General features: G+C 39.6%; 2 protein-coding genes across 4 annotated transcripts; both read right to left on the reverse strand.

The window, feature by feature from the left end:
• Positions 1-3,535: 3,535 nt before the first annotated feature.
• On the reverse strand, positions 3,536-34,953 carry LOC130593677 (N-acetylated-alpha-linked acidic dipeptidase 2-like). 2 transcript variants are annotated; one of them, XM_057399016.1, is made up of 20 exons: positions 34,727-34,953; positions 33,154-33,265; positions 30,231-30,417; positions 28,645-28,746; positions 27,715-27,840; positions 26,883-27,069; positions 25,736-25,829; positions 25,348-25,446; positions 22,943-23,028; positions 21,863-21,982; positions 21,353-21,435; positions 18,591-18,654; positions 15,880-15,947; positions 12,760-12,851; positions 11,263-11,353; positions 10,346-10,610; positions 7,138-7,219; positions 6,660-6,752; positions 5,384-5,436; positions 3,536-5,250 (listed from the first exon to the last, which is right to left on the reverse strand). In XM_057399016.1, the coding sequence occupies exons 1-20, from the start codon at positions 34,809-34,811 to the stop codon at positions 5,075-5,077; spliced, it is 2,265 nt and encodes a 754-aa protein (XP_057254999.1). In that variant the 5' UTR covers positions 34,812-34,953; the 3' UTR covers positions 3,536-5,074. The 2 variants fall into 2 exon arrangements, with proteins under 2 accessions (XP_057254999.1, XP_057254998.1); XM_057399015.1 differs by lacking the exon at positions 5,384-5,436 and having other exon boundaries at positions 34,727-34,946.
• Positions 34,954-44,587: 9,634 nt separating this feature from the next.
• LOC130593678 (putative N-acetylated-alpha-linked acidic dipeptidase) lies at positions 44,588-75,012 on the reverse strand. 2 transcript variants are annotated; one of them, XM_057399017.1, is made up of 19 exons: positions 74,796-75,010; positions 73,429-73,537; positions 69,713-69,899; positions 68,834-68,935; positions 63,892-64,017; positions 61,513-61,699; positions 60,728-60,821; positions 58,795-58,893; positions 57,604-57,689; positions 56,529-56,648; positions 54,471-54,553; positions 54,137-54,200; positions 53,383-53,450; positions 51,303-51,394; positions 50,441-50,531; positions 49,668-49,932; positions 48,167-48,248; positions 46,406-46,498; positions 44,588-45,392 (listed from the first exon to the last, which is right to left on the reverse strand). In XM_057399017.1, exons 1-19 carry the CDS (start codon positions 74,911-74,913, stop codon positions 45,203-45,205), a joined length of 2,256 nt encoding a protein of 751 aa, XP_057255000.1. In that variant the 5' UTR covers positions 74,914-75,010; the 3' UTR covers positions 44,588-45,202. The 2 variants fall into 2 exon arrangements, 1 of the variants encoding a protein (XP_057255000.1); XR_008970858.1 differs by lacking the exon at positions 44,588-45,392 and having other exon boundaries at positions 49,822-49,932; positions 74,796-75,012.
• Between the last annotated feature and the right edge of the window lie 69,167 nt (positions 75,013-144,179).

A 144,179-nucleotide genomic window follows, 5' to 3' on the forward strand; every position in this document is an offset into this window, starting at 1 on the left:
AGTTCCAACCCCCCTGCCATGGGCAGGGACACCTCACACTAAATCATGTTACCCAAGGCCTCGTCCAACCTGGCCTTGAACACTGCCAGGGATGGAGCATTCACAACCTCCCTGGGAAACCCATTCCAGTGCCTCACCACCCTCACAGGAAAGAATTTCCTCCTTATATCCAATCTAAACTTCCCCTGTTTAAGTTTTAACCCGTTACCCCTTGTCCTATCACTACAGTCCCTAATGAAGAGTCCCTCCCCAGCATCCCTATAGGCCCCCTTCAGATACTGGAAGGCTGCTATGAGGTCTCCACGCAGCCTTCTCTTCTCCAGGCTGAACAGCCCCAGCTTCCTCAGCCTGTCTTCATACAGGAGGTGCTCCAGTCCCCTGATCATCCTCGTGGCCTCCTCTGGACTTGTTCCAACAGTTCCATGTCCTTTTTATGTTGAGGACACCAGAACTGCACACAATGCTCCAGGTGAGGTCTCACAAGAGCAGAGTAGAGGGGCAGGATCACCTCCTTTGACCTGCTGGTCACGCTCCTTTTGATGCAGCCCAGGATACGGTTGGCTTTCTGGGCTGCAAGCGCACACTGAAGCCGGCTCATGTTCATTTTCTCATCAACCAACACCCCCAAGTCCTTCTCCGCAGGGCTGCTCTGAATCTCTTCTCTGTCCAACCTGGAGCTGTGCCTGGGATTGCTCCGACCCAGGTGTAGGACCTTGCACTTGGCATGGTTAAACTTCATTAGGTTGGCATCAGCCCACCTCACAAGTGTGTCAAAGTCCCTCTGCATGGCATTCCTCCCCTCCAGGGTATCAACCGAACCACACAGCTTGGTCTCACCAGCAAACTTGCTGAGGGCGCACTCAATCCCCCTGTCCATGTCTGCAACAAAGATGTTGAACAAGACCGGTCCCAACACCGATCCCTGAGGGACACCACTCGTTACTGGTCTCCAGCCGGACATTGAGCCATTGACCACAATTCTTTGCGTGCGGCCATCCAGCCAGTTCTTTATCCACTGAGTGGTCCATCCATCAAATTGATGTCTCTCCAATTTAGAGACAAGGATGTCGTGTGGGACAGTGTCAAACGCTTTAGAAGAAGGACAGAACAATAGAAATTGGGTCTGTGGAAAAGTCATCATATAGCACCAGTGCTGACTGTGATCATCTGCTTAATGGGCTGATTGACTTTAGGACCTTTCTCTTGCAATGTCTTTTCCTTAATAGATACACTGAGTTACACACTGTGTTTTTTCACTGTTGTAAAAGAATACAGGCTTAGATCAGCCGAACCTATACTCAACAATTTGCTTTGGCAGAACTATAACACCAGACAAATCTAAATGCCCTGTTCTCACACCTGAACTGTGTAGTTACTGAGGAGATTTAGGAAGCTTCTTCAGCTGGTTACTTGTACTTCAGTCATCAGGATACAGGGATAAGGAAGTTTTAATTTCATCACTACTCAAAGGCAGTCCCTTGATGCATGAGTCAGCTTTGAGAAGGGCTAAATTACAGGGTGATGAGAGAAGCACTGGCATCACTTAATCCCAAACATTTAATCTTGAAAGGTTTTGATTTAGTTTTTATTAAGCTTAAGATCTGCAGAGCAATTTTGAGGTGGTTCTATTGTGATTGATTGATTGATTCATTCATTCATTCATTCACTGAAAACCACAGCAGAATTACTATTCTAAATTACTGCTAATTTTGCACAAATATATGAGTGTTGTAACTGGATTGTGTTAATCACTTACTGTAGAATGGAACGTGTAGGTTATCCCCATTTTCCAGCCATCACTAAATTGACCAAGTGTTCCGGCTTCCTTTCCAAAGGCAAACCAAAGGTATTTCAACCACATATATATATTCCAAAATAACCTCCTGGCACTGTCCCTTTAAAATTGATTTTCTAAAGAGACAATCAGCAAATATCCAAGTGATGTTTAACTTTACTCAGTTTAATTTTGCCAAAGAGTTTTCCAGCTCCAGCCTGGCCTTGAACATACCCAATCCCTGGCAGTGTTCAAGGCCAGGTTGGACAGGGCTTGGAGCAACCTGCTCTAGTGGAAGGTGTCCCTGCCCATGGGAGCGGGATGATCTTAAGGTCCTTTCCAAGCCAAGCCATTCTATGATTCTATGAAGGGTTTGTTTCTCACTGCTCTACGATTCACAGATAGCTTCAGCCAGGCTGAGTGAACGGTGCAGATGGAATTGGGGAAGGACAGAGCATAAGGAGAGCCTGAAAAATCCCCCCACTCTTTGAAATTATGAGCTACACAAATAAAGCAGCCTTTGGGCTGTGGGATGGCAGCAGTTGCCTGGTTGCCCACCTACAGAAAAGGAGATACTGTTGGCTGAAGCAGGGGAGGCAATCTCAGCTCTGAGTAACTGATCCTTTCCATACCAAGAATATGGGACTTTATGGAATTCAATTTGTATAAAGCATTTATAAGTGGTTTGGTTTTCCTATTCATAAGGGTTTGGATTATCCCTTTCCTGCAATAGAACTTTATAGACAGGAATGGAAATAGACTTAAGCTATTTTGTATACTTCCCAGGGCCTATCGGGTCATGATGGATCCTACATTCATACAGAGCTAGCAATTAAGTTGAGAAAAGGATCAAAGCAATCACTGCCAGCTGTGCATTCAGCCTGATGTGAGCTGTAATTTATTCTTACATCCTTGAACTGCACCTGGAAACAAGAACAGAGAATATGTTCTTTTGCATGGCACAGAACTTCAAAGGTTAGCTACCACTGAAAAGGTATGTTTACTGGTGAAGCATTTATTAACTGGTTTGTGTTATTAAAGACATTTCTGTAAATTAAGCAGGAATCACTCTTCAACAGATACTTCCTTTTTATATGGAAATCCCTTTTTGCCTTGCTGTCTGATGATCCAATGGCAGCAACCACCAACAGATCCAAAGCTAGCTGCTGTTCATAAGAGGCACTAGTGGCTTTTTTCCACCATGGAGATATCCCAACCCTTCCTTGGAGACACATTCAGTTACTGCCCATTGCAGTTAACATAAAGCTACAAAGGAGCAGGAAAAATGGGTGATTCAGAAGGGAAGGAGAAACGGTGCAGTAATGTACCAGTCACTGTTCACAAGGTATCACATCCTTCAGCAGCACCTTAAGCTACAGATGTGGAGGTGAACAACTCAATAACGGCGTGTGGCCTCATCACGTAGAAGTCAAGAAAATAACAGCCATAAAGAAGAAATTCTTTACAATGAGGGTGGTAAAACACTGGCACAGGTTGCCCAGAGAGGTGGTGGAGGCACCATCCCTAGAGGGATTCAAGGCCAGGCTGGGCAACCTGATCTAGCTGAAGATGTCCCTGCTCATTGCGGGGAGTTGGACTTGATGAGCTTTGGAGGTCCCTTCCAACCCAAACTATTCTGTGATTCTATGATTCTATGTAGTCACGGTTCTGGTGTTCTTAGCACTGACTACTTGTGTCTTGTGCATGCTGATGAGGTTGGTCAGGCACTCCTTTCTCCAACAGGAGAGTAAATCTTGGACTTTGGGAGAGGAATTTCCTCCTCATGTGCCTAAGTCTTGATTTGTGAAAAGCAATTTAACAATAAGCTATGAGCAGAACATCCACAGGTACACAAGTCCTTCATCTTTCAGAAGGCTTAACGGAAGTGATGCTAATGAAAGCCTCTTGGTGGCATATACCCCAAAATGACTTCCTGAAGGACTGAACTACAGTAATGCCTGAATGGAAGGTGCCTGAGATGAGAACAACTCCTTCTGTAGCCTACTAATTGTCCTGTTTCTCTAATTCTGTCTTTCTTTTAGTACCACTTCTGTTCTGTTCCCCATAAAACAAAAAGGATTTTATTCCCACAACCTGGTGCAACTTTATGGTTGTGAGAAAAAACGTGGAATATTTTACGTAAGAGAAGAAATGGGCTATCATCAACTCCCACAAACTGGAACATGATGAGATAAAATTCTAGCGCTTTTATTACTCATAGAGCATATAGACGAGAAGTACATTTAAAGGGCAAATGAAGCAAGAATTGTTTTTTCTACAAATTAAACAGTCTTGTACAGTGACCTTTCTCATGCATTTCAGTTTCTCTTTGAACGCAAAAGCAGCTCCTGATGCGAAACTTCCTTCAGGTCTTATTTAAAAGCAGAATAACCTCAAGCCCCTTGCCAATAGTGCCAATGCCCTCCAGCTCCCTCAACTGGAAGAAGACAGTTAATGAAAGATGATTTTCCAGGAAAATATAGGAACAAAAGCTGCCATAATGGGTTTGGGTCTAATGAAAGTGCCAAAAGGAGCTGGGAGGTCAATGTCTGGTTATCCCACAAAGTCTTTATTTTCCAAAGTGCCAGTAGAGGAGGGAGGCCCAGTGACTTTGAGAGGGATGGACACTGAATCCCTGAGGAATTGCTGTTGGATTTCTGCATCTAAGCTGCTGTTTCCTCTCATTATCAAGAATGGCTGGTACTGCTTTTGTGGGAGAAGAAAGCAAATCATTGAAATGAGTGTTCACCAGCCCTGCAGAATACATTCTGAAATACAGAGGTGCCTTTGGTGTCCTGTGTTATAAAAGTAATTACCCCAACAAGAAAAATGCAGGTGCAGAGCAGTGTTGTATTTTTTAATCTTGATAAAGAATCGTAGAATTCTATATGTGTGCTGTTGATCACTGCTATGGGCAAGATTTACAGGCAGCTTGGCAAATAATGGGGTTCCTAATTGTACATCTAAACTAAAGGGTCCTCAAAATTGGCAGATCTTTCAGGAAACTCTAATTGGGAACTAATTCTTCCTTCCCCTACCCCCAAATTTGCCTCCACCTAGGACTGTTCTTAAAGCAAGAGCATTGTCAGTATCAGGGAAGCAGAATCTTCTAACTCGGGAGTTCCTTGATATGCAAAGCTCCTGCTCACCCCACCAGTACACTCACACACATTCCGAAGGTTGGGAACTCCAGTACAGCAGGCAGTCAGAAGAGACTGGGTCACTGCAGCAGGCTCAATAAGCTGCACTTGTGACTTGGCTGTTTGAGCTTATCGAAGCCATCATCCTCTGCTACTTCTTTCAGTGTCCCTGCTGCTGCCTGCACAGTGAAGGCTGCAATGGAAATCTGCCTCTTAACTTCTTCCCAGGCTTCACGCTGATCCACTTTGCTTTCAATATCAAACATGGCATCATAGATCCCTGGGAAGGACTCTCCGGCGTACTTGTTGTGGCTGCTTGGAGCAAAGATGACATGCCTGGGGAGGGGAAAGAGGAAAATAGGACTATACTAAATAATTAAAGTAACCATTAATGGTGTGTGTGATCATTGTAGGGAACTGTTGTACGCTACATAAAGCAGCTGTGAACCTCGTCAAAATCAGAACTTACCAAATACACAGGACATCTTGCTGTGTATAAAAGGACAGGTGGAAGCAGAAGGTCTGGGAAAGGAATGTAAAAGGAGGGGAAAAAAATCTACTGGATAATTCTTGAGAAAAGCATGAATTCTTCAGAGGAGAAGTGATCATATTGGGGCAGAACTGAGCAAAAGAATCAATTTCATTTGTTGGTGGGATTTTTTCCTTAAATAATGAATAGTTGTTGATCTGCTTTTAAATTGATTTTGTTCATAGGAAGTATCAAAGCACATCTGTAGCTCGTGAGAGGCTTCCCAAATCAAAATAAGCACTAAAACTACATCAATAAATGCAAGCCAGTAAAAAAACAAGTTAAAAAGTCCTGACAGCTCTAAGTGATACCTAATACCCAACAAGAAGAACTGTAGGAAACAACCATTTCATTCTTCCAGAAGCGTGAATGACAGTTTATCCTAAGAGGATGGAAGAGTGATTCTCAAATTCTACCTGCCTGAGGGACTTCTCTGGCTTGGTGTGAAAGCCATCAATCAGTGACTTAGATACAGCCAGTCATTAGTAGATGGGGATGCTGAGAGTAAAGTGAGGCAGTCACACACCTGACACTGGCAGTTAGCTTGTTGCCAAGTGTTATTAATAAATGCACTATAAAATGTATGGTGGTGCACTATAAAATGTATGGGCCCATGTGCTTGTAGAGAGAAAACTTCAAGAATAACTAATAATTATTTAAGCTAATAGCTGTATCTACAGAAGCAGCCAAAGCTGGGGCAGCTGGGACTCTACAGCACAGCTCATGGGATTTCATCTATCCTGTGTTCAAAGGTCTCTCTCCAAACCCTCTCTTCTGGACTTCTCCTGATTTTCATTACACATCTGTTCTCATCCTCTTCTCCCTTTTACTCCACCCTCTTTTCTCCTTTCTTTTCATTACAGTTGATTCTCCACTCAATCCTCACTTAGTACAGCTTTAAAAGAGCAAGTGGTTACAGAAGTAGTGCTACACAGCTGCAAGGAAAAGTCACAGAGTAGGATGGTGAATAAAAACTTAGTGCCAGACCCCAGGAGAGGAATTAGGCACCACGAGACTGGTGCAGCCAAGGAATTCTCCTCAGATGTTATAAACAAAGCCATCTACACACTGGATATTATCTAAACCCATCAGTTAAGCTGTAATTCCTATGTGAGGCCTATATGAAGAGCAGTTCAGCTGATGCATCGGTTAGTGTGATGTTCACTTTCAAAACCACAGTGCCGTAGGCAGCTGGGCAAGAAACCTCATTCCTCACCTGTAAAACTTCCTTCCTGGTAATCCAAGAGGATCGATGAAAGCTCTTTCTATAAACATCAGCTGATCGTTCATGATTCGCACTGTGACTGGACTGCGGGAAATGGAGACAGAGGTTTCACACAGTGAGGAAACATGACTTCATTTGCACTGAACATGAGGTGAAAAGTCCAACTTTTACCTTTCACTGCTACCTGCCTTTTGCATGTATTGCAATCATTTTCATGACAAGGTGATGCTAGTAATAAGCTCTACAGCTGATACTATTCATCACAGCAAGCAGAATTCATCTTAGCACATACTGCCTGTCTTGGAGTTAAAGAGCTCCATTTTATACTAATCGGAGAGACTCCCTGTATAGTTATTGGAAAGAAAGAACTGCCACCCTGGGTACCTAAGGCAGATATCTCTATATTGAAATATTTATATATAAAACATTTTATATATTTATATATAAACCATGTTTTTTTCAAACTTACTCTTTCTTGTCAACTTGTTCAAGTCTCCTGTGAAATTCATCAGCAGCCTTTGAGAAGTTGACCACAGCAGAAAAAAGAGGATCTAAAAAAGGAAGGACTTTGTGAACAACTTCACAGCATCTACTGAGCCCAATACACCTTTCAGTTACCCAGTGGGAGAAAAAATACATTTGTTTTGCTGATACAATTGCATTAATTTTGTTATCTTTCCATCATTCATTTGTTTCACTAGTGGAGACTTTAAAGAGCTGCACTACTTGCAGTAATAGACCTTGCGCAACAAGGTCAACTACAAAGCAGAATGCTTGATAAAGCTTTCAAAGGTACACATCTTCCCTCTGCCTGGCAAGGAGACAATGGGCTGGTGTTGCAAATGGAGAACTCTGCAGTTTCCTTTTTAACAAAGGGATGCACTGCATCGTTCAGGTATAAATAGCCTGACTTACATCAAAAATACTGTCTCTGCTAGCAGGCTGTGGAAGAATGGCAGGACTTCCCTCTTGGAACATTATGTCCTATTCATATCATAACAGAAGAGTGCGATATGGATATTGAATAGTATTGGGTGAAGTGTAAAGACTCAACTCATGGAACACAGTGATAGACAGGGTAGATTAAAGTATCCAAGGCCTGTGATTTCTCCATGCGGGCACTAGAGTTACAGTACCAGCTGTGTCTCTGCCATGATCCCCCATGGTCCCCGCACAGTGCTGCTGCTCAGACCCTGGAATTTTGCCTGTTATGCCTGGCTATGTGCAGGTGAGTTAGTGCTTTTTCCAGCTCTGTCCTTGGCAGTACATCCAAGCCATGTGGAATAACTTCACCAAAGAAGTAGCAGGCCTTTCTTTTAACAACAACAGTTGTGAAAGGGTCTGTTAGATACAAACCTGGCAAAACTATCAATTTATATAACTAATTTCTGTAGAATAAGTAATAAGGTGAGTATTATGAGGACAACTTCTGGCCTCACCAAAAATCAACTCAATTACAAAGAAGCAAGGTTTACAACTTGTACCTTTTGCCCACAAGTTTCAGTATCCTCTCTTTGATTATACTGGAATAGGGGCATGTGTTTAGGTCATCTCCTAAATCCAGTCCCCTGTTGACAAGTCTGGCCCTTTAATGTTTATAAATTTATCACACTATTTTAGTGTGCCAGGCCTTCTGTAGCCAGATTTATCACACTATTTGGTGTGATAGGCTTTCTGTTCCCAAGACTCCTCTTGAAAGCTGTTCTGCAGTCTCATTTGCTCTTCTATTTCTAGGAAACCTATTTATTCATTACCAGCCTACACTTGTTTGTTCTTGTATTAACATTTTTCTTTAGTTTACACAATTATAGGCACAGATTTTATGTATGCAACCCCTTTATGGACTGCAGAATAGACAGACCTATGTCACCTTGTGAGGGTGAGAATTTACACTTGCCCACGGCCAAGGCAATAGTTTCCAGTGTGCCGGAGGACAGAGTTCTACCCTGCTGACATCATGGCTATATCATGGCAGTGGATTATATTTCAGAAGCAGTAGGAGGGGATTTAAGAGGAAAAAAAGAAAGATCATCTGAAAATAATAAGAGAATTTTTGCCCATGATCACTATTCAGTGTTGTCAGTGTTGGTTATGTTAGAAAATATGCGATAGCATATGACTGCAAGTGCATATTTCATGAAAAGAAGGTTTTCAACCTTCATTTTTGCAAAGGAACAGCTGAAATGGGAATCCAAAAGCAAACAGAACCTTAATCTATTATTATGAAGGGCAATTATGTGATTTATTCGGCTTAATTAACACTTTTCTGACCTTCAGTGTTGTCACAAGGCAACTATGAAACTGCTGAGTTAAATTAGTTTTAATTTACACTGTATTGCAAAATCTGCCAATGTATTTGAATATACCCTGGTGTGATTGACAGAATAAGCAAGAATCATAAATTATAGTTTTATTCAAGAAATAATTTAAAACTGATCAGGCATTAGAGAAAAAAACTGAAAATAAAGAAAAGATTGAAAAACACAATTTGCAAAAAACCTGGTCAAACTGACACAAGTATAAAGTTATTAAGGAGAGGTTTAAGTGGTTAAAAAGAAGATGATTGCTTCTGGAATCTAGGAACAAATGTTGTTGTGTTGGTCAGAAAGTAGTTTGAGCAACTTCTAATCCGAAACGAGACAGAAACTCAAGGAAAATAAGTGACTTAACAAAAATTTTGGTAGATGTTCTACTGCTGCAAAAATTAATTCCAATTTTGATATTTCCTCACAAGGATTGAAATAAATCTGTCATGCGATGTCTCAGAGCAGACGATCCATCACACAAGGCTTCTTCTGTCTCAAGTGGCCTTCGTACAAAAATGGGTGTCTTTTCAAATTAGTCACAATTTTTTTTCCCCTAAGCCATTATATGAAGTTTTAAATGTAATTATTAATTTTTCCCAAATGAGGATCCAAGATGAGTTAATGTTTCACACAACCTCAAAGAAGTTCTGCGTCTCTCAAAGGCAGTTTATATCTCTAAACCATGGGCCCATTGGATAGCGAGTCACTTGGGACCACCTGAAAAAATCTTCCTTGGTACAGAAGCACAAAGAGTGAATGAGGTAAGAAGAGAAAGAGGGAGATGAAGATGGTGGTGGTGGAGGCTATCCTAGCCTGGGATCCAGAGCACTCTGCTGCTTCAGACCTGGTTTATATGCTTCATTGCAATGTGCTCAAGGGCTCAACAAATGGAGGTATTTCTGCAGAAGAGTTAGAGAAGTGGTTTTGTGGCCTAAAAGTGGTAGGCAGGCACTGAGACAGATGGAAAGCAAGTTTCCCAGGGTCAGATGGAGTCTTTGGCTGAGGAGGAATGGGAACCTGTTTCTCTCAAGTTCCAGGCAGTTGCCATAAACCTTTGTCTTCTTGAACAAAAAAGTGAGAAGCAGGCTGATGTATCTTTGTTCTGCATTTGAGGTCTATGATTTCTCATGAGCACTGTCATAATGCCCATAATTAATAATATAAAAACTGTTATAAACCTCTCATCGAGACAATAATGTGTCAAACCCATGTTTTATTTAGGAAAAAAAAGAAAAAAGAGGCTCTTTAATATGATGGCAGAATTAAAACAGGAAAGTAAAGAATTCAGTTTCACAGCTGTAACAGATACAACGTGTCCCTACATGATTTTAATTAACACACTTAAGAAATAGCTTTATGGCTATTACTCACCAAATGACACTTTGTAAAGCTTCAGCTGTTCTTCATGTTTCTTGGCCAATTTATAAATTCTATTGCTATACTCTCTTAAGGCTTCTCCATAATCTCTGCAGTCAAATGGAATGACCTGGGAATCTGCCAGTTCATAAACCAGTTTGCCTCGTAGCTGGGCAATTGTTAGGTGTTTCTTGAAGGTGGGGTCATAAAACTTTTCCACTAACTCGAAGGTCTCGTACACTGTGTGATAAACAGGGTAATTGCTGAATTTGTCTGCTTTCTGGAAAAGAGCAAGCAAATTTGTCAGTGCCCTGTATTCTAACTGCAGTTAAGGGATGTATTGATCACTTAACTATGATGTTTTACACAGATTCCAAATGAAAAAAAGCTATTTGCTACAAACCACAATTTATTATCCTTCCATTTTGGTGCACTCATTTTAAGAAACTAAATCAACACGAATCCATGGACTGTTACACAAGGTGAAGAGAGCTGGCCACTTTCTCCCTACCTACACAGGCCTGCCTTCAGTTCCATTGTGCAAAGATTGCTTTCAGTAAGAATGAGAACAGTTTTGGGTAGCAGAAGTCCCCCATCATGGCCCTTTTTTATCTCGTGTAGCTATTTCTGAACACAGTCTGGGCATATTTGTATATTAAGGGCCCTACTAATAGCAAGGTGAAAATAAATATACACTTCACCTCAGATTCTATAAATACCCTTCTGTGCCCTTGACAGCCTATAGAATATACACATTACTATAACATGTTTCATTCTCCAAACATTTAGGTTTCTTGCTAAATTAAGGAACAAAACTGACATACAAACCAGTCTAAGAAAGATTCTTTGAAGCTTTTGCATTAATCATGAACAAATGCTTTTAAAAGATGACTGCTCAGCACTACGAACTTCAAGCAGTCTGGAAGACTTACCCTGTTCTTGGTATAACGGACTCTGCCTGCTGCAATTCCCAGTCGCTGAAAGTAAGCTTCGAAATCACTGCCTGATCCCAGTTTGTTTATTCTACGTATAGAAAAGGCAACATCTTATTGAGAGCATTTCCTGTTTGCTATGGTAGCAATTTATGCAAAATGCAGATCTTTGACAGAAACTGAGGTCAGTTCTGCTGGAGGGTGCATTAGAGACACTTGTAGGATCAGAGACTAGATGAGTGGCACGCTTAATGGCTCTACCTGATTTTACTCCACTGCACTAATTCAGTATCCAATATTGCTAGGAAGATCTTTTAAAGGTAGCAATCCCCATTATGACATTGAGCACACTTAAAAAAACCCTGTACGTATTATGCACAAGAGACATAAAATTGTATCAGGTATGTTTCTGCAATCTTAAAACAATAATAATCTATTTCCAAACTAATATGAATTGGGCAGCAATATATGTAAAGACAGATGTGTTTATATACTTAGGATATTCCACAGTAGAGTCAAAGCCTGAGAAGTAATTTCCACTGCAGACAATTAGCATTTCTTACTTACAAGTAGATATTGCCATCTGCTGGGTAAGGGAGGCAAAACAGAGGGAAAGAAAAGAGACAGATGTGATATTCTAAGTATGTTCAAATATTTATTTAAGCTTTATATTAAGCTTTAGGTTTGGATGTCTGGCCTGGTGCGTAATCGGTGTTTCTCAGCTAAAAAAGAAACAAGTTTCTTCTATTCCAGCTGGAATTCTTCAGTCAGTGTAAATTTCTGCAAGGAGCTATTTGTATCAACTGAGAAAGATCAGATCTGGTAGCTTTTTCAAAAGGAAGAAACCTCAGTGAGTCTAATGAATCTAGACACTCAACAGGGTCTGAAGGGTAGGGTAATACATGCAGAACATTTTGGTCAAATCCCACAACGGGGCAGTTCTGTTTGCCTTCCGTGAGTAATGACACATTGTGAATAGGATTTAGCCCTGAGTCACAGGCTCAGAGTGGTTTGGAGTTTTAATACCTTCAAATATGAAGTTTTAATACCCTCGGATATGGATTTGTAATATATTACATTTATCTTGCATAAACAAAGAACAAGTAATTACCACTCTAGGCAGTATCTTTCAACTGAGCATTTGCTTATCCTAACAATTTTGATATTATCTCACCTAATAGCGCGACTAAACTGCATTTTGAATTCTCTCTTTGCCCTGCTCTTTTTTGATTGCTTTCCAAATTGCTGTTCTGCTAATAAAAAGCCTTTAAAAAAGAGTGAGGTTTTATTTTCCAGCAAGCATAGATGTCACTCTCATTTTAACAAAGTCATAAAATTTGATTTTATTTTACTTTAAAAGATATTGCTAGAAAGTCACCTTGTGCTAAAAGGTTTTGTATTGCTGTCATCAATAGCACATCTTGAAAAATTCTGGCGAGTAGCCATTCTATGGTAAGATGAAAATATTGGGAAAGACAAGAAAGATTAACAACTTACCTGGGATAGCTATTATTCTCACTTGCAGGGTCTTTCTCAAGCCAGCTCTCATAAAGAGACTTATTTTCATAACCCTCATCAGGGCTTAAAATCTGGAAAGGAAAATACAGTCTCATTGGAAGTACCTGTAACTCAACTCTATCAAAGGAGACCTTTACATTGCTGCATGCAGGGAAGTACACACACACTATTTACATTTATTACATACATTTAGGGATCCCAACCATGAAAAGCATCTCACATAGTGGGCTTCATGAATGAAACTCAGTCCTATGCAAAAGCCTGACGCAAAGCACATCATAGACCATTTTAATCCCATTTGTGCTGTTTCCAAGACTTAACAATGACTTGTGAGATGTACAGGACCTCTCATTATTCCTATGGAAGGAACTAACAACCAGGATATGCAAAGACTTAATGAACTGAGGCTTTGATACGTGTATGTCCAGCTTCCCAATGTCATCCAAAATCAAGTGCACTGCAGCTGAAATAGCAAAACTAAGAATATAATCACTCTGCTTTAGTCCCTTTAGCCCTTAGAGAAATTAGGGGCTTTTTTCAGATTAGTGGAAAAGACCAAAGGTACAGACTGTAGTCCTTGGTTATCTTTGTAAGAGGCTATTTAAATGCAAGTGAAAGGTCGGGGGGAAAAGGAGAAAGAAAATGAAGCAGAACCCTCTGTAAAACAGATCTCGCCTCTTCTAGCTTTAGCTTCATTCCCTCTTTTCCTAATCCTATCCACTGGAATTTTTAGGGACCTGGAGAATAAAGGTGTTTAAACCCTTAAATGAATTTTATTCTGTGATGCTAGAAGCAGGAAGCCAAGTAAAAGATGTGTCACATTTTTCAGTCATTTGTATGTATGCTTCTATGACAGCAAAAATGGTGTCCTGGCTATAAGTGGTCCTTCAGCAAACACCCTTTGGTATCCCTGACTTCTGTCCAAGGATCCATCAAAACATCTTTTTCCTTAGAAAAATGCCAATGATCTCTGTGAATAATCTTACAGAAAAACTCAAACAAAAGGTTCACAGCCTGTGATTTATGGGTCACTGGAGGTCCCTGGTGGCACATCAACACTGGTTAATGAAAGATAGCTCAGAAACGAAAACTACAGTGTTGAATCACTGTAAAGGTTTGTCTGTGTACATAAAACAGAGACCAGCAGAGAATCAGAATGCTGTTACAGAATCCTGCTCTGTAGAATAATAGAAAAGAAGTTGTGGATTTTGTCTGTAACAAACTGACAAGACTCAGACGGCTTTAAGAAATGGTCACTGACAGCTCACTGCCATAAAATAATCCCCTTTATAAATGCAGCTATGAATATGGATGAATATAATGTAATTCTGGGAGCTTTTCAGCAGGGAGACAGCATGGAATTATGGAATAGCTGTCAGGTTTTCTATTGTTTATATTATATTTCTACTGTTAAAAGCTTAAATAGCACTCAATAGGAAAAGTTCCCCAAAAGCCATTCTCAAGCAGTTAGAATGGTACTTTAATGGAGGCTTTCTACTTGAACCCAGCAATAGTTAAATAGTTTTCTGAGATGCTATTTTTAGCCCAGAGCACTTTTTCGCTTTGTCTTTTGCACAAAAACATACCCATGAGTAATTAGCTTGTTGCAGACAAAAAGTTAATTATTATATCTAGGGCTGTACATCACTGGGGATATGGAAATGTTTATAGGTGAAACAGAATGCCCTTCAGTGTGCCAACTGTCACAGCTAATGTTTGAAGAAGCATGGCTTCTTCCCACCCAGGGAAGAAAGAGTAAAATAGACTCAATAAGGAAAAAAAAATATGGGAAAGAAAAGAAAAACATGGGAATAGCATAGATAAAATTCCCTAGATTCAAACCATGGCATTTACAGTGTTAAAGTGCAATGTATTGGAATATAACTCAGAATCAATGCTTCTACTGGGATGGGAGACTAGTAGCTGGAGTCATCCTACCAAGTGCCATTACAGTGCATACTTCTATGTGGGAACAAATCACCTGGGCTCCCTTAATATCAGGGGAAAATAGTTTGAGAATTCTGTATGTTCATTAGGGACTGTAGTAATAGGACAAGGGGTAATGGGTTCAAACTTAAACAGGAGAAGTTTAGATTGGATATAAGGAAGAAGTTCTTTACTGTGAGGGTGGTGAGGCACTGGAATGGGTTGCCCAGGGAGGTTGTGAATGCTCCATCCGTGGTGGTGTTCAAGACCAGGTTGGACAGAGCTCGGGTGACATGGTTTAGTGTGAGGTGTCCCTGCCCATGGCAGGGAGGTTGGAACCGGATGATCTGAAGGTCCTTTCCAGCCCCAACTATTCTATGATTCTCTGTACAAGAGTAGAGAACCACATTTGGTCAAAAAGTTCTCATCCTAATGATATTTGTTTCTATGACTGCTTTTAAGTCAGACAGAGATGTCTTCTGTTCATCAAGATGATTCCAGATCTGAGGATAGTGACAGAGGCTCATGCTAGGTGCTTAACCTGGTTAACTCCTCACATGGCCGATGAAGAGTCATGCTTTAGTGGATCACAATCTTTCAGCCTCATGATAATTTATCCAGAGAGGTGAAAGCAAAGGAGACATGATCAGACTGCATGAAATCACGCAAATCCATACATCTGGCCTGTTGCAAACCCCACTCAATCCCTCAGTATTTATCACAGGGTTTCAGGGTCTCAGCAAGATATGAAGGAATCTCAGGGGGAACAGACAGGATGAAAAATGGTAGCTTGCCACTGTGGAAATTAATAGATGCTCTTTGGCACATGAAAGGGAAAATTAAAATGTAATTTACTTGAATGCTTATCACTTCAGAGAAGTGATCTTGCTTTTTATTATCTTGTTTTCATTATTATTATTCTTACTATATATTGCAAACAATATTCCACTGAAGTCAGTAACACATTTCAACCTTTCTAATACTGAGGAACTGTGAGCCTGGACTGTGTACTACTGATGGGGAATGTTTTGCCACAGATTTTGGTGGGATCAAGATTCTTCCAGCATAGCAATAAGATAAATCCAATATTATTTAATAATCTGATTTTATCCAGTAAACTTCCACTTTTACATTCTTAGAAAATCACAAATACTAGACACACTGATTCTGTACCTCTTTTGTCAGATCATACACCAGTTTGTAGAGAAGAGGGGTGCAGTCAACTCTTAGTGTGTAGTTACCTGAAAATGAAAGAAAGATGTGGAAATTTGCCTTCACATACCACAGGCATTATCTTCTTAACGGATTAAACTTTGCAGTCCCTTCTTAGACAAACTTCTTGACTCCAAAGCAAGAATTTAGTTTTTTGCCTCAGAATATACACAGAAAAAGGCTATATGGTCATATTGTATAAGCTACTGCTATGCCATGACAATGATGCACCCGTTACGGCACATACACTGTAATGAAACTAATCATTTCCACAGTTGTAAATTATGCCTAACTATCCGTCATTAGCTACAGGCCCTTGTCACTCACACACTCCCTGAAGCCTGTGTTAAACAGAAGGCAATGGTAACTTTTTGGAGGATGTTAAAAATAAACTCAGTGCATTGAGGAGCTGTGCAGGAGGAAAGGCGTATTCCCTGGAAGACGTTTTAAGAAGTCTTTCAATGCAGCTGCTTCTTCTTTTATCCTAAAGAGTATTCATTCAATGTTTTTGTAGCCTGTATCTGAAAGACGGGCTGTCTTTTGAGCAAGAGACTTGCAAGACATTTGGCATTTTATATTTCATAACTCAGTCTCACCCAAACAGGAGGCAGCAAAGATGAAGAGTAATGTTTTCACCTACTGTCTCCTAAACCCCCCCTTTTACCTCCATGATGTGGCTGCTATGCTTTACACCCATAAGGTTTCCACATTGCCTGCAGGCTATGTTGAACTACATACGTATCTCAGGCGGAAGCTGTCAGTTACAGCAACAAGAGCCCCATCAGGAGAAACTATGGCCACTTTTGAGGCAGGCAGGAGTGTAAAGCATCTTGTCTATGTACTACAACCACCAGGTAGCAGTTAGGCAAACACCTCTGCCCTCAAATACAGACAACAACAAAGAGAAGGAGAGGGACGAGAAAGCTGGGACATAATAAAACATAAGCTCTCAGATGACATAGTTAGGCTATTGACAGAGCTTTAGATATTTGGGTCATCCTCTGCGCAGCGTGTACTCACAAAAGGACTACACTTACTATTACAGAAAACCCCATTATGATGGAAAAAATACCAGATAACGTTAATGATGTTTCCAAGGACAGTCTATATTTGAGAACTGGAAATTAGAGTCACAAAAATGCTCAAAAGTATGACGCACTATTCTGTTTTCCATTTTTAAAAGACAGTGAATAATTTGCTGGTCAAAACGTGGCATATAAAGCGCTGTGGAGAATGTACAATGATAAACAAAATAATCAGCAGAGTACACGGATGCTATGGCTTTACGGAGGATTTTAATGCCCAATCGGGTGAAAGATGTGCAAGATACTTAAAACAGTACACTGAGTATGGTCTTCTTTTCCTTATTACATATTTCTTTTCCAGTGGTTTTACTTTCATATTTTCTTTAATGCATAAAGCAAGAGACATGTTTGAATAATCAAGATTTAGAAGAAAATTGTTAAGACAGCAGCACGTTGGCTGCAAACCAACCAAAGTATATGTGTTACAATCCATGCAGAGAATATGAAGCAGTGTAAAGCTATTATTTCATTCGTGAGATCTTCTAGGCGTGAAATTCTGCTCTACTTTTTACACAGTATGTAGGCTGCATAATTGAAGGAACTGCCTTTACCCTCCCTGTATCCCAATTCCAACTGAGAAACTGGGTTTGGCTTTTCTTTCTTTACAATCCTTTTGTGAGAAACAAAATTTTCAGCTGACAAGAATAAAAAGAGTTCTTAAATATGCCTGTCAATACCCATTTCAGTCACACACAGTGATCCCAAATCAGTTGGGTTTAACATGGGAAGGGCAATGCCCTAAATAACTGAGGTTATGAGGAAGGACTGCTTCACAGGACTCTACTTTTATTTCAGCACAGACAGCAGTAAATGAAGTCCTTCTGTAATAAAGCTCAGTATAACGTAAGAAGGATTTTGTGATTTAGGTCTTAGTTTTGTGCCCCAAATTCAAAGTCAGGTTTCTAAGCAGTGTTCCTGTATGACAGATTCATCTCATAATCTGAAGATCAGAGTAAATTGGATGATGGTGGATCAGATGTTTTTGTGAAACACTCTTCAACACTTATTTTTCTAGAAGAGTCCTGCCATAATACATATGTAACTCCCTTCATGGTCACCCTCCTCATAACAATGAACAAAGGTGATCACACTGGCCCAAAGTGCCAAAATGGGTTCCACTGCCACAAAATGTAACCCTAAGGACTCGAAACAATTTGTCCTAAAATCATAATAAGGTATTGTCCCAAATATAATTCCACAGGGAAAGAAGCTGGAACTGCAAGCAGAACAAGGAGCAGCCTGTCATATATTAAAACTGTAATTGTAAATTAAAGCTAATGCAGTTACGAGAGAGTTCAACATTCAGACTGCTCAGTTCATTAGAACAGAATACTAAACTCTTCCAGATGAAACATTCTGGACTCCAGACACATGAGCTGTAGCTCATGGATGATGCTATGTGCAAAAGCAAGCAACATGAGCATTCAAATTATTCCCTTTCTCCACTTAACTCTGGATTTGCTGCACTTACCCTGAACATTACATTATCTGTCATGTTTGACAGCTCTGGGTGCAATAAATAATACACAGCAAACTATTAACATTGGCATCTGTGAAGTAAAGTGAGTTTAAAAATTAAAGACCCACCTTCTATAGAGGAATCCGAGTTGATGTAAGCAACTGCCCGTTCTTGGAGGACTCTGACATTTTCCTGGGGTTGTAAAAGCGTAATTACTACTTGCAACTAGTGAAATTTAGTCAAGAGCATGTTAAGCACACTGGGTTTTACAACATTACTTTTAAGAGCCCCATCAGGATAAGTAGCACTGTGTACCTTGCTAATTATGTTAACATTTGAGGATGGGTCCATGATCTGGGCATACGAAATTCATTCCTGCTTAATTTGCTGTGGAAAACACCCACAAAATGTAGGATGCATCACACAGGAGCAAGGTGGAACAGGAAAACTACTGAACAGAATTGTAACAGGGTAAATTAAGGTTATACATGTGTTTTATCTCTGCATTGCTTTTTTGAACATGTAATGTATGACCATGAGGTCAGCTAGAATTCCTCCATGCTTTGAACCCATAATTACTCATGTGAGCACTCAGCAGCGAACTCAGTTTTAACACTGATGATAAACCGAGTGTTGCCGTCATTTCTACACCCTTCCGTTTCAAAAAGGGATAAGTCAAGGCACTGACATTTCCTATTAAAGAGAATTTGACTGGTTTGAGTCAACCAAGCATTGCTTTCATGCTAAATATATGCACACACTTGTTGAATTTTTTTGCAAACTGGTAATTATATTTGAAATTAATAGTCTAATCAGTAAGTGGTAGTAACTAAGTCTTGGCTTTGTGATGGATATTCTAATTAGGTTAGTAATTATTACTTGATTCATTCAACTTATAACCCAACTAATCATCTCTAAGTCATGTGAACTAAAAATTGAACTGGTAATTGATAACTTCATGGTGAAATTAATATGCTTAAAACAAATGGTAGAGGAGATTCTGCAAAAAGATTATGAAGGGAGGGAGCAAGCCTGTATGTGCATACATAAGGCCTTGCAAATAGGCAAATGCTTATTTGCAACTAAAGAAATGCCTTCATTTATGAGCAATGCAGATTGCCTATGTAACAAAAGGATGTTGCCACAGTTGCAGTCTTTTTCTTACACAGAAGATGGTGAATCTCATGAGTTAATTTTCCTCAAGATTTACTGGCAGCTTTACAGGAAAACATGAATCTAAACCCTGAGGACTGTCTCTAGAGAAACTGAATCTAATCTAGGTGTAAAAGAGAAGGAAGATAAAGCAAGAAAACAACAATATAAAACCATTTAGGTTCAAATATGATTTGTGGTTATGGCTTTCTAATCTATTACAGCTGCTATTTCATGAAATAATGAATGATTACTAGATGTTAAATTATTAAGCAAAAAACTACAGAACACCAGTAGCAATATGTGAAGAAATGAAACATCAAAAGAACTCCTAATTTATTCATGACTTGCTCAACAAAAATTGATCTTGTTTCACATTCCTCATAGTCAAAACAAATAGGTGTTTTTTTTCTTGACAGCATCTAAATATGTGCACAGACACATAGTTAAAGAAAGCACAAATAAAGCTTTCTATACAGTATACTTTTGTTACCAGTGGAGTTCAGATGGGATGAAACTTTAATGTCAACTCTTTAAAATCTCTCAGCAAATGACTTTAAAGATAATTGAGATTGTGCTTTCTTCATCTAATGTCCCCAAAACCATCAGTAAGGTGCAGAGAGTCTATTGCAGCTGGAAGCCAAGTAATGTAGAGAGAAAATTAGTGCAAATCCAAAGCAATAGAAATCTCAGTTTTGTTTACAGAAGAATGATGGAATCCCTTTGGTGCTTGGAAGCATATTTCTGGTTTTGCTGCCTCCTCTGACACCTGCAATTTTGCTATGTAATTTTGTGCTTTACTGAAATGCATGACAATAAACTAAAGCCAAAAGATACAAGTACTTTATTTGATAGATTTTGAAATTTCTATCCACTTACCTAAATGTAACCATGTAAATAAAATTCTAACAGAACATCAAGATGATACATTTCTGTTAAACCAGCCAGTACTACTACCATAGTTCAGTAGAAATGTGTTTCATTGGGCAATTTTCTGCCTGCTGCATTTCTAATTTGGATTTTACAGACAAAGCAATGAAAACACTTATAAGAACTATATTTCTTACTTGGGCTGAACAAATCCACTTACAGGGTTAAAAACTGAACATGCCCAACAGGGAAGGAAGAGAAAAACATTCAGAACCTTATTTCTGAATTTTCCAGCACCCTTCTATCAGGCAGGAGTATAGTTAGGGATCTCACTAGAGGATTAATCTATTGTCCTTCCCCTGACACTCTATGATACTGGAAGTTTCACGGGAATATGGAACTATTCACTCATAGATTTACCCACTGCTTCATTTGCCTGGGAGGATTAGCTTCCACACAATGGTTTTGGTGTGCTCATGGATCACAGGTACATGGACCTTAGTTTATAGAAACTAAGCTATTTCTCAAACAGGAAGTTAGAAAGTAAATCAATTTAGGCTATATAAAGTGTCACTGTTCTGTTAAATGAACAGCTAGATTTCCACACAGGGACCACTGAAGGACATTAGCTTGGAATCAAAGTAGATTTTTAAACCTTAGAAGAGTTAGTGCACTTATGTTGTAAGACATTAAGTGGGTAATTTGTATAAATACATGAGAGCCACACAGCCCCTGAAGGAGTCTGTCGTTCTCCAACTTTACTGTGAAGCTATTGGTTGCAGTCTAGGAATAGATGTCACTGGGTATTGCAGCTGCCTGCAACAGGCTTTAAAGTTTTACTTTCTTTACACTATTTTTTTCCATTTACCTCAGCCCATTCTGTGGATCCCAATAATCCAAATTCTTCTGCATCCCAGCTTGCAAAAATAATGGTTCGCTTAGGTCGCCAACCTTCAATCACATAATTAAACATGAAAGTTCGAAGTTCAATTTGAAGTTAGAAAGTCTACTGAAAGATCACCACAGGTAATTGAAATCACTTCACAAATAGCACTTAACGGTATAGCAAAAAATCCCCCCGACCTCCTTAGAGGAGCATATTATTGCAGAGGCATTTCTTCTTAATGCAGTATTTTCATTCCACACAGCTAAGAGCGTATTGTTACACCAATGAGAGACACTAGGCAATAAATTCAGCCAACTAAGATGCAAGGCTACATATGCACTTCTTCAATGAATTTGCATCTTTCATAATAAGAAATACAACTTTCTGTGGAGGTGAAAAGTTAAATCAACACAACTGCTGATGGGGACATTCAACACAGTTCCTCAAAGCTGCTGGTTTCCATATTGATCATTTTAAGTAATTTTAAGTTACCTTCCATCTTCATTTTTCCAAAGCTCCGTACAATCTCTTGCAGAACAGCTGCACCCGTGGTTGGATCAATACCACCAAATACCCAAGCGTCTCTATGACCTCCTAAAATAATATATCTGTCTGGAAACAAACACACAATATCAATCCCGTTTAGCCTAGAAAAGAGAAGAGTGAGAGGGGATCACATTAATGCACATAAATATCTCAAAGGTGGGTGCCAGGAGGTTGGTGCCAGACTCTTTTCAGTGGTGCCCAGCAACAGGATGAGAAGCAATGGCCATAAACTAAAACATAACAAGTTTCACCTCAACATGAGGAAGAACTTCTTTATGCTGAGGTTGGCAGAGCACTGGAACAGGTTGCCCAGGGGGGTTGTGGAGTCTCCCACTCTGGACACGTTCCAAAATCTGCCTAGACACATTGCTGTGTAACCTGCTCTAAGTAGCCCTGCCTTGGCAGGGGCATTGGACTGGATGATCTCCAGAGGTCCCTTCCAACCCTAATGATTCTGCGATTCTGTGATGCATTTAGGCTACCTGTATTTTCTTTAATTGCATCCCTACTTGTCAGACAAAACAAGAAGACTGGTGCCAGTGCTGCAGATTTATTTTTAAGGTAATCTGCAAACATTCACTTATTCTACTGAAGTATAGAAATGAAGACAAGAAATACTTTATACATACACTTCCACTTAAAAGTCTTTCATGTATATAAACTACTACTAGGTATCAACAATTATGTTGAGGTCCCAAATCATCACTAGTTTTCTGTACTTTTAATTTTGTGTTAATTTTTGCAAAGGCAAAATGTATGACTATTGCAATGGGAAACCTAATGTAAAATGACAGGCAGTATAAACAATTCTCTGATATCTATCATTCTGGCATTCCCATTCAAATATATTCTTGGGAATGCCAATAAAAAACAGTGTGATGGGAGGGACAGGACAACTACTAAAGGGTTTTCAGATTCCATATTATCTGTCTATCTAAAACACTTGAAGTTTCTTGCAACATGGGAACGACTTCACATAACACAACATGAAGAAGCAGTTAAAATCACCAAGCACCCAATACTCACCTGGCTCCACAGCTCCTCTGAGGATGCCAATGACATTGTAAATCCGTGTTATTTTATTGTTTGTATGAACGTGCATCCTGACTTTTCTGAAATGAAAAGCAGGATGGAGTAACCATTTCTGACTGAGAAGGCAATAAAAAGTCAATGTTAATAATGATGTGTAAGCCAGAAATCTTCTGCTTCTGTTTTGCTTTGCGTGTTTGTTTAGCACTAATCTAACCTGTCATGCTGAATCAGTGCCCCATTTTTCACATCAGGTTAACCTGCTCACAGAAAGTTGCCTTAGAAATTGCCCTATGAAGTGGGCCAATCTATAAACTTTCAAATATTTACAGCATTCACTGAATTGTTATTTAGGGAAGTCAATTGATAATAGTGTATTAGAGGAGTAAACTGAAAAGCATATACAATGATTAAAAATACATATATATTTTTACTAAAATTATAATTATGGATGCATATTTTTATAAAGAATACACTTTAGTCTTCTAGCACAATTTTTTGTAATAAGATGGAATCCTGAAAGAAGGTCATTGGAAACACTCATCCAGAAATGAACTGAAATGTCTGTTGAGGACTTCAGATCTAAGTAAAAATCGTCAATTCTCCATCCCTTCCCCCCAGTAAAATCCACTTGTGAAACTTAATAAAAAGGAAGGAAATTCAGTTATTAGGAGACGTAATAATAATCATAGTACTAGTATTCAGCCCCTCTTAACCTATATTAGAAACAAAGCATCAAACAATGCTTCTTTTGTGTCTGGCAAAACCCCAAGAGTTTAAAATTTGACATCTTTTCAACAGCAAATCTGCATAGCTGTCAAAATCAAACCCTACTTCAGGACAGCTACTGGATCTTTGCCCAAGAAATAACTGACACCAGTGCTTTGATCATGCATACACTTGCATACTTCCCATGTGCAAGTGACTTTCTACCTAGGCTCAAAAAGTTTATTTTGTTATGGAGATACTCTGAGAAAGAAGCGTATGTAGGATTAGCCCATATTTACAAGAACTGTTACCCTATCAAGTTAAAGATGTTAAAAAGAACATTCAAAAATGTTTCCCATGTGTATGTTTTGTAGATGAATCATATTGTTTCTTTTTTCACTGTTGCTCTTCAAGCCATTCCAAACAGCACTTTATGTCTAATAAGCTTTCTTATGCTTATTTATTTATTCCTACTTTACCCATTTTAGTGTTAAAGCAGAGCATAAAAGAATAATGATCAATTAAGTCTTTATAAAATCATATATTCAGTCATAGTCTTGTTTTACAGGAGGTGTAGTAGTGATAATGATACACCATATTTACACATTGTTCATTCTGGTCCACTATGACTCCTCATAACTCCTCATAGAATATTATCTCACATAAATTAGAAGCATTTTTATGTGAAAAATTAATAGAAAAGTCAAAGCCAAGTTGGACGGGGCTTTGAGCAACCTGGTCTAGCAGAAGGTGTCCCTGCCCATGGCAGAGGGGTTGGAACTGGATAATCTTTTAGGCCCCTTCCATCCCAAACCATTCTGTGATTCTATGAAAAGAGATCTTCAGCTTTATCTATTACATCTTATCAGTTATAAGCAAGGAAGAATGCTATTGACAGTCCCTGGTAGCCAGTCAAATCTTCCTTCACCAAATGCAATTGTTAGATAGTTTGGTCCAGTAGGAAGTGACTCCATTAGTATTGGAGACCTGGACACTTCCATTTCTCTGTTAAAGCTGAAAAAATGTAAACTGCAAATATTGTATTGCTGGTCAAATGCCAGCTCCTCCCAAACAAAATAGTCAGATATATGTACGTTGGGATCTTCTGTCTTGTTATTGTTCAGGTCTGTCAATCACGGGGCCTACCAGCTTTGGGTAACAGTTGATGGACTCCCAGATCATTGCCACACTTCACAGCTCTAAGTTCACAGAAATCCTGGGAGACTTCCAGTGGACAAGGGAACACACATAGATTACTGCATTGTCAGTCCTTCCCTGTTGGACTGGTACAAGCTGGCTGTCCTACTGTCATCTTGGGCACCAGAATCAGAAAAGGAAACTCAAAGTAAGGAGGATGTTTTGGGTTAATACAACAGTATTGAAAAAAAAGTCTACTTACTGCTATATAGCCATTTCAAACAGGACCAGTGAAACAATGCCTGAAACTTTAAAGTAAGGGTTAAAGTTGGAAAGACTGAGTTGGACCTGTACACTCTGAATCTCTTTATCCATTGACACTGTGGACACTGAGCAAAACTATAGTTTTGATAACTTATTTTCAAATTCTAATAACCAAGTCTTGCACACTCAGAAAGAAATAAATTTCTCCAGAATATCTCCAGATGTATTGTATAATTTTTCTCATTGAGATTTCTCATGCAATACTTCATAAATAGGCAAGTGTTAAACCAGACCGTGTAGAGGAGTTGCCTGCAAATCCTGGACCTATGTTATAAGGCACATTGAGACTTCCTTTCCAGCTGCTGTCGGGAGCTGCAGGTCCTCCCATTGCACTGTTAAGTGAAAAACAAGAGAATTATAGCTGACCAGGAGGCTAAAACCTTCTATTTCCTTAATGATTACTGCACCTAAACCAAGGGTATGTTTATAAAATTGCTAAAAGCATTATGCCAGAAACAGATTACTCTGAATTTCCCACATTCCCTGAAACACACACTACTACAAAAGAACATGAAATAAAGTAACAGCACAGATTTTACTGTCTTAGCATTAAAAAAGAAAATAAACTGCTGTGCATTTGTGAATACTGACTTCTAGTAAGGAGGACTGATGTATACTCACCGTAATAATACTTCTGCATCGTGATACCCAATGGGATGAACTGGGATTCTGGGGATCCCTACACCTTCATTAACTTCAGACCTGAAAGCGTACTCTGAGAAACCAGAACACAATGTTAATTTTACAGCATTCTCAGCAACTTTCACCATACTGGAAATACTTTTGAACAGTGCAGCCACACAGTAGCCACAAGCATACATCAATTTTTCTTTTAAGTCCTACATAATTGCTTAGATATTGCCTCTAGGAAACGAAAATGCAATGACAAAACCACAAAACCAATAGGGCACCTGCACAACTGTGTAACAGAAATCCCACATTTCATGCAAGGTTAGATTTGCTGTCCATCCATATTATTACATATTATTAGAGGAGGGCCACGAGGATGATCAGGGGACTGGAACACCTCCCATATGAAGATAGGCTGAGAAAGTTGTTCAGCCTGGAGAAGAGAAGGCTGCGTGGAGACCTCCTAGCAGCCTTCCAGTATCTGAAGGGGCCTATAGGGATGCTGGAGAGGGACTCTTCATTAGAGACTGTATTGATAGACAAGGGGGTAATGGGTTTAAACAATGGTCACAGGAGCCATTGAGCTTTCCAGAAGCACCCCTGTATTCCCATCCCATCAGCAGGCAGGACTGGTGGGCATCTTAGTTCAGCCTGAATTCAGGATGCCTACAAGGAGAAAAGAAGCACATGATGCCAAGATTTGAAAGACTCCAGGCTACTGTTATTTTTACCACAGGAATAATACTCCCTGTAAAGAAGATTTCAAACTGTTTTCCTGCTTGGAATTTAGGATCATCAAGGAAACATACCTCCAAGCAAAGCTATTACTCTTCTTTGATGGTAGACTGTAATTTAGTTTAAATGAATCCTCTTGAGAAATACAGATATTTAAAAATGGCTATAAATTCTCAGCCATTTTCTGTTACTTCAGTCTATAAACCCACATGTCCTGCTTTTCTACAAGTTACAAGGCTTGGATCATACAAAGAGATTTTCTTTAAAACTTACTTTTCCTGCCTAACTCAAAAGCAACCAGTTGAAATGACATGGTTATGAAAATAGCTGAATTTCTTGTGCCACAATAACTTTCAGCACCAGTTTATAAAGTGGTGGCCCAGGGTACAGATCTTTCACTCACCTTTTGCAGGATAACCTGGTGTTAAAGGGTCCCCAGCTCCATTCAGGTTTAACACATTCCCACGCTGGGCTCCTCCACCTGGAAGGTTCCAGCCATCTGGATAAGCCTCTACTCCTGGGGCACAGTAGTCAGCAGGGTCTGAATAAAGTATGACCCCTTGGGCTCCTGCTAATATGGCATTTTTAACCTGTGAAATTATTTCCTTTTAATGCAGTAATAAATCCGAATGTGCCAATTTATTCCCATGGGGATGTAGCTTTACAAGTTGTATATGTGGAAGAGTGAAAATGAGCACAGACCCATCAGAAGAACAAAACACAGTATTTCGTTATTTGTGTCACATCTTCAGTCACAGCTCCAGGCTATAAAATTAAGCACAGGACATAAACTGGGGCACAAAACCTGACCACTATCCCCACTGTCCCACTGTCAGCAGTTGTGTCAGAGTTGTCATCTGAAGTTGGAAGAATTAGTTATTTAATCTCTGTGCATCTGACTCCTTGACAAACACTTATTTCTTCAAAATACTGCAGTTCTATGGATGAAAAGTATTCAAAGCCTTGGCTCTGTACACTACTTTACTTACTTAGTTCCCTAAACTAATCTCTTGCAAGATCTGCCTAAGGAGTTTGCAGTCATCTCAGTCACAGGAGATTAATACATTCAGCTGCTTTTATTGTGTTGGAAGTTATTCTTAGAATGCAGTCATGATGGGTGCATTGCAGGCTTCCTTCTGCTCCTGTGTTCCAACTTAGAGCTCCCATTAACTCCCACCGGCTCTACCATGAGCAGTGTCTGACCCAGAGAGGGAAAAATAAAGCACAACCCTTACTTTGTTCCCTCTGAAGATCTTCCCGTATCTGGCAATGACAATCTTTCCTGTACAGTTAATTCCCATTTCACGCTCCAGCTTAAAAAAGTCTTCAGTACGACCATAATTCACATAAACCAGATCTGCCTGCACAGGAAAGAAAAGCAGTTGCATGACAACTGGTCATTCAACAGACAAAATATCTGTTTTCAGGAATACACTTTTATCTACTAGGTACCATATAGTGGGGGTTTTGGTGGCTTTTTTACATTTCGATAAATGAGATCTAATGCCCATAAAAACAATAGCAAAAGATACCTGTAATCTATAGGAAACGTTGGCTCCAACTCCTCACTTTTCTATATTAACCTGTATTTCACAGCAGCTCTATAAAATGAGGCTGGAAACTAAACCAATGTACTTTGCTAAACTGACAAACTTCTGGGCTGTGAAAAAATAGTGGCATTCTTTGTGTACACAAACACTATTATATAATTTTATTCATTTATGCAATTCTGTCCCTGACAGGTTCCTCCATAATGAATTATCTGATTAAGTGAGGGACTTCTGTAGCCTTTGAAGACATTCATTTAATCCAAAATATCTTCCAAATGGATTTATATGTTTCTATTTCTATGCAAGACTTTCCCAAGTCCTCTACGTATCATTGAGTAATGTGGAGCAATCTGAGATGTATCCAACATTTTCTATAAAGATAAAAGCTTTTCACCTTTGTGATTCAGAGTTCTAGCAATTTGAGAAAGCTTTTTTTAGTAATAGGATACTTCTAACCTTAGCACAATATGTGCCCTAGCTGTCCTGAAGTGTTCTCTTATACTAATGGCTAATTAAAACTACTACAAGAAACATCTTGAGAAGTTGGAGCCACCTATCCCAGCATTTCACAAAATACTTCAACTGATAATACTCTTACATAGCTTTTTTTCTTACCTCTGGCATTCCTTGTGCTGAAAAAGCATTATATGGTGGTAGTATATCAGTAACATTTTCATACCCATGTGGAGGTGGTTCAAACAATGATGTATTGAAAACCTATCAATAAAGAATGGAAGTCTTTGGTCAAACACTCTACCTCCAGGCACAAGTTTGTACACTAAGCTTGGTTATTGCAAATGGCATGCTAGTTGCCATAAATCGCTCACAAAAAACACAAATCCAGCTAGCACACCTAAGTTCAAACATAAAACCAGGTAGGGATACATAGCTGAACTTTCATAACGGAATGCAAATATGAATACAGGGGGATAGATCACTTGTCAGAAGATGCTCATCAGTCACTGCCTGAACCTAAGCAAAGAGGCAGCTGGAAACTGCCAAGAGGTGGTGACAAGAAAATGACACTTAGCTCATCCATGCCTTCATGATATATTTTGTGATTACTCTCATCATTATTACTATTCACCTCTTTGCTACTTACGCTTCTGTTAAATGTGCTGCCTTTTCTTACTATTCATTGTAACATGCCTTGCTGCCTCGAGGTTCATGTCCATTCTTTGTCACCTCGTGAGATTATAGCTGAGAGACTGTTATTCTGGAGGAACTTCTCTATTCTTTCACCCTTTAAATTCACATCACACCCAAGCGGGACCATTCCTTAGTTACAGCCAGGGCTCTTCACCCCTACCTATGAGCCATGATGCTTCTCTAGCAGTCCCATCTCCTCTCCTTGCTCAGGATCCTTGTCAGATTTTACATCTGCTGTATTCCTTGTGTGTACAAAATGGAGAGGGTGACTATAGGACTGGCTGTTTGTTATTGCTTCCAACATGAACTTAGGAGATAATTTAGGAAGCCAGAAGGATCAGGTTCAGAGCAAATGGAACAAGGCAGTACTTTGTACAATGGATAGTATCTTTATATTATTGCACTAAAATGTATATTTTGTAATAAATAAAAAGTAATATAAAAATATAAATGAAAAAAATGTATTTTGTGTATAAAATGTAAGATTCCTTACCTCAGCATGCAGTGGAAGCAAGAATTGGTCAAGCAGGGTTTGGATATGTACTTGGAAGAGAGGTCTAACAAGGGATACTAACTGATTAAACACTTGGAAAACAGGTCTAATGAGAGACTAATTGCATCAGGCTCAGAGAACCCCTGAGCAGAAAACAGCCCCACGCTGGAAGAATTGCATGCCTTAAATGCATTTTCTTGTTCTTAAACTTGCCTATGCATCCGCTTAAGTCTGTGTATAGAAACAGGATATTGGCCTAGAAGTATGCTTATGCTGAACTAGTGTGGACATTTTTGCACCTTATGGTTTATTGGTGTTAATTGCAGCCTTGCCACACATCCACTCTCTAACTTCAGCACTGAGACTTCAGTCACTTTGCTGTCCTGCTGCACGATCTGGAAAACCATTTCTACATATGAGTTTCCTTTGCACTGGATTTTTTGTCATATTATATTATTATCATACTATAAAGCACATGCTGGAATGAGTACCTGGGAGAAGAGGACACTGTTTCTTTAAAGAAGTCTTATAAATATAGTTCAATCATTAAAAACATCACCTCATTCCCTTGATCATCAATTACTGAGATGTAGTTTGGCTGGCTTTCATTTGGGTATGAAAGAAGCACATCATAATGAACGAGTTCTGCTGAATCCAGGCCAAATTCTTTCCACTGGCCTTGAATTTGTTTGGCAAGAAGAAGATTCTGTTCGGTTCCTGCGAGGTGAGGCAGCTTGGTAAAGGAGCTAGAATAAAACAGAAAATTGCTAGTAAGCAGCAAATGCAAAGAGGCACAATAGTGAACTGTGATCACCATGCATAAAGCTTATCTTCAAGCCACATGAATAAACAGTTAAGTTCTCCTAGTTGAAGTCTGAGCTGTAGAACATGATTGTTTATCAGAGTCTGCATTAACATCAGCACAAAATGTAGTCAGAGCATAGGTTTATCCCTGAGGCCTTCAGGTAAGTCAGATGAAGCCTTCTCTGCGTAACAGAAATAACCACATCCACACAAGCATTGAAAATCAGTGTCAAGGACAGTCAGCAAAGAATATGAACAGTATGCAAGGAGCAGAAAAAGATACAGGAAAGCTAAATATTCAGAAAGGAGCCTTCCAAATAAGTCGGGTATGGGATAACATGATTGTACATTGCTGGCATAACATGCACTAATAAGTTTAACTTGAAAATTATTATGTCAAATTACCTCCACAGATTTGTTCTTTTTTTCCATCTCAACCAAAAGCCTAACTAATAAAAGCCTTCTCAACAACGTTTACATCCAGATCAGCTATAACACATGATGGTGACAAATAGTCAGAAACAATACTCAGCGCCTCTGGGCTGCCCGACAGAAATCTGTCTGCAATCTGTTTCGCTCACTGCACAGGAGTTGTAATGAACACCCATCAGTCAGCCAGATACTAAGCATCACCTTTGAATTTCCATCAGGCTACTTGCTAATGGATGCCCCAGGGATGTCAGCTATCATTAATTACCTTGGTACCATCATTAAGTACATGGTACCAAATACCATGATTAGTACCTCAACCTATCTATTTTCAACCTATGTAGCAGCTTGTTCTTCAGTTTGCACTTCCTCAGCTTCCAAATGAGAATGTTGCAAGAGACATGTCCAAAGCCTTGATCCAGCTCAGGATGCCACAGCCACTGCAAGGTCTCCGCTCATCCATATGGCCAGACATTTCCTTACAGCTGATCATGCTGATCACATAAACAAATAGCAAATAAGTGCTGCCTGTTCCTAACTATCCTTGTGTCTTTCATGCATTGGAAACAGATTCCAGAAGGATGTTTGGTCACCCCTCCAGGGACTGAAAAGAAGCTGACCAGCCCCAGGTTGTCTTTCTTGCCTTGCTGAAAGAGGAGCACAACATGAGCCTTTCTCAGCTACCGGGGATCTCTTTAATCACCAGAACCTCTCACACACAGCAGTCTTGGACCAGACACCCAGGTCTTTTCCCCCCGTCCCCTGCATTTGAGTGCATCTAGATTCTCTAAGCAGACCACCACCTTCTGCTCTGCTGTTTTCTCTCTCTTTAATCTCTGCAGTTATGTCCTTGCCAAAGCTCATTGCTTGTCTACTTTTTGCACTTCAAGTCACTAGAATATTTTAAGCACCTTTTAATTCCTGAAGTACTCCAGTTTAAATACTACATATGCATCAGGAAAAATATGCTGAACACCACATGATCCCTTTGTTCCATTTTTCACTTCCAAACAGTTTCATCCTTTCCCAACCTATGATTCAATGCTAACGCCAATGTGTCTGCATTATCCGAGACTCATAATTTGTTTTCCTCACTTGATAAAAGCAGATTTAGTAACCTGAAAAACTAAGAATATGGATCAAAATACTTCAAGTTCATTTTTTGTGCTTTTAAAAAAAATTTTTTGATAATGTATTAATATAATTTTTCTGCAATTCCTGCTTTTTATTTGAATTTAGGATAAAAATTCCAGAATATGAAGCATTTGGCCCAGTGTCAAAGCAAGCAGAAACACCAGATAGCATTAATACCCTATGGCCAAGAAACTTTAGCATAATTGCAGAGCTATTTCATGCTGTCATCAATCTCTATGTTGCCTAGACTGTCACTCAAACATAATTCTCCAACCTACTGAGAGCAACAAATACAAAATAAGGCTTATAGAGTTGAAAAGTTAATTGCTGTTAGAAATTAAACCTTCTGGGTTTAGACTAAATGGACATCAATCAAATTTGTCAGTAAATTCTGTGATGTTTATGATACAGCTGCTGACTTACATGCTGCATACCAATATATTACTCACCAGAGATTGCATTTGCTTACTTTTTGTGTGAATATGTTTTTCCCTCTGTAGAAGACAGGGTATACTGGGATCTTGAGCACCCAATTACAGCACATCATCCAATATGGACACGCTAAAAGAATTATTAGGTGTATGCATACCTCCAACTCAGCTCCATGCAAACTTTGAAACAATTTTTATGCTTCATATCTAATATAGTAATTTTCTACTTAGACTTAGCTGCTCAAACTTAAGATTTAGGGTGATACTGGAGAGACTATCAATCAAATGTATTAATAGGAAACAGTGTTCCCCAAATACAGTAAAATCACCTCAGTCTGAGAGAAAGTAATTATCTCATGTTAAAGCTTCAGACACTTGTGGGTTAAAACCAGACATGTACTGCATTAAATCAAGACTATGGAAAAACAGTAAAAACAGAAGATAAGCACTGGCAGTTGTGCAGCTCGAGGGGAGAACAGTGAACAGTACAACAAGGTACCTTCAAAAATGGGGGGAGCAAAAGGGTTGTAAGTCTGTCACTTCTCCTTTCCCCAGACATTCTGTACAAACCAAATACTTCCAAAGCACTCTGCTTTCAGAGGCTCTTCCTTGGAGCTGATACTATCACTTTCTGGCTTTTGTGACTGCTAAAGCTATTCAAAACTCAAGGTGCACAGGGCTTACCGAAGGAATTGCTTGATGTTTTCTACTTTCATTTCAGCCACAAGCTTCTTTCTCATGTTTTGATGGGCATCTGAAGAGTTGGGGCTTTTTTCTGTTGGTTTTGTGAACCATCCTGAAACACATTTGAAAAGCTTCCTGCTTAGCAAGAACCCCCAGCCCTCATGTAGCTGAGTCCATGTGCTACCTGAAGTACTGAACAGTCTCCGTATGCACAGGGCTTAGAGCACCCTCTGCCAGTGTTTGCTGGCTCAAACAGAGAAGTGAAGCAGAAAAGCAAAATACACTTCATTGATGGAATTGCAAGAACAGTGACCTAATTAAAAGAGCACACCCTGTATCTCTGGTAAATGTGTTCCCTTTTTAAGGCAGATTAATCTGTCATTAATTCTAAACTATACAGATTCTCAGTTAACTGTTCATAGTGTGAGGACTGAACTCCTGGCACTCATAATGAAATTCCCATCTTTAAATATATACATATGTATAAAAATATGTGTCTAGGACTCAACAGCCATCTGACAGCATTATAACAGTTACAGGTTTGAGGAAAGGTGGGGTTAGTCTATTTAATAATTAGAGGAATAAAGTTAACTGTGACCCAGGTCATTTTTAAGAAGTTAATAATTTTTCAGTAGCCATAGATCTTAAAGGAGAGAGTATCTCAACTTATTAATTTCTCTTTTAAGAAAACCGAACAAATCAAGTTATTCTTATAGCTAGAAAATCTCAAACTGGAAAAATCATCATCATAAACCCAAGTGTGCACAACAGGTATTACCCGTTAGGCTTAAATGCAATTGCAGCAACACTCTGAACATAGCAGTGATACTGGATCAGACCAAAGGTCCATCTCGCTTAGTATCCTGTTTTGCAGCTTGGCTAGAAGATGATGTTCAGGGAAATGTATAAGAATAGCACAAGCATCAGAAATTTGCAGCTCAGGGACCTACTAAGTCAAACTAATGTTTTTTTTATACTTATTAGACCTTATGGATTTTTATTTCATGCTTTAGCCTTAGGTGTGTGCTACAACACAAGTTTAAAAAGGACAGATGCAGACTTAAAATCAGATGCTGAAAGTGACTGCAGAAAAGAGTCTAATGTGCTAGTAAAGTTCATTGTACATGGTGACAGCTTCAGCAACTCCGCTCTTGGCTGTCAGTCAAAACTCCTCCTCTTCTGCTGCTAAAATAGCAACAGAATAAGAGCATTTAAATAGATCTTCAGTAGAAAAACAGGAAATACAAATTTAAAAAGAAAACCCTGGAAGTTTTGCTGTCACACAAGCCTCAAATTCTTCCATCAATCTCCTCTTTGAATGTCTGACTGCCCATTATGGGAAGTTGTCAGTTTACCAGGCTTCGTCTTGGGCTGAAGCACACAGCCAGTATACTCCTCACTCCTAAAGCCCAAACTGCTCGAGAGGATTACCTCTTAGAAAACAGCATGATGAGTATTTTACAACATCCCTAACAAGCAGTAAAAGCTCCCTGACAGAGGTTAATCACGTTGCATGTAAGTATCTGTTAGAGGGCAATGGCTGCAGGCTGAGCCCCTATGTCTTTGTACTCACCCGCAAGAAACCCCAGCAAGAAACAGCCCAGCAGCCCAGGGCAGCTGAGCCATGTGCATAGGGTCCATGCCTTGCTTCTGGGCATATGGGCTCCGGTGGACCGCTGCTTTGCAGGCTGAGAGGAGGGCAGGCAAGCAGCAGCCTTCCTCCTCCTCCTTTTCCTCCTCCTCTTCCTGCCCTCAGCCCCAAGGCTGCCCCAGGCTTCTGTGTTTCTCAGCTCTCGTTCTGCCTAACCTGCCTAAATCATTGAATGATGATGTTATGGTGTTTCTGAGTGCAAGAAACACTTGAGTTTCTTAGTCTTGCCCCACAAGAGAGCTTGTGTGTGTCTGTGTATCTGATATGCATCTAGACTGTGCAGCAAGCAATGCAAAAGTACTATTTTAAAGGCTAATTCCTATTATCAAGATTTTCTGGTTTTGAAAGTTCCTGTTGCAGGCTTAATGACAATCAGTATTTGTTCCAGTGAAAGCAGCCAGGAAATTAAACGGAGGAATAGAAAACTTCTTTTCTCTTTACCAAGGAAGCACTGAATTGCTCCCCTTTGTAATCCATGGTTACATTAATCCTTGGCAAGTGATGAATACGTAGTGCAGCTCAGAATACAATTTGGATTAGGCAATGAGGACAATTTCAGACATATTCAATTTACAGATGGGAAAAGCTGCAAGATTTTATCCTGTATTCTCCAGCCTTTTATGCTTTGTATTACAAGGTTCTTAGGATCACGTTTTCCTAGTCTAATTCAGCTAAATCTATCAGTATCTCATAGCAAAGGGCACAAGTGCAGCCCAGGGAAGAGTCAAGATATTTTCATAGAATCATTGTACTTTGTACAAGTTTAGCTCAGCCCTGCACATCACTCCCTGCTGGTGTCCTAATTACTTCAGTAAGGGCTTTTTAGAGACTAGCGAAGAGCTACACCACTTGGGTGCTCAGCACCAGTCACAGCCAGAGTCTTAAGCATACAGCTGGATGTCCACATTCAGATGATAAACACGTCCAGTTTCTGTCATTTCCCAGCTGCTCATAAGCCATCACAAATTCTGAACAGCAAGGACTTTTCACACCAACAACTCACTTGACATCTACAAACCAGATGGAATTCCACCTACAGACCTCCTAAAGAATGAGCATATTGATGTATTATTAACATTTATATAGCACTACAGGTGTAGGACTGGCATATAATAGACGGTAAAGTGACAGGGCTTTTGGAGATTGCTATCTAAATTAGACCTCACATGATGATAACATCAGTGGAGGAAGAAGGTAAGAATAGCAACAGTGAGAAAGTATGAAATAGGTTTATTTCTGTGCCTGTGGTTTTTTAAAGTGATAAGGGCATCCACGGTGCTGAGGTTGAACAACAGCAGCAACCAAGAGCCTTTTACCACTTAAAATACAGTCTTAGTACTACCAGTTATTAGCTCTGGCATGTTCTTACAATTCGTGCATGGACCATTGGTGGAGCATATTATATTCCATTTAAATGCAAGTACAACACACAGTATGCCTTGAATCACATGCACTCCACGACGGGACAGAGGCAGGAAATAAGATGAAAAAGCTCATGGATTGAGGTAAAGGCAGGGACATCACTTGCCAACCACCATCATAGGCAAACCAGACTATAATTAGGGGAAAATAGTTTAATTTATTACAAATTAAAACAGACTCGGGTAGCGAGAAACAAAGACAAAAATTAAAACATCTTCTCCTACACCTCACCCTTTTTTCTCCAGCTTTACTTCACTCCTGACTCCTCTGCCACAGAGCTGCAATATATAGGAGGGCTCCTGTGATGAGGACAGACACCATAGGATATCTAAAGTGCACTAAGCACCTAACTTTAAACACGTGAATTATTCTGCAGAGAGTGTTCGGTTCCTAACAGATGAATACCCAGTGCCATTTGTGAGCTTGTGGAGTGCCCAAGACCTCTAGCCAAAGCAAACCAACACAGGAAAGCGTTTATACCAGGCCTGTCCTGCTTTGGTGCCAGACCTATTCTTAATTTTGTGCTTTTGGATCCTGTCTTAGGCTGATGACAATAACTATCATTTTTGTAAAGTTTGGAGCTGGCAGCACTGAGTGTGTGAAAAAGAACAGAGATCTGGGGTGCCCTGGACTGATCCATGCATTGATGGCAATGTTGAAGCAGTTTCTTCGTGTTTCCTTGGCTGTCTGGTGGCTCACACGCACCAGAGCAAGAGTGGGAGTTTGATACCAATGGCAGAGAAGTCTGCTATTTGGAAGAGCCACAGAGTTAAAACATTACAATCAGAAAGTGAAGTCCCTGTAAAAAGACACTTATTCTAACTAGGTTGAGGTGCTCAAGTTACTGGCTGATCTGGGCTGATTTTGGGGGCTTATAAACAAGTGAATTATTCACTGGGAAAGAAAGTGACAGTCTTCATAAATCAGTTCTGCAGACTCATCCTGTCATATTCAAGTCCATGCTCTTCATCAAGTATATAAAAGCAATGAACTTCACCTATGTATTGCTTGATCAGATTACCTAGCAACTCTGCCACTGTTTTAAAGCAGGTTGGTCTCCTTCTCACAAATGGCTATAGTCCTACTCCAGTGTTGAATAAAGCCACATTGTGAAGCCTTGTGTTTTCATAAATTGGAATTCCTGTATTCTTTCCAGTCCTAAATTCTTGAAACATTTATTCTTCTCTTTTAGCTTAATAAGGGACTACTTAGTGCTTCTTCCATGGATGTGTTGAAGTGAGTCCAGAAGAGGCCACAAAGATGATTAGAGGGCTGGAGAAGCTCTCCTATGAAGACAGGCTGAGAGAGCTGGTCTTGTTCAGCTGGAGAAGAAGAGGAAGAGGAAGAGGAAGAGGAAGAGGAAGGGGAAGAGGAAGGGGAAGAGGAAGGGGAAGAGGAGGTCTCTGGGGAGACCTTAGAGCAGCTTTCAGTACCTAAAGCGGTAGACTTTTTAGTAGGCCCTGTTGCAGTAAGACAAGAGGTAATGGTTTTAAACTAAAAGGTAGATTCAGACTAGATACAAGGTAGAGATATTTCATAATGAGAGTGGTAAACCACTGGCACAGGTTGCCCATGGAGGTGGTGGATGCCCCATCCCTGGAGACACTCAACGCCAGGCTGGGCATGGCTCTGAGCAACCAGATTAGTTGAAGATGTCCCTGCCCAGTGCAGGGGAGGTTTGACTGTATGACCTTTGGTGGTGCCCTTCAACCCAAATTATTGTGTTCTATTCTATGAATCAGCTTGCTACACTCTGGAGGCCAGTGTAAGGAGTGACATTACTACACAAGAATTTTTGTTGGATCATATTTATTTTATACATAAATTTTTAAAATTCCCTGCTGATATGTTCCAGATTACCCCTGAGCTATCTCATTGACATAGTTCTTGTGGAGAAAGGAGAAAAACAGCATATAAAGGCTATACAAATACCACTCACCCAGGCAAAATGTAAGTATTGACTTGGTAACAGTGCCTCCTCTATACCAGCTTCCACATCCCTCAGTGCCTGGGCTGGAAGATGGGGTCCTCTTTAACATTTGTTTCTTTTTCCCTTCTTTTTTTGTTTTTGTACCCCCTTTATTTCTGCCCTTTGCTGGTTCTAACACTTACAATATATGCATCATAAGGAATGCTGTATCTATCCTGCATGTTCACGGTTTCCCGAGTCCTGGGACATGGCCGCATTACTAAATCACAAAGCCAAAGTTGCAGTATCATGTCTGACAAATGCTCCTTGGAATAGCTGGAGCAAGAGCCAAATGAGCCTGACACTGTGAGATCTGAAGTACAGTATGCCTGGAATGCAAATCACATCTGTGAGGAGGTGGAAAAAGCTGCTCCAAGACAAACCTCATCTCACTCTCAGCTGTTACTGAACATCTCACTTAGCAGCCATGGAGAGAGCTCAGAGCTGTTAAGACAATCAGTCTCTCATAAGACTCATCTCTCTTTGAGTTGCTTCCCGGCCAAATTAAAGCAACATCCATTTGTCACCTTATTGATTTACATGGAGCTTTTCCTGCTAGAACTAAGATATTACCAGTGAGATACTGCCATGACTGCTTCTCTGATAATAGCTGGGTATTTCCTCCAATATTGAAAATGCCCATTTTAGTCTAAGTTTAATCAAAGTTAAGACTTATATTGAAAATGCCCATTTTAGTCTAAGTTTAATCAAAGTTAAGACTTGAGGCTGATGAGAGATAAAACCAATCCTTAGTCACAAAAACTATGCAAAAAAAAAACCCCTATAAGTCTACTTAGAAAAGGGACTTCTTACCTTAGACCAGGTGACAAAACTGCAAAAAAAGGTCTAAACCACAAACAAACCATACAATACACAATACTTCTTCTTAATTAATATTATTACTTAATATAAATTAATTAATATTGATTGATATTAATAATTACTTAATAGTACCTAATAGTGCTTACCATTAAATAGACAGTACTTCTTCAAATTAATATCATTTTTAAAACTAGCAAGAAAACAGTTACTGCACGGGCCTCATATTGAGCTCAGGAGGGGTGAGAATTGCTTGTGTTGAGAGTGAAAACAAGAGTGAAGTTCAGCTGAAGCTAGCAGAACTTGCTATATATTCTACTTAGATAAAACCCACCATATATATATATATTTCTATAGATATCCCTCATAGACTAGAAAAGCTTCAAAAATGGCAAGGATGCATATGCTCAATGCAAAACAAGCTTGCGTTTCTGTGCTGAATGCATAGTTATGCTATGCAGCCAATTGGCAATACCAACAATATATAAAAATATATAATATACACAAAAATGCCAGGGTTTGTAAATTGTAGGTTGTAGCTGCTCATCAACCATTCCCCAAAGGTTAATATCTGCTGTAAGAAAGATATGCCACTGTCGTGCTGCTTGACCTGCTGTTTGACTGAAGGGTGAACTTGTGGCTGGAGAGTTCAGAGGGGTTTAGTTTGTGGTAAAAGCAGCTCTTGGAGGAGAAATGGTAACTGGGAATGCTCAAACACAATTGCAAATCAGTGGTTTCCTCCTGACTCTGCCAGTTGCACAGTCCCTCAGAACTCACAGCCTCAGCAGCTATCTGACTACCAGATTAAGAGGGTAGTGTATTTTGATGCTTTGAGTCAGTGTCTCTGTTATCTTGAACTTCAGAAGTCCATGATCAGATTCCAGCTAAAAGAAAGTTTACACTGCTGGCAGCTGGCAAGTTCAGCTTGCAAACTTTGACCCTTTCTCCTACAGGAGGAATGTACTCAGTGGGGCAGAGAGAGTAAAGGGCTGTGCATGGAACATAAACCAAATTATACCTTCCAGCATGCACAGGAAGTTTCTCAAGAAGACAGAGCCAGCCTCTTCAGTGGCACATGACAGGAGGATGAGAAACAACAATCATAAACTGAAATAACAAAGAGGTTCTGTCTGGATATAAGGAAAAGCTTTTCCATCAGAAGGGCAGTGAAGCACTAGAATATGTTGCAGGGAGGTTATGCGGTCTCCATCCTTGGAGATTTTCAAGACTGTACTCAATAAAGCTCTGTCCAACCTGTTCTGACCTTGCAGCTCACCCTGCTTTGAGAGGAGTTTAGAATAGAGACCTGCCCAATTCTCCTCCAACCCTGTGATCCTGTAATTGTGTGATATGCTTCCATTCATTATAATCCCTGCCCCAGGGAGCTGCTGTCTGTCAAGGAAAGAATAGAATTTTCTCTGACTCCAGCTATGGAAGTTGGCTGTTCCGCTCCACCACGGTATTGCCTATCCAGCAGCACATTTAAAACTGCTCACACAAACAGAGAAGAGAACATCTCAAAGATCTTGACTACCAGTGATTGCTCTGTGGCAGCTAAACCAGCACTTGAAGTAAGATCTGTGTCGACAGCATCTTTACTTTAGAAATTATGCCACCAGGTCACAGAATCATAGAATGGTTTGGGCTGGAAGGGACCTTAAAGCTCATCTGGTTCCAACCCCCTGCCACGGGCAGGGACACCTTCCACTAGAGCAGGTTGCTCACAGCCATGTCCAACCTGGCCTTGAACGATGTCAGGCATTGGGCAGCCACAGCTTCTCTGGGCAATCTGTGCCAGTGCCTCACCACCTCATAGTGAAGAATTTCTTCCTAATATCTAATCTTAATGCCTAAAGCCATTCCTCCTTATCCTATCCCTACAAGCCCTTGTATAAAACCCCTCTCAAGCTTCCTGTAGCTCCCTTTAGGCACTGGAAGCTGCTCTAAGGTCTTCTTGGAGTCTTCTCTTCTCCAGGCTGAACAAGCCCAACTCTCTCAGACTGTCTTCATAGGAGAGACACTCCAGCCCTTTGAGCATCTGTGTCATCCTCCTCTGGACTTATCAGCAGACGATTCAACCAAAGTAACATCGACATTGCTGGCTTTACAAAAGCAAGGATTCATTTTAATACAAGCATAGTTTCTACCTTTTCCACATATGGAAATGTTTAATTCCATTTGATTTAGACTCTTAGTGCATTGGATGGTCATTGTGCGGAGTTCTTTGGCAAATTTTGACAGCACCCAATTTGAGATCATGTATCATGAAGTCCCTTCTTCAAACAATACCTTTTACATTTGCCCTCTAGATTCTTTAATGTAATTGATCAAATTGCAAAGGATGCTCTCAACAATGCCGCAATGCCCAGCTAGGTTCCCTGGCTCCTTCCTCTGCCTACTAAATACTTCAAAAGCTCTTGTCTTATAATTAAGCCATCTACTGCCATATATAAATCAATGACTCGGCAAGTTTGTCTGCAATAACCGTGAAAGCCAAATGAGTGTTTGCAAGGATCTGTCTGGTATCAGGATCGTAGTTGTTCCAAACATTAATTACAGAATATTTAGAAAATAAAAGAACTGAAAGTTGATTACAGTAAACAACTCTGCTAATGGCAATCTCTAGCTGGAAGCATCTGTAGTTACATGCACAACTGGCTCACGTTAGATGAACAATAAACTGTAAGTACAACATAGCTGATTTTAGCTTTTGTTCCTGTTAACAACTGACTTTATTCTTTCACTTAATTCAACAGTCTTTGTTTTGCAGTTGCTGTGGAATAATGTCAAAGCTTGAGAGCCAAAACAGCTAATTCAATCAATGGCACTTAGAATTTTTTACTGTGGATTTCAGCTTAATGTAGACATCTAGGAAAAAAAAAAAACAACAAACAACTTTTATATTCTACTTCACTGAAGAAGAATTGGCGCACAAACCTTATCTTGACTTCTTGTATAGAAAAGGATTTCGCACTCAGAGCTTAGTTGGGTAATAGCTATCCTTGTGGGATACCCTGGCCAATCTAACAAAATATACAGATACTTAAAAAGTAGTTATTCCTGTATCTGGCTTCTCATTGTCTTTCCTTAGTAAACAGCTTCATAGCATATACCTCCTTGCTCATGTGGCTGCTTCAGACAGTTTTTTGAGCTCTAAAAAACAATGGACTGGAAATGTTTCCCAGTGCAGTACAAAGTTTGCCAGAATATATTAACAGACAGTGCTCTTAACTCATATTATTTGTTTAACCATTGTTTTCCACTTGTCTGGTAGGAACTAGATGTCTTCATCTGCTGGCACATGTCAATCGGCTTGATGTTCATAAATGTGAAATATGACCCTTGCTTCTTTGTATCATCCTAGTAGATGACTCAGGTGAAATGACATTTCTCAGAGCATATCCAACTACTCTTTCATCTTTTGCTTTATGATGTTTAGAACTCATAATCCTAGTGACACATACAGGAAATGGACAGTTGCACATGCATCCATGCATATATTTTGACATATGGCTTGGACAGCTAACTACAAATCAAATCAGCAACACAGGCTTTGCCCCTTGCTGTCCAGTAATGACACCAGCCACTTCTGCCTGGAATAGTCTTTGAGGAACTGAAGGCTGCAACAGCTATATCTAGATTCCATAGAATACTGACAATAAAAAATGATTCAGGGAGAAGAATGTTCTTACCAGAACTTCCACAGAAGGGAAGATTAAAAGCATCTTGACTAAAAGCATCTTGAAGACTAAAAAGCATCTCTATTTTAAATTTAAAAACTGATCAAGAACTTCAGAACAGGCCATAATGTTCCTAAATGCTAGATGCTGCCATGTCTAAATTAGGGCTTGCAGAACCTGACACCGGTGCTCCTTCCTCACAAAAACAAAGGATTCCAAGGAACATACTTAAAAGCGCAGACAGCTTACCATGGAATACCTATGATGCTTACTACCCCGCTGTCCGTCTTCCCCTCTCTGCAAGTCCCAGATAAGACTGCAAAGATGTCTTAGAAGACTCTTGAAGAAGCCGTTGAGCAGGCAGAAGTTGCAGCCCATACTGAGGAAAAGCAGAACAAGTGCTGGTTTGTCGTAACAAAGTTGTAAATAGTGGTGGCTTTCTGCAGTGGGGCTAGGAACACCGAAGATGATGCTGGAAGAGCTAAGGATAAGAATCACAGTGGCTGTCTCAAGAGGTCAGCATCAAGTATTAGGCTCCTCAGAATGGAGATGAGAAAAGTTTCATGCTGACAAGTGAGTGGGGAAACAAGTAGGTTTGGGAAATAGATGCGCTGAAGTTCATCTAAAAATACTCTTCCATTAAAAAAGTAAGCAAAGCTCCATTTGCTTTAAAAATTCAACTGCTACAGGTTGTGGTTTGCACTGAACAAAGATGATTCACAAAGCAGACCCAAATATGGAGGCAAGAAGTGGACAGTTCGAACCCCACCTTACCTAAATGTCACATAAAACATGGTGTTACAACCAGCCTTATGGGTGCTTCCTCTCTCTGGACCACTCTAACTTATATCTTTTGTATGCAGGGGAACAGTTAATAGGAGAGGCAGAATTTCTGTTCCTATATCCTATTCCCTGCAGTGGTAGTTGTTGGGGTTCTTTTAATCCACAATTTATTTTTTTTAATGGATGTTGCTGTCGTTTCCGAGTGTAACTATCTGTATTTGTACATTATCTGCTAGCTATTGCAAAAAGGGCCCTAATGAAACTTAATTGAAACAACTAATTTTGCAAGAGGTAGATTATAGACCATCATACTGAATCCTCCACTGGCAAAAGAAACAGTGGAGCAGCCAGCAGCACTAAAACAGTTAGAAACAGCAATGTCTCACATTAGCACAACTAGATTTGGGAGGAGACATCTCTGTGGTTTTACCCCAATCACTGTCATAAAAATGGGAAAATAACTGGGCAATAACTTTGGGTATAAGAGCATTTTCCATAATCTGGTAAACTGGATTATTTTATGAGAAAGACCAGCATTTAAGTAAAATAATGAGTTATTTAATAGTTAACTTGCCTAAAGGGTTTTAATGTGAAGAGTTGAAATACTTATGAATGATGTTTTAAGGAAAAGAATCTACTATGACACCGAAAACCATCAGATCATGCGACAGTCTTCTAAGACATGGTGGAGGCCTCAGCTAAAATGGCAGATCAAATCACACGAAGTATTTCTGTCCAAGATGTTAGTAGTCCTCCAGTGGTGGAGCATCAAATGACAGGATCTGATTTTCTGAGACTTCTCAGTCTGATCTCAGTTGTCTCATTGTAGTCTTTTCAGCTGTCATAAGAGTAAGCTGCACAGCAATATCAGAAATAGAGACTGTACAAAAATGGTAATAGTTTGGTTAATTTGAAACTAAGGACGGAGGACTTTTTTTTCCTCCTAATTTTCTTCATATTAAAAATACCTTGTTATGGATAAGTCATAGCAGGGGTAGATTTTGGATGAAAGAATAAAAGTAGGTCTTCATCTCGGAAGACATGCTTTGCGAGATGATTATATATCTGACAAGATGGATTACCTTGTTTTCACTCCAGTGACTAGAAGGCTTCTTGCTTAATTTTATTTGCAAAAAGCTGTGAGACTCAGCATGTGAAGAGAAGAACGTCATGGATGAGTATTCTGGGCTGGCTGCCCAAAACTTGGTATAATATTATATATCCAGCACATGGTATGTGACAGTTTTCTAATCTTCATACATGAACCCTTGTGTAAAAGGAGAGCTGAAAGGGCTATGCTGGAGTATAATTATGTAACCCCAAGGTAAATAATAAAAAAACAAATAAAACTAGACAATGACAGAAACATGAAATGACTTTTGGCTTCCTGATGAAGACTGCTAGAGTAATCAAGCTAGCAAAATTCAAAGCTCTGAAAATAAATCCAGTGGTTGGCAATTCTTAAAATATGAAGCTGAGAGAAAACATCACAGCTTTTCACTCTCACTTCAGGAAATATCTTCAGCCTGAGCTTTCTGAGTGGAGTACATTACCTTGTTAGCATTGCTAAATGCATTCCGCTTGCGTATATTATGCGCAAAGAACAAGGTCTTTTTGGATTTTGTGTTCTTTGTAATAATCCTCCTAGTGTTTTTAAATGCTCTGTTTTTAAGGCTTCTGCAGACTGTCAAATGTAGTCCTCACTGACGATAATGCTGTTGATATTTATCCTACTTCTTTCAGTGTTTCTGCTGCTGCCTGTACAGTGAAGGCTGCAATGGAAATCTGCCTCTTAACTTCTTCCCAGGCCTCATGCTGATCCGCTTTGCTTTCAATATCAAACATGGCATCATAGATCCCTGGGAATGATTCTCCTGCATACTTGTTATGGCTGCTCGGAGCAAAGATAATATGTCTGTAGAGAATTCAAGGGGAAAAAGAGAACAATATTCTGCATTAGGAAAATAAAACATTATTTTCTGGATAAAACAAATCTGTTTATATATAACGTGTTAAATTCTTGTCACTGAAGATGTAAATAAATAAAACCATTGCAGCAATAGTACCTATAATCTACAAAGCAAGAAAGTAACATAAGCTATGTTATTCCATGTGAATTCTCAAACTTTATAGCTATGATGACTGAAGATGAAGTTGACCAAAGTATTTCCTTGTCCCTTATTTTAGATGAGAGATAAAAAAAGCCAGCTTCTTTTTCTCATAGATATACACAATCTCCAATATAAACAAACATAATTTGAAGCAGGAAAGTTGATGCTTTAACCAGAGACTGTTCTCAACCAATTTTTAATCACAAGCTATGAAAGGTAGATACTGTAGATACTGAGAGATCTGTAGATCTTAAGCTCTCCTTCAACATTTTTCAGTGGAAAGATTATTGTTCTGCATTATGCAGAAGGATTGAAAAGCTACACTTTACTATTCTGCCTCTCCAAGAAGATTTACTTCTTGAACTGGATGAGAGGACTACTGAATTCATTGCTGTTGAAGTACAGCCCACTACACTGTATTTGCTAGCATGACTGCTGTGTTATAACCAATCAAATTGTAGATACTCCAATTATACCCTATGTCACTTTCAAATAATAATAATTTCCTAAGATCATTTACCACTGAAATTACTTGAATTGAGTCAAGGGCCAAACTTTTAGGTCTGTTTATAAGCCCAATGAAATCAATGGGAGTAGGTTTATGGATCTGAATAGGCTTCCAACAAGACTTGTCCTCCTTCTGTATAGTGTATCTTCTGGAAGTTTTCCCTAATGTCTTCCCTTTTCAATCTTATTTATCCTGTTTACTTTTACCATGTTGAATAGAATCATTACAATTCCATTTAGAGACCTGCAAATCTTAAAGGAATTCTCATAGGGTACTCCAGGCAGAAAGTGAAAACCAAGCCTTTCTTACCTATAGAATGGCCTGCCAGGTAATCCAAGAGGATCGATGAAAGCCCTTTCTAGAAGCATGAGCTGATCATTCAGTGATCTGACAGCAAGTGGGCTAAAAAGAAAATGGGACTCTGTTAGCTATAGAGTGTTTGGCCCATTCTCATCCTGTACCCCAGTGTACACAGCTCTGGATTTATGAAGGACACCAGATACAAAATGTTCAAGTGTAGCCCACAAAAGACAACCCATATCAGCTAACTTACACAACAGAATTATGCTGATCTCTACTATGAGACAATCTGCCTCATAACCTGACAGTTTCTTAAAGGTGTTTTTAAAGACCAAGGAATAGTGTCAAAGAAGACAGAGACTTTCAGGTGTTTTCTCTCATGCTGCATCTATTCCTTATCTTCTTTTCACTACGATGCTTAGGCAGACCATTCCCTTCTTCTGTAAAACAGTTTTCTAAAAACCCTATTTTCCACAAAGCCAGCCAGCTGCAAATTACTTCAATGAAATCACATTTATTTTTATGTAAAGCCACAACATCTGCGAAACAGGAACCTTGTCATGTTAGAATCATCTTTTGAGCCATCCAAGAACTGTGTTTTTCTGATGATAGATTTTTAATTCCCTAGAGCAGAGACTGTCTGTGTTTGTGTGCTCTGAATAGCTCTGATGCTTAACAAATAAAAGAACTGTTAAGATTATACTGAATTTATGTGGGTTTGGTAATTTCTATACAAAGGAACTTACTGTAGTCTTCAAAGGCATACACCAATAAAAGAATAGGTAAAATTTATATCACAGTAATCTTAGGAGTAATTCAACTACTGACAATGAAACTGTTTCAAGTTTACATTGGTGTAAAAAGAAACTAAAACTGGTTGGTTGAATTAAAGCTTAAATTTAGGCCATCCATCAATGAAACCATTCTGAAAATATTACATACATGTTGTATGTCATAAATGTCATATTTTACATATGAAATTATTGATTGTTTATTTGTCCTGAAAATTGCTGCCCTTAAAAGGATGGCTTTTATTCTCACTTACTCTTCCATAAGGGTAAGCATATGGCTAAGTTAGATTCTTCCCAAGCAGGATATCATACACCTATGTATAAACAAAAGGAAGTTTGGCTTGTCATCTGGGCACGGCCTACCAAGAATAAGAATTAAGTCAAATTAGGCCTTTTGGCATAGGAGGTGCATAGAATTTCTTGAAAGCTTATCCAAAATCTTGGCACAAATACAATAACGGTACAGCTGATTTTTTCCTTTCATTAAGTGGTAGCAGTATCTTGACAACTAGACTGCTGTCAAAGACAGACCATGAGTCAACATTTGTTCCTTAACGATAATGTAGTGACAAAATCTTAGGACATGTCTCTACTTAGAGGGAGTGATACACCTGAGCTGGCTCTGCTCATGCTAACCAGCATTCTAGTCACATCCATGTATCATCCTGCACTGCTCCTCAAGTCAAACCCTTCAAGAATTGCCACTAATTAGCTTGGATACTTTTCAAAGCTAACATGGGTGGACTCCCAGGCTCTGCAGTGTCTCTGGTGTCCACTAATTCAACATTTCTACACTTTTCTTCCTAGAGTAACCACATCCTTAAAGACAAGAGTCCATAAGGACTTCCAATGAAACGAATGACTGACAGTTACTTGTCACCAAGGTTATTCAGGGCACTAAATGCAAGTGAAGACTATGTCCTCTGAGCCCAGAAGACTATGTGGAATATGTGACTGGAATTAAAAGAGTTAAACTTACTTATTGCTATCTATTTGTTGCAGTCTCTCATGAAAGCTAGCAGCAACTTCAGTAAAATTCTTCACAGCTGAAAAGAGGGCATCTGGAGGGAGCAAGAAGGAAGTATTTAACTTCAAATACTGAAGGAATCATGAAACAAATCACATTTTTCAAATTACAGGTTTATCTTTCACTGTGATTGTGAGCTGTCAATTCTTACTGGATGAAAGTCGGATGACCCTATATTCTTACATTAAAAATGATGTAATTCTGTGCCTTGGAGACAATAGAAAACAGTATTTTTGTGAATATTATCATTTGCTACTTGAAGATGGCACAGAAATATCAAAAACTATATGATGATTTCCAGAACCTGGCTGTTCAGGTAGGTTCAGGATTTTATAAATCCCAACAACCTGTGTTTTACTTGTATGTCTTTCCACACACACTGAGTTTTGAGACAGAGAGTATATGCGTATGTATGTGTGTGTGCACATGTTCTTGATATTGGTCATTAGCAGCCAAGTCCTAAACTGAATGCTATATAATGCTGCCAATAAAATAAAAGCTTCTCAGGCAGGAGGCATCTTGTGAATGCCTGTAATATAAAATAAAATTTCACCTGCCAGCACAAGATCTCCATTATGGCATAGAAATGAACCATTCCTTCTTTACCAAGCCTCGAGGCAAACTTCTCATGGTGCTTACACTTGCCATCATATATCTATAAATTGAAACAAGACAAGTTCTGCTGGATATAAGGAGAATCTTTTTACCCTGAGGACAATCAAGCATTGTGGTTCAGTGGGGTTCTGTAGTGTCTGTCCTTCGTGGCTTTCAAGACCAGATGGGATAAAGCTCTGAGCAAACTGGTATGGCCTTGGAGCTGACCCAGCTTTGGGCAGGTTGACCTAGAGACCTCCTGATGTTCCACCTAACCTGAAACAGGGGAAGTTCCTTCTAATTTACACAGGGGAAGTTTAGGTTAGATATAAGGAAGTTCTTTACTATGAGGGTGGTGAGGCACTGGAATGGGTTGCCCAAGGATGTTGTGAATGCTCCATCCCTGGCGGTGTTCAAGGTCAGGTTGGACAGAGTCGGGTGACATGGTTTAGTGCCAGGTGTCCCTGCCCATGGCAGGGGGGTTGGAACTAGATGATATTAAGGTCCTTTCCAACCCTAACTATTCTATGATTCTATGAAATATCCTATGATCCTACAATCAGTGTCAGACAATTATCCAACACCATAAACTGCAAAGCAGTGTGATTTTTTTTTTAGGGACACAGACAAACATATCTTGTTGCCAACACCAGTCAACCATGCACAGATCAATGAACATGAGACTGTAAGTGATAGCTCTACTTGACAGTGGCATGGTCTCAACAGGAGAGGCGAGGCTCTTGTTTTATTTACTGTCCATACAGCACAAGGTAAATACCAAATCATGACTAAAACAGAGATCAACATAAGGCATTGCTAGAATTAACAGGGGAGGAGTGTGAAGAAAGACTATGCATACCAAAGGATACGTTGTATGTTGTCAGTTCCTCTTCATGATTCCTTGATAAATTATAGATGATGTGAGCATAGTTGCTCAGAGCTGTTGCATAATCTCTGCAGTCGAAAGGAAGAACAGCGGAGTTGGCCAGTTCAAACACTAGCCCTCCCCGTACCTGTGCGACTGTCAGATGATTCTTGAAAGTGGGATCATAAAACCTTTCCACAATTTCATAGGTTTCATAGACACTGTGGTAAACTGGGTAGCTGCTGTATTTTTCTACATTCTGAAACAAACAAAGCCAAACAAAACCATTATGCAGCTGTGGAAGGCACTGAAAAGGCATTGTCCTGGTTTTCCAAAGGAAAAGGCCACATTGCACAGAATGCTCGTTGAACATTTCTCAGTTGTCTAATCTCACAGTATGTTCCAGAGTCAAATCCATATTTTTACATAAAACATGAATCATTTGAATACAAAGCTTCATAAGTAATTACAAATCAGTCAAAAGACATCATAAGTCACTCCTAAGCCTTCATCAACCACGGGTAATTTTGAGCATATCCGTTTACCCTGAGGAAAGGTCGTTCTCTCTGACTGACACCATGCTGACCATTCCTATTCATCCAATATTTGTGTTGCAGAAGCACATGAAGTTCTCGTAATGAACTGGGACTCCACTCTCACACACTAAACTGAACTATTCCAAAAAGCTGGCAGTCTAAGTGGCTCAGTTACAGGTGATATTATTCAGGCAGTAACAGGGAGACAACATTACAAAGACACTGACTTACCCAATTTTTACTGTAACGTGCTCTGCCTGAAGCGATGCCCAGACGTTGAAAGAAGACTTCAAAGTCATTGCCAGAACCCAGTTTATTTATTCTGTTAACAAGAAAGAGGAAAATGCCTTGAGTGACAATACTTAAAGTATAATCTTAGCTTGCTTCCAAGTACTGTGGCAATTATTTATCCTACAGTGGCAGCCATTATGCAGTCTTTCCTAGTACACTCTTTCTGTCAATATATCAGTAATTGCCTGTGACCCCCCCTATGTTATATGCACCTCATCAACTGCATCCTCAGAGATGCAGAGTCATCACTCTCAGGTGCAGAGAAATCAAACTCTCAAGAGGAGAATTTAGCTCACTGCGTTGAATCATTGAGCTGACTTCCATTTTCCCGAACTCCCAGCTCAGAGAGTTCACAACAGTATCAGCATGGCTCCATGGAATACAATCAGTCTTTGAGATTCCATAGAGAAACTCTGGTAAATTTGAAAGACAGTGTTGTAAATTCCTGCCTGGCGTGGTCCCCAGCCACCCAAACTCAGCAGCCTTCCAGGAGACTGGAATTAAGTGCAAAGAAAAGCTGCTGTGCCAGCATCTTGTGCTCCTGCTGCTGGCTTTTGTGTACTACCCTTATTTGTCTAAATGTCTGCAAACCACAGGAACACTTTTCTTATACAAAACAGTAATGCTACAAAGGTTCACAAACCTGTTGTACAAGTATATCAGCTACAATCAATAAAACTCTGAAATTTATACCAGCTGACAATCACACCATTTCTTTCAGGTGCTCAGTCTTTCAAGTGGATGTTTCTATAAAACCCAACTCTACAAGCTATGACTTCTGGTATATTCTTTTGCCACTGACCTGGGGACCTCCTTGTATTCTCTTGATGGATTTCTTTTATACCAGCTCTCATAAAGAGATTTTCCTTCAAACCCCTCATCGGGACTTGGTATCTAGATAAAACATGTGGTAAAAAAAGACAAAGGGTACAATTTTATATGTTACCAAGAAACAAATATACAAGCTGTCATCACATAAAACCTATGGCTTAGGGCAATGATTAGGTCATGGTCTTAAGTCCTTCAACATTTCTGCACTTCCGTTTTAATATGCATATCATGCTGAAAATGCATATCATGCTGAAAATAGGACATTTCAGATGGAAGAAAACACAGTGAAAGTAAAACATTTAGAGTCAGTATCTGTAATCTGATTATTTATGAGACTTTAAGCAATTTAATTTCAATATTCAACACAGAAATCCCTCACAAAACCAAAACTTTCGTTCACCTTGGCAGGAAATTTCAGTTTTGTCTTGGCTTAATTCAAAACTATTCCTACTTTGTTGTAGTTCACAAAAATTATTTTCATGGATGCAGGAGTAATCCTAGAATGGTAAAGTGTACTGGGTGTTTATGGCATCATAGCTGCTACAGAGGTATACAAATAATGATCATCCTAAAGTTCATTCCTATCACTCTGACTACTTTGCAGATTACTGAGCAGCTTAAACACTGTGGGTATTTATAAAAGTGGGCTGCTAAAGTTTAATTATCTACAATCCATTAAAGTTTATTAATATCTATTATCTATAATCCATTAAAGTTTATTAATATCTATTCTACCATTAATATCTCTACCTACTATCTAAGAATTCCACAATAGGAATCAAAATAAAACTAACACATTTGGGGTTTTGGTCATGAAGTTAATTGTTCATAGTACAGAGTTAATAGTGTTAAGTCTTTTTGCCACAGATTAATTTTGGATGTGATGACATAGGACCTGCTTCCTGATCAGAATTCTCTTCAGACATCAGCTACCAAAATGCATTCATCAGCCTTTGTTGCTGCTTCCCAGCTCCAGAAAGGGTTACACAACTGTGTTTACTAGTATTTAGGTCAACATTTTAAGGATGGCTTTTGGTGTCCAAACTGAGACTCTGCTGACCTGATTTTGTGACTCTTCTGAACACCTGCACTCAGCATGGGAACTGCAGGCGATCAGCTCTTCTGCAGTTCAGGACAGAAATATTTCTCTTTTATATTTTGTATTTAATAATTTTTACAAAGTTAATTTCTTGTCTGTCAGTTGCCAGAAAATGATTATACTGAATTAGGACATTTCCTTTACTTTTGTACCAGTCTAATGCCACCTTCCAGAAGATAACAAATTATCAATCCTGGAAAAGACAAATGACTGAATATATACAGCAGATGAAGACAGATATATTAGATTCATATAACTTATACAGTAGTTGAAGGTACATTATATATATATAAAATATACACAAAGAAGACTAATTAAATGTTCATTCTTTAATACAGAATGAACAGAAGAAAAAAAAGGATAAAAAGCCTTGGTGCTGTAAGACACTCTCAAAGCAAGGAACATCTGACACATAAGATGGTGAAGCTATTTCCTGAGAAAAGTCCCTACCTTTTAAGTTTGTTTAACACAAAAGTATGCGTGGGAGCATCATGGTCAGAGCCAGTGAATGTTGAACAGTGTACAATGAACCTGAGCACACTGAGCAAAACTGTCACAACATGCTAAAACCAACACTAGAGCAAGCTTAAATCTTCCCCTGCCTAAAGGGAGTCAGAGTCTTGCCCTACCATGGGCACCCAAGTAGTTGAACTGAGCAGCCAGGTTTAGGTTTGTTTCTGCCCTCTAGCTCATGACTTTCTTTCATTCTTTTGTTCTTATAAGGAATACTTTCACAGGGGGAGCGGAAAAATCACCTAATCCTGAATAATGTAGGGGTATAAGCTTGAAATCCCTTTGCCACTCCTGGGAAAAAGCTCCTGTTACTTGATTATTGACTTGAAAAGGATGCTGCAGTCAGAAAAGAAAGAAACATCTGACATCATGTTATACGCAGAGCCCCAGCAGAAAGTGAGCACAGAAACTGCTGGCTAAAACTTACAAATGGTATTACCTCTTTAGTCAGACTGTACACCAGTCTGTACATCAGCGGTGTGCAATCCACTCGCAGTGTGTAGTTTCCTGAAAAACAGGAAAAACTATTTATTTGAAGACATTTCTGTTCAAAGGGATATACATGTATTCAAATATATTTGTTTATTCCCTGGAATTGTTCAAGGCCAGGTTGGACAGGGCTTTGAGAAATCTGGCTAGTAGAAGGTGATCCTGCCAATAGCAGGGGGTTTGAAGCAAGTTCTACTCAGCTGAAACCTTGTGCCATTATTTGTTAACAAGAAAGGGACTAGAGAGCTACATTCCCTACAAGGAACAAGCTGATTCTACCTGTAGAAGAGTTCTCCTGTGATCTTCTCAATACATTTGTATTGGTTAGGACGAATTACAGCCCGGCTTTTGAAACAAATCTTGAGAGCTTTCCTTCATCCCTCTGTTTATTACACACATTATGAGAAGCTGACTCTGAAGAGTTGCCACAGAACTGCTGAACAGGGGTACAACACTTCTTGTCCCTTCCCATGGCTTCCCAAATAGTGTAGCTACTGTAATGGACTTCCTCCCTGAAGTGACAGGAATATTTCAAGGGTACTTTATGGTCCTGGGTCACAGTTTCCTGCCATATCTACTCCCAAACTAATGCAAAAGTATTATCACATTAAAGCTCTTCTGGATCTATCTCCAGGCTAAAATGCCTCCCAGTCATCTGTACATACCATCACTATTCCTGCAGAAGACAACTAAAAACTAGGTACCTTCAATGGAGGAATCTGCATTGATATAAGCCACTCCCCGTGCTTGCAATACTTTGGCATTCTCCTATGAGAAGGAAAAGAAGAAGAAAATGCTGACGAGCTTTTTTTCCTCAGCATAATTTTCCTATCCACAGAAGTAACAGCTACGTCAGGGAAAGACACAATATACTGCAAGGAGCCATATATTCTTAGTTGAAAATGAAACTTAAGACTTAGAGACAGAGAGACAAAAGGAGAGGGAAGGAAGGAAGGAGGGTAGAAGAACTGCTTTCTAGTACAGATTTCTCCAACATCTGACACTGTGCATATTCCTCTTTGCACACTTTTGGTTTACCTCAGCCCATTCTGTTGATCCAAACAAGCCAAATTCCTCCGCATCCCAGCTTGCAAATATCACGGTTCTCCTTGGCCTCCACCCTGCAATAAAAGACCATGAAAATCGTATTACAGAAATAAAGACTGCTTGTTATATGGTAACTAACCTGAAAACAAAGGCAATTTTGGGGGGCTCGTATTTTACCCTGATCTGTGGGGAAAGAAGTGTGTTTAAAGAATTTTAACACCAACTTGTTCACTAACCTAATCTTATAATTGTTTTCTGATTTTTTAGCAATCTTACTTCTGCTTCAGTATTGTGCCAAATAATGTATTCTTTCTCTTCCCTCAGTTGTAACTGCAAGAAAATGTTCTAAAATTTAAACCTCTGAACAAGGAAAAATATTGTGCTTGTCCACAAATTCTTGAAAGAAAGCTTTTCCATTCTTTTCGCTCCTTTCAATTTAGTACACATCGTATACCGGTGTCTAACTTGACAGGAAAGTGTTTGGCATGTCTTCGTATCTATTACTGAATTTCTGTCTCCCTAATGCCATACTTCAAAAGCTAAGGAATTCCCTGTAACTTTGGCTCCAAAACAAAGATCTTTCACTTGAAGTTCTCCATTTGGTTTAAACCCAGGCCGAATGGAACTGCCTACCTCTATATCTCTGCCCAAAGTTTTCCCTGAGGCTGCTGGAACCCTTTCATCTTTTGCTGTCCTTTTATCAGTTTCCCCTGACACCCCTGATATTCAATAATCAGGGGAGAATGGAAAGAAAACGAAATGTCAATAGGTTTTAAGTGCAATGGGTAAGCAAAGAAAGCTCCAAGCACTGCATTTGAGTTATGTCAGAGCTGCTTTCCATGGGATGTCATACAGGGAGACAGCATGTGCTGTGACAGCAGCAGAAACTCGGTACAGTTGACATTTGTTCCTATTCTAATGTAACTAGGCATGAAATATTTTTAACCATTAAATCCTACTATGTTTGCACAGCTCTTTCTGTGCAAACCAGAAAGCCAACCATACTCTGGGCTGCATCAAAAGGGGTGTGAGAAGCAGGTTGAGGGAGGTGATTCTTTCCCTCTACTCCACTCTCAAGAGAACCCACCTGCAGTCCTGTTTTCAGCTCTGAGGCCCCCAACATAAGAAATACAGGGACCTGCTTGAGTGAATCCAGAGGAGGCCATGAAGATGCTCAGAGGTCTGGAGCACCTCTGCTCTGGAGACAGGCTGAGGGAGCTTTGGTTGTTCAGCCTGGAGAAGAAAAGGCTGCCTTTGAGCAGCTTCCAGTGCCTAAACGGGATGACAAGTAATCTGGAGAAGGACTTCTGATAAGGGAATGTAGGGACAGGACAAAGTGGAACGGCTTTAAACTGAAAGGTAGTAGATTTAGATTACCTATTTGGAAGAAATTCTTCCCTCTGTGGGTGCTGAGGTGCTGGAACAGGTTGCCCAGAGAAGCCATGGCTGCCCCATCCCTGACAGTGTTCAAGGCCAGGCTGGACAGAGCTTGGAGCAACTTGGTCTAGTGGAAGGGGTCCCTGCCTCTGTGTGTGGGGGGGGTTGGAACTAGATAACCTTTAAGGTCCCTTCTAACCCAAACCATTCTGTGATTCTGTGATTCTGTGATTCTGTGATTGTACTGATGCTTAATTTATTCTTGGGTCTGTTGCCAAACTACAGTCAAGTACTGAGAAGGCTCTTGATGTTGCCCTGATGAAGCCCTGATTAGTCTAACACAGTATCAATCGTACAGGACCACTGAAACATCCAATCTGACCAGCCTCAAGCACAAAGTAATCATTTGTACCTAAATGTCTTATTTACTTCAGTACCCTCATTTTGCGTTTGTTTTCCTTTAGGTGTAGGTGTACTTTCTCTTGAGTAGAGGGACCTCACATATACTAAGGTTGTAACTGGAACTAGTTAACAGCTGCAGAGCAGCATGCTTACTTGAGAGGTCAGTAAGATACATGGATTTCATTTAAGCATATGCTTAAATCCAAGAGAAACCAATGGGCACTACTAGCAGCAGTGGCTTTGGTGTGTTTTACTCTTTCACAACATTACCTTTTCTTTTGAGTTTTCCAAAGCTCCTCACAATCTCGTGAACCACAGCTGCCCCACTCTGAGGATCAATGCCACCAAATACCCATGAGTCACGGTGGCCTCCAAGGATGACATATCTGTCTGGAGAAATTCATTATGGAGGTTTACTTAGAAAACCTTTTTTCCTGCCATGGAGATTTTAATTTGAAGTAATTTCTCATTTTCCATGTAGGTATCAGGCAGCAAAGCTTAATAGTTGATAATCTACATGATACAAAGGCAAAAGACATTATACCTTTTAAATCTCCAAAGACATTTTTCTGCACTTTCAGGCAGTGCTAAAGAATTTGTCACAGTAACTTGATTCCACAAGACTTAAACACTCTTAAATTCCATAACATTACGTAAATTATTAAAAATACTGCACCTTTCCCCTGAAGATAGAAGCATCTGTCTATATTTTACAACAGTGTGTTTCACAGTAAACCTGATCCACTAATTCTATTTGTACAGCACGCCAACTCACAACATTTAGGTGCAGAATGCAGAATTTCTGTGAATGTATCTATAGTCAATCATAAAAAGGGCTGTCCAAATCATGACAGTGATTATTAATATCAGACTAGATCTCTGTGTGACTATAATATGGTTAACAGTTGTGTTTCAGGCAACAGGGAAGTCCTGTTATCATCATCCTAGAATGCCTATATATCTGTATTTAGAATGTAAAATCCCACTGGTTACAAGAGAGCAAGACAGACAAAAAGCCAATAGTGGTGTATATGATGTTGTCAAATGGAATGCAAAATCCCTGTTAGTAGGGAAGATCACTTAAGAATATTCTTTCAATTGCAAAATTACTTGCCTGAAGACAAATACTTGTCTTGGTTATGACTCCCTTAAAATCAGCACTTACAGTGAAACTGCTGACATACCCTGAACCATATGAAAGCTGGGGCAATAAATATTTCAACACCAGTGATCATGCAGCGCAATATTTCAGAGAAAACTATATTCCTCATTTCTCCCTTGTAACTATAAAGTGCATGTAAAGGTCACCGCACGTTCACATTACACTGATGACAAATGACTTTACCTGGTTCCACTGTGCCTCTGATGATACCGATCACATTGTAAATCCTTCTTACTTCATTGTTGCTATGAATGTGCATTTTCACCTTCCTAGTGTATTAGGAAAAAAAAACCCAAAGAGAAAATCCACCAGATTAGACCACAAAACATCTCAACATCTTTCAAAAGTGTACAATATAAATTGTAATGGGAGCATTTTACCCTACATCAAGCCAAAGTAAATCTGAAAACATTTCAGCCTATTTTTTTTTTTCTGGATTTATACTTGTGCAATTGAGAACAGCATTTAGCCCTTGCAAGCTATGTACTTATGCCAAGATTTATATGGGTAACAGGCTCAGAACTCCAAAGCAAAGATATTTTGCTGGCCGCTAGTTTTTAAATGTGGAAGAGTGAATGAGAAATGAAAACCATCTAACGTTATAAAGGTAAATAGTTCTAATCGTCTAGATGTTGGTGTAAATCAAAACTCACTCCAGCACAGTCAACACTAATGTGGCACCTTAGTCAGCAGAAAATCAGACAAACTGAGCTGCATCAAGAAACTGTGCTTATCTGCAGCACGGCTGGAGGTGCAACAATTCATCCTTAAGGGTCTTTGTGCATTTTTCAGAAAGGTTTTTTCATGTGGTATAACTAAGACATAGGGAAAAGATCAAACGGTTCATATGAAGTCAGTACAATAGCTCAGCCAATATTGAAACACATAGAGTTTAGTACTAAACTGTAATTATTGAATTGGTTTTAGAACAATATGAAGCAATACAAAAATGACATTGTAGGTAAAGCTTTTTTTTTCTGCAAAACTTGACTTCTAGGTTAATACTCTTTACATAAGGCAATATGTCGGTAAGTCAATAGGTAAGGCCAGAAGCTGGACCCACATGAATTTAAAAGGACAACAAACAAATGTAGCTCTCAAAAAAATAATCAGTCTCATCAAATAGTTTGTCAAAGGCTTTTCAGATGAAACTAGTTCAAGCCTAGCTGAAAATTAAAGTAATTCTGTCATATCCATCCAATCAAGACATCAATCTATTGAGGCTTTGCACTGAGTGCATTTCAGCCTAGGAAATGGTCATAATCGGACATAATCAGACAAAACAACCCCGACTGCTCTACCTTTGGTCAAATTCTATTGCTCAACTTGTTTTTCCTGATCCCAAGCACACTTTCCTTAGGAAACAAAACTGACCTTGTAGAGTAATTTGCTGTGAAACCAGGACCAACGTTGTAAGATACATTCAGATTTCCTTTCCAGCTGCTATGTGGTGGTGCATATCCTCCCATATTACTATTATGAAAAAAAAATCATTATTAGTTTCAGACATCTTACAATAACATCAAAGACAAATGAGGAAACATGACCTGCACTTTGTTAGGTCCCATGCACCCAGAGTCCACAGTGATGGTCCTTGTCTTATGCTACAAGCTTCCATAGAAGAATAATCTATCTTTTCAGCTACATTAATACTAGTAAATTAACATAGGGGAATAGTACTGGGCACTGAGATTAGCCTGGAATAACCTAGAGCTATCCTGGAAAACACTGCTGGTTTTGTATACAAACTGCCTCTTGTAAATGGTCCCTGGAACTTTCTACTGCCATGAGCTTCATTTGCATTTGAATTAGCAGGGAGTAACTTGGACCATTTTAACAGGCAGTTGTCCAGTGCCTGTCCCTGAGCACTGTTTAATCTGGTAGCATAGACAAAGCTGACATGTTTCAAAGATGTCTGAAACTGGAAAAATACCAGCAGTCCAAGTCACCTTTTCTTGTTCCATTGTCAAAATTGAGATGTTTTTTTCTCATTTAACACAACTGGAAATGCAGTAATTCAGTGGCTTTCAATCTCCTGTACTTACTCACCTGTTCTAAAGGATTTATATTTTTGACATGAACTTGTGAGGAATGTTTAAAAATATTTTAAAGTATGTTGGATGTTCTGTTTCTTATTAGGCAAAATATATTTATTATAAATGAAAGCATGTCCTTTACTGTAAATGAATATTCTGGTCAAGCTTTACTCCACAGAACACTTCAGCATGTAACAACAACAACAACAACAACTAATAACAACAACAGGAAAAAGAGAGCAATAAAGCCCAAGAGAGACAAGTGATGCACAACAGAATTGCTTCCCACCCACTGACTGACACTCATCTTGACCCAAGCACTGATCTGTTCCTTCCGGGTAACTCTCCCCAGTTTATACACTGGACATGATGTGCTGTGGTATGGAATACCCCTTTGGCTAGTCTGGGTCAGATGTCCCTTCTCTGCTTCCTCCCAGCTTCTTGTACCCCTCCTCACTGGCAGAGCATGAGACTGAAAAGCCCTTGATAAGAATAAGCACTACTTAGCAACAACTAAAACATTGGTGTGTTGTCAGCATTGCTCTCAAGACTAAACTCGAAAACACAGCACTGTTACTAAGAATGAGAAAAATAACTGTTACAGCCGAACCCAGGACAGATACACTTGCCAACTCAACCACATCTTAGTTTGTTCACAGAACATATTTTATTGGTTATTATGAATTTTAACGCTGTCCTCTGGAAAACTGGTAGCCTGCCTTCTTGCAAGTTTAGTAGATGCACTTAAACACAGATGTCTATTAAATCCCCTATAATACTCCAGAGTTTCCTCAGTTTCCTTGTATTAGTTTACTAGCATCATTTAATTTTTATGCAACATAATACACCTGATGAGAGAAAGCACATGTTTTCATTTAACGAACAGTATAGATACTGTCCCATCAAACATGCAAGTATTTCCCTGGACAAATGACTGACACTTCATTTGTGGTCTTTTTCACAAAACAGGTATCACACCACCCTCAAAAATTTTTGCCTTTATTCAAACTGAGAGGCGCTTTATATCTTCAGTATACTTGACTGGTCATGACATAACAAATGATCCCTTCCAGATCACTCTCCATGTGCCTGATATGCAGTAGCAGACAACATGCTTACCTCCTACAGAGAACCAAATGACAAACATACACTATTTCAACAGCTACAGTAGAAGCACAGCACCAAAGTCTTTCACCTTTCTTTTCAAGTACTCTTACAACTTTCAAAAAGCTCCTTAAAATTCCTCATGTCTCTTATTCCCATACACTTACCGCAGTAGTGTCTCAGCATCATCATAGCCAATGGGATGAACTGGAATTTTTGGGAGACCTACACCACTGGCTTTGTCTAATCGGTAGGTGTATTCTGAAAGCAAAAGACAGATATTTTCATATTTACAACTCTCAGAAGGACTGTACAGTTCACAGCACTGGAGTCAGGGATAATCATCTCACTTTCCTCAATTTCAGGTTGACATTTCTTCAGTGATTTCATTCTTTATGATTTAGCAACATGTTTTCAGAGAGACACTAACAAAGGTTCTCCGATTCTGTCTGCAGTCATGCATTTAGAACTGGCCGCAGCAGCAACCATATGACATGAGTCCTGGCATGAAAGATCTCAGTGTTGCCAGCAGGGGCTCCTGTGGAGGGAAAGTAGCTCAAATCCTGCAGAAAGGAGAACTGCAAAAGCAAATTGGTGGGCTGTGCAAGCTGACTCCTTGCTGACTTACTGATGAAAAGCAGAAGGAAAGAACTATGGCTTCAGCAGTTGAATACCTGCGTCATGATCTCTGGGCTAATTTTGATATGTCTGTGAAGTTAAGCAGGCCAGAACTGCACTGTGTGGCTTCCTTAACATCTCCCTCACTTTCTCTCCTGCATCATTTACAGAAGTGGCCTGCTGATGTGAAGCCCAAACCTGCCTCTTTTGAGCAGCAGAAGGATCAAGAAAATATGTGTTTTGTTGCAAGGGTAACACTTGCAATCCCCACTACCTTCCTCCTCCCTTTCCTGAAACCAGACCGTCAGAACATGACTTCTCTAGCATCACTCACCTTTTGCAGGATAACCTGGTGTCAGAGGATCCCCTGCCCCATTCAGGTTTAATATATTTCCACGCTGGGCTCCTCCACCGGGAAGGTTCCAGCCATTTGGATAGGGATCTGTTCCTGGGGCGCAGTAGTCAGCAGGGTCAGAGTACAGAATAACTCCCTTGGCACCTGCCAATTCAGCATTCTTCACCTGCAAAGTACATCTCCAGTCCCTATTCAGTCCTTTATAGCTTGACACCAGAGTTCAGGGAGGGCAAAAGAAATTATTATAAATTACAATCATTCCTTGGGGCCTTTTACAGTGCTTAGGCTAAGTAAATGGCCCATAACCGTCTCATATCATAAAATTTCCTGAATATACATATGCAGATATCAGGTTCCATATGAAAGTCAGAGGTTTTATAGGTAGGAGATACCCAGAGTGGCAAGGAACACATTCTTCAGAATATTACTACATAAACTGAGTTTGTATTGGGTCATCCAGATCAATACACTCAACTGGCTATCAAGATGTACACATCATGGATGGAAAAAAACCTGTATCACATCGATGCAACCTTATCTTTATGTTAGTCATACTTGTTATTTACACTATTTACCTTAATGATCTCCTGAATGTATCTCAGTGTACAGAGTACACAGGAAGATTATTACTATTGAAACTGTCTTTGGTTGTGAATAAGACTAACTCCAAAGAGTGTGCATCTTATGCTTATTATGGCAGAAGGACTGACTTGCACAGTTTTCATCTTTAAAAGTGTTCTCATGCAACTTTTTTATTGTATAATACTAGTTGGTAGAGAATGAGAGAACATATGACATTCTCACATTCCAATCTGTTTTGCTACTAGATGTGATGGTGACGTATAGTGACTGACAACTAATCCTCAACAGTTTTAAATTTGGGTACTTTAATCCAAAAATATCAGAGCTTTTTTAGGAAATACAGTACTTGCCTTCATCTGCTATCCTATTCTTGCACACTATTAGGAAGTCAGAAAATGACAGGACAGTTCTACAGATTTTATACAGGCTTTCAAATTCTTCAGTATACAAACAATTAGAAATACTATCACAACAATAAACATGTCATCCCTTTGTGCCAAAGAGGGCATGTGGCTTCCAAAATGCAGGACAACTGCCCCTTTAGATATTAGTAACTCTGAGGTGTTTGTATTTCATTTTAAGGAAAGATTCATAGACAGCAACACCTTCTTCAATTTTTAAGTCTTTTCCATTCAGATGGTATCTTTAAGAGCAGTAAATAGTTTAGTGAAAATATTATCTGACACAGAATGTGAGTTATATGTCACTTTTCAGTGGTGGAAATTGTATGTATGTGAATCAGTAAGTTAGTTACGCACTTCATAGTTCACAGATTAGTCACAGCATGTAAGGATGCTAGAGAGGTACTCTTCATCGGGGACTATAGCAATAGGACAAGGGGTAATGGTTTTAAACTTAAACAGAAGTTCAGGTTGGATATAAGAAAGAAATTCTTTACTGTGAGGGTGGTGAGGCACTGGAGCAGTTTGCCCAAAGAAGTGGTAAATGCTTCAACCCTGGCAATGTTCAAGGCCAGGATGGCCAGAGCCTTCAGCAACATGGTCCAGTGTGAGGCATCCCTTCCCAAGGCAGGGCAGATAGAACTAGATGATCTTAAGGTCCTGTCCAACCCTAATCATTCTATGATCCTATGATACGATATAACAGTCCAGCGAGGAGATTCAGTGTTTCATACCTTTGGTAACTCACAAATAGACATTACAGTCCTGCCCAAATTAGGGTCAAACGAATTTTTGTACAAGAGTCAAACACACTTAAAATAGACTGTTTTCTTATATTCCTACTACAGAAATAACTTGAGTGTATGCCTGAAGTATGCACATGATTATGTCCTTTCCTGTCAGACCATGGGTATCTACAGAAATCCATTATTTAAAAATATTTATATGATGGGCACATTCAATAAAAAAATACAGAATTTAGAATACTGTCCCTATAGTTATAGTCTCTGTCTGGTGTACATAAATCATTACAAAGAAACACAGTTCAGGCATCTTAAAGCACAGCTGAACCAATAGGGAAGAACAGACTAGCTCAGAATTAGAATATTACCCAAGAACATGAGTAACATTTTGAAAGAATTTATAGTATGAACATGAATAAAACAATTCGTTTTCAAACTTATTTACTTTTCTCCTATAAACGTATTATATACATAGCAAATACAGATTTTATATCTTCTACTAAAGAACATCTTTGAACACAGCTCTAGGAAAACTCACACAAAAATCTCCAGAACGGTTTAGGTTAGGTGTTTCAGTCCCCTGAAAACGACTGAAGGACTGCACACGTAACAATTTTGTACAGACACATTACCTTATTTCCTCTGAAGATCTTTCCGTATCTGGCAATGACAATCTTTCCTGTACAGTTAATTCCCATTTCACGCTGTAGCTTAAAGAAGTCCTCGGTGCGGCCATAATTCACATACACTAACTCACCCTGATAAACAGAGGTAGAATTTGAAACAAGAATGCCAGTGAGCTGCCACAAGGAGCATGTGATCTAGTAAGAGAACAAGCTGGGAACAATGAGCTCTGGGACTGGTTCCAGCATAAATGCTTTTCTCATTGTGAGACAAAGGTAGGCAAGTGACTTCTAATGAAGTTAGACTTCTATCACCCAAAGCTGCCAGACTTTGCCCACAATGGAGAATGTCAAGTGTGACTTCTGAATCAGAAACTTAGAGTAAGTGCTCAGAATACGGCATTTACTTTTCTTAGTCTGCTAAGCTGTAGTCAGTCTCAGACAGCTGGAGGTATTTTGGACCCTAGCACCACAGTAAATATCAACTGTATTTTATAAGTAGACTGAATGATGCCAATATCCTATGAAATTCTTAGGACTTCTTACTCAATACAGCAGAAGATAAAGGTGGTTGACTGTGAAAATACATACATCTTGTATACGAATAAAATATTCTTCATTACTGTATTTGAACCATGCTATTCAATATTTGCTGCAGGACTCATCTTCCTTCATGTCAGCTACCTAAAGTTGTGTGCATTGTCTAAGTAGGTCCTGTAGTGCATTCTATAGCCAGTGAAGAGCTGGGAAGTTCTCCGAGAACTCACCCTTTCCAGGGGAATTCACCCAAAACCTGTTTTAAACACCTATTTTATGCCCTCTAGATATAACTCCCATTGATTATACGTAAAAGACTATTTTACAGTAAATGCCTATAAAAAGCCTCAAAGACTGATTTAGGGAAGATGCCTAAACTAGATATCTAGACTAAAATTAGGACACAGGAAACTCTTCCTTAGTGCCTTTCTCCATATCACCATACACCTCCAGAAAGATCCTAAATTTAATTTCAAAAAATATTAAGTTTAATCTCTCATATTGATAAAAATTGCTTACTAGACATTCAGTTGGTCTCACAAAACAGCATGCACTATGTCCTGATAAGACTGTGGTACAATCATTTTCACTGTACTAGTTTCATCACTAATCTGCTCAGCTGCAATTTCTTTTTAAATTAAGCAAAAAGAACTCAGGATAAATTCATTAAATAAAGAGGTCTGTATTTAAATAAGGCAAACAGTTTCACACCTAGTAAGAAGTTCCTCTCTATTCAGAGAATAATTCATAAACAAGGACTATTCTTAGGGAGGCTTTTCTGAATTTTTAGAGTAGTTTTGCCTCTGAGTAAAATATTGACCAAAGTCAAGAGTTCTTCCCGTCTATTTATATTAAGCAAAAGGGGAATTTCGTCCTTCATTTTAACAGAATTTCTTTAGAATATCTTGTACAGAATACCTACATTTATAGGCTGCTGTATTTTTAGGACAAATACAAAAAATGTCCATTTCAGTAGTTTGCCTTTTATAACCACAGAATGGTAATTATAACTATTAATAGCAACCAACAGGGTTTCCACATTCAGGGCCCTTGTTCTACAATGACATGCAAAGCAAGTTAACATGAAAGTAACATTTTATGGTGAATACCTGTTCACACTTCACAGGGCTTTTAAATGATGTCTTTGATTAAGTAGACGCCATCACATTAAGAAAAGAACTGTTGTGATCTTTAGCAGAAGCTCTCATAACTAAATCTGATATAAAGTATATAATCTGTATTCATAGCCTTTTTCCCAGTGTTGCAGAATAATTCATAATGATCTCTAGATTTCTGAAACCACATTAAAAGGTATTTATTTGAAGATTCTGGCAATACTTGAAATATTGCATAGTAAATCAGGCTTACTTCATTAAATTATTTTAGCAACTCTGAAAATTCTTCAACTTTGATTAACAGGACTAAGAACTACATCAATGTAATAAATTTCTCATTAGAATATTGCAACAGTTTTCTACCATAATACAAGCTTTGAGAATGTAGTGCGGATTCATCAAATGTCTCATCTGGGCTCTTTTAGCATAGTTAGAGATCTCAAGCACACCTCTGACTTGTGACCATCATTAACTAGATGGGAGTACTTCTGCAGTCAATTAAAAAGGACGTAAAGAGCAGAATTTTACCATTATTTATGACGCTAATGTTCCAAACTACTACTTGCTGTCTGACAGAATGCGACTTTGCTACTTTGCTTGCTTTCTGCTAAATATTTTGGTTAAAAGAAGTTTCTTCTCAAAACTTAACTTTCCTCATCCAACTTCTATTAGGATTTAGTTAAAATACACCACACAGAAGAAACATACTTTTTTCTGACTATCTGTATAACAGGCGAGGATATATTTGATCTTCCATATAGAGAACCTAGAAATGAGTGGGAACTACATCTAAATCTCTGCAGGGTCTCACTCTAGCAGGCAAGTAGTTGCTATCTCACTCTGACACTAAACCTTCAAAATACTTTCACTTGTTTCTAAAAAGCAGCTTCAGGAAAATGTAACAGTTCAGCAGCACTGAACTGCATTTCCTCAACTCCCTGATCATAGCACTCACCCAGAAAATGTGCGAGCTGCCTTCTATCTTCCTGGCCTTTCTTAGTATGAAGAACTTTGACCATTTCTCCCACTTTCCAGGAAGGTGGCCTACTTGTGAGACTACAGTCTTTCTCTACAGCCTTTTCCCTTTGTTGAACTTGGGGCTTTATACAGAAATAGCTTGCAGCCCAGAAAGCCAACCATACCCTGGGCTGCATCAAAAGGAGCGTGACCAGCAGGTCAAAGGAGGTGATCTTGCCCCTCTACTCTGCTCTTGTGAGACCTCACCTGGAGTATTGTGTGCAGTTCTGGTGTCCTCAACATAAAAAGGACATGGAACTGTTGGAACAAGTCCAGAGGAGGGCCACGAGGATGATCAGGGGACTGGAGCACCTCCTCTATGAAGGCAGGCTGAGGAAGTTGGGGCTGTTCAGCCTGGAGAAGAGAAGGCGGCGTGGAGACCTCACAGCAGCCTTCCAGTATCTGAAGGGGGCCTATAGGGATGCTGGGGAGGGACTCTCCATTAGAGACTGTAGTGACAGGACAAGGGGTAATGGGTTAAAACTTAAACAGGGGAAGTTTAAGTTGGATATAAGAAGGAAATTCTTTCCTGTTAGGGTGGTGAGGCACTGGAATGGGTTGCTCAGGGAGGTTGTGAATGCTCCATCCCTGGCAGTGTTCAAGGCCAGGTTGGACGAGGCCTTGGGTGATATGATTTAGCGTAAGGTGTCCTTGCCCACGGCAGGGGGGTTGGAACTAGATGATCTTAAGGTCCTTTCCAACCCTAATGATTCTATGATTCTATGTTTCTAAAAAAATAATGAGCAGAAAGAGAACCTATGACTGATGACTGCACTTGGCAAGTCCCAAAAATATCTCTCCACAGTTTTGTTCTAGTACTTAGTAGAAAGTTTTTTAACACAAAACGTGTAAACAGGCCTGGGAGAACACACTGAGTGTTTCCACTGCTGAGCTGCTTACATGCTGTTTGCAGTACAGGTGCAGACAACTGCCCACTGTTTGGGGGTAACAACTCTCTGGTAACACTAAAGAGTGTCAATGCTAACAGCACTAGCTAGGTACCTGAAGCTTTTGCCCAAGTATAATGTAGACGAACACAAGCATCACATTTTGAAAAGACAATCTGTCTTTTAGGTGTTGGGGTTGGTTTGGCTTCTTTTTTCAGAAACAAAGTTCTTATATTTAATTAAAATAATTTTCTGAAGAAGGAAGCTGCAGCTTCTTAAAACTTATTGCTTCCCATATCCCATCACTTATGTAGCTCTCCCCAAATCAAATAAAGCAGTGATTCTGTCTTTCTTTGGGAATATTATGTTACAATCCAAAGTCAGAACTTACTTATTATGTTCCAAAATTCCCACTGCAATTCTTAAAACACTCAAAGCTCACATATCATAGGGTACAGACTACCTGCCTGGTTCTCCAGCTGCCTTTATGAGGCAAATGAATACAGGATACCTATGAATATAGAATACCTTTACTGGACTTGCATAGCTTATTAACAAACCAGTAAATACAGGACTCCAATACTGGACTCTGCGAGTAAAAACATTGTTAGCAGGTTTTGAAGACAGTTCCAACTTTAAATCAGAGATTGGACCAGATGACAAGAGTATCTTTCCTGTCTTTTCTAATCTTGCAAAACATTAGTGGAAACCACTAATTGATGGTAGGATAAAAAACTCCTGTTACACAGGCCAGCTTTATAAAAGAAAGCCCATCAGGTGGTACCATCTGTACAAGATAGAAAGGATTAGTATTAAGCTCAGATCACAGCAACACTTTTACCACCAGCTAGAAATACCAGCAAAAGCCATTTTCAAGCATACTGTTCACTGTGCAGTTTACACCTGTCAGCATGAGCTCTGGGCAGGCAGCATTTTGAAAATTAGACTGCTCATTTGACTATGTAAACGTAACAGTCGTATTTGTTCACTAAGATGGGAAACAATGATGCATAGTCACAGAAATACCTGGATAAGCTTATAGTAGCTGACAACATTAAAGATTTATTGCCAGATTTTTTACGGAAAAGGTAAACATAAAATCCAGTTCTGACTCAAACTGGAGAAAACAATTAAACATGTATGTATGACTGCTCAATTTGAACATTCCTCCGCTGCAAAACTCCCAAGAACATCAAAGGTAGCACATCTTTCCTACTGGTGATACGTCAGGCCCAGGAATTTCACATCATTCTGCATCGCTGTATGCTACTGTGTGCTATGCTACACTATGGTATTCCATCTTTTCTATTATTTCTGTTTCTGTCTCTATTTCTCTCTGCTTCTGTTCTTACTTCTACTTCTCTGTCTGTTTCTATTACTATTCTACTATGTTACCTCAGGCATTCCTTGGGCTGAAAATGCACTGTAGGGTGGCACCACATCTCTAACAGCCTCATATCCTGGAGGGGTAGGCTCAGATAATGATGTGTTGAAAATCTAGTGGGAAAGAAGAAAACAAAGTAAACCAAGCAACATGGAAAGGAAGTACTGTCTGTTCAGGCACATTTTACATGCATTTGTAGTTTAAAGGACTCTAGAACTCATTAGAACTTTGAGTAGTGGCCAAAACTTTACTGGGCATCTTTTTCAGTATGCAGGTTCAATGTATGATCCTGAAAATCCCATCTAACTCTTCACACAGAATCCTCCTGAAATAAATACAGGCTCCCTTATTTGGTCTTAGCACAGCAGACAGGAGCAGGTCAGATCATAATGGTAAAACACACTTGTATTCTGCTCATCCCTGGAGCTTTTACATACACTAGAGCTGCTGTGTAATGAGCTGATGTTACTTGGGATAGTACATCTCAAGGCCTAAACTCTAATCGTCAAGAAACTGAAATCGGCAAAATTGCCAATACTGTGTAATGTATCAATGAAAAGAATGATGGTGACCATGGCTGCTTTCTTCTTATTAAATAACAGAATAATTTTAAAACAACTGAGTTATATAAAGCAATTTTCTTATATAATTCTCCTTTAATCCCTATATGTCAGTATGCTATATGAATCAGGGCAATTATTACTATTTCTAGCACGTTCATTATGAAACAAAGATAAAAATACAAAAGCAAACTGGAGCCCCTGATTTCTGTGCACTTCAAATCAGGACCACCACCACCAGGAGAGCAGTGGATAGCTTTCCATCCCAGTCTTCCCAGACGTACGAAGGTGATTTTGTCCTCTACTTGCAAATACTGCTGTTTTCTGTACCTCATTTCCACGCTCATCAATTATTGAGATGTAGTTGGGCTTAGTGTCATCAGGATAAGAGAGCAAGACATCATAATGAATGAGCTGAACAGAATCCAAACCAAATTCCTTCCACTCAGCTTGGATTTGCTGTGCCAGATGAAAGTTCTCCTTTGTTCCTGCTAGGTGAGGAACCTGTGTAAAATTGCTAGAGAAAAAGAAGCAGTGAGTCAGGATCAGGCATTGCAGCTCATAACCAGAACTCCTCTTAGCCTAGCTGGAAATAAACCCTCTAGAGATGACCAAATGTGCCTCTGCTAAATCAGGACTGCATAAATGCTTCTGCCTGTCCCATCCATAAGTTGAGGTAAAACGTTTCTGTCTGTCCTGAGCTACCACAGGTGTTTGTATTTTCCTCGCAGTGTGGCTTAGCAAGAGCGGAGTGAGGACATCAGAGCTGGGGTCTTGTTCTTGCTTTATTCCTTGTCTTCTGGGTGACCTTAGGCCAATCACTGCAATGCATAATGAGACTGACCTTCCCTGCTAAGTGATAAAAGAATTGAGTATAATTATCATTTTGTATTCAATTTAGAAAGGTGCATCATTACTCCGATTCCTACTTTTGTGCTCAGTTTTGGTCCCTGCAATCCAAAAAAGATGTAGACAGGCTGGAGAGGGTCCAGAGAAGGGACTCGAAGATGATTCAAGGACTGGGAAGCCATATGGGGAAAGGCTGAGAGAGATGGGCTTGTTCAGCCTAGAAAAAAAGATGATGGGCACAAGTTACTCCTGGGGAAATTCTGGCTGGATGCAAAAGAAATTTTTTTCCCAATGAGAACTTTCAGCCATCGGAATAATCTCCCCAGAGAATCGCTGGATTCCCCAACCCCAGACACTTCTAAGGTTTGGCTGGACAGGGTGCTGGGACATCTAGTCTAGGTCATGCTTTGCCAAGAAAGGATGGACCAGATGATCCTTGAGGTCCCTTCCAACTTGTGTTCTATTATTCTATGATACTTAATGAAGTGGATATTCTCCTTGGATCCCACTATTTTAATTAATCTTGGCACAAATACTGATTTATTTAAAAGCTCACTCTGAGTGTGTCTTGTTGGCAAATAAGAGAAAGTTCACAGTGGCTTAGAAAGAAGGAACAGAAAGACTCACCAGCTTGTGACTTAAAAGTCATGCAGCATGAATAACAAACAGTGAAAAACACCATAAACAGTAAGCAATCCATTGTCTGAAAAAAAGATTGCCCAGACCATTGAGAAAGCACAGTATTGATGTGAGCTGCAAGAATTCCAGCTGAATAAGGCTGTTATCATGACGTCCTCGTCCTGTCATATGACTCTGCCATCAACATGCCACAGAAGGACGTGTCGCACCAGCTGGTGTTAATGAAGGAAATTGGATCTTTGAGAAGGAAGGCGTACAATATTGGAAAAACAAATTAATTCTTGAGTTTGAGTGAGAACAAAGCCACCAAACAAAGCACTGGGAAAGTACTATAGGATACAGTGTAGGCTAGGCTTGGAGTAGGGATGGGATGAATTGGATGGGATGGAACAGAACAGAACAGGAGTAGAGTAGAGAAGCATAGTATAATTTCAGTTGGAAGGGACCTACAATGATCATCTAATTCAACTGCCTGAGCAATTCAGAGCTGACCAAAAATTAAAGTATGTTCTTAGGGGCATTGTCCTATTGCCTCTTAAACACTGACAGGCCTGGGGAAGGAAGCCTGTTCCAGGGTTTGACCACCCTCTCACGAAAGCAATGCTTTCTAATGTCTAGTCTGAACCTCCCCTAGTGAAGATTTTAACCATTCTCATGCATCCCCTTACTGGATACGAATAAGAGATCAGCATCTTCCTCCTAAGGAAGCTGTAGAGAGCAATGAGGTCACCCCTCAGCTTCCTTTCCAAACCAAACCCAAAGTCCTTAGCAGCCAAGTGCTGCCAGATAAAACCATGTTCTTCTGATAATCCAAAATCTAGTACCAACACTACTAAAAGTCCCTGTTACAGCGACAGTACCGTTATCTGGAGGACATACTGAACTAAGAGCAGTTATGTGTTATTGTTAGAGCCAATGGCCAATTTCTGTAAGAGTTAGGAATGTTCAAGTCTTATGTTTTCATTAAAATTTGACTTATGACACAATATACCCCTGCATTATATTCCCATTTAACTGAATATTGCTTTTCTTCATTTCCTTTTCTAACCTGTTGACTGCCTGTACTGGTATTTCTGAGCAGTGACTAAATATGTGCTACGTTTTACCACAGACCTGGCTGCATGACAGTAAATGAGGTGCAATGCTTCCTGCTGGCATAGAAGCAGGGAGTTTAGAAGGCAGAAACCAGGCCTTTGACAGAGATGTTTAACTTTTTAGAAGCCAAAACACAGGTTAAAAGACCATAAAAAAAAAAAAAATCCCAAGCCTTCAGTTTTCAATGTTCATATAGTCCAGGGCATGACTGTTATGTAGTAAAGAGAACGTACTTGCCACCTCATTTATCTGCAATAGCCTGGGGCAAGTGCACTTAAAATGAAATCAGTGGGATTGCTACAATCTTATAAACCAAAATGGTTTTAGTAATTTTTGTAGCAAGATACAACTTCATGCTAAGTAATCAGGCTGGGATTTAAGGCAAACCCAAAGCTGTCAATTACTCCTAAAATAACTGATACGATAACATCTTCTTTACACAGAAAGTACATTTCTATCAATAATCTACGATTCCTCATCTATTATGGACTAGAATAAATACATGTTTTTAACAAATATTACACTCTCCTAAAAGAAAAAATCCCAACTGTTTAAAAGATACCTAAAATAAGCAAATAGTACACATCAGCTTCCTCATAGTTCAAGCTTCTAAGTTACAGAAATTGAGTCTATGCTGTCACCTTCAATTGTTCAACTTTTCAGGAACAAATGTTAACAGGTTTGCTTCTAGGATTCAATAAAAGAAATAGAATATACTTAAAATAGGGCAGATTAAATTAAAAACATACTGAGAAAACCATGGTCTTAAAAAAGACTCTAAAGCTTTAGACTATTACATTTATTATGACCAGTCTATTGTACTATCAGATGTCTACCTGATATCTACTGTGTCTGTTCTAGCTATTCACTGTGCAGAAGCAGAGAACTTGGAAACATATCTTTCTTCATGAAAGTGAGTACAAATCAAGTACAAGGTCAGAATGGTGACAGGCAACACATAAATTTGGTCACAGCATGACAAAGTGTGAAGGGAGAGTATCAAAAAGGTATTAAGGCCTAAGCTGTAGGAAGAACTAAAGGCTCAAACAGTATGATTTTCTTTTACACTGGTGTAGTCCACTATTTTCTGTTCAATCCCTCCCAAATTACAGCCTAATTTGAAGTGAGTGATTTTCGCACAAAACCAAATGTTAAGATAAACATTTTTGGAGGCTGAACCTCTGCGTGTACAGTCATTCACCAAATGCTGAGAAAGAGCTTGGCCTATTTTTAATTACTGTAAGTACCAAGATTACTGACAACTCCTCAAGTGTTTCCAACAAAAACACTGTGTGTGAGAGGAGCTAAGATCGACTGTCAATCACAGCTCACTGGGACACATAACATAAAACCTACAGCTGAGAACATGCACAGTATCCTCTGCCTGGTGGCAGCATTGGACTGGCTCCTGGTTGAATTACTTTGTTTTCTTTTTCACACTGATTAGTCTACACATTGCTTACTAAAGAAACTGCTTGATGTTTTCAGCTTTCATTTCAGCCATAAATGCCGCCTTCATGTGCTCATGAGGACTCACAGGGGTCTTCTTTTCTGCAGGTTTTGCAAACCAGCCTGTACAACACACCAAAATACAACAGTAAAACCATCAGAGCAATATTCCCATGACACACACCATTTCTCTTTGGTACCACCAAAAGATTTTCACCATGCATTTTACAACTGGCTTTACCTTAGCTCACACAACCTAATGCCTGCTGCACAGCCAATGGCAGTGCTAGTCTCCCACACAGTAAGAGAACTTACTCACCTAGGTAGATATTGAGGGAAATATTAGATTGTATTTATTCATCAGTTATTTTATGGTAGATGCTAAGGAGACTTATCTATCTTCTTTTAGCACCAGAACATAATGCTGTTGGTCATGTCAGTTGTATCATTCACCGCAGTAATAAGGTTTTACAAAAATGCACAGAAACACAGAGACCCTTTGTAAGGAAGAGATGTCTTGTAACTCCCTTCTCACTCTCTGGTCTGTGTGGCTCTCATTCTGGAATCCTTCCCTTCCTGTGCAGGCATTACCAGAGTAAGTGACATGAGGAACACCTACCTAGAAAGTGTTTCTGGCATCTGTTTTTATCTTTGAGACTGTATACGTTCAGTACAAATGCAGCAGCAGCTGTGACTGTGAATGAGAACTAGTGGGGAGCAGAGAGCGTAACCACCTGGCACCCGTGATGCACTGGTCCCTGGCACAGCAAAGGCTCTTTCCACAAGAGAATGGAATTCAGTCACTGCTGATGGCATGAACCCCAAGTACATACCAAAGGGCATTTCAAAATACAAGTGGCTCTTTTGTTTTCCTTCCTCCCCCAGACTGAACCTCATCCATCTGTGACCCAAAAAGGAGGCAGGGAGGGAAAATCTCTTGTAGCAGCAGCCCATAGATCTGCCTGTTGGGCAGACGAGGAGGTGGGACATGAAGGTTATTTCACCCACTTCTCCAGCCCCATATAGGGCCTTTCTGGTTTGGGCTGGTGCGGTTTCAAGCAGGAGGGTCGAGGGTCCTGTCTTCGATCTCCTCTTCACCACATAACGCCTCTTCTCCTACCTGACAAACAGGCACAGACCCCTTCTGCGGAGGAGCTGGAAGCCCCACAAGGGGTCGGTGATTGCTGGTGTGAAGGCCGGGAAGGGAGGTGTCGGCGGCCGAGCACGGCCTCACCTCGGGCACCCCAGGCACAAAGCCCCGGGGGGCTGCAACCCGCCCGCTCCTTCCCCCGACCCGGCCCTTCCTCGGCCCGGCTCCGCGCCACCTCCTTCCATGGCCGGGAGAGACCCCGGTCCGGAGGAGGGTTCGTCTGCACTGTACCGATGAGGAACCCGATGAGGAAGAGCCCCGCCGCTGCGCCCAGCACGACAACCCTGCAGCGGCCGCCGGCTGCCCTGGGGCCGGCCTGCTCCGTGTCGGTGCCGAGCGACGTCCACATCGCTGCCGGCCCGCTCCGGACGCGCCGCTCCCGGTAGTACCCGCCCCGCCGGCCGAAGTCCCGCCACGGCGCGGCCTGGCCCGGCCCTCCCCGGGGGCGGCCACTGTTGGTAGCGGCCCTTCAGCGCTCCCGCCTCAGTTCATCAGCCTCACACGCACGGGCTGGTTCCTTCCCCCTCGCTCCCTGCTTGTGTTGGGTGCCCTGCCACCCCGTGTTGCTGTTAACTTGCTGCAAAGCGCGTTGAGGAGTTAAAGCGATGATTTCAACACTGGTTTGCCGCGGCTGTGCCATGCCGTCTTGCACCGTGCACATGCCATGGTGGGCAGCACCAGCCAGGCAAACGCAAGGGGGAAACAAAGGTAAAAGCCATTATTTTAAGCGATTTATTTAATGTAATGTTTCAGACTAATACCCAGCACTCTTAAAGGCTATAAAAACTTACAAGAGAAATACATACCCCAGTGGAGGCGGGTTGACTGCCACACATGTCTGTGCTTATATGCATTTTATGGAGGTACAGCCCCAAAGAGTGCAGGTCTTTGGACTCAAACTGGCAGTTTGAGGACAGTCCTGTGCCTTTGTACACACTTGTCTTCGATGGAGTCCTTTTTTCACATTCTAAAATCTCCACTGTACGGTTTTGGGAAGAACATCTCCATTCAGTTCAGGCATCTCATTTAGATGGAGGATGTACCTTTAGAGCCATAAGCAGAAGAACTTTGAATGCCGAGGTCACCTCCTGAGTTCTGCACAGGTTCTTATCCTCAGAACCCTTGCTCAGGTGCTTATCCTCAGAACCCTTGCTCAGGTGCTGGCTAGGGAGATGTTTAAGGGATGTTTAAGATGTAAAGTCTGTAGTTGTGTTGTGCTCATTCCACATTTAGCATGGACAGCCTGTTCTCAACAGTACTGCTCCTGCTGATGCAGACAAAACCTAAGTCTAATATAATTCCAGATACTAGACTTTGACTTCTGAGCCCACTGCACTAGGAAAACTTAGTACAAGACCACTAGGTGGAAAGCAGAAGTGCTGGGTGCAAAGAGCAATGCACCGATAACACAGCAGTAGTGTGCTTCAGAATCTGATGAGACAAAAAAATCTTCAAATGACCAGACATATTATAGAAAAGGCCAATATGTGTGATATCAGTCCTGTCTCCTGCTTTATACTATCCTTTTTAATAATACTCTGAGTGGGGTAGTCTGCCACGTTGTCAAGTCAAACCCAGGTGCCTGACAAGTTGCCATCAGCATGCTGCATGCTGTTAATACCATTCTGAAATGCCCAGCTCTTCCCTGTAATATATAGGGAACCTAAGTTTGGAAATGAGCACAGTAGAAGGTTGTACCCTTATCCAGCAGTCTACTTTCCTTCCCTGTACTATCCCTAAAGGGGCATAATGTGCCTGTGTTCACTGCTTCACCACTGCTCCTCAATGGAAGTTGAAATCAATGTGGTGTTTAGGTTAAGTGGGCTGAAGAATGGGCATGTCTTCTGCCATTTCTGAAAAGATTAATATGGCCAGGGCACCTTTGGGCATAGGAACTTGGAAGAGCTCCTGGATCAGCTAATTTCTGTTTGAAGCACTTGGAAATTAAGTTAATGCAGCACCATGGGACTTGGTGCTGAGCAAAAGCATATCTGTCAATTAATATTCCAGAGGGATGTGATCAATCCCAGAGGTTTATGGCCTACTTATTCAAGTAAAATAAAACAGAAAGGAACAGATGGGAATGTTGTCAAAAGTTTGGTGCTGTTCAGTACTCTGAAACTAATTGACCTGCCCACACCACTTAGAAGCTCTGAATTACTGCCTTGAGACATTTTATATATAGTCTTCCAGTGTGCCTGCAGCTTGGACAGGACATTATGACCTTTAAATACACAGCAGTAGCCAAAGGGCATAGGAAAGCTTTATTCAAGAACAAATTGCAGTTATGCTAAATGCATAAAATGTTACGCTTGTTCCTATACAGAATTGTATAGGTCACTTTGCAGGCAAAGCTAGTTCACTAAGCCAAAAAATGTTCATTAAATCAAAAGTAGGAAAAGTGAATGTTTCTTCTCTCTCTGTGCTTTAGTGGAAAATCTACTAATCAAAGTCTTGTAAGTTATTTTTCTTGTCTCTGAGCTGTGAGGAATGTATGATTATTTTATTTCCCAATTCATCCACCTGAAGAAACAAACTCACTGTTTTTTTGAGATGCAAATCTCAGGCAATGTCTTGGTTGGGATTATCTGCTTTCATATCATTCATCAAGATACAGTTTTCCTTAGGTCCAGATGAAACCAATTTCATGTGACTAGTTTAGGTAGGGTCTATACTTGAATGGCATTGAGGAACCTACTCGTATTCATTACTGTAATAATATACGGTCTTGTAAATATCCTTCTGTTTACAGAAAGGAGACTGGTTATTCAAATAGTACAGCATTTTGGGGTAGTACATTCATAGAATCATAGAATGGTTTGGGTTGGAAGGGACATTAAAGGTCATCCAGTTCCAACCCCCTGCCACAGGCAGGGACACCTTCCACTAGAGAAGATTGCACCAAGCCCTGTCCAACCTGACCTTGAGCACTGCCAGGAATGGGAAGTGGATGCTTCTCTTCCCAGAGAAGCAGCCACAGCTTCTCTGGGCAACCTGTGCCACTGCACCACCCTCACAGTAAAGAACTTATTTTATATCTAATCTAAATCTATGATCTTTGAAGATTTCCCCTTGTCCTATCCCTATTTGTTCTTATAAAAAGTCACTTTTCAGAACTTTTACATTATGAAAGAAGGAAGAGGAAGGTACTGTGAGTTAGTGTAAAGGTCTCTGAGGATACGTGCTATACATGGAAAGACCTGAGCTAATTCTGAGTTACAATTGTAATGCACAGCCCCAGTGCTGCAAGATGTAGAAGGATATAGAGAAGTGGAGGTGCCTGTGCTGTTTTAGTAGCTTGTCATACTGAATGAGGGAGATTTTGCTTTTACTCCTGCTCTTGGCTTCACAAGTCACTTCTCCCAGATGTGGTGCTCACTGGACTGCTCATGAACTGATTCGTTAGGCCTCATCAGTATGGCACAGAAGAATATTTGCTTCACTCAACTACACTTTGCTACTGGATTTGAATTGGTCCACGGAGGAGTCAGACAAGCTGCAGACATGGCAAAAGGTGACCCAGGGAGTATTTGCCTCTTTTGTGGCAGCAGAATGTTAAATCAACTCAAGCTGCCCTGTGTTACTGTCACCATGAGAACATTAAAGTCATGTATTACTGCAAAAATAACTCCACCATGGCTGAGCTGCCTTGAATCTTCCTATGGATGGAGTACAAATTTTTACAGAAAGACAACTTCTTCTGTGGCTCTTTTCAGCTTTTGCCTACCCAAGTCATTGATCTTTCACATATAGGAAGCACAGATTCTTCTGGTGATGGTTCTAGCAAAGACTGGGATGACAGTGTGGAAATCAAGGAGAATGGAGAAGAATTAATGATGCACACATGGAAATCTTCTGTGGTGTTAGGGCACAGCTTATGTCAAAATATGTGCCTTTCTGCCTCAATAAACTGCAATTTAGTCATGTTGCAGCTGTCATAAGATGAGCATCCTGACCATTTTTGCTTTCCTCATAGCTGGCTTGGAGTGCTCTTAAGCCTACTGATATCCCAGATTTTGCATGCTACAGGAGCAAAGGATGAGAAGGACTTTTTTCTGTGCTTACCTACACAGACTTAAATTGTATTGTCTGTTAAATACCCCTCTTTACTGATGGTGAGTCACAGTTAGCCAATATGCATTCTTTGTATTTTACAGAATAGTGCTGTTGCTGTGGTTATCACTGTTGTATGCTTTTTGGCAATTTCGTCTGCCTCTAGCTGTTTATTCTTTAAGATCTTTTATTGCAGCTGGAAGAGATTTAGTATTTGTAGTCAGAAGCAGGGAACCATTTTCATTCTGTTAGTGAACATGACATACTGGCTTTAAATCTTAAAAACAAGTTAAAAATAGGCACCAGTGTCACGGACATGTGTGTTTGTTGTGTGATTGTATCATAATGCAAAGTATGAAGCTTATTTTTTTAATAGTTTCCTGTTGTGAATTTCATTTTCTCAGAAATGAGAGGCTAATAATTCTCAGTGGGATTTTTTTTTCTTTTTTTTTTTTTCTTTGTGGTCAGATGTAAGAAATAAATGTTTGCTCCAGAAGTTTGCAATATCAGTTTCAATTTTTGTCCTACTCAGGATAATTCCGTGGTTGGAGATTTCATGCTCTTATTTCTTTTTATTTCTTTTATTATACAGAGAAATTAGAATACTTGGCCTTAGACAGCACTGTTTCTCCTGGGTAGTTTGAAGCGCTTTATGCAAAGTACTTACTTTAATCCTCACTGAATCTGGAGTACAGAGTCTCTCTGACTTATCTGAGGTCACTGCAGTAGACAGGAAGGTCTCCAATTTCTCAGCCCTGTGTCCTGACCGCAAAACTACAATAACTTCCCTGAATCCAAAGCCTTGAGTATTCCTTAAGTCTACACTTGACTTTCAGATGACAAGCTAACTAGTTCTTGGTCTTTGCAACTGCTGTTACTGCAAAGGTAAATTATTTTGACAAAGATCAAGTTATGCACTTTGTATATGTAGGAAAAAAAGCTACCATGCAGAGTTCCATTTGCTGTATCAGCATTTCTGCTATGAGTAAAAAGCAGTGAGGATTTTTTTCCCATTTCTCTGCATATTTCAAGCATTGTCTTTTCTTGAAAAATATTCTTGTGGTTCAAATGATCTGTCCCCCAAACAGCCACTTAAATATTTTGTTGACTTTCAGTATTGCATACAAATCTGTAGTGTTGGCCTGAATCACAGCAGTCTTACTCTCTAGTCTCTTTACAAAGAAACTGCACTGGTGTGAAATTGGAATGATAAACAAGTAAATCAGGCTCCTGAACTTTGTGTGATCACCATGTGAAGGACAAATTGAAGTACACTCAACCTCCTGATAAAAAAAGCAATTGAGAGAGCAATAAAAGGCTATGCAGCTGTAGAAAAAAATACGATCAAAGGACAGATTTCAGATTGAAGACAGAAGCTGAAGAAAGGCAAGGCAAGAAATAAACAACTCTTTAAAATAACTCTTGTGAAAGTCCTGCAGTGTAAGGGGGAAAATGCTTTCTCCTGCCCTGCCCTCTAGAGAGGTCATTAGTTCTCTGAAACTCAGGTGAAAAGGAAGTGCTAACATCTGTTTCCTCATTTTCAGGCAGTGAATTTGACATTGTTTGAAGAAAGAAATTCCCTTCAATAATTCAGTCACATTGGCTGTCGTACCTAGCAGTATAAGGAAAGCTCTCCTCTGCTGAGCGTTTTTATGTTCAAAATGCATCTTTCTAGTGAAGCTTGGAAAAGCACTAAACTAAATTGATTGAAATGAGAGTTTGGCAGATTGCAGGGTGAGTGAAATTGGAGCTGTGAAGTCCGCTTCTTCCCTCAGTCACAAGATTAATTACTTCAGTTGTAAATGTTTTTCCTTCTCATGTTAAGATATACCTTAATGACTCCAACACCTCTGTGGTTCAGTTAAAATTACATCTACCGCTCAACCTTCAATGCAATTAGTCACTCTGAGGAGTCCTGCCATCTCTGCTTTTGTGTTGCTCTTACGTGAACAGCAGGCATGAGAGGGCAGGTCCCGTTCATGTCTTGGTCTATTTTCGTTGCTAAATATCATATGAAAAGGTCTCCTCACACCTGCTTCAATCACTATGTGAGAACTGTAAATCAAACATGTTTTTTGCACTTCCATAGTGGAAGACTGAAGGGAAAGGATGTATGGCAGTAGGTTTGTATGGGGATCAGCTATGTCTTGCCTGAATCCTACTGGTGACAGAGACTTTAGCTCTGTTAAAGTATTTAGTGTTGCATCATTTAACTTGCAGGTTCTTGCCCTTGAACAGCTGCTGATGGTCAGTGAAATTGATGCAGGCTTTAGGTTTTGTTGCTAAAAGACTACTAAACCAAACAAGTTGATGAGAATGTACTGGATCTTTCTTGGATGCTAAGTAGAAGCTGCAAAAGTTTGCTGTATTCTGCATCCAAACCTGTAAATGCGATCATCTGAATAAAATTACATTCGTTTTCTGTAGAACATATGTGACATTTCAAATACTCTATTATTAATTTGTGTTACAGGAGGACTGACAGCCTCAGATGGAATGTGTAATCATTTCTTCTTCATCTGAAGAGCTTAAATAAAGGCAGTCTGACTTACTACAGCATTTCATTGAGTCCTTGGAGAAAGTGTGTTCTATATTCTGAACCCACAGGGTGAATCCTTTAGACAGCCCTGCAGAGGGGGGCTTAAAAAAGAAATGTTGCCAATAGCGACTTGTTCTTCTGTTGGAACAAGCCAAAGGTACTTGAAAGACAGCATAGGCATAGGGAAGCTAGAGAGAATTAATGGAAAGCTTGTATACTGGTATTTTATTGTATATTATTGTATATTATGCAGGGTTTTGATAGGAAGGTGAGAGTGAACAATCTATGCTACATAAATTCTATAGAATTGCATTCTGACTAGCATCACACCTTGGTCACCTAGCGTTCCTCACTATCTGTACTTCAGGTTTTCTTCTGTTGCTCTTAGCCTCCTCAGTATCAGCTTCCTGGACATCAAAACCAATCAACAACATCTGTTATTGTCTAACTATTGTCTAGATTCTACAGGATCTAGTGATGTTCTGGTACAGGAGTGGTGGGGGTGGCAATATCTGTAGGGTTGTGGCAATGTCGTGTAGGGTTGGTGTGCTATTAGGCAGAGGATGAGGACCGCAGGATATTCTCCTGCTCTTCTGCACACAGCTACTTCGAAGGTTTTCTGGGGCTCATCTGCAGAGGTTAAGTTACCTGAGAGAGAGAAGGAGAACACAAGAATTGATGATTTCTGGAAGATGAAAGAGGAGAACTAAATTTCTGATAACTTGCATAAGTAATGAATCTTGGAATATCTTCTACATGTTATGAACCCTGGAATAAAAAAAAGTAGCTTAATACATGAACGTTCTTTAAAAATACTGTTAAGAAAGCATGATCGAGAGGTGGGAGCTTTTTTGCTCTCCTGTACTATTCACATTGTGCCACCAGATGGCAACCACAGACTGCCCACCAACACGAGCACATTCTTCCTATTTATGTAACTTCTGTGACCAGAAACCGTGGTCTGACAGAGCCACTTCGCTTTCAAGGAAGTCATTAAGAAAGAAATACAACCGTAAAATGAACATCACTGGTTTGGTTCTTCCGATTTTGATTTTATACTTGTTTTATATAAATGCAGATACAACATTTACAATTTGGGAAAGTGAGGAATCAGGCCCACTGAATTTGTGTGTGTGCAAAAATATGCCTATGCAATACATTTAAATCTCTGAATTAATTCTTTGAGAGTTACATTTTTCTCACAGTTCTTTTTCTGGTCTGGTTAGGTAAGGTAAGGTCAGGTTCTCAGCTTGTGAAAAGAGACAATGACACGTTCAATCGAGTTATATTGGCCTAAGCTAGGGAAAACAATGGTCCTAGTTTTACAGCATCTGGTGTCATGCAGCCTACCAACTACACAGACATACACTCAATGCAAGACTCTGTTCAACGTTCTTCACCCCATCTCATTCTTTCCTTCCTTCTTATGCCTTCTTTCATGCCCCGTCACACCTACTGAGTGGCAGATGTACCAGTACTACAGTTTACTTGGGGTGTACCTCCTATGGGAAGCCTGCTGGGATGCTGTCTGTTTCAGCCCAGCCTTTCACTCTTGTATGCTAATGTTAAAAAAATACCTCCATTCTTCCACTCTGATGCCATCAGTAGCATGAAAGTTGAAGTTTGACATATGCACCTTTATAGTAGATGTTTAAATTCTTCAGTCAGAGATGGTTGTCAGCATTTTGCAGAGATGGAGTTCTGCTGGACTGGACCCTTTGTAAATTTGTCGTGGGATGAGACCTTAGAAGAGTATTTGGTTGTTGTATTTGGTTCTTATTTTGCCTGTGTGTGCTGTGAGTTTCTCTGATCTGGCAGGGTTTGGGAACCGTACAAAACCTCAGCATCTTTATACCCTTGCTGCTCCAATAGATAATTTGATTAGGCAGCCTGGGAGGAGCTACACATAACAGAGATGTGCACTGAACAAAATGAGGCCTGGTGACTAAATGACGTTTGTTTATTTCCAGAGGAAATCTCATGATATTAGCGTAGTTCCTGTGGATTTCCTGGATGAGAAGGGTAGCAAATCGCTCTCTAAATATAATTGGACTTTGGCCAGCCTTGAGAGTACTGATCTAAAAGGACTATGGGATTTTTATTTGGTTCTTTAAATATCTTTTATCCTTAAAAGAAGAAGAAAACAGGGAAAAAAAAAAAACCTTCAAAAGACGTTTAAATCCAAAATAAAATGTTGCCTGGCTGAATGAATGACAAGAAATGGTGCTAGAACTTCCCCAAAACTGCTTGGTAATGTACAGTGGTGCAGGGTAGGAGGAATGTGTTTTTCCTCTATGGAAAAAAAAATAAAATAGAAACTTCTTGCATTGGTGGGGATTCAGGATGTGATAATGACTGGGGAATCTTGCACTTGTGTAGGCTGAGGAAGCAACAAGCCAAGTAGCATAATTTTCTTTTTTCCTCAGTCACCATGTGATAGGGATGAACAAAGGGAGGGTTTTCTCCTTGCTGCAGAACTAATTTCCTACAGGCAAATCTCATCATTGTTCAGGATGACACCCTGGCCATCAGGAAGCTCCTGCCTCAGCAAGCTCTAGTGCCACTTTGAGGTTACTCCAGACTGATGGAAATGGAGTCAAATGGAAAATTGTATTAAAGTACAGGGTCTGCAGTGTCTCATAGGAGGACAGTGTGCTCTTTAACAGGATCCTATGATGATGTATGAACCTTATTGTGCCTAGGAGGGAGCATGAAATGAGAGCCACTTGTGTGGGTCCCTTGCACTTATGCCCTCTCTCTTACTCACTGACTGAGGGGAGTGCAAGAGGTATGTAGCAGGCTGCAGTCGTGGTTCTGTGAAGAGCTTTTTCTGTTTTCTTATCTAAGTATCATAGAATAGTTAGGGTTGGAAAGGACCTTAAGATCATCTAGTTCCAGCCCCCCTGCCATGGGCAGGGACAACTTGCACTAAACCATGTCACCCAAGGCTCTGTCCAACCCGCCCTTGAACACTGCCAGGGATGGAGCATTCACAACTTCCTTGGGCAACCCATTCCAGTGCCTCACTACCCTCACAGTTAAGAAATTATTCCTTATATCCAATCTAAACTTTCCCTGTTTAAGTTTTAACCCAAAGTTGTTTTTCATCTGAGGATCTGAGGACTGGTCTTCAAAAGGGACATGGCATGTAGCCGCTTGTCTCAGTTCTACCTTAAACAGCAGCCTACACATTTAGAATGCTGCACAGATGAGAAATCACAGGCCCGCTTCTTTTCTTCCCACATATTTCATTTGCTGGTAGCTTTTCTGAAAGGCTTTACCATTGACTGCTTCCTGACCTACTTTATTTCGCATGTGTAGACCAGGAATGTTTTCAGCAGTTACTGTTCATTCTCGTCTGGAAAGAAAAGCTGGCAATACTATTTTTGTTTTCATTTTAGAAAAAGAGAATGTTACTCACATCCTAAGGCAAGGTCATCATTTGCCTTTGGTTGAGGTAATGTGAAAGAACATGCCTATTAGAGCTTTTGCTTTGAATACTAACTGCCAGTGCATCACTGAAATAAAAGATGTTGAATCCTTATAATTCCTGGATGTTTTGAGTCCAGTGTGGATACCCTGAGCTTTTCTCTTTCCACTCTTGAAGATCAGGTGGCCAGTCTTGAATAGCTAAGTTAGTGTTCATTTTTATTAGAGCTTTTGAGACTTCCTGATGTCTTTAATAAAGATAAAAAAGAAAGAAAAAAAAGGCAATTTCAAACTGACCCTCACTCCTGTGAAACAATATCATGATTCATAATAAAAAACTTGTTTTCATTCAACTTAGTATTGCACTAGAGCAATAAAAAAACTGCCCTTCTAGACTACATATTGTATAATTTACCGATCTCTAGTAGCTGCTATATTACAGACTTCTTCAGTTTCAGTAGACAGATTCCAAGAAAGAATGAACATGTTATAATGCTATTACTTAAGGAAGGGGGGGGCAGACTATAGGGCAGTGCAGGAATTGTAAATTACTTGCCAGAGTCCTCTTTGCTGCAAACTCAGAGTTATATTATTCTTTAACAATGCATTCGCAATCCTACTGTCTATGGAATATTTACATTATGAAAGATCCAAAAGGTTGCTAAGTGCTTTGGTTGAGGGTGGAAGACATTTTTTTGTGTTAGATAAAGTACTCCTGAAAGCTTCTTTATCTGCTGTTTTGCTGGGCTGTTGGGATACTTCATCGTTTTGTGGAGTCATCGCTGAAGGGGATGATGTGGCACTTTGCCAGCCAGTCCTTTTAACAGGAGGAACGTTGGCAAAGTTCAGTTTGGCTGTTGGTCCTTGCCTTGATCCTACTGCTTCAAGGAGCTGGTCGTGTAAGTACCGTACTCTTGGACCTTTTTGATGTGTTCTGTGCTACATGGCAACAGAAGAGCTCAGTGGTTATTTTTACCAGATGTTATACATGAGGAAATTCCATCTTGCATATTTGGGTTTTTTAGAATAGAAACATCTTGAACTTTTATTATTATTACAGAAGATATCTGTTTATATTCCAGTGAGCAATGTTGGTACTACTCCTGAGATCACATGAAAATGCCTCTGCCTTTACATCTCCATCAGTATCCTTTCCAATTTCCTTTTCTTGCTTCTCATATGCCACAAGTGGAATGCATGTTTAGGGGAGAGAGTGTTATCTAACAACTGCATTAGAAACCTGTGTTGAGACTTTAAAAAATGGCTAGTTATCGCAAGCATTCAATTTGAGAGAAAGCAAATGACCTTATCTTTTTGTTGCTGTTGTTCATTTGATTTTGAAGACAGGCATGAGAAGCTACTTTTGGAAATTCAGTCTCTGAGTTGTGTGAGTCTGCATCTGAGATACTGGTTTTACTCTGGCTTTGACTTTCTGTGTCAACTGGAAAATGATCTCCTGTGTTATTTGGGGAGATAATCTTATTTATATTTTATTTATGTTTTATTTATATTTTATTCTATAGAATAAAACACATTTTAATGCAATTTTTAATTCACATTAAAGTATAAAGCAGTCCTCAAATGAAAAATGCTACAGTGAAATGGGTCTTGGTTTTTCACTCATTTGTACTCTTACAACTGAGTAGAGGACAGTGGAACAAAGGGAGGAAGTGATCAAGACAAAAGACTGCTTCTGCAATCATAGTGGTAGCTTAGCAATTGTATCTCATTGAATATCTGAATTATGCATTGGAAAAAAGGGAGGAGTCAGACAATGAGATGGGTATAACTGAAAGGGTCTGTTCAACAGCCTACATGAAAAAGAGATTGGCTAATCAGATTTGCTGCCTTGAATTTCACCCAAAAATGATTTGAAGGGTATTTTTGTTAAAGGTCTGCAGTGTTTTCTGTGTGTGATACCATAAAGAAAGCATTGCAGTGGTCCAGGCCGATGGGCTGGAGGACATGAAAGGTTAGAGATGAGCACTGTAATCACATTAAGTCAAGGAATGTTGTTCTGTTGCCTGTACCTGTTTTCTCACTAATGTGTGTGTTTGTTTTATAACATACCCTAGGGTAGTATGACCCATAGACTCCTCTGTGTATGAAATATAAGACAGTTCAGCAGAAGGTGAAGGAGCAGCAAACCAGAATATTGGCTACTACGCTGTGGCATGGCATCCTTTCCTTCAGCTACACAGTCCACCTTCTACTACACAGTCCACCCTATCCCATCTCCACCACTGCCTCACTCAGGCAGCAAAGCTCCCCCTTTTCTCTTTCTACCCATCATTCAGCAACATACGTCAGTGTGACTTGGTTGTTTCTGCAGATTGTTGACAGGTACTCAAACATCACTCTGTTTTATAAATGAGATCCTATTCTATTTTAGGTCAGAAAATCTGCCTTGGCTGTGGCAATTGCCTTCCTCTTGCTTTGTGCTCCTCTAAAAGTCATTGTCATAAAATTTCACAGAAGGAGGATGAGAACTAACTCCCTTCCTGCCCAAAAATTGTGCCCTATATATAAGAGCTTTCAATAGTTTTATCATTTTTCAAATGATTCAGCCCCCCCCCCCCAATATTTGACTTTAAATTCTGCGTGTATTCATGTGCTGTCCTTGTCCCCATAGAGCCTGAACTCCTTTTAGTTGAAAGTAAGACTAATGCCTGATGTTTGTGAGGCTTCTGGTTTTGTCTCCTTAGAGGAATTTACAGTTGTGTATCCTATCCATTGAACAATTAGGGCAGCAGTAGCGTTCTTGAATTTCATCTTTCTTCACACATTACCTTGGTAATGTCTAATAGAATTGTAGCACTGTTGCATTAAAACCTTTTTTACTTTTCTTTTTCTAGCATTCTTATGTGGATCTGGTCCTTTACGTTTAATAGGCAACTATGAAATGATAAACCTGTCCTCAAAACTGCTGCTTGATGTCTCTTCCATAGAAAATTTCTGTTGGATGGGTATTCTGATGCCATGTTTTCAAAACACTTTTCATTATGATTTTCAGCATAGTAATATTTGGATAAAACCCCTTTGAACTGCAATTATTTTCAAGTAAGGGCATGAAGGTGGATGATGCTTACTTTCTAAATCATGTAGCATTTATTTGAGAAGAGTCAGTTATATGGTTAGATGTCTGTCTTGTATTGAATAGTGTTCATAGTCTTGAGTCCTGCTTTTATTAAAGTGACAAATCTCAAACTGTATTGGAAGTAAAGCTACACCTCTTTGTTTAGGACTTAATTTAGGATAGCTGCCAAACCCCACAGACAGTATGAAGAAAACTTTAGATGGCATGGTCTGATGCTACAGTGTAAATTCAGGTCTTAAATGTTGCTATATACATCGCCTGCATACATTTTCTTAGGTGTCTTTTTAATAATGATGACATACTTTGTCTCATTTAGAATGATACTCCCATACACAATGTTTTTAGCCTGCAAACTGCAGTTCTGTGTTAGGATGGGAGCCAAAAAGTGAAATTACTGAGGAACAAATGAGCAATTCATTTGTAACAGCGATACTACTTCAGATGTGGAATTGGATAATTGGAGTGAAATCAGTTTGTTCTTGACAAACTAAGAAGCTGGGATTTTTTGTGGGATTAGACCTCTACATTAAGTAATTTACATGTTTTTCTGTAAATCATAGCCCGGGTGTGGTTATCCTTCCCATTATCAGGGTTCACTAAGTTGTTTGTTGGTTCTTAGCTAAGATTTTGATAAGATTTGATAGGTTTCTTGAAGAGCAGGACTAATGGCCTTTACTCACCAGGATTAATGTGTGTGTCTCATGAGTAGTTTAAGTTTGAAGACCCTGTCACAAAGTCTCCATTTATGATTAAAGCTGTCACCAACTGAAAGCCAGGTCAATCTCAAAAAGGTTTTCAAATATATCATGCTGCCAACATCCTTTTCTTGCTGAACATTTGTAGTTGTCATCACAGTAGCTGTCGGAAATGAATAGTAGTAGTGATATCCGTCCTTTGTGAACTTTGCAGAGATGTGGTACTGCCCTCCTTTTAGAAAGGGTAGCAGGAGTGAAGTTCTTACTGGACTGAGTTTGGGTTTTAATTAGTGTTTTTTCTTCTCTGCGCAGTGGGGCACACTGGCTGGTAAGAATTTAGGTACAGTAAAGTGTAAGTATTGCAATGCATAATGAAAAGAGCTTTTTCCTTCTGAAAGAGGGGTGTAAACTATCAGTCAGCTTCTCTAAGAGGGTCAGAGTCTTGATTTACCTGTTTGTATTTCTGTTTTCTTCTGTTATTCTGGGTTTTTTGCCTTGTGTGTCACACTAAACATCTGCCATTCCATACCTCTTTAAAGTAGTGTCTGTTCACTATTCAGCAAAATTTCTACAAAAACTAAATAGAAATTAAGGTTTGACTCACTGAGTCTTTGAGCATTTCAGCCAGCACCTTCATTCTGTAACATTTTTCTCTCAAAAAAAAAAGTCTAAATGCATTATTTTAGCTTTCCAATTTTTTAAGCCTGCTTTGGTATTAGATGGTTGAGTTACATTCCTGTAACCTAATCAAGTGCCGTCATCTGTCCTCATGCATCTCTAGCATTCAGCTATGCACATGGACTCAACAGTGCCAGGAGACAATCTCAGTGATGTTGTTCATGAGAGACTAAGTGTCTGGGGTCTGTTTTCACTCATACTTTGGAATGGGCACAGTCCTTTCTGCAGCAATGTCTGTCGCTGAAGGGCATGTCCAGGACTTTACTGGCAGCTTATTTGAAATAAGCTGTATAATTTGAAACAGGAATACTGAGGCCTGGCTGTCCCTTCCTGGACTTAAAATGTGTGTAAGGGAAAGACTTAAAAATGAGAAGACCCCTCTGGTGCACATTTGATTGATGGCATCAGACAGAGTGGATACAAAAACAGTGCCACTGTGAAAGCAATGAGCTTATAGAAGTGCAGAGAGCAGAATCAGTGATAAACTTAGATAAACCTGAGAAAAAGATGCTTTTTGGACTTCAGTATCAGTGTGATACGCTCTGTGCTCTTTCTGTTATTGCAGTGCCAAGGATGCTGTCATGGTCTGTCTGTTCTTACGGGAAAGATAATCCATCACTGACAAGGTTTTAAACTAAAAGAGGGAAGATTCAGGCTGGACATGAGGAAGAAATTTTTTACAGTGAAGGTGGTAAGATACTAGCACAGCTTGCCCAGAGAGGTGGTGGATGTTCCATCACTGGAGACATTCAAAGCCAGGTTGAAAGTGGTTCTTGGCAGCCTGATCCAGGTGAAGATGTCCTTGCTTATTGCAGGGGGGTTGGATTAGATGAGCTTTGAAGGTACCTTCCAACCCAAACATTATGTGATTTTATGATACTATGACATTGCCCTTTTCCCTCTCAATGTGGCAAAAGGAGCAGGCGTCGTATCCTTAGTGCATATGGATCTGGCTGAATCTCCTTCTGAAATGAAAAACTGATGGAGGGGCCAAAACTCTCAGTAAAGCTTTTGGGGCTTTTAGAGCTTGGTGCAGAAATCTTGCATGTGCATAAAGTTACCGGATGTGCTGCACTTTCACTCTCCACTCAGCAGGACTTGCACAACTGCTATTAGGGCTGTTTTGTGCTGGGCCCTTTTCACATGATGGATCTAGGTCTGACATGATCCATGACTGAAAACAGGACCATGCCAAAGCATCCAGTCTGACTGACAAAGCTGATAGTCACCAGAGCTCAGAAGTCCTCACCCCAGGTATTTGCTGCAAAATGGCAAACTTGTAAAAGCACATGGAGTAGCTGATTTTGTCTTCATATTGCTCTTTGAGTTGGTCAGAAGCAACCTTTAACGCTCTCCCAAGCTTGCTTTGGAGGAGAATCCCAGTTCTCCCTTCAATGTACATAAAACAAGCAAGCCACAGTCATCAGGCTGTCTTTTCCTCCTCTAAAGATTGAATTTTTTTACATGATTTTAGACACCTTGTCAATGTAGAAGTTGCAATGCTTGTTGGTTTAGCTGACAGTACTTCCACAAACATGTGTATTTCCATATCTGGTTCTCAAAATAATACTTAGGTATGTCAGCATATCCTTCTGCATTTTTTCAGGAAGCCAGTTAACCCCTCTGCACCCCTTTAAAAGCAGCCAAAAATAACTTGCTAATGCTCACTGAAGTGCAACTGCTTTACTCCTGTATCTTAAAATAGCATTTTTAAACTCCTGTAGTTAATAGCTTCCTTAGAAAGAAACTTTCCGCTAATCAAAATACTATTACTGAAGCTTTACAGAGTGCAGAGGCATGTGCCCTTTATTTCCTCTCTGCAGCCCTAAAAATGCAAGATTCCCCCCCCCCCGGATATGCCATCTTACAGCTAACGAAGCCTCTGGGTATACCAGGATGGGAAAGCTAAGCAGATTTGTATTCTAAAAGCTGTTCTATATAGCTCCAGTTAAACATTGTATTTGTTTCTTTACACTTTTAAGAACACTGATTTCAGTGGAGACTTTTCAGCCAGGTTTTTAATTTGATGTAGGTTCCCGTGTAATTCAAAGGCCTTGTTACATTTTAGAAGTAATATATACGTGATGATATTGGTGTATTGTATGTATGTTCTACTTCTGTAGAGAAAATTCCCAAGTTAGTTCTTCAGCACAACACACCTGCATCTTAACAAAGGGGTCTTAAGGAGTTAAGTTACGTTCCAGTATTTGTTCTTCAAGTATTTGCCAGGAAATTTTTAAGCAATAAAAATTAAAAATTCCTCATTATTTTCCCTTTTATAATTTTTTTCCTCAAATCTAAAATTCCAGTTTTTTAATGGAATCCCTGCAAGGGGAGCCATGCTAGGAGAAGAAGAAACAGAAATCATCCAAAGAAGATTAAAATAACTGCTGAAAACACCTCATAACTTGGCTTCGTTGCCAGCTTTCAGCCCAAAGCATTCCAAATCTGTGCTAGTGTTTCACTCACTTTGGTGTTTTACAAAAAGGGGAACTCGAGGGCTTCTTTCAATTTGTCTTTTGTAAGTCTAAGTGAACTGGTAATTTATGCAGTTGCCTATCTGAAGTATGTTACTACTTAAATATTTCAGACATCATAAGACCCCATCTGAAAATTAATGAATATCTGCACTATCTCCATTGCATCTAACATTTTTCATGTCAAGGTAATATGCCAAGTACATTAAAAACAGGCCAGTTGTACTAAACAGACACTATTTCATGTTACTATCTCCTTAGATGCTTCAGCTGTCTGTCCACTAACTAACAAGCAAAACTCTGTGATACCATTTTAATACCTTAAGGGTATGCTGCAGAGATGCTTGAAAATCTGAGAATTGTTCTTGGCATGTGAGGAATCTCTATATTGAAGCTAGAGGAGGTATTAGTCTTCTGTGTCACCTAATCTGAGATATTCCTAGCTTCATGTTTGCTGCAGAATATAGCCATCTAAAGTGGTTAATCTTTACAAGAGGCAGAGATTAATCATACAAATCAAAATAAAGATCACAAATGTGATGAAGTGCATCAGCAAAATGAGGATGTGAGATCTGTGTTAATTAATAATGATTCTTAAAAGGCACATGAGCAATAATTTTAATAAGAGCAACATGTTTTTTCTTATCTTTAATACTTGTCGTGTTTGTCTGTATTTCTTTCATTAACAATCCTTGTCATCTTACATGTGGCGAACACTGCTGGCTTCTTTATCCTTTGTGTGTTGTTTGAAGCAGAAAGCAAAATATGAAAGAAAGCAGGACAGGAAGAGGGAAAAAATGGATTTTAAAATGCTTTTCTTTCAAAAGATTAGACAAAGCACAGTTACAATTTTTGCAAGAGTTTCTTTGTTGAAATTGTAATTATCATAATTTTCCAATTTTCTTTGTTTTACAAAATCTTTTTCCTACTTGAAAATGAAAACGTTCCTGTAACAAAGTCACTGGATTTAGATAATCATTTAGGGAAAAAAAAAAAAGCAAAAAGCAAACCCAAGGAACAGAAACTTTTTGAAGCAGAGGAGGGAAAGAAATCATAGAATGAATCAGGTTGAAAAAGACCTTCAAGATCATAAGGTCCAGCCATTACCCAGGACTGCCAAGGCCACTACTAAACCTGTCACTGAGGGTCTTATCTACATGGTTTTTGAGCACTTCCAGGGGTGGTGATTCCACCACTTTCCTGGGAAGCCTGTTCCAATGCCTGATCGATCCTATTTTAAAATCTTGGAATTGTCCTTTGGTTTACCGTAGGCAGCAATTTCCAAAAGTCAGGACTTGAATGATTTTCTGAGCCCAGTTCAGCCTGCTTAAGTCTATTAAGAGCTGTGTCAGCAAGTGATAGTGTTGGATATAGGCAAAATGTGATATAAAATCTGAAACTTAATTGAACCCCTTTGAAGCATTTCAAGTGATACTCACTACAATATAAATTGCAACACTGAATCCTGAATTAACTCTGAGGCTCTACAATTCTTCAGTATAGATTTTCCTTCTTCCACATAAATCTGCCCTTTGCAGGTGAGTTTTAGGTTGTGTATTATGAAAAAAACATTGAGCAACTCTGGCTCAGTGATTTCCTAAGCCAGAATTCATTGCAGCCAGTGAGCGTAGTCTGAAGAAGCAGCACTACTATGTGTTTGTCCTGTATTGCACTCATCTGTTTATAGCTGTTGGAGATAAAATTCTGGGCTACAAGGACCCTTGAATTGACCTGCTATAGTTGTTCTTAGGCAGTCTAGTTAATTCATTCATTAATGAAAAATAGGAAGAGACTACCCACAGTGAGGGCATAATCTCCTTCTCTGGAGGCTTTTAAAGGGAGATGACAAAAGATGGCTTTTGAGGGGACAGGGAATGACTAAGCAGGGAGATGGGCTCAGTCCTTCAATTGTATTTCATTACTACAATAACAAAAGTCAGGGAAACGTGCCAGGAAAAGCAAATAGTGCATTACTAGAAAAGAGCATAATCTGAAGTATTTTTTTCCAGTCACCTGTGCCAGTGACATACATGACCCACTAGGGATGATGTGATAATGGCAATACCAATGTGTATTGCATTTGTGTCACAGATGTCTGCTGTTCATGGCGCTTCTCCACATTAGAGAGCAGTGAAGATGTGTTTCCAGGTGAGCCGATAACGCTCTGTCAGGCCGGCGAGCTTCATCACTCACTGCATAAACAGTAATATATTGATCATTCAGGAAACAGCTGTAGAGATGCTTGCCCTGGAAAATCAGTCTATGACTAACTGGTGAATTTTGTGGAAGCAGAATCTATAGTAAGTCTTAAATGACTTGCATTTCATGTTCTGTACTTTCAGGTGGGTATCTTGTTTTTTTTATAGAAGATGCTTAAGCAGTTGTTCCAAGCTCACTGTTCAGTGTTAAAAAATTGTACTAACACACTTTTCTTAGATCTTCAATGGCTTCAGATTAAGTTTCGCAGATTTTCCCAGAGTTGGGAGGAAAATGGCGTTTAAATAAGTTAACTTCCACTGTACTTCCACCATACCATAAGGAGCAGAGAATTGCAGATGAATTCCAGTGATGAAAAGAGAAGCTAAGCATTAGGACAATTTTTAAATTGTATGCAGGATGAAACATTTTAATAAGCTATGTAGGGTATTGCAGAATACTTCCCTTCTATAAGGGAACATTTTTCTACCCTTCAGTGAAAATAGAGTTCAACTTATGTTGATAGAGCTGGGACAGAGTTAATTTGGGCTATGTTTTGGATTTGTGCTGAAAAGTTTTAGCTATTGCTGAGCACTGCTTACACACAGTCAAGGCCTTTTCTGCTCCTCACCCTACCCTACCAGCAAGTAGGCTGGGAGTGCATAAGGAGCTGGGAGGTGACACAGCCAGGACAGCTGACCCCAGGGATATTCCATACCATATGGCATCATGCCCAACATGTAAAGCTGGGGAAGAAGAAGGAAGGAGGGGACATTTGGAGTGGTGGTATTTGTCTTCCCAAGTAACCATTAAGCGTGATGGAGCCCTGCTTTCCTGGAGATGGCTGAATACCCATCTGCAGATGGGAAGTGGTAAATGAATTCCTTGCTTTGCTTTGCTTTTCTTGAGCATGCGGCTTTTGCTTTACCTATCAAACTGTCTATCTCAGCCGATGAGTTTTCTCACTTTTACTCCTCTGATTCTCTCCCCCATCCCACTGCGGGGGGAGTGAGCAAGTGACTGCATTGTGCACAGGTGGTGACTGGGGCTGAACCACAACATTGGATGATTGTACTTTACTATCATTATTCAAGGGTCTAGAGCAAATTGTTTTGTTAATGAAGTAAGTCATCAAGTGGACTAGAAAAATAGAATACTGTTGCAGCCTTGCTCTTTTCCCAGAACTGATTCATATGAATCTTGGCAGCTTGGGATTTTCATATCAGAAAAGTCCATAAACAGTTATTTAATTTTCTATCAGTATTGTCTCTTATAAGGCTTTCAGTAGAGATATATTTGAATCTTGTGCAGCAAAAAAAATCTGTCAAGCAAGATAAGAAATAAAATGGGCATAATCAAAATTCTGTGGCCTGACAGTAATAAAGAGTGCTAAAATCCACTTATCACACAGCCCCTCCTAGATTTGTTATCTGTGTAGCAAAATAGTCATTAGCTGCATCTCCATAGCTATCTTTTTTTTTACCCAATCAATGGAAATGTCTAGAGAGAAAAAATGGCATATATTGGAGAGGCTGCAATTGCATTTCAGAGCCATAGAAAAATCCATGACTTAAACATCAAACAATGAATCTTCAACTGAAATGCTTCTTTGTGTTGTCTGAAAATGCTAAATTGGAAGTACATCGAAAGTCATGGACAGATGTCTAAGTGTCTTCTCAAGTAGATAGGCCAGCCTGAAAAACCTCCCTGAACCTGAGTTAAAACAAAGAGTTTATCATAGAAAATAGGGTTAGAAAGGAGTGCAACTGAAGAACCAACAGTATAGATGAAGGTGTACATGAAGTAGGTGTACATGAAATGGATTTCATTTTTGAAAGGTGCCAATCCAACAAATCCTTAAAATTTTCTGTGGTGGAGGTTCCGCCAACTTTGATTGACAACTTATTCCTGGTTTTCATTGTCCGTATTACCAGGAAGCTTTTCTTTTCCAATGTTGAACAAAATCTTTATTGCTGTAATTTAAAACACTAATATTGGTTTTACTCATGGTAGGCATAGACAGGAGTTTATTCCTTTTATCTTTTTATGGCTTTTATGTGAAAAGTCAACACATAACTTTCCCTCTCTAAATAAAACAGCTCTTTTTTTTTTTGCCTTCTTTTTAATGCTGGTTGTCTTTTTCTAGCCCTGTTCCCTAAACTTTGTCCAGTTTAACCACATTCTGTCTGGATTGCCATGTGGAAAATAAGTGACTGTACATACCAGTCTTGTAAAGAGGTGTCCTGGAAAAGATACGGATGGTAGATGATAGCCTTTAGTCTGACAGAATGGAATGCTCCCAGATTTATGCATATGGAAAATTGAAATGCAGGCATAGGTGCTTAATCAGTCAAACCAACTGTCATTGAACTTCATCAAAATCTGATGCCTCAGAGAAGGTTGTCAGGCATTCCCAGATGATATATCAATTGCATTATGAATTCAATATATCTGGAGTCAGGTTCTGCTGCACCATACCCTTGTGAAGCTGAAAATTCTGTGGTTTAGAAGGTATGAAGCAAAGTATGAAGTAGCTGTCATTCCTTTTGAGCAGACTGTTAGCATCAATCAGCTGATCACTGTGCTTTGGTGCACTTGATGGAAGCAGCTGTTCTAATAGGAAGATATCCCAGGTGGGGTGATTGGTGATATATCAGTTTTATCATTGGTTCGCTTAAATTCCTTGATTCCCTCACATTTAATACTTTGCAGGAAACACAACACCTATTTTGAGTTTATCTGTATATGGTTCTGCTGGAAAACTTTATGAGGTCTCCATCCTTGGAGAATCTGTTTGCATGTAGTCCTGGGCAACCAGGTCTAGGTGACCTTACTTGAGCAGGTATATTGGACCTGATAAGCTCCACAGGTCCCTTTCCAACCTCAACCGTTCTATGATTCCTTGAATCTGTGATACTCAGCAGGGAATTTGCTATGGTTCCAAAAATGAGAGTGATAGAAGGTAAAAAGTGGACATAAGTACAGCTCCATGTCAAGGGAAAAGAAGATTCTATCCTGGTTCATACCGTTATTGAACTCTTCAAGCATAAGGGAAATTGTCCATAATGTAAAAATTAAGGGAAGAAGTTAAAGTGTTTTAACACCACCAACATTAAGTGCTGGTAGTGTTAAATATATACATATTGTATATATACATATAATATATATATATATATAAAAGAAGGATTGTTATAAATGCAGAACTGGTTAGCAGAGCGTATCACACATGTCCAAGAAAAATCTCTTTCCTGGAAAAACTATGTGGTTAAATGGACAGATTTGGCCGGAATTCATTAGATCTGCAGTGGAATAATAGTATTTAGTTTCTGAAATGCTAAAAGGAACTAACAAACCCCAAGAGAAACTCTTGGGAAAAGCATTCTACAATAAATATGGGCAGAGGGGTGTTGAGAGCAGAACTGCTCTAAATCAAGTTCATAATCCAGGAATATGTAGTCATTGAAAAATGGTATAGGCCTACTCTGAAATCCAAGTTTGGGTCATGGAAAAACTGATCTGTATTTTAGCATGGATAATGACTTGAGAGTCAGTCCTATGGTAAGTACTGACAAAAGAGGTCTGCTGAAGCTACCTCTTAAATCTGGCACAGGTTGTTGTAATGGGTTGTAGGCAGTTGGATTTCAGGAAATATTCTACTTCAGGGGAAAGACATTATTAGAACCTCTACATTCTGTGTGTTTTGTGCAGTAAAAGAAAAAAGAGATCAAGATGTTGAAGTGATGAAACAGTGAGAAGTCACAGATCTCTGGTTGAATGTTTGAGCAATACCAGATAGGAAAAAAATCTGTTTATAGAATATAGATTTTGGAAAAATCTATACATCTGTTGAACACTGGTAGAGAGGAAAATAGCAAGCGGGGAGGATGAGGCTAAAGTTCTAAAGGTCTGCTGGGAATTTGTTTCTATACATAAGCCGTATGATTAAATCAGGGACAGCAAAGCCATCAGAATTTCTACTTGGAATTTATAATTTTGACACAAGGATTTGTGTCAACACTTCTGGTCCAACATAAAATTAATACTGGATTTGCCAACTCATTAAATAAACTCATGATTTTGTTGGTAGGAATGAGGAATTCTAGTTCACTTAAGAAAACACCGTGAAGATTTCAATGAGGTTTTAGTCCACAGTTCTGGTTAAGAAAAAGGACAGGAGCACCAGACTCTGCACAGAATGAAGTAATTTTAAATGCTTCTTGACTGTAAAATAGATGATACCCTGGAGGATGTAGCAGGTCATCCTGATGTCTGACACACAATGTTAAAATTGAGCGTCCAGAAGCATAAGAAGGTGTCAAAGATGTTGGACAACAATTGTTCTTACAGCAGGTAACATGGGGATTAATTTGGGGCTGTACCTCGGTCTGATCTGAGCCTTTGTAGCAGGGCTCTGCGGTGGGCTAATGGCCTCTTCCAGATCTACTAACACTGATAGCTCTAAAGGGCTAAGTCTGACTCTAGCTGATGTGCTGTGTTTGCACAATTTTACTGCAAACCCTTCAGAAGTCAGTAGAATGCCCTTTGACTCACCACAGCACAAACCACTAAAGCCAGTACTTCACAGCTACAAGTGGAAGGGTTAACCCACATGTCATGTTTCCCCAAAATGTTTATCCTAGAACAGTATAAAGCTTTTGTGGAAAAGCTGGTATATTTGTAGATTGTCAGTGTGTGGAGTTGAAAGCTGATAACTTGAACTAGAATCCAAAAAAAGAAAACTGGGTCCAGGGTCAGGAGAAAGAAGAGAGATGCTCTTGCTAACAAAGAGATTTAAGGCTGCATGCACCACAGCTCTCCATAAGCTAACAGTATCAGTATTTCGCAGCTCTCCTATTAAGAAACGTTTGGACATTCTGAAGCTTGTTTTTCTTTTTGGCAATTTTGTTGTTATTCCTACACTGCTGCATAGACTGAGCAAATCACTGCAGCAGCTGACCTGATGTTACAGAGCATTTTCAGGTTTGAGGTCTGTGCCTACTCTTTCATTTCTGGGCTTTTTCAAAAGCCTTTTCATATTAGGCAGTGCAAGTGCTATTGAGTTGGAGGGAAGTCTTGATGAAGGAATAGAAATTATTAAACAAAGAAATTACTCACAACTTAAAAGTGCAAATTCCTATGAGAAAGAACATTGAACCAGGCCACTGAATTCCTAGAAATTATTACTGATTAGAAATGAACTCTTCAGTCATCAGTCGTGTGCGAAGAGCCTTGTGAGCGGAGCCTCTTGTACCAAATCCTTAGGATTTTGCAGAGTGTTGCCAAATAGTTGTAGAATCTGTAATGCTCAAAAGTGTGTGTAGGCACAAGCGTGGTAACTCTGATGCCTCCTCTAAGGCTTAAGTAGAATAGAAAGAAATTAATTTCTCAAGGATACAAGCATACCCAGTATGAGATTTGTCACTTGCTTTTTACCCATATTTTGCAGAGGTGCAAGTGGTGTTGGGCTTTTTGCGGAGACACTGATTGCAAAGCTGCCAGAACAGACTGCAGCAATGAAAGTTTTGCAGAGATAAAATTACATGCATACCCGAGGTTGCTACAATGTGAATGCTTCTATACTGCTCTTTATGGAGATTTCATTTGCTAAAAGCAGCTAATAGAGTGAGTTTGCACATTTTCATATCTGTTTAGGGTTACTGATATTAAAATATGTCAAATTGATTTATGATTTTACCTGGCCCTTCCTCCAGCAATCCTTTTGTTGTTTGTTTGTTTTTTTTTTATTGTTGTTTAGATCCCTGTCTTATTTCTCTTCCTTCTTTATATTTCACTTACATGTTGTGATTTCCCTGGAATCTGGGGAAAACCAATCAGCATTCACAGTCACCTCTAGACCAGTCTGTTAGAAAGCATGTTGATGAAGAATAGCTGATGAATTCCCAGCACCAGATGTTCTGTACAACTGCTAACAGCTAAACAAGGACCATGGAAAAGTATATTGCTCAGTCATCTTCATGATATATTTGATGCTGTTTAGATTCCCTACTTCCAGATAATCCAGAAATTTCATCGGCTGTTTTCTGTCTAACTGAAGTTTTTTTTCCCTGTATGATTGTATAGAAAAAAACAAACAAAACCCATAGAAACTCCCCCAAACCAGAAATGGACAGTTTTGCTTTCATTAATTTTATTATTACTGGAAATACAGTCACAAGTTGTTAATCTCTTGATTGTGAAATTTCATAGTTCAGGAATTCAGGAAGTTATGGTTTTGGAAGATCAGATAGTAAGCAGGATGTCAGGCTGGGACAAAATTTATCTGCAGTGCAGTACTTTGCTCGAGTGTTACAAGACTGCCTTGTCCTACACAGTGTTGCTAAAGGGAATACCGTTAAATCCATGCTGGATTGACTGGCATGTACACAAGTGGTTCCCACTGCTGGCAATCTGAGGTGCCTTAGATTCCAAACTCTGTGGTGCAGAATGGAGGATGGAGTGAAGATCCCCAGGTCACTCCTGGTTTCCACTTGGTGTCTTCTCACATGGGAATTTTGTTAAGCAGTTCATTTCTTCTTAGCTCCTTAGGGTATTACCTCCCTTGTATCACTGAAGAAGGGAGCTATCTTGCTACCACTCATGGGGCTGGTGCCTTGGACCTGGGCAGTGCAATGCCTTCTTGGTCCTGCAAATCAATGGGGAGAGCAGAAGGAGGCGCAGGACTCCAGAACTGTGAACTCTCTGGCTCTAATGGGTGTGGAAATGAAAGGCTACTGTGAGGAATAACAGAACACATTTAAGTGGCAACCCCATGGCAGGGGTTGGAACTAGATGATCTTAAGGTCCTTTCCAACCCTGACTAATCTATGATTCTATGATTATGGCCTCAACAAAAAGCTGTTTCTGCTGAGAATGGCCACAACTAAAACATCCTTATTGCAGCAATCTAAAAATGGAATAAAATATGACCCTACATTGCCCTTTCTGTGGGGACAGCAAGAACTTTAAAATGAATTCTGCTTACACATACAGGAGGCTGGATTAAATTTTTCATCATAGATATGTGTCTCATCCAGAGCCAAATTTGTCTCTTTCATGCCTCCTCTCTTGTTTATCGTGATGTAAAGACTTTTTGCAGAGGTCTGGAGACCCAGATTCAGAGATTTGAAGGGAACACAATGAAATTCAGTTCTTACTTGTTCATCTAAGGACTCATTCTAATTTGATTTGCCAACTAATTTTGCAGTTTATTGAAACATGAGGTACTTTTATGAAGGGACACTCCACTCCTTGATGCTGAAATAGGATTTTAGTAGTCTGTTATGGGGCTTACTGTGACACCCTTCTTGTTTCTTTTAATAAGGCCTGTTCAAATACATAGAAGTACTTGGGGTACCACAGCCTCTCAACTAAGCACCACCAAAATAATCCAATGAAATCTTGGATTAGAAATCTAAATTTATAATTGATTACATTGTTACGATTACACTGATAAAGTTTCCATCAACTGCAGTGGGAACTTCATCTGTGAGAGTGAATCTGAACCAGTTCCCATTTGGGGGCTGTGAATATTGCTTGCAAATATGAGCCATATTATCCTCTCTGCTTGGTATAACTCTAGTGTGAATGAGCTGCACTTGTCCAGCAGCTGATCAGTGTTGACACAGGCACCTCCTTGTTGGTCATCTGGGTTAACAGCAAAAGAAATGTTCCGCCTAGGCCTATTCCTCACTGTGTGGCTGTTCAAGTGCTTTTTATTGATGCTGTCTTTCCGTTAGCCCAGTCTGCCATGGAGTGGTTAGGGTGACTCTGGTTGATGACCGTTCTTCCGTTCAAACACCAACTATGAGAGACTTCTATGTAGTTAATCCTTTCAGCTGTGCAGTGACTGTAGAACACTGCTTGACATTGATGAATCACATATAGAACCATACATGAGATCCAGGCCTTCTGCCTCAGTTAAGGCACTCTTAGGGCAGGGTTAAAGATATTCTTTTTAAGCAATCAATTTAAAATGCACTTTCCTGTCTTGCTCTAAAAGCCCTTACAAACATCTTCACGGCAACATGATGCACTTACTGCGAATGAATTCACAAAGACCACAATGAAAACGCAAAGTTTTCTTCTCTACTTCCTAGAACTGATACCAATTAGATCACAAGCTCTTTTTAAAAGATACGAGAGAGAGAGGAATTTAGATGTTTGTGGTGTTGAATGCCTGTTGTTAATAGCTTTAGAAAGAGCTGAAGTATCTGGATACATATTTTATTTGCCAGTGTTGACCTAGAGGAAAGAACAGGCTTTAATTCTTAGAAATAACAGACAAAAACCCCATAATGAATGTGATAGAAAAATCCCTGAGCTCTCTCTTGGTGTTTTTTAGACAAAGAACTTGGTTAAAGTTAAGAACTATTTCTGTAGTATTTTTTTTTTGTCCATTGGACATAATGTGTATCCCCATTTAGGTACTTTTTTCCATCACCTCCAGTTGTCTTGGTGTGGTTAGGGTCATAGATGGGATCTTCCATGTTAGTGACAGCATGACTGACTCCTGTATTCTGTTTCCAGGCTGTTTCACATTCTGTGAGGAAGCATTTTGTCAATCAGGCCATCCCTCAGCCAGGACCAGAGCTGTCACTCAGTCCAGACCAGTCACCCAGCTCTTAAACAGGGATGTGGTGTGTGGGATCTCTGCTGTCCTCTCCAGAAAGCAGCTTCACAGGAAGCATAGAGATGTGTCAGTGTTAAACACTGTTCAGTCCTCATCTAAAGGTGAGACTGGCGAAATTGGGCAGTGTTTCTATTTTTGCTGCATTTCACCCCATGCACCTCACTTTGTAGCAGAGAATGGTTGAGTAGCTTAACTGTGGGAAGGTGGATACGAGTGCTATCGATTTTTGGAACTGCACTGTCGAGGATATTTTACTAACAGTGGTAGCCCTTTTCTGTCTTGTGTGAGATCAGCTGTGGAAAAACTTTGTTTTGTAGCTGGTTTGAATGCTGGTTCCTGCATACTTCAATTACCTTGAAGAAATTTGGTCTGCTGAGTTATATATCCTTGTGAGGTTGTGGCCAGCAGTGGTCAGCAGGTCAACAGAGGTGATTCTGCCCCCTCTGCTCTCATGAGACCCTGAGTGCAGCTTTGGAGTCTTCAGTACAGGAAAGATGGAGCTGTTGCAGTGAGGCCATGAAGATGCTCAGCAGGCTGGAGCAGCTCTGCTCTGGAGACAGGCTGAGAGTTGGGCTTTTTCAGCCTGGAGAAGAGGAGGCTCAGGGAGACCTTAGAACAGCTCCCAGTGCCTAAAGCAGCTTAAAAGAAAGCTGGAGAGAGACTTTATAGAAGGACCTGTAGTGATAGGACAAGAAGAAATGGATTAAGAAAAAATGAAAGAAAGTAGATTCAGATTAGAACTAAGGAAGAAATTTTGCACAATGAGGGTAGTGCAGGAACAGGTTGCCCAGAGAGGTGTTAAATATCCACCCCTGGAAACATTCAGGGTCAGGTTGGACAGGCCGTGAGCAACCTCCTCTAGTTGATATGCCTGCTTATTGCAGAGTGGTTGGGCAAAATTAACTTTAAGGGTCTCTTCTGACCCAAACTATTCTGTGATTCTGTTGTTTTGTTCTCTTCCGTCTGAGTTCACTTTTATATTCTCAGTTCCTGCCCAGAAGTGCATTTGTTCAATTTGTGCTGCATTTCTCTTTACCTTTTCTTTTTGATATTACCAAGTTCTTTGCTAAAGGTAGGCCACTCATCTGTGATTTAGGTGATAGCATTCTACTGCTTGTGTTTTTTTTGAACAAGGTAGTTCTCATCCTCTAGAAGCTGCTAGTGACTGTAGGTAGGTAATTTTCCTCATGTTTTTCAGTTTCTTATAACACTTCCCTACTTTTTTTCTAATACTAGACTTTATGTTCATTGGACTCTATTATTATTATTGATTTTTCTTCTTTGTTTTCCAGTGGATTTAATGATTCTAGGAACTCATGCTTGTTCACAAGCTGTTCTGACCTTTGTCTTTAAAAACTCAGTGCTCTCGTGTCCTTCCTTTAATTTCTTTATTGGCTCATCAGTCAAGCATAATCTAGACATATTTCCTCATAACTGGACTACCTGTTTTGTAAAGAAAGGGATTTCATTTAATCACTCCTTGTTCCTAAGTAAGTATTCATGATTTCTTTGTTTTATTTTGGGGCAAATTGCCATCTCCTGTATTGTCCTGAAACTCTTTCTCTTATGTAGATTTCTTATTTCAAGGAAGGTTGTAGAGCAGAAGACAATACTTTAGGATTCTCTATCTTCTGCTGAATTTGGGTTACTTATACATAAAATATTGCTGCAGTCATGAATTCATGTTTATTTTGCTGTTCTGATTTTCTTCTTGATTTGATGGTGTGCTTGGTGATTTAGAATGAGAAGGTGAATATGAAAGCTTGAAATAAGCATCTCACAACTCTAAAAATCTTAATGCAAACACATTGTTTCGTCAGCCTTAACGCTCTCCTTCAAGGAGTGATGCTAGCAGCTGATTAGTGATGCTAGAGTCTCTCTGTGCTGAAGAATACTCATGCAGACATGTGCTATCTTCTGTATCAGCAGGGGCTGAAGTGAATCAGTAGTTTCTTACCTTTCTGCATTGCCTAGATGTTTCTGAGGTGAAAGCACACAGATAACGCATGGACTACTGGTGGCCCAGCAGAAGCTGAGGACAAATCCCTGCACATCTGTTCTGAACACATTTATGCTTTGAAATCTGAGCAGCAGTTTGGAGCCTTCTCTGTTTTGGACGCTGCATATGTTTGAGTTACTGAAGTGGACCTTGAAAGGATTTCAAGGTGTGTGGATGTGATTTGGGAGTTCTCTTAACTGATGAATTTGATAGTTTGCTCTTGAAAGCATCTGTTTACAATGAAACTGCTGTTTTGTGGCTTTTGCTTTTGAAGCTTAGCTCTGAAGCTTCATCCTTAAGTATTCTCAGAAAAACAGCAGTTAAAAAAACCTGCATGAGGATGGAATCAAACCCTTCCAGATGTCTATGTCTGTTATTGTTAGTATTTAACTTAAGCTTTGGCATCTGCTTAAATGGCCTTCTCAGAATAGTCGTTTTCCCTTGTCATAACTGGAAATTAGACTCTTGCTGTTGCTAAAGGTAAGGTTTGTTGAGGGAAAAGGTAATGGAAGAGTAGAAAGGCAGGGAGCCATAAATATTTATTGTCTGAAACCAGCATCTTTCCTGCAATAATAGTTTCAATAAAGCTGTCTTTTCTCATTTCAAGAGTTCAGTTTAAATAACAATATTACAAATAAAGCTGTTCATCTGGAGGTTAGGCCAGTTGTCTGAGATGTGGGGAAATACTGGTCCATACAAGTACACTGCCTGATTTAGGAAATGTATTTCCCATCTCCGAGGTGAGTACACTCATTTTACAGAAAAGCTTCATAACTGAACGCATTGCTCTTCCTTGTCTGGCACTTCTTAATTTCAGCTGCCAAAGAACTCCTCAATGCCAGACAAGTTTCACAATTCTTGTTGTTTTGGGAGAGACAATTAAAATTTGCAAGCAGACAGCATGCCTTGCTACACTTGTGCAGAACATAGGACTAGAGCCAATGTCTTTAGATATCAATTTGTCTCCCTAAATACCCTTGATTTTCTCTGTTATTTTTTTTACACAGTAATATTGACAGGCTTCTCAGCTGGAAATCCTCTCATTTATTCAGTGATATTATTCATGAATAGGCATGTTAGTAGGGTATACCTTGCTGTGTATGATTTTTATTACCTCTTATGATAAGAAGGAAGCTTGATTTGAAGATAAAGTGTAGGTATGGAAGGCAAGGTCCCTGGGATCTAGTTCTCAGTGATGTACATCTTCAGTTCTGTCTGAGTGGTTATTCCTGTGCCTTGGTTTCAGCAGTCCCGATGAATAAAGTGTAAACAAGCTCTGGCTCAATCAGTGCTGTGGGGCTGAGAACAAAACAGCTGTATAATGTGAAAAAGTGTCCTGGTGAAGAAATTGCTATCACAGAGCAAACAATGCCAGAGTTCTGTTCCTAGACTTGTTGTGAGACATTGGGAAACTCAGATGTAATTACTACCCTGCCTCAGAGGGATAACTATGTGAGGATAAATATAGTAAGGCTTAAATGATCTTGATGGTAGAAATGGTTAGTCTATATGGAAATGGAAAGTCTATATGGAATTCGATATTAACCTTTTGTCAGCTCTGAATTTGTTTAAACAGATAGCATCTTGCTCAGTGTAAAAGTCCCAATTCTGGTGCATTTTTCCTTTAAAAAGGAAAAAGAAACTGCACCTCACCTGTATAGATTAAATCTCAAAACCATGTTTAAAGTAGCTTATGTATTTAAATGTGAAAAATCTGCCCTTTTTAATTACCTTTTCTTTCCCCCCAGTTGCATTCTTTGGAGCTGACTCATAGATTATTTTCAATGCTTGAGTTTGGCAATCTTCTACTAATAGAATTGCCATCAAAAAGTAAAATCAAAATAATATTCTAATGTTTAAACCAGGAAAAGAATGTTTTATACAACAAAACAGGTTTAAAACTGATCTATTTCTAAATGGCATAGAGTTGGATGTCACTCATTTCTGAGATTTCTTGACAGAGTTTGAAACCACTTTTTGACGTGGTCATAAATTATTTCCCTCTAAAACAGTTAAACTGTAGTCTCTGAGGGATTACTTGTTTGCAGTGAATGCTGATTAAAAGAAATGAAGCCTATAAATTTCCTTCAAGTTTTGTGAAGATACCTATGCATTACACTCCATAAAAAATTGCAATGTGAATGATGATAGCTCTGTATATGTGATATACAGTAATGAAAAGAATGTGATTCCAAATTGTAGCTCCTCAGTGTTGCTCTACTCCAAAGCAATTAAGAAAAAATGGGCTTGCATTCTCAACTCCCATGTATCTTTGAATGAAATGTCAAAGGGCTGGAATCTATTAAATGCAACTTGCCACTTTGATCATGTGCTTGGGAAGCAAAAAACACCTTGGGTTGTGCACAGACTATCACTCCAAAGGATACCTCGCAATCCCAGAACAATGAGGGAAAATATGGTTCAGAATAGCCAGATAGGCTCTTTACCAAAATTGCCCACTTTCCAAAGCTTACTTGGTTACTGCAAAAAGGCTGACAGGGAACAGAGAATCTGGTCTTATCTCCACGTGTGTTGTTCTTGCTTTCCAAAGCTGAAAGTCTCTTCCTTTGAAGGGAGAGCTTTGATTATTCCCCTCAGTCTGAGAGAAGGAGGTTATTAGCTGAACTGACACAAACCTGTGTCCATGGATTCACAGCACTGGGATCATTCCTAGCGTTCTGAAACTCATTAAATGCAAAGGTAATGTGTGCATGTACTGCAAAATCAACAGTGCATTGGAAATAGATGCCGATAGATTGCTCCAATAATGTTCAGCTGCTGTCTCAAAATTAGACAATTGGTACATTAAAGAACTTCTATAAATATTTGAGAAGAAAATAAACATCCTTCCTACATTGTGTTTGTCTGCTTAGAATAATTAAAATGAAATTACAGGTCTGAACAACAGCTCATACTGATATGGTTGGGAATCTGTTTCTCAGCTGAAAACAATGATGAAGTCTATGCACTATCTAAATCCTAATTAAACCCAGTGGCAGCAGACGGAAACAACCCCATTTATTTAGACTTTATCAGTCTACAGGTGCTTGACTGATTTATACTGTGGTAGGTGAGGACAGAATTTGGCCATTTACTTAAAATAAAGGGAAGAACTCTTCAGAGTGTATACACAATCATATTTTAGAGCAATGGACTGAAGGAAGAACAAACTAACTGTGTACTGAAAGTAGCTGGGATTGTGGAGCTTAGACACCTGGAAAGGATTCGCTGAATTTCTCTCCCTTGCAGCAACGCAGTCCAGCAATAAGATTAAAAACACAGAACACTGTCTTTTGGTATTTTCATTCATTGTTGTTATTTCAGCTCCATGTTACGGACACACAAATAGTTCCAAGGGGAATTATTATTGTTATAATTAATATTATCTACAAAGTTATATTTTTTAGAAAGGCACAATAGGAATAACTGGATGACTGGTCAATTTAAAGATAATACAAGAATACACAAAACTGTATGAACTTGGCAATGCAGAATGTAGGCGATGTCCCCTGATCTTACAGCTGGGTCTTGTGATATGTCTACTTCATATAACATCTGTTTTCTATTGAGTGTATTTTAGCTACCTAACTCTTTCTACTGTTTCCAGTTGCAAAAGTGTTACTTTTACAAATAAAACAGTTTCAATAAGCATGTCTCTACTGAGCAATGAATGTTGATCTCCAGGGGACTGGAAGCAAGCCTTACCAGCACAGGCAAAGTTTGAGCGAATAACAGTGCTCTGTCTGTCTGCAGAGTGCTGAAGATAATTGCTTCCTTTCTCTGGACAAGGACAGCTTTCTTTAGTCCTAGACCACTTTCTCTGCTCTCTTCTGAACCTGCTGTGTTTTCCTCCCACTTACCACTTCCAACAGTGCCCTTGATTTATAGCAGTGTAACCGAGGCATCCTTCTGTGAAGAACATGGAAGTGTATATTTCAGTCATTATTATATATCATAACTAGTGAAAGTTGTAAGGAAGTGAAATTGGAACCAAATCATATCAATGGATAAATACATAGATTTTTGCACATTCAGTCCAAGTTATTACACATTGATGGTATCTTTTCAGGATACAATCCCCTCTGATGCAAGCTGGGCATTGCTCTTTTTCCCATAGCATGGCAAACTAGTTTCTCATTTGCAAGTGTGCAAGGAGTTATATTTCAAGGAAAAGGCATTGAGGATGAAAGAGATACCTTTTATGCTGGGATAGATCCTTGTCTATTCTGAATGCTGATCATCTTCTACATTTTAAGGTAGTAAAAGGAGCGTCAGAGTGGAAACAAGAGTACCAGGATGAAACAAGGTGAGTAGGTGAGATAGCTAAGTATGTATGACTTAATATGTATTTTATCTTGCTATAGAATTCACATCTGTGGCGTAACATAGTGGAATACAACTCATGGACAGCCTTGTTTTCTTTTAAGTCTCATAACATATGGCCTAGGGCAGTATTGCTGTTACTTCGCTATGCAAGAATCACAGCCATAAATCACCGTCAAAACAAAACTGGATAAGCAGCCATGCTTTGGAAGGTTAGCTGTTTAACACTGGGGCCCTTTATAAACTTGTCTTCTCTGAGTTAGTTAAAACAGCTACCACAGAGCTATTCTGTTTGGCCTAAACTTAATTTTCCATGACACTGAATGCATGACTACCATGATATACACTGGCATTGCAGAGACTGAACCAGAATATCCTAGGCAAAAGAGCCCAAACCATTAAATAATTAGAGCTAGAATTAAGGAATTCCAAGCTGGTGTTAGAACTAATATGTGTTTGGTGATTCAGACCCCACAGGGAGTGATCTGCAGTATGCAAAGATGCAAAACTAGAATTCTTGAAGATTTGGGGGAGAGCATGGATGTTAGCAAGGTGAGTACTTCCATGAATTCATGCGTACTACTTAGTTCCTATTCTATTTCAGATCTCAGATGTTTAATTTGGATCCAGCTTATTAAAACTGGAACTGAATTAACAACTATCCTTTTATTTCTATATTTGATTGGTGGTACCACAGTTAAAAATTCCCCCAGGTCATGTCCAGCAAAGTTTATGAAAACCTCATGGATCAAATGTTCTGTTGTGAATCTGTCAAAATCCTTGGTGTTCTGAGTTGCAACAAGGACTGACTTTGATCAATGAAAGAAAATCAAAAGTCAAGCAGAACATTAATCATTAGTTCTATAAGGGTTTTTTTTTCTTGAGTTCAAAATTCAGTGCCAATCCCATGTCTTCAGGGAGGCACAAATTATTTACATGATTTTATGTTGGGTTTATTCTTTCTGATATGCTTGGGAAGCTGTTTATTAAAATATGTCAATTGAATAAGAACATTAAAATAGTAAGTGACTGCCTGGCCACTGAATATCACCACCCTCTCTTAATATAAGTATTTTTAATCCATTTACAATCTTCCATTATATTTTACATCCCAGGTAAAAAATATTTATATACTTGACAGATAAACCTTCTAAACTTTAGTTTAGCTGAATTAACTGTATCTCACAAAGTCAGCAAGATGGTCTACTTGTCCTAAATTGTACACCTTTGTAATCATTGCAGGAAAAGACTGGAAAAATCTAAAGAGCTTGTGTTGTCAGTCACACAGATGGGCTCAGAATATTATGCAGACAAATTACTTGCTGCCTGCTCAGGTCAACAGATTGCCCATTAAGGATAGATAATCTGATAATGATTTAGGATGCATTTGTGGGCAAAGGGGAGCAGACTTTCTGGCCAAAGTTGTTCCCACTGAGTTGGAATAATACCAGTGGATGATAATTTATTGCCCAGAGCCCATGGAACTGAGCTGCAGCTAGATAGTTGGATATACTAGCTCAACCTACCTTGTCAGACATGGACAGCAATAAAAGCCACTGCTGAATTATACTCTGAGGATGCTTTGTGTTGGCTCTTTTCCATAGTAAGAGTTGTGAAGGCTATGCAGTAAGTTTGCTGTAAAGTCATTTTTGTACTTCTTAAATGTATAAAAGTGTTTCACTTTGACCTAAACTTCTTTTTTTCTGCAAACTAAATACTAGCACTGCTGTGGATGATGCTTGCATTCCAATCCAGGTGGCTAATTTTTAGTTATTTGATGTTAGAGCCAAGTAACATATTGCCTTTTAAACACAGAAGGCACCAAACAAAGGAGCATACCACTATCTAGCTGTGAAATCCAACTCCAATTCTTAGTCCCACTCCTGACTTTAATGTTTGTTTTATAGCACTTGAGGTGGTTAGTAGGTTGCAATGGGCTAAGTAATGAAGTCAATAAAGAACTTCTCTTTGGCTCACTTACTTTATATTGGTAAATATCCTCATTTCTGCATTCTCTGCTTATTTCATTAAGTGTTATCCCACCTGACAAACACTGGGATGGTATTTTATGTTGTGTATCCCTAACACTTGTAAGACCTTTGCACTAATGTCCTGATTTATGCATTACTATTTAATATGAACAGTTATTAAAGCCCTTTTCTGTACTAAAGCTGAACTATTTACTTAATTCATCATCCCAAAATGCTTTGCACTGACAGCTTTGCTACCATCATGGTATTACTTGTTGCTGACAGCATATATTTAAAAAGACTGCTTAAAATAAATCCTCAAGGTGTTCCCCAAGCATGTGCTCTGTGCTGGGGACAAAATATGGCTTTGAAACTGCATTTCCTTTTGGTAAGTTCTCTTCAAAAGAAAACAGGAAACTGATAGAAATATTTTGATTTACACACTATGACAGAAACAGGAGTTGTAAACTGCAATAGGAATACTGTAGCAATGAACAATTATGAGCCAAATTGGTAATGGATCTGTGGATGCTTTCATCCACTTACTAATGACACTAAAATAACTGAGTCTGGTCAGTTTGGCCTTCTGAGACTTTTACTCATTAAACAAAATAATTAATAGCAGTTCCAAAATTTCAAAGGGATTCATACATTATTTTATTATTTGTACAGCATTAATGTTCACAAACCTCAGATTAGATCAGGATCCCTATGGGCTGGACACTATACATCCTTCTTCCCCATTAAGCTGACAACCTAAATAAGAACAAAAATAGAAAAATATTGCCTTTTTATACTGTCCCATTGGTATAATTTGAAATATTTGAAACTATTGTATATGCAAAACATTTTAAAACCCCTATAAATCAAACAGGTATTCACATCATTAACATTAGTGCAAGGTGTCCCTGCCCATGGCAGGGGAGTTAGAACTAGATGATCTTAAGGTCCTTTCCAAACCTAACTATTCTATGATTCTATTATCATAGTCTAGCTGGGAGAATTAGAACAATGAAATAAAAAATTAAAGTAAAAAAAGACTTGCTGGCATTCAGAGGGTTATGAGTCTCTTATGTAAAGATTCACTTCTCTAGACCTACTCTGGGTGTCTGGAACCTCAAACCATCCAAAGTAATTTAGATAAGAGATCTGAACTAACACAGCTTGTTTTGTTTCTAAGGCTGTATTCAGACTCTCAGCAGGAGAAATTAGCTTGTGTCAAGCTCTGACTTACTATGACTACACTGCTTCTTGCAGGCAAGCTAACTTGTTTTTTGTACACTCACTGGCAGAATGCAGTGTAGATGTGCTGCTGAGACCACAGGAATCCTTGCCTCAGAATTTGTGCCAAGGTTCTTGAAAGTCTGGGTGTACAATTAAAAATGATTGGTTCTATTGTGGTTTCTCCTACCTGCTGAAGGCTGGTGATGGACTCAATAACCAGTGTTAGATGTCTGCAACTGAGAAGTCAATTATCTTAGTTTCATGACTAACAAGCAATGAGTTGTTATGATACAGGAATAAAATCACTTTTATATATACAGCCTTACCCAAGCTATTCTTTTTGCACACTGTATTGTTTTCAATATGCAAACTATGTTTAAGCAGAGCACAATATAAGTCCTTATTTTTCAAAGTAGCACCGGTCCTTCTCATTTTTTTTAAGGTATTGATATTTTTTTTATTAATATTAAAAATAAAGGCAACAATTGCAGATCTTTTCCTCAAGCATGAGACATATCAGAAAATCTGTAAGCGAGCCAGGTATGATATTCAGCCAGGAGACGCTCTTGGTAGCTTTGGGACTGGGAATTTATGCACTAAACAGTTTCACATGAATTGTTTCTCTAAGGAAATTCTACTTCCAGAATAAGGCATACAGAGGCTGACATTTAGGCTGACCTTCCCAGAAAACAAATTTTGTTTTTATTATTTTAACAAGAGCTACAGATGTTTATCTGAGCATCTGCTAAATTTACCCTGATTTTGAAGTTTATGACAACAAATTAATGGTCAGTACATTAATATGAATTATTAATAGGTTTATAAAAATAAAAAAGTTTTGATCCATCCTGGGTGGCCAAAGGCTGTAACCCCCTGACCTATGCTTCATCATATTGTGAATCCAAGAAAACATTACTGTAATGTTAATGGCATTTTAAAGTGTTAGTGTTTACAGTTAAGGGTGATTTAGAATCATAGAATAGTTACGGTTGGAAAAAACCTTAAGATCATCAAGTTCCAACCTCCCTGCACGGGCAGGGACACCTCACACTAAACCATCTCACACAAGGCTCTGTCCAGCCTGGTCTTGAACACTGCCAGGGATGGAGCATTTACAACCTCCCTGGGCAACCCATTCCAGTGCCTCACCACCCTAACAGGAAAGAATTTCCTCCTTATATCCAATCTAAACTTCCCCTGTTTAAGTTTTAACCCATTACCCCTTGTCCTATCACTACAGTCCCTAATGAAGAGTCCCTCCCCAGCATCCCTATAGGCCCCCTTCAGATACTGGAAGGCTGCTATGAGGTCTCCATGCAGCCTTCTCTTCTCCAGGCTGAACAGCCCCAACTTTCTCAGCTATCTTCATAGGGGAGGTGCTCCAGTGCCCTGATCATCCTCGTGGCCTCCTCTGGACTTGTTCCAGCAGTTCCATGTCCTTTTTATGTTGAGGACACCAGAACTGCACACAATACTCCAGGTGAGGTCTCACAAGAGCAGAGTAGAGGGGCAGGATCACCTCCTTTGACCTGCTGGTCACGCTTCTTTTGATGCAGCCCAGGATACGTCTGGCTTTGGTTCTGCTTGATCAGGCGGTCTGTAACAGATCCCCATCGCTGTTCTCCCTTTAACCCTGACCCACAAACTCTCTGTTAACTGCTCACCTGTCCCCAGACAGAGTTCCATACTCCCCAGCGTATCCCTAACATAAAGGGCAACTCCCGTTCCCTGCCTGCCAGGCCTGTCTTTTCTAAAGAGCCTGTAACCTTCCATCCCAACACTCCAGTCGTAGGAGCCACCCCACCATGTTTCTGTGATGCCTATTATATCATACCCCCATAGACATGCACAGATCTCTAATTCCTCTTGTTTGTTCCCCACGCTACGGGCATTTGTATAGAGGCATCTGAGCCGACCTCCAGCTGAAGCCGGCTCATTGGCTGGAGCAGCTGGGATATCTCTACATTGATCCGAGCATTCATTATAGGTGCTGGCAACTGACTGGGTGTGTTGGGATGGAATGATGCCCCCCTCCCCCAACACATCTTTCTTACTTCATATTGGTGTAGAATTTGCAAATTGTGGCACCTTTCAAAAGCTGCAAAAAAGCTAATTGCTGGCCTAGACAATAACACAGATACTTGTAAACATGAGTCATTCAGGGTCATAGTAACCAAGACTATGATTAAATGAATGTTAAACATTTTTTATCCCAAATGTGCCTGCTTAAAAAGAAAGAAACCCTTCTGATTGCAATCACAGTGTTCCAGACACCTTATAAATAAAATCTCACTGTAAAATTATATTAAAACTCTGTAAATCTTCCCACATTTTAAAAGCCATGCCTTAGACAGATACATTTGGTTCTGCAATTCTGTGAATTGCTTTATACACAGAAAACAAATTAATGAAATTCAGGTGTCTTAGACATTTCTGTGTGTGGATTCCCTTGGCTGTCCATGGACCTACTGAAAATTGCATTGTGATACAGTCTCAAAGAAAATGAGTGAGATCAGAGAATCACAAAATGGTTTGGGTTGGAAGGACCTTAAAGCTCATCCAGTTCCAACCCCCTGCCACAGGCAGGGACACTTTCCATATGACCAGGGTGCTCCAAGGCCCCTCCAACCTGGCCTTGAACACTGCCAGGGATGGGGCAGCCAGAGCTTCTCTGGGCAAACCCATGCCAATCCCTCAACACCCTTTTAGTAAGCAATTTCTTCCGTATATCTAATCTAAATCTCGCCTTTGTCAGTTTAAAGCCATTCTACATTGTCCTGTCCCTACCTGCCCTTGTAAAAAGGCCTTCTCCAAATTTCTTGTCAGCCCCAGAGCTTTAGGCACTGGAAGCTGCTCTAAGATGTCCCCAGCACCTTCTCTTTTCCAGGCTGAACATGCCCAGCTCTCTCAGTCCGTCTTCATAGGAAAGGTTCTCCAGCCCTCACAGCATCTTTGTGGCCCTCCTGTGGACTCACTCTAATATGCCAATGTCCTTCTTATCTTGGGTGCCCCAGAACTGAATTCAGTACGGCACAGCTTGGGACAGTAATGAAATTACTGCCTCCAGTTATCCTTCTTCCCTGCTCCACATGGGATGGGGCTGCTCGTGGATTATCTCTATCATTCTAAGTACGGTAAAGGTAAATTGTCTTCTTAATGCATGAAGCTAATGAGTTACTGGACCACCTCACTGATGGAAGGGGCAATGAAGTTGGAAGCACTGGCCTGGTCAGTGCTGCTGTTGCTGCTTTCACCTAATTAGCTGAAGTACAAAACCCAATTTACCAGAGCAGCAGGGGGCTCATCACTGTACAAGCAAACAGCTTCAGTCTTTGTCCTGCTCCATGGTTGAGACTGTAATCTTGCTGATCTCATAACCATCGTCAGGTCTAAGCAAGCCTGACACTGATTAGCATTTAAAAACATATCCCATATCTTTCAGAAACTGTACTCATTCTGTATTACAAAGTGCATACTGATAGGCTCATTTTTATATTTGGGGTTTTATACTTTGATTCACCACTGGAATTTTAGAGATTTTATAATTTTAAGAAGGGGAAAAAAATGAAAAAAATTAAAAGTAAGTACACATTTGCCTAAAAATTCTACAGTTTACACACAAATGGGCTGGAATTCAAGGTCATTATGGCTGCTTGGATTATTCATTAAGGGTAACAGCCCCTACTTCTACCCTGTCCTGAATGAATTCTGTCTCAGAAAAGTCTCAGATTCCAGAAACCTGTGCAACTAGCACTCAGAAAAGAGCATGAAAACAGCAGGAAAAAGCACAAGGACAGACTGGGAGTTGACTAGCTGATATATGATATTGGAGATTTAGGTTTGATACAAGGAAGAAATTCTTCCCTGTGAGGGTGCTGAGGCACAGGGTGCCCAGAGAAGCTGTACCTGCCCCATCCCTGGCAGTGTTCAAGGGCAGGTTGGAGGGGGCTTGGAGCACCCTGGTTGAATGGAAGGTGTCCCTGCCCATGGCAGGGGGTTGGAACTGTATGAGCTTTAAGGTCCCTTCCAACCCAAACCATTCTATGATTCTGATTCTATGATTCTATGATTCTACGATTCTATGATTCTATGATTTGATTCTATGATTCGATTATATGATTCTATATTCCTGCTGTGAATCCACTGCAGAAACAGATCAATAGCCTTTTCCCTTTCTCTATGAAAAAGGCCTGTATTTCTATGAAAATACCTCTGAACAGTAGCCTTAAAGCATTTTTCCTGAGTGAAGACTACACTGACTAGCTCTGCCGCTGGTTTTCCCCACTTCAGAGCAAGGACTTTAGAGCAGTTGACAAGTGGTAGTAGCACCATCTGGGTTGGGGTGGACGCACAGCATGGAAAGAAAACACTTTGTGCACCAGAAACAGAGCGGGTACATCCTTACATTCACCGTAGGACAACTGGTCAGCATCCAACAGACCTGAGCCATTGCACAGATAATTTGATAACATATTTGTTTCTGAGGATGAGGTTACGCTATTATTAATGAGGGTAAGGCAATGTCTGCTCCCTCTCTCCCTGCTGAAAGACAAAAGTACTTAATTTTGGGATGTGTTTGTTAGCTCCTCCATTCCAAGGGATTAATGATGGATTCAGTACGCTGCTAAATGTCTTGATTTATCCTCTGGGGTTAATTAAACTTAATTTCAACCACAGGTTTGAAGATGACAGGCCAGATCTCTGAAGGACACATGCCTTCTGTCCCCTCAGTTAGTGTAAATGCGTGTTAACTGGCTTTTTGGTAATATCTCCTAGATCTGCTATTTTAAGGTGAAGCATAGAATTGTCTTTGCAGTGTTGCCTGACAGGCCCTTTCAACTTATCAATTCGATAGGCCTATTCCAAAGTGAGGTTTTCATTACTTAGTGGCTGAACCTTAAAAATAAGGATTAAGGGTGGTAAAAATAGAAGATTACTCAATTATTATATAACAAGTATGACAAGTTCCAACTTCAGAGGATTCCAGAAAAGGGTGGGAACAAGAAGAAAGAATAAACAAGAAGAAAAATAAAGGATTTCAAGGAAATATAGTTCAGTTCTCATCAGGCTTCTAAAAGCAAGGGAGAGCATGAGAAAGAACCATTTCTAAGTACCACAGGATAACAAATCATAACTCTTAATTTGGAGCTAAAGAAAGGATTCATGTGATAGTATGCCTGCGCACTGTAGGTTTATTAATCTGATTCATCAGTAGTTGTAGGAGATAGTTTGAAGCCCATGTAACAAGATCAGAGGAGGTTTGGATGAGGTAGGATTTTTTCTCCTTTACTGGGAAATCTTTACTTTACAAATATGATAACAGAGTATGAACATGCCTTGAGCCAAAACAACTGCTGAAGCAGTTCTTCCTTCTAGTCGCTTCTACCACGTGACTTCGCTACACTAACAATATCCAGGTTTTGTGGAGTAACTTTAATTAAATTAAAAAAAAAACAACAACTCTTGAAATGATCAGGAGATGGCAGAGAATTTTTTTATTTTTGTGATGAAATAGAAATTTTTATCTTCCTTTGCCCTGAAACCTTTGCTGGAAAAGGACTGATCAGCATTGAATAAGTGGGAGAATGATCAGGGGAGAAAACTACCCAGCTGGAATTCTGTTTTGAAAGAAAAAGAAAATTGTTTTCTCCCACTTCATATTTCTTTTTCCTTAACAATTGTCACGGGAAAAACGTGGACAGATGAAAATTGAGCAAAATGTGGACTTTTTTCCTTCTCAAATATGCCACTGAATTTCTCCCTTCTCCTTCACCCTTCATCTGCTCTAATCAACATGCAAGCTTTCTCGAAGCCATAGTATGAAGGTATGGTCTAAATATTTATTAGAGACTCAAAATTTTAGCCTTATACTTCCCTGTACAACTCCTGCAGTCTCCTGCATGTCTCTCTGGACAGGGCTCTGAAAGAAGCAAAGGAAAGCAAGAGAAATGGCTGCCAGGACCACAGGGGGCCAAGCAGGCATATGTGGGCTTGGTTTTAAAACTCTTCCTGACTTTTAAGGCTTTATAACTTCTGAAGGTTCCCCCTTGTTTCTGGGAGAGACTCACATTTACTGGCCCTGCACTCCTTATCTGAAAACTCATTTGCAGGGATGCCTACTTGGACAGAGGGGAAGTTTGATGGACAAAGCTGAGATGGGACAAGGCTCAGATGGGACAAAGGGAACTCACTGCTGTAAGGATGGAGGTGCCATTCCCTCTTCCACCCCATGCCACCTCTCTGGAAATGTGCTCCTGCTCTTCCCTATGTGCTGTCTCAAGCCCTCATCTAATGTGACTGAGTCAGGTCTTACTCTAACTCCAATTTCATGTGGGTAGATGTCTTTTTCCCTGCCTTTAGTGCGCACTACATGCTCATGGAGCACTCAGGAAAGCATGAGCAAGGCAGCACCTGAGCATAGAAAGAGATGTGAGTCCAAACTCCTTCTTTCAGCAGTCCCCTAGGTTTGACTAGATTAGATGTACCATAGCTCTTTATTTTATAAATTAGCATATTCAAACAACCACTCTGTTTAAAACTGAAACAGTTTGGAAGGTGATCAATAGGAGCAGAGATGCATCAGCAAGCCCAAATGTGAACATAATAATGACAAAACTGCACTTTGTCTGCATGTTTCTCCTATGTTAATTAAGACTTCAACACTCTTGCCAGTTAACTGAGGTATGAGAATATGAAGAATCTTGCCCAAGGTCACATAGAAAGGAACTAGTGGCTCCCAAGAGACTTTGCCTTGCAACAGCAAACTTTCCTGCTGGAGTTAAAGGAAACAACAGTGCTGCTTAATTGATTTGGCATTCTGTGCCCCATTCTGTTCCCTGGAAACTGCACAAGTCTAGTATCAGTAAAGGCACAATATTGCTGCTTTCTCATCCAGGATTTGATTTGAACCAGATGCCCTTTTTGGTCCCTAATGAGGGCTCATTCCCATTGGGAATAACTCCTTGGCATATCAAAAGTTCTTCGGGAGGAAATGCTACTGGGCTTGGCAGGTCCCAAAAGAAAGCTAAATAAAAATAGAGAGGTGACAGTTCAAAGTGGGGCCAAACTGTCTTGGGAACCTTTTCTACCCTGCAGATGAAGCTTCCATCACCTGAAATTTGGCATCCTTGTGTGCTGCTGGTGGCGTTAATTTATATTTGAGTGCTATTTTGTGCTTGAAGCTTCAGAAATGGTGAGTACTTTGCAGATTATCCATGAGAAATTGTGTTTTCTTCCCAGGCACTGCCCAAGAGGCAGGTTTATTGTTTTGTTCTTTTTTTTAATGTGACTGTTGGCTGTCATTGTTTATCTTTCACTGGCGACCTTTCAGTCCCACTACTCCTTCCAATCTGCAGTTAGTTAACTGTGAATATATTTAATTAAAGCTGTGCCTCACAGCAGGGGAAGTATTAGCAGTCTATGTATCATTAGGTTTTTTTTTGTTTGTTTTATTACTATTATAGTGTTTTAGGACTCTCACTATGAAAATATCATGAATCCCCATCTGCTTTCTCTTGTCAGAAGCTGTAGCCAGCTACAAAATGTACACTTTGTGCAGTCTGTGAGCTGGGAGAAAATTGTTCCCTCATCAACCTTGTCTTAATGTGCAAAGCACTGCGACTGCAGTCCTGCTTTAGGTTTGTGTCGGCAGATTTTGTACTTCCTCATGTAAAATACTTCAGTGGTGAAAGTTATAGTAACACCTCTCAGTGACTTGTGTCAGCGCAGTCAAGAGGAAACATGAGGGATTATGAAACAAAGACATAGAGAGATTTGGAGGCACCAACCAAAACCCATCAGTGTTATTGTATAAGGTAATAAGGGGAAAAAAAGATGTTCTTTGGAGATCCAATTACCTGACAGGACTTCACTTGCAGCCCCTCTCTCTTCCAGACATACTTCAGCACTTGTCAATGGACTTCCCTAGCTGGGAATTGAACATCCACCTGCTCCTTAGGCACTTTTCCCTGGTAAATCCCAGAATAATTCAAAACACAAATATGCATCCCCTGTCATTACAGCCTCTGTCTATCTTCTGCTGCATTATCAACAAAGCAGACAAGATTGTCACAATATTTTCACCTTGTATTACCCTTGGTGAGATTCTCCTGACAGTAAGAACTTAAGCCAGCTCCTAGTTACTAGAAATTGAGAAATGGCATCAAATGTGATTGAAGATTTAAAAAGACAAAGTCGCAGAAGACTGAGGTGACTGTTAGAAACTGTCAATGATTTTCATGTTTTAAAACTTTCATTTTATTTAGATGCAGCGCTGTGCAATAGGAAATCACTTAATATAGTAAGACAAGTAGAGTTCTTTACAGGTTGCATCTGGTCATAATGGAAAACTCACATTGGTCAAGCTGGTGCAAAAATGAAGTAAGACTTTGATAAATCTCAGCTTTGTTTTATTTGGAAGCCGGGGGGTTATAGTCTAATGAAAATGTTAAACTCTTGTCCAAGGTTACAGGCTTGCTATCATCATTTTACAAATGATTGTCATGATATTTTCATAGTGAGAGTCCTAAAAAACTCTAAGACTAGAAAAAACTGCTGAAAAGTCTGCTGGCTGCCTGCAGAAATGGGTGGCTACAAAAGGGTCAAAGTCAAGGAATTATTTTTGTAGATACACTATTTCCAGGCTCTTTCCTAAGTTTATATTGTTTATCCTTTCCCTTTCTAGGACTTCTTTTTGTCAAATCCACGCCGTGATTGTGAGTACAGTAGGCACCACTTCTCAGGACCACATGATGCTTAAGTGCACCAGCACGTCTTAATTATCCTGACTGACCTCACCTTGTGACATCTGCTCCATGCACCCTCTCTCCATTTCTCCAAGAGCTCTGTTTAAGCTTAGGCTGTGTCTCTATGACTTGGCTGAGCTATACAATATGTATTCTTTCCTAGCCCTGTCTCTTCTCTGGATTTTGGACATTATCTTGTTGACTTGTCTCTAGTCCTGTCTTCAGCCTATCTCTTGCTGCTTCTTGGCAGGGGGAACATTTGTTTTCTGTTTTTGCAGAAATTCCAAGTACAAGCTTAGGTATTACCTTACAAACAGACAGAACTCAAGTTCCATTCAATCAATATCTTGATTAAACTGGTTATGAAAATTAAAATTGCAGGAACTGAAGTGGAATCTTATCTCAAGATGCTTAGCATCTAAGGGAGAGAGTGTTTATATGGGGAGAATGAGATATATTTCATTACAGAATTCTGATGTTCTGACTGCATTAAACATGATTGTATTCATAAGGATTATTGCCAAATGGTCAGGGAACAAGGGTAGAGGTGAGTCTTTTAGAGAGGATAAGACAGAATTTGAATACGTTAGACTGAGTTGGTTATATGAAAGACTTTACAGTGTCATTTTAAGAAGAAAATCCTTTACCAATGGGATAGTGTCTGGGAAATGGAGAAATAGCAACATGAATTTCTCAAGAACAAACGATATTCAGTAACCCAGACATTTTCCCTGATAATATTTCAGAGTTTTGATAAATAAAGAAGATGCAATAAATTTCCCTTATCTTGGCTTCAGTAAAGAACTTTAAAACAACAAACATAATGCTGTGATATACTGGACAACATATTTCCACCAGAAAGAAGGAAGTATTAATACCATTGACCAAGGCTCTGGAAACCTGCCTGTGTTTGTGGTCTCTTCCCAGCAAAGAGTCATAACCCAGCCTTCATACACATCTGGGATGTAAGACTTGAGACTACCCCAGAGAATATCCATTTTATCCATCTGCCTTAGAAAAGCAGAGCTTAAGTGGACAGGTCATGGTGTGGGGAAGGAACAACTGAGATAAGGAGAAATTAAACTAAAAGAGGCTTTTGGAACAAATTCAGGATGGAATTCAGACAATATAAGTACATTTAATCTGGATAACATAACTATAGGTATCTGAAGAATGAAGATGTGTGATAATCATTCAGAGTAACAGGAAGAGCAGAACTAAAATTAGAATTGTATTTAAGACAAAGTTTAATCAGTTTATGAAATAAACCTCCCTGAGTGGTTCCTCAAAGGTCTGAGAACACTGACTGAAGAGATTCCTCCCAGTGATACTGAGTTTCTAGTGGACTGAGAATGGATAGATTTTGACAGAGGACAAGGCTATTCAGAAGCTGTGACAAGTGTCATTTCTTCTTCATACTTGTATGTGGTCTATTGTGTTCTACTGCGTTCTTTGGTTTCTCACAGAACACTTCAGACTATTCAATGTTCCACTGAATAATGAGAAACATTTATGGTATATTGAATTAGTTGATCCTGTGTTGCTGGCTAATGGATGACTTATGAAGACAGATCTTTTTCCATTACTAAGTTGTGGCAAGACTCTCCACTGTGATATACAGAAAGTCAACACAATGCAAATTATGTTCTCCGCTCCAAATACATGATCTTACCTATTTTCACAGAGACCTATCTGAAAAATCCTTTCCTGTCTGCAGCTTCCCAGAAGGTTACAACTTCTGGTGCCTTCTTGCAGCATTTGAAGAATAGTCCAGAGGAGGGCCACGAGGATGATCAGGGGACTGGAGCACCTCCCGTATGAAGACAGGCTGAGGAAGTTGGGGCTGTTCAGCCTGGAGAAGAGAAGGCTGCGTGGAGACCTCATAGCAGCCTTACAGTATCTGAAGGGGGCTTATAGGGATGCTGGGGAGGGACTCTTCGTTAGGGACTGCAGTGACAGGACAAGGGGTAACCGGTTCAAACTTAAACAGGGGAAGTTTAGATTGGATATAAGGAGGAAATTCTTTCCTGTTAGGGTGGTGAGGCACTGGAATGGGTTGCCCAGGGAGGTTGTGAATGCTCCATCCCTGGCAGTGTTCAAGACCAGGTTGGACGAGGCCTTGGGGATATTATTTAGCGTAAGGTGTCCCTGCCCATGGCAGGGGGGTTGGAACTAGATGATCTTAAGGTCCTTTCCAACCCTAACTGTTCTATGATTCTATGATTCTATAAAAAAAGCAGCAATATGCAGTCAAGACACAGATCTACTAAGAGCAAAATGCTAACTGGCCCAAGTGTCTCCTTCTAATACAAAGACAAAGAAAAAAATTAAACTTATCATATTCTGCTAAAGAGAACAACATCTTTTCTAGTACTAACATGACCTAGGATGGAGAAGTGTATCATAAACAAAACATGACGAGACAGTTAATTTCTCAAACAATGAATGACCCGCTAAGTAGCTACAGTTTTTCTGCTCAAGGACCTGACATTTCCATAAAATCAAAGACAAAAATATTTTTTCTTATTTCCATGAAATGAACCAACTAAAGTCTATAAAACTGAAATAATGTGTTGTACAGTCAGACTGAGAATGAACATCAGTGTGTATACAGGGGTTTGAATGTTAAAGGAATTTTCATTTATCAACAGAGCTTTCTGCTTCTGAATGACCTTAAAGAAACATTAAAAGACAGTTGAGGTCTTCCACTTGCATCTTTTTGTCTGTACTTGAACTCAGCCAACAAGCCAGTGGTACAGAAGATACCACAGGAATATTGCTCCTCACCCCGGTATCTTTTTGTTGATAAACCCTTAAAAGCAAGCATAAAACCCTAGAGAGCTTCCAAGAATGGACCTATTAAACACCCAATATTAACAAGCTGAGGTTTTGTTTGCTGAAGGGAAGGTAGAAACTTATTTGGAGTCACTTAAACTTGAAAAATGTAACAAAAGCAAATTGAAGCATGGTAAAGTAGCACCTGAATTTCCACGAAAATGTGCATCATAAGCTAGGACAGCTTTTGTAAATGCAGAGGATCTTACACTTCTCCAAAAGCTAAGAAAATGTAGCTTGAACTCCCAGGGCAACTTAATAATATAGAGAAGAGATATATTCAGGTCAGTGCAAAAGTCTCCTTTGGTATATAGAATCATAGAATCATAGAACAGTTAGGGTTGGAAAGGACCTTAAGATCATCGAGTTCCAACCCCCCTGCCATGGGCAGGGACACCTCACACTAAACCATCTCACACAAGGCTCTGTCCAACCCGGCCTTGAACACTGCCAGGGATGGAGCATTCACAACCTCCCTGGGCAACCCATTCCAGTGCCTCACCACCCTAACAGGAAAGAATTTCCTCCTTATAGCCAAACTGAACTTCCCCTGTTTAAGTTTGAATCTGTTACCCCTTGTCCTATCACTACAGTCCCTAATGAAGAGTCCCTCCCGAGCATCCCTATAGGCCCCCTTCAGATACAGGAAGCCTGCTATGAGGTCTCCACACAGCCTTCTCTTCTCCAGGCTGAACAGCCCCAACTTCCTCAGCCTGTCTTCATATGGGAGGTGCTCCAGTCCCCTGATCATCCTCGTGGCCCTTCTCTGGACTTGTTCCAACAGTTCCATGTCCTTTTTATGTTGAGGACACCAGAACTGCACACAATACTCCAGGTGAGGTCTCAGGAGAGCAGAGTAGAGGGGCAGGATCACCTCCTTCGACCGGCTGGTCATGCTGCTCTTGATGCAGCCCAGGATATGTGAGGGAGTATCAGGGATGTAGAACAAGAACATTAATGACCATAGGATCTGCCTGGCAGAGGTGGAACAGTGGAGTTGGGAGCTGAAGCAGTGAGAAAAAGGCAAATAACATCCTGCCCTGTGTCAAAATGAGTGGTTTAAGGTTGCTCAAAGAATGACCATCAAAGGTATTAGTAAGAGTAGTTTTAAAGCCAAAACTTAACAGGTTCGCTCTATTACTTATTACATGGATGATGCATGCAAAGGAAAATCATGGTAAAATCTAACTAAAAAAATGATTGGTACAGAGACTGAAGGCACAAAGGGCAAGGGAGACCCTCCTGTTAAGTCACAACATTCAGAGCAGACCCCTTTGCTTTCTAAACTCCTGGCAGACCCTAGGTGTGACTGAGTCCAATCTTAGTCTCAGACTTGGACAACAGTTTATGTCTTATGCAAGAAATATAGGGAATAAGGAAATCTTCCCCTTGAGTCACAATATTCCGAATAGACCCTCTTGCTTTCTAAACTCCTGACGTAGCCTAGGTGTGGTTGGATCTAGTCTTGGCCTCAGGCTTGGTCAACGGTATATATCTAGAGGGTTACAAGGGTACCAATTTACTACAGAGGGAACTTTTGCATGGTTTTCATCTAGCTGCAGGTGGATCTTATAAAGTGAGTCAATAGAATTTACAACACTTGCTATAGCAATCTATATACATACGCACACACGTACAGATAGATATATGAAGGTACCTGTTAAAAATCCCCCTTGAGGTCAGTCATGTCTAATGTCTCAACATTTCTCAGTGGATGAGGGTTGTGTCTTCCGGAGGGGGGGACTTCAGTCCAGTTCCTGTCTTTTGTTAATGGTCCTCTGATTATCACAAACTTGCGAGTTTGTGAACTCCAAGAGGCGGCTCGCTCAGAAGGAGATGCTGGTTGCAGCCCACTGTGGTCCAGGAGAGCTGAAAGGGTCTAACTTAGGACCACTATTTCCAGGGTTGCAAGATGATTGGCTTTAGTCATTAGTAAATCTCCATCCTGGCTGCAACCCTAGTCAGTAATTACTAGAAATGTTACAAAACTCCATTGACAATGGTACCATTCCACTCAGGCTATGATCAAGAGAAGGAGTTTTCTAAGGCTGTCAGGGGATGACTGACCATCCCCACTCTCACTTCCCACCTTATCCAGGGAACAGGAGTCCCCTGGTACAATCAGCGCCTCCCTCCTTAGCCACGTAAGAGTTCCTGGTACAGTCAAGGGATGCTTCATCACCCAACTCATTATGCAAAGACTAAGGCCCGAAGGGAATTCCTTAGACCATAGAACAGCCCTGAGGATGTGCATGGAGGATGAACCACCACATGCCTCAAGCACTGAAATGCCTCAGCAGGGCTCTGCCACCTCTAAACTGAGGTATAATACCTCCTCCTGTGAGACGAATAGAGGTGGAAAAGATGCCATGCTTGCTCTTACACCATTGCAAGATTAGGATGAGAGGGTAGCATCTCTGTGAAGCAACTGAGCTGCTTTTAATAGAGAAATTCCTGTAAGGGTGTATCAAGGTGTCTGGCACCCTGCTGCTCAGGAGTGTATAGGAAGCAACAATCTCCCTCCATTATACAATTAACTAATTATGCTTCTCAGTAGAATTAATTATCTATAAAATTCACTCATTCATATTCATAACTCTTGTGTCTCTATAAGGTAGCTATGATGTTCTCTGTTACACTTTGAATTATAGCAGCCTAAATCTGTCCATTTTTCTACTTCTGAACACTTCTTATCCCTTCGTGTCTTTGGCATAGCTGCTACTTCTGAAACAAAGGCAAAAAGGGAATGCAACATTTTCTTTCCTTCTGTGACTTCTCAGAACTCTTTTACTGTCCCACTGGGAGAAACAGTTTAACAAGGCTACACATTATGCATAAAATGTTCTCTCTTTCCTCTTGAGGAAACCACTCTGCTTTCTGCTTTATGGTCTAGAAGGTGATTCACTGTCATTACTGAGCTCGTGTAACCTAGAAACCTTATGTGTAATGTAAACCTTTTCCATTACATGCAGCATCTCATGGCTGAAGACCAGTTTTCACTATTAGAGATGAGGATGTGCTGAATGAGGTACTTAAAACTCTCAGGGGGAAAAAAAAAGGATCAAAATTTGTTAGCTATTTATGCAAACACAGTGCGGATTTGTCACCTAGACTTTGGATGAGGATATGCAGCCCTTTTACCTTCACCTGAGCTACTATCTTGCTGCGAGCGTAAACCCTTATTGCAATACACACAAACCCTTATTGGTTGCACAAGTGTCTGTGTACATTGCAAGCATCACTTAGACATTTGAAAGCAAACTGAATTTCATTTGCACTATGGTAATCTAAAGAAACGTGACTGAGTTTAATGAAATTGTTTTGGATTAGACTTAAAGAAATGCAGCAGAGTTTAGCTCCAAGCTTACAAATCTTTTCCCCAAATTTCTAACATGTTTTTTTTTCACATGTAAAGGGCTGCCAAGAAGAAACCATTTATAGGCCACTCAATGTTGTCTTGATTATAAAAAGCCATCACAACCCAAAGCCCCCAAATAAACCCCTCCGGGAACAGAAATAACTTTTCATTTGTTCCTTTCACAGAAAATACAAATTGCAAACCTCAAATACTTTGGGGAAAAAAGTTTCACTATTCTGTTCTGTCAAAACATTGTAGAGAGGTTACCTTTGTGTCTATGTGCACCTATGCCTCACTGCAACAAGGAGAAAGACATACAGCCGCATTGCAGGCTGGAAACCTTGTGTTTCTCCTTTCCTTTAAAAAAGGAGAAATCTATGTCCTAGCTCAGTGGGGAAAGAGATTTGTGCTGGAATCAGCACATGTGAGCAGATGACATAGTTTTGGATGTGTGTAACTACAACTAAGTCCATTTTAGCTAGTGTATTGAATGGCCTTCTCCAGGTTTGCTAGAAAGGTAGTCCTGATTGCTCTGATAAGGTTTATATTGGGAAGCAGATGAGAGATACCACTTGTTTGCTGAAACTTAAGAAAGAACTAAGAGGAAAATAGATTGAGATGTAAGTTAAGGCTTGGACCAGCGTATCATGACTGATTCTGCCATGAGAGATAATCAGTCAAGCTGTATGCTGTGTGTGGAGCTTCATGGGTTTGGGATACTTACCTAAGCATGCTGGAGGAGAAGTAACAAGAATAATAAACAGCATAAGATGAACTTGCAGAGACACCCTCACCATAAAATTACTTTTAGATTAGAACCTTTTCATTTTTAGTGTAATTTTTTAAGTGAGAGCAGATTTTTCCTTTGTTTTCCTTATAAGAGAAAATAAAAGCGGTGTTCTTGTTAAATGGTGTCTTAAGAAGAGTATAGGCATTCAGGAGAGAATTTATTTGCTCTAATTTGTTCATAATTTTCCTAATTGCAAAAAATATCTCAGTTTCTCTTATTGTTTACAGGGCATACTGCAGTATATTAGAGGGCCTATAAGGATGCTGGGGAGGGACTCTTCATTACGAACTGTAATGAAAGGACAAGGGGTAATGGGTTCAAACTTAAACAGGGGAAGTTTAGATTGGATATAAGGAGGAAATTCTTTCCTGTTAGAGTGGTGAGACACTGGAATGGGTTGCCCAGGGAAGTTGTGAATGCTCCATCCCTGACGGTGTTCAAGGCCAGGTTGGACAGAGCCTTGGGTGGGATGGTTTAGTTTGAGGTGTCCCTGCCCATGGCAGGGGGGTTGGAAGTGGATGATATTAAGGTGCTTTGCAACCCTAACTGTTCTATGGTTCTATGATATTCCTTTATTGTATTAAGCATAATTCCTCCTTTATGTGGGAGAACTAACCTTTCAGTTGCCCTTATTTTTTGTGCATTTTAAAGTTAAAAAATACTGACTGTTTATTAAGGTGGGGGAAGAGGAATTGTGTTACCCTTTTGATGGTGAACCCGAGTTCTCTAAAGAATTGCTGGAACAGGTTCATGGCCAGCTCACTTCTTACAACCAGCGGACTCAGGCAAAAATAGGATGAAGTAATCTCTTCCTAGTGTCTGAACATTTTATGCTGTGCTACTGTTTTGAGTACATCTTCTTTTCCCTAAGGTTCATGTGCATCTCTCTCCAGGCAGGCAAATATTTAAAAAATAAAAAATAAAATAATAATAATAAAAAAAAAAATCAACATGTTGGTCAAGCAAATTAAAAACAGAGGATCTTGCCAGGAAAAAAAGATATTAAAACTTGGTTATTCAGTCTCTGTTTATCTCAGTTGGAATGACTGATGGGTGTTTTTCTTCTGCTCTTTGGCTGTTTCCTCTTTTCCAAGTTGAGTTTAAAAACTTCATAGCAATATTTAAACGTCAAGTAATAGGAATATCCAAACATCCTAAATCTTGAAGTACAAATACTCAAGACACTTAGCTTAGTCTTCAAAATTGCTCAGTGGGCAAGTTTATTAACTTGCTAAGACTGTCTCCAAGGAAGCAATGATACCAGATAAGTTTAATGTATTAATAAATTTTAATTGCTTGAGGACTAGTTAAGAAACTACACTCATGTGCATAAGCATGGCACATATTGAATGACAAAAATGTTATTCTCATTTTCCTTAAACAAAACACAAAACATCTGATTTTTTTCTCATGATAGTCTTGGCTCAGTGCTTCTGAGCTGGTTACTATGACTCAAAAGAAAACATAAAATGAACATTCATCCAGTTTGCAAATAACATGCAAGTTGGAGGACAGGTCAATTACACCAAAGAGTTTCTACAGCTTGATTTGAACGTTCCTGTGAATAATCTCCTTCTAATAAAATCATAGGGAATGCCATGGCAAAAGGACATATGGTAAGGGACTGCCCCCTGCAAAAGTGATTCTGGGATAGGAGCTGGGGCATGATCCATAGCAAATCAAGTGCAAATTTCAAGTGTGCTGGTAGCAGTGTGTTGGTGTGGCTGAAGGTAAACACAGTACTTGGATCTAGCATCACAGGAACTTCAGCTAGAACAATGAAGTGTTGTTATAGTCAAGTGCAGAAGAAAGAAGGCCATTACTGGAATATTTTTTCTAGATCTGTTTCTCTCTTCAAACAGGAAGATCAAGCGATTCCTATGCATTCTGAAGAGAAATGAGAGATCTGAAGTCTGGTTTCAAGTGTGGTAACTGAACTTAATTACTTAAAAAATAGAAATATTACAAAGCTGATGAAAGTACCTTTTGACTACACTAACAGAAGAAACCTGACAGTACATGCTTTTAGTCTAGGAGAACAAGGTAAGCATGAGATCCAGTCTCTAGAAATTGATGACCTATCAATTCACATGGAGAATAGAGTGAAATATTTGAACAGGGGTGTTAATAAATTGCTAAGAATTATTACAAACAGCTGTGGAAGATTTTTATTTACCACTTGAATAAATGAGAGTGGGTATCTTTAAGAAATATGGCTTTGGCATCAAGTATTTCTTCTATATACCCACTGTAGGAATAGTTTTTTAACTTGTTGTCCTGGGTTCAGCTGTAACAGTTATTTTTCTCCTTCTCAGTAGCTGGTGCAGTGCTGATACTCTGAAAGTAAGGCAGAGTGAACTTAATTGTATACTGCTTTCCAAAATACTGACTGCATTTTGAGAAGTACTTGCTGTTGAAGTGTCAAAAAGTGTTTGAAAGTACTCTCTCATACATCAGGTTTGACAGAATTTCTCCATCAGATCTCTGTAAATCATGTTTGGACAACCAACAGAATCTTCTTTGGGGACTGTGATTTAAGCCCTCTCTCCTTCCAATCAAAAGCAAAAAATTCCAGTATTTCAGAGCAACTGCTAAAAGAATGGAGCTAGCTATGGAAGTAGAGTGGGAAAAGACCACTGAAACCCATCTCTTTGAATAATGTGAAGATACAAATAATGATAAAAGAGGCATGCTGTTGAAAGAAGAAAAAGTATTCATAATGATTTGTAGGAATCCCTATTAATACTGAGGAAGCTGATATGTAGCCAGTATCATTATCTGGCAAGATTTAGTGAGCATAAAGTACTCTACAACATCTTAAGGTGAGCATTGTGGACACAGTAAATGATGAAGGACACCATTTGTTCTCTTCTTCCTGCTAGATCTCCCTTAATGCGTTCTTTTTTGTTTTAGAGTTGCCATTTGCCTTCTGCCATGTCCTGCCTCTATACCTGCCACTTGTGTATTGGCCATTTCCAATGTCTCTGCAATAAAGATGTACATGAAGCAGAGGGAAAGAACACCTATAGCAACATATTATTGCAATTAGTTGCCAACCCAAAAGTAAGGTCCCTTTTACTGGTAAGATTCACATAAATGCACTTTAAATAAAGCTCAAAATGCAAACAGGGAGTTTGATTTGTAGCAAAGCAAGAGATTCAGTTCTTGGCTATGAGATTAGAAACACCATTTTGAAAGAAAACCCTAGAAACAGGAAGGCATAAGTTGCAGAAACACGTTGCTGATGTCTTGCCGCAGCTAACTTGGTGCAGGCTCAGACTTGCTGGTTTCCATCTCCAGGAGCCTCTGGAGGCTCTCTCATTCCTTTTTTTCCACCTGTGCATGAGGGTTATAAGATGGCATTGAATGCAAATGAGAACTCAGAGCAGTTCCAAGGAACTCTCAGTTCTTCCTCCACAACAATGGAGATTTATTATACAATGACTTCTATTAAATTTATTCCTTGTGAGGACAAATCCACTCTTTTTGTCTGGATCTGAATTGCATTTTGAAATGCAGTGAGGCTTGGCTTGCTTTCTACTTCAGGATGACCTTCCTGCTATGAAGTCAATTGCATTACAGCCCGATCTGATTTTCTTCTGTCCCAATGTGATTTGCCCTGTGCAACTTTGTATGGCTTCATAATAACTGATCATAACATAAATATTTCTGTTGACTGTAATAATCTTACAATCCTTGACATGTCTCTGGCTTTGCAAGAAGAATCCTCCTTCCAAATTAGGGATACAGAAGTCCAAGGCAGTCTTTAGGGTGGCTTCGCTGAATGTTCTCCTCCTGACTTTTGGTTGATGTTAGAGGCCAGGCCTGATGACTCACTATTTGAAATTCTGCAGCAGCAGCATCCTTGGTTTTTATGCTTTCTGTGGATTGTTTGTTATGTTTGAATGTTTTACAGAATTAAACTCAACAAAATCCTGTTTAATAAGAACATGGACTGGGAGCTCTTCCTATCCTTATTCTCGTTTCTCATTTTTTAAGATGTTGTTTACCATTTTCCTTTGTTTCTTAGCAGTTTCACATTCCTTCATATGACCTTTCTTCTATTTTTCTTCACATGTGGCTCAAACCAAAGCTCTGTTGAGATAATTAAATCATATCCATTTTCCTCTCTTTCCCAGTCTGTGTTTAGTTATCTTCTCTGTAACTATGTGATTGGAGGCTGCTGTACTTCAGCTTCATCCAAGCTGTCAATAACATTTCAGTCCTCACTATCTTCTTGCAAATTTTTTCTTCAGCCTCCTTTAGGAGATCCCCAAAGTACCACCCTTCTTCAACGATGTCTCTTTTCACAGTTTGGTTCTACTCTCAAACACTTTTTGACACTGCTCTTTATTTCTAAGGATTCATTTCCTTTAGAGTTCCTTTAGTGTCTCTGGTTAGGCCACACTGTACCATCACTAGTGAGTAGGATTCCTGATGGGATTTAGAAGGTAGCTAAGTGACTCAGTATCATCCAAAATGTTTGCAACTTAGGTCACTGCATCTTTTAATGACTCCAAATCGTAGAATCATAGACTCAAATGGGTTGGAAAAGACCTTGAAGATCATCAAGTCCAACTGTTCACAGCACTACCAAGGCCACCACTAACCCAAATCGATTTGTTCCACCACCTGCAGCTCTCTGATGTTATTTAATGCATCTCTTTTCTAGATTAGTCAACATAAAAAAAATAAGCCAAACTGGCTTTTCATTTCCAATTGTTCATTTCATAAATTTGAGCTACAGTGTGACATTATTCTTCCACATTTTCTAATAAATATTTGCTCTGCATATGCACTTCAAATTTATGTTAGTTTTTCTTGGCTTTATTCATGAAGCTATTCATTGGTCCTAGCATGACTAAACTTGAGAATTATCTTAGTTGTTTATACAAATCTGTTGCACTTCTAAAATTCTCAGTTTCTTCTATGTAAACCTTTGTTCCTTATCTATATTTGAATTACAGAGTCCATAAGCAATGTCAGAGCTCTGCTGAACCAGTGCTACACAGACAGTGTCCATCCCTTTCCAAACACTTATACTACAACTGGGAGAGCAACAGAGAAGGCAACCAAAGTGATTCAAGTTTCAGAAATAACTAATGGCAGAATTCGGGGAGAAGGGTACACACAGGTCTTCAAAATCCTGATTGCTTTGGTAAGCATTAGCACAGAACTGTTATACTTCTAAAACAATAAACGGGAGATGTCAGACGAAACTGATAAGTAAATGGTCTAAGCAGGAGAAGAAAATATTTGTTCATCTACAGTTCAGCTGTAGAATTTCTTATCAGTGGAGGTAGTGGACACTGAAAGTCTACGTGGTTCTTGAAGTGATGAACAATCAATGGAAGGAAGAGCACCTTCAGGATTAAAAAAATTACTGACTCTAAGGAACTCCCTGGAATATGAATAGTGAGATGCTGGAAGATTATTCTGCAGAGGCATCCCTAAAGCTCTTGATGTTTTCTTGGGGTTTTTTTTAGGCATATGGCCCCGGCTGCCCTCAGAGTCAGGGCACTGTATGAGGCCATTTGCCTGACCTGGAGTGGATATTGCATGCTAAAGCATTTTTCAGTCTTTTATAATCTGAACTCGGACGTCTGGAATTCAATAAATAATAATACAGATTACATGTTGCCTTTGTGCAGTGTGGGTCACTTAACATTACAGAGCGGAGCCTAAAGGACAATCAACTTTGAAAAGTGGAATGGCTTTGCAGTGCTGGAGAGACATGTCTGTTATGTTTAGTCTATGATTATACATGTCCTTGTGGGCTGGAAAACACATGCTTCCTAAAGCAATTCCTTTGTGAACTGAATCTGTCTATATGTTGCAAAGCCCAGAGAACTGTTTTGAGGCAAATAAGAGGTATGAAAGTCCAACTTTCTCTCTTCTCCAAACTGTTGTTTAACTGAACTAATACTTGACATGTGCCTGGCAAGATGGCCAAAACTGCAAATTCTTGCTCTATCTATGTGGGGAAAAAAATTACCTTCTGTCATTGTGCTTTGTTTGTTTAGCACTGACAGGGCCCACAGATGAGAAGGGCTATTGGTCTTGTAAAGCTTGTAATGTAACGAGTGGAAAGCCAAGAGAATTGGAGATCAAAAGGGGGAAAAAATGAAGGATGTAAGAACTGAAGAACCTCACCCACTCAGAATCAGTTCTGGGGACAAATCACTCTACTTCAGTTTCTTATCTTTAAAATGAGGACATCTCACCATCACTTGTGAAAGTTAGAGATGCTTATTTTGTGCAGTAATGCACACAGTAAAAAAGCTCCCAAGGAAACAGAATATCATGTTCAATGCAGTGTGAAGTGTGAGACCACACACTGGATGAAGAGGATTAATAAAAAAGAAATGAAGAAATAAAAAGAGAATTCTGAACAGCAAGATGGTTCCTTTGCTGAGCACTATCCATCAAAGGATCTAACTTTAAAAAAGACTCCAAGCAACAAGATTTATTAAGAGTAGAAAGACAGTCTTCTGAAGACAGAAGAAACAGCCTGATTAACACATCTTGTCCTTCAGCGGGTCTGAGTGATGGGTTTTTGTTTTTAGTTCTTGAGAGGTGGAGATTTTTTCTCTGTTTTCCCCTTTTTAATTCTCTTAACTAGTCAGTTTGCTACCATATTTTTCTGAGTATCTATTGGTACCCAGAGAAGCTGTGGATAACCCACAGTGTTCAAAGCCAGGTTGGACAGGGCTTTGAGCAACCTGGTCTAGTGGAAGGTGTCTCTGCCCATGGCAGAGAGTTGGAACTGGATGAGTTTTAAGTTCCCTTCCAACCCAAACCTTTCTATGATTCTATGATCCTGTCCTCTACAACCTTGTGAGGTTTCTGGAGTCTTTCTGTACCCTGTCACACAAATATATGTTCCCTGGAGCTGCCCCCAGATCATTCATTTTGTTGGTACTGTGTCAGTTTGCTCAGTGTTTGTGGTTATGGTTCTGGATGCTGAAGGTATGTGCATGGTCCTAAGTACCACAGTTCTGACTCTTCTCAGTAAGATGATGTCTCCATTTTATCTGAGCTCAGTCACTACTTCATGCATCATTTTAACACCAGCAATTCTCAAACATCTTAAAGGATTTCCTTCTACCCAGGTCTAGGCATCTCCTGTTTCCAGCAGGTATCAAGCTGCCCATGTTCTCATCTGAAAATTTTAATGGCAGTTGAGCTACATCTGATAGGTCTCCAAGCTCATATCAAACTGGGCATTTTGTTAAATGCTATTGGATTTTTTTTTCTTTCAAATACAGAATAAGGTGATATCTGTTTTCATTCGGTATCCTGATAGTGAGAGCTTACAGGCAAGATGCTGGAAGTTGAATGATCAAAGTACTCCTCAACCTCAGGGAATTAGACTCACCCTACATGCTATGTGGGAGTGTGCTGGGCTGGAGGCAATATCTTCCCTGTGGTGACAGTATGATACTCTGCTTTTCTAGACAGACACTGATTGTACGATTGTGTAGGGTAGAAGAAAGCTCTCTGAGCAGAGGAGGAAAATCCAGCAACCTCACTTCTAGTCTCTGCTCCAAAGTCTTTGATGTCTAAGACATCTGACTAAAAACAGTATTAGAAGGTATTAAAAATTGTGTCTTATAGACAAAATAGTTGGTTTTGAACTGCCTTTGACTACTACATTAGTGAGGCAAAGAACCAAGTTATTAATCTCAGAAAAAAAAAACCCACCACTTGTTTGTCTAGGTTTCTATGGGTCTGATAATATTAGACCCATTAGGAATAGTAAAACCAGTGGTACTTCACTGCATTACATGAATACTGAAAGATGGGGGATCTCCTTTTGCAGACAGGATGTGAAGTTTGTGCAGCTTGTCCCTGCCACCAATACTGAAGTTTTTGACACTGATTTGTGAACTGTCCTTCATCATATGTGAAATTCCTCTTTATTTTTATATAAGACTGTGGTGAATTGCTCTTCTAAAATACTTAGGCTATGATGTACCTTGGTGGTTATTACCTTGCATTTGCTATCACAATGTCAATCACCAACCTTAATCACTACTCATTGACTTTCCTAGGCCATTTGCTAAATTCTGCAGCAAACATAAACTGGGCTTTTTCCCATTTTGCCTTTCTTGCTAAAGGGAGCTTGATGTAAAACTCTTGAAAGCCACTTCATTGACCTCCTTCAAATCCTTCAGTATCATGCTTACTAAAAACTTGCCCTTGGTGGTGGGCTTGTACCACCTACTATTGTTATGAATATTCTACATACTAATTGCCTTGACTTCAGTCCATCTTGTCCTGTCTTTCCTATCTTTGGAAAAGATGGAAGTCACAGTCAAGGATGATATTGGCCAGTGGTGGCGTAGATGTGGCACTTAAGGACATGGTTTGCTGGTGGACTTACAGCGCTGAGTTAACAGTTGGACTCGATGATCTTAAGGGTCTTTTCTAACCTCAATGATTCTATGATTGGTAACTTACAGGTATAAACCCCACTTTTGTCATTCTCCTCATGTATTTACTCATTGAGAACATTTCTTTTAAGTGTGTTCTTTAAACATAAACACATGAATCTTGGTGTAACCTAGCGATGCCTTTTCAGATATAATATTGCCAGACGTTTTCCATACTATGTTAACTTTATTATCTCTGGAATGATACCAATGAAACCAAAAGCAAACTTTCCAGCCCCCAGGCTAGGTTACCCCAAGGAACTGACATTTCTGGGAAGTCTGTTGTACTGTTCAGTTACTTCATTTTAGTTTGTAGAAATAACAGGAAAACAATTTTTAATGTAACAAACAGGTTAAATAACAAAAACCCTAGAAGTTACAAAATGGTTTTGGTTTCCTTTCCTTTTTTTTTTTTTAATATGGCAAGATAAAGGCACTCATCATACATCAGTTTATGACACCCTTATGTTTCTTTCATGTACATGGTTTGATAATCAAAGCAAGAGAAGTGTCCAGCTAAATTAGAACTGCAGTGACCACACTTCAGTACACTCCTTTGACAGACATGCCAGATACTTGTTTGAAATACCACTGTCCAGGCTAGCTTAAAACAATGCAGGTGACAGAAGGGCAACAGTGGTGATTAGGAATGTTGTAGAACACTAATACGTTGTGAATTATTCTTGTTTTCAGGAAGTACATGTGCTACATGAGTTGTGTGGATTAATGTGGTGCTGGGCTGTAAATCTCCAAGTCTTTGTTTTTGATTCTTGTCTGTTTGGTTCTATTTTTTTATTTCTATTTCTATTATTATTATTTATTATTTTTATTTCTTCAACTCTACACACATAAGGCATTCTTGCTGCCTTTCTTCCTACAGGAAGGAAGGTTGATTGAGCAAGCCTCAGATTACATGGCTATTTACCTTCTTTGAACATTAGGATTTCTAAATACCAGTCCTTCATTTCTATAGCAATGGGAACCTAAAATCAGATGTTATCTTGGCATTCAATAGATAATTGTGACTTCTATAATTTAGACATTATATGGAACAACAACAGGGAAAAAATCAAAACATTCCCCAGCAAGAGTGACAGTTTCTCTGTGGTAGGTACAGGTTCTTTGTTTGATGAGAACAATCGTATTCCAAAGCACTGGGGGTTCTTTATTTAAAAAGATAAACTGTATTTATTTTTACAGTTTTATATGATTCCTTTATAGTTTTATATTATCACTAGCTGCAGTGATAATACAAAAGGAAATGGATGTAAAAAGTATTTCTGTGTGATACTTAAAATTGAAAATAACGATGCTTAGAAATATTGTGGGGCATCATAAACTAAATGGATAAAGCCATAAAGCTAAATGGATAAAGCCATGAAAGTGCATCAGGTTCTTTTAAGATGCACTTTCCAATTTCTCATCACAATGGTTTCTTTGGTTGCAGCTATAACAAAAAGATGTTACTTTCAGTAAATACGTATTTGTATTTACATACACATAAGCACATTTACTGTGCGTTTTTGATAAAAGGGATTGAAGTTTAGAACTGTAGCTATACAAATAGCACTCGGTGCACAGGTTTGCCTGGAAGATGGGATGTACTGTTGTAGCACTCATGTATTAGCACTGCTCAGTGAGTGATGCCTATTTTTAAGCCTTGGGGGATGTGGTAACCATGCAGGTGCTCAGCACTGTCACCTAGGAATGAACATTGCCCTTACAGTATATCTTACCTAACAGTTCATAACAGATGATGATTGCAGCATGCTAATGGAATTACTGCTCTCAGCTAAAAGGGTAAATATTTCTATTAAGGCAACAGATGATACTCCAGCAGGGATGAGAGAAGGGATGCATGGTTTGCTTGTAATGCCATCTCCTTCCAGCTGCAGGATAAGGAAGCTATGCAGATACTAGACAGTCCTGTGAGTAGACACAGATATAGCAATGAAGGATCTACTTCCCCTCCCCCCCCCCCAAAAAAAAAGAGCTAAAATCCTTACAATCCTTACAGCTGTTCTAAATTGATCAAGTTGCTGGATGTCCTGAAATTTTAGATGAATGGTTAAAGTCCTCAGCTTCCCTCTCAATAGAGCATGTCTTGGTGGAAAATAATGTACCCAGGATCCTAAACATCCAGTCTAGATGACAAGTACCTCTACTTGCAGGGAAACCTGATGAGAATGTAGCTGTGATTTGCTTTGCCAATGTGTAGCAAAAGCAGGAAAGGAGAAAAACATTCAGAATGAAAGCGAGCAGCAAGCAGCTAATAAAAACATCTGCTGATTTAGCTTTTTCCTATTAAACCCATTAATTCTTGTCAAATAAAATCTTACAGATATTTATCTTAAAAATGCCAGTACCTTTGTATTCCAGCACTCTCCTTGAAGGCTCTGGGGAATGTTACCTGATGAAAGACCCTGGCACGGAACTGAAAAATTTATTTCCTTTGGGAAGCCATTTAATTACAGAAAAATGTTTTTCATTTTCACAGAGAATTGACTCTTATCTTGTTTGTTTCTTTCTGACTCTGATGTCAGTCAGGTTACCTTTACTGGCAGGAAAATGCAAATGCATTTCATTCCTGGCAAGCGTTTTTTGAACTTCCCCTGGTGTCTCTTCATCAAATAGCAAAATTTGCTTTGTATTAAATTATTGAGAAATGATGTTTACTGACCTTTGGTCTTCAAACATCTCCATAAATCTTTCCCCCCTAAATTCTTTAAAATGAATTCATATTCGCTGTTTAGTTGACGCCGCAATTCACATTTTTGGCTTCCAAAGTAGATGATCCCTTAAATTCCACTGAGGAGACAGGGCAATAAAAGGAACATCCAAAAAATCTGCTCAAGAATATGTGGTATATCATCCATCATTGAAATGATTTAATGTGCTTCAAATTGTGTATGTGAGAGAAAACACTTCTGCTTTTAAGTAACATTTAAAGAGTGAAACTGCTTTTAGACAACAAATTACCAAGTAAGGAGGCATTACTGCTGTAATTGCAAAAGCCCAGCATAACTGGAAATAGATGTTATTCATCTATTCGAGTTTATAAAGTGTTGATAATACTTTAAACAAAAAAGGATGAATAATGATAGAAGAATTCCTACTTGGGGGAAGAAGAGCAGTTTTTTCAAGTTAGTTCTATATTTTGCCTGAGATAAAAACTGGAATCACTGAAAAATTAATTCTGAATGTACATGAATTGAAGAAACCATGTGACTGTTATCTACATTATTCCTTTGTGGTTTTAATCAGTGGAAATAGACTTGCAGAAAGAGAACATGTTTGGAGAAAGTATGCATGAAGAAAACAAGCGCTTCCTGATGAAACAAGTACTTGCAAGAAGTGTTTGCTCATAAAGAATGTACACTTATATTTTGCTAGCAGGGCATCTAATAACAAAAAAGATTACCTTTGTATGGACTCCAGGGTCTTTCATCAGCTACAAATCTTGATACTTCCATTCATGGTGTCCCAGCTTTTCTATTTCTTCCATTTGTTTCTTTCTGGTTTTAGTTTGCAATACTTCAATGTGCAACCATAAACTCTGCTCTTAGTCAATACCTAGCAGACTCTGCCCTATAATAAATTCAGCTTTGTCACACTTGCCTTTGGGAGCAGTAGTGTCCCTTTTTTCTCAGGATATTTCTTTTCATCAGCTTTTTTCATTGACGGACCTCAGTGTCCCCTTATACTTCTCTTGAGTGAGAGAAATGAGGGAAATGAGTTTGGATACAGCCCTTGGTTTCAGTAAGGCTTAACATAATCCACTACGGCCCAGTTCTCAGGGGGAAGATATTTTGGATAAACACATTTTGGATCTGCAATACACAAAGGTGACTGCAGCAAATTGTTCACAGGCCCCACGTAAATAAAGAAAAAGAAAACAGCGCTGTCATAAACATGGTCAAGGGATACTAAATGGTTGTGGAAATAGCTCACTTATTGCATAGCTGAGAGTTGTGACTGCCCTGCAGGAGTATTTACTTCTCAGTTGTGGCATTGGTCTCACACAAAGTCAACGCTAAGCTTTCATGAAGCTGTTGGTTGGTTCAGTTTAAGTAGCCTTACCAAAAACTGTGTTTTACTAATTTGCAATGGTTTGTGTAATGCTTGTGGCTCTGGAGCAATCAACATTAACTCCGACATAAGTCCTTACTATACAATGCAGAGATCTTCATCATTTCCCAGAAGATTGTCTAGAAAGCAAGCCCAAAAGTTTCAGATAACTGAGAGTTGTCCTAACTTTCCACTGAGATACTTTGCAAAAGAATGGCATGATCTGAAAAGAAAGTCATAGAATAGTTATAAGCATAGGTATCTATGCAAGCAAACCCTAAACCTCTACATCTTCAATAAAACTTAAATTTGTTATTAAACATTAAATGTATTTAAAATGAAGGTTCTCAAGCCAGCAGCATTTTGTGTCAGTTTGTTATAATGACTGTTCTAATAAATCTGGCTTTGCCTACTCAGAGTATTAAGGGGAGAACAAGGAAGAAATACCAGTCATATTTTGTTCCTAGCCTGGCTGATATAATTCCATGCAATTCAGTTCAGTTATGTTGTTTCTCATTTACTGCTGTGCAAGACTTTGATTCAACAAAGCACTTGCATATGTGCTGAAATCCCTCACCAAGCAAAGAAATCCCTTTACTTAACTTTAAGCAAAGTTAGACTGGATCTCAGCACTTGCATTTCTTCAAGTTAAATGTGTGCCTAAGACCTCTGCTGGAGGAGAACCTAACTGAATAAAATAGGGGATTCAAGTCTATCCCTATAATCTTGCCATAATGTTCACAATCTTTCTTCTCTAAACTATCTTGCCTGATACTGTTTACCTTGTCTTAGTACTAAATGCAACATGATCCATGGAAAGTTCCACGTGTTGTTGGGCTTTTTCAAACTGATTGCCTCTGTAGTTTGCATGAAGCAAGGAATATGAGTTAAATTTGCAGTGCAGTTAATTGCCAAGTTAGGATATAAAGTATTCTGCAAAAATAGTTGAATTCTGGAGTAAAGCCCCGTAATTGTGGCAATGATAGGCGTGTTCTCAAGAAAGTTCAAGGGGATTTTAATTAAGAGAGAGGAACGCTGTGTTCAATATTAAATTGAAAATCAAATGTCAGAAACAACTTGGCAATTCTGACCCAAAAAGCTGCTAATAACAATGGAAGGAGTGGTGAAGTCAGGGCTATGTGTGACTGCTTGGAGCCCTGGGTGGCAGCCCCAGGTCGTTGTAAAAATTGCAGGAAAATATGTTTAGAATGGAAGACATTTTCTGAAATGGGATCATTTAGTGTTCCACTTACTCTGGATGATATTATATAGTCCTTTTCATAAAACAGTAGAGCTCTAACATTTAACAAGGTCTTTTTCCCCCCACTACTCTTACTGGAAAGCTGTTCCAGTACTTTGCTGCACCTCATTTAGTTTCCAGGCTAATTTTAACCATGAACAGGGCATAAATATTCACTCATGTATTGGTGTTTCCCTGTATGTAAAGAGTGGTATTCTCCCCTGTTAGTATTTACGCTGTTACTGCCAATTGCAGTTGCTTTGTCTGATTGAATCCCATTACCAACATCACCAAGCTAAGCAGGTCTTGCTCTTTCACTGTATTTACGCTGTTACTGCCAATTGCAGTTGCTTTGTCTGATTGAATCCCATTACCAACATCACCAAGCTAAGCAGGTCTTGCTCTTTCACTGTATTTGCACCACTCCCCAGCAAGTGTAGCTGTATGGCACACTCGGCTTTTCTGCCTCAAATTTAAACTACTGGCCTGGCGTGTTGCAGTCACTGCTTATGCGGTTGTGTGTTGGTTTTGGGGGTTTTGCCTGGGTTCATTTTGTGCTCTTACAACCTTTCATCTGCATGTGGGCATTTGGAGATTCTCGTATCTCTGGCAATGGCATTTATTGCAGTTCAGATTCCCTACCTCCACAGGCAGCAAGATGCATTTTAAAGGCAGCCTAAAGGCATATTTCAGGAGGAAAACTTTCAAAGCTAGAGTACTTAGGGGAGAATATATCTGAATAGCTCTTTTTTGAATTCCCATGGGAATTCCTTTGTTAAATTCAGAGACAGCGAAATTCCATAGAAGTAGTATAAATGAGTGATTTGAGCAAGATTCACAAAGACAAATGTAACCCCAGATTAAGTAATAGCAATAAAAATTGGCCGAGGTGCTTTTATAAGAGGATTTTGAGGTGTGACAATGTGAATAAACAAAGAAATTAACTTTTCCTCAGGTGGGGATTTCTAATATCTGGGATATTTGACTAAAATCTGGTCTCTTTTCATCTTGCTGTGATGTCCTTTCCTGATTTTACTTTTCTTTGATCATGGATAAAAGCCAGTGTTAGTTCTCAGAGCTTGTTTGTTAGCCTCATGCCCTGCTTTGCCCTTGCCTTTCCAATTTGTTTTCCTGCCCCACTAACCTTGTAGTAAGAGTGCAAACACCACTTTGGCAGAGTGATGGCGGAAGAATGTGCCAATCTCTCATATCTGCGGTTTTGATGCTTTTAACTTTACACTCTTCAGAGGAAAGAAGTTTTTTTTTCCAAGAATTGGGGAATTATGAGTGTTTACTCAATGCTGATATTTATGATGCTTGCATAAGCATGTTGTTGGATGTTGTAGTGTAGACATTAAGAGTTTCTGTAAACTATGCTCTGTAAACTGTAAGAGCTGTAGTCTGTATTGCAATTGTTTAGAATTTTCCAGTTGGAAAACAACAAGGATTGTTGTATTCTTATTGAGCCTCCTGCTGCAGATTATTGGGCACTGACCCTTGTGTCCTGGCACTGAATCAGGATGCCCTGGCACAATGTTAGTGTGCACTACATCACCTTGGGATGCAACCTACTGGAGATGTAAAGAGCGTTTTATTTCTTGTCTTAAATTATTGCTGCATACTCTTAACCAGCTCTCCCCTTCTCTCTGAGAAGTGACCGTGCTGATATCAAGCATTTCTTACTCAGTTTTTACTTATTTCATGTATTGTTCCATGACTCAGTTACTAATGACTCCACTAAAGCTTACTCTCTCTTTGATGGGTATCACTTTTCTGTTAAGTGCATATCACAAGGGAATGTTATTCAGTGGTTCTATGTCAGTGTGATTGCTCCACCAGCTCTGTTTGATGGTTTTATTCATGGTCTGGAAGCATTAATAACCTTCAGTGCAGTTCTGTAGGTTAATTGGCACACACAGTAACTTTGCGAAAGTATTCACCAGCAAGTGCTCCAGCTACAGTCTGAGTTGCAGATGGCAAAGGAAGGGACTGAGAGAATGACAGCTACCCACTGTAAGAAAAGATCAAGTTCAAGACCATGTAAGGAACGTGAAGGTGCACAAGTCAATATGGCCAGAGGGGATGCATTCATGGATCCTGAGGGAACTGGCTGAGAGAAATGGGCTTGTTCAGCCTGGAGAAGAGAAGGCTCCAGGGAGTCCTTAGAGCAGCTTCCAGTGCCTAAAGTGGCTACAGGAAGCCTGGAGAGGTACTTTTACAAGGGCCTGTAGCGACAGGACAAGAGGGATGGCTTTAAACTGAAAGAGGGGAAATTGAGATGAGCTCTTAGGCAGAAGTTCTTCCCTGTGAGGGTGCTGAGGCGCTGGCACAGGGTGCCCAGAGAAGCTGTGGCTGCCCCATCCCTGGCAGTGTTCAAGGCCAGGTTGGAGGGGGCTTGGACCAACCTGGTCCAGTGGAAGATGTCCCTGCCTGTGGCAAGGGGTTGGAACTTGACGGTCCCTTCCAACCTGAACCATTCTATAATTCTATGATATGAACAGAGGAGTATCCTGAAATGTATTAAGATACTGTACTCCTACCTATAACATTGTTTCTGGACTGTTCCATAAAAAGATGGAATTTCCTCTTCAAAAAAGGAAGATGAAATGTGTGCTAAAGCTCATCCAACTCTGGAAACCTTGTCTTGGAAAAAAAGAATTAAAAACTAAATGCACAATCTATCCAGTTAATCATGAAAAAGTGAAAAATGTGACTTGATAGTAAGTCATATGAAACTGAACAGAAAGAGGATTTCCATGTAACAGCAAACTACATGATAATGCCAGTGCTCTTGAAATGGTTGAGTCCTGTTTGGTCCCAAAATATGGTGCATCCA

Source organism: Pezoporus wallicus, unplaced genomic scaffold (assembly GCF_028554395.1).
Source record: "Pezoporus wallicus isolate ANWC-B61680 ecotype Strahan unplaced genomic scaffold, APGP_CSIRO_Pwel_v1 contig_3876, whole genome shotgun sequence".
In the NCBI taxonomy this organism is placed as follows: domain Eukaryota; kingdom Metazoa; phylum Chordata; class Aves; order Psittaciformes; family Psittacidae; genus Pezoporus; species Pezoporus wallicus.

Coding starts and splice junctions, on each gene's coding strand:
- LOC130593677 (XM_057399015.1), bottom strand. CDS start 34,811: ATGCCCAGAAGCAAGGCATGGACCCTATGCACATGGCTCAGCTGCCCT. Junction 28,747..30,230: donor TTGATGATCAAGGGAATGAG/GTGATGTTTTTA, acceptor CTTTATTGATAG/GTTTTCAATACATCATTGTT. Junction 25,830..26,882: donor ACCAGGTTATCCTGCAAAAG/GTGAGTGAAAGA, acceptor CTGGTTTCTCAG/AGTACGCTTTCAGGTCTGAA.
- LOC130593678 (XM_057399017.1), bottom strand. CDS start 74,913: ATGTGGACGTCGCTCGGCACCGACACGGAGCAGGCCGGCCCCAGGGCA. Junction 57,690..58,794: donor ACAGCAAATTACTCTACAAG/GTCAGTTTTGTT, acceptor CTAATACACTAG/GAAGGTGAAAATGCACATTC. Junction 54,554..56,528: donor TGGAAAACTCAAAAGAAAAG/GTAATGTTGTGA, acceptor CTTTTATTGCAG/GGTGGAGGCCAAGGAGAACC.